Source organism: Anabrus simplex, chromosome 2 (assembly GCF_040414725.1).
Source record: "Anabrus simplex isolate iqAnaSimp1 chromosome 2, ASM4041472v1, whole genome shotgun sequence".
In the NCBI taxonomy this organism is placed as follows: domain Eukaryota; kingdom Metazoa; phylum Arthropoda; class Insecta; order Orthoptera; family Tettigoniidae; genus Anabrus; species Anabrus simplex.
Genome location: NC_090266.1, coordinates 474,472,683 through 474,616,861, shown reverse-complemented (window position 1 = coordinate 474,616,861; position 144,179 = coordinate 474,472,683). Strand labels below are relative to the sequence as shown.

The 144,179-nt window shown below is 40.2% G+C and overlaps 1 protein-coding gene across 1 annotated transcript; it reads right to left on the bottom strand.

The window, feature by feature from the left end:
* Nucleotides 1–31,262: 31,262 nt before the first annotated feature.
* On the bottom strand, nucleotides 31,263–119,998 carry LOC137498465 (uncharacterized). Its single transcript, XM_068226001.1, has 4 exons — nucleotides 119,977–119,998; nucleotides 118,285–119,891; nucleotides 92,428–92,516; nucleotides 31,263–31,500 (listed from the first exon to the last, which is right to left on the bottom strand). The coding sequence occupies exons 1-4, from the start codon at nucleotides 119,984–119,986 to the stop codon at nucleotides 31,263–31,265; spliced, it is 1,944 nt and encodes a 647-aa protein (XP_068082102.1). The 5' UTR covers nucleotides 119,987–119,998.
* Nucleotides 119,999–144,179: the final 24,181 nt, after the last annotated feature.

Here is a 144,179-nt window from a genome sequence, read left to right as displayed (position 1 = left end):
ACAACATCCCTACAATACTGTATGGTAAGGTCCATTTTCCTTTACACGTTTGCACAGGAAAATGAACACTACGAAAAAGGTTGTGATGGATTGCATATAATATGTGGCTGGGAGGCGTGACCAGTGTTAAGGAATATAATGGGTAGGAAGAACATTGTGCCATATGAGTTTTTAGAGGTAAGCCGACGATATGCTGTTGAATGCTCTGTTCTCACTCACTCACCACTGTGAGACAAGAGGATCTCCTGAAAGAGAGGAAATTCCTAAGTAAGTGCCGCGGCCCATGTCAACACTCTGAATGGGAGGATTGCCTGAGGTCAATGTTATCTAAATTTGGAAAGCTCTTACTTCTTATGATGAAGCACCGTCTTATATTTTACGGCCAACAGTTCCGAATGCCTAACATCACAATACTACGAAGGATTATTGATTTTCTTATGGCTTGGAAATGTACCACTCCATGGGTAACCGCAGTGAAGGAGGATCAGATTGGTAACTCAGAGAAACTGGTTCAAGAAAGAATTGAGTTCAGGTCCTGGGTACGCGAGTTAAAGGACTTTCCGGAAAGAGTGAGAAGATGACCTAGAGCAAAGTGGTCCGAAGAGTGAAGAACTGCATTCTCCGTCAAGATAAAGGAGTACGGGTGGAAATCCAGAAAGTCTGTCGATTGTTAAATGTGATCCTTAGAGGCCGAAAGGATATGCCACACTAACTATGTTTACGTTTTTCGGGGAAGCCGAAGTTCCACAATTTTAATCCGTGAAGCTCCCTTGCGTTCTTCTCAGTCTGCCGATATAAGGTTAGCGTAATCGAACACCTTCAAATGGGCCTATAATCGGACTGAGCCGGGATTGAACCAGCCACCTTGAACTCAAAATGCCAGCGTTCTACCGTCGGAGCTACTCGACCCGTCCGATGAATAATAACGGAGGTAATGCTTTTTCACAGGATTTCAAATATTTCCTGAAAGATTAGTTATACCCAAGAAGTTTGCGTTACAAACACGATAGAATATTGAATTTTCAATCTTTTATGTCTGTTGTAGTTTTATCGGTCGGGGAACAAGGCGAGGCACGCGAGGGTCGGAATCTTTCAGGCATGCCACGTGTCGGTAAACGAGAGTGCAGTCGCCGTCACACCATTCCCGTATGCCCGTAGAAAACCCACCAACGTCAGTGAAAGGCTAATCAGACTGAAAAAGAAAACAGTAAAACTTACCCCATTAAAGGACGTGTTGAAATTATTCTCCCTCCGCCTATAAACAAGCGTTGCTGCGTGTGATGATATTCCGATTCACTCTCTGCAATTCACCCTCATAATCTTCACATTTTCGGTGCGAGTTACATTTAAGAATCTTCAGCATAGGAAAATACGTTCTAGAACTTTTACTTTAAAAGCCATGAAAAGCACTAAACCGATCTGTTACAGGTGTATCAGAGTAATCACGGTAATCGCTGTACGGAAGTTTATCGCAGACTAGCTGAATCCATGACATCACTGCGCGTCCTATATGGGTCAGGCGTCTATTGCATCATCTACTTGCCCAGATAAGGTACAGGGCATAACCGGTGACTCATCCTAACACTGCACTGTGTAATAATGGGGATATTACAAAAGCAAAGTCATCTGCGTACAGACCATGAAGGCCCTTGGAGAGCGGGGGGAGGTAAAGGCTTCCACTATCCGTAACCTCGGCACTTGATGGGGTAGAGTAGTTAGCTCTACGCCCGGCCGTCTTTGCCCCCAGGAATTAACCTGACACTAATTTTTGGTGTAGGCTGAGTGAACCTCGGGGCCATGTGCACCTCCGGAAGGGGAAATTTCGTTTCTTGAATTTTAGGACTCCCTGACGGGGATTCGAACCCACGACCTTCCGGGAGAATCAAGTACGCCTTTACCGCCTAAGCCAGGCGGCCCCTAATGGAGATATTACGAATTTAATTTCTTATCTTCAAGTCCATCAACGGGGAGCATCGCTGATGTGGAAATATTGGTCAGTCGTCATGGTGACGAGCTATTTGGTGATAGTGGTGGTGGAGGGTGTTGTCGTGATTACTTTTATAAGCCACAGAAATACGACGTCATAAAAGTCCTCAAATAGTTGTTGTTTGGGAAGCATAGGCCTCGAATGCCGTACAATTTTTTCGCCGAGTCTGAAGAAAACAAAATGAGATGGCGATCTGCGCCCTTAGCCCCTAAAACTTATAAACTGTAACATTACACCGACAACCTGCCGATTTTACTTCACATGTACTATGTTTCTTCTGCTGCCCCTCATCTCTGTTCGATGTCAGCACATAAGCAATTTTAGAAACTAGCCAAGTAACGACGACTGCTACCAATCATAGTGTTAATGTGCTTGAAACAGCTACAGTGTAGTATAAATATAAGAAATTGCTTTGAAATTCACGTGAAATTTACAGGGGATAACTTAAAATATTCCGTACAAATACGGTAGAGCAAACAAAGTTAAAACACAGTCACCCAGTAATTCACTCAAAATTCTCAAAATATAAATGCATATTTCATTGCAATTAGAATATAACAATGATAATAATAGTAATAACAATATAACATTGGAATTGACAGATAATTGAAATAATTATGTCATGATTTACAGGAGACTGAGCTAGTATTTCTAGCTTAGCGTTTTATTCACCACACCTTCCCACAGAAAATTTTGCTTGGCAGCGTAGAATACATTTACTAATCACTTCATGAAACCAAGGGCATCATATATACTTGATCTTTACTCACACTTGAGATATATTCTGGAGTCCTAACGTAGGACATCAGGTATCTATGAAATATTCGAGAGGTTCGATTGGCTTTCGTACACGGGTGATTTTCCGCATTCCAGGTATTGCTGATCGGTCTTCCTCAAGGCATTTCACTGCGTATGCCACTGCTCGGGATGACCGCAGTCATATTGGGCCGAGTAGGGTTGGTATCGTACACCATGCAATTTATTATCATATGAGAGCCCTTTTCAAGGAAATTCAGTGGAAGTTTCCTTTTGAAGTGCTATTTAGCTAAACTGCCACGATGTGTATCTCAAGTTGTGTGGAAATGCTCTAAACTACTTTAACCGTAATATTTCCATGTGAATGCCAAATGTTATTTAAGAAATTTTAGTCTTAGGGACATTAATCCAAGAATACCAGGATCCTTCAAATTAACAGAGTACTCGATAAAATCTAATTGTTATTCATAGTAACACTAACATTGTGCAAATCTTTGAATAATACCGATGTTCATATTAACATTTTAAATTGTGAATTCTCCATTTTAATTTACCATTATCCTGTACAATATATATGGGTCTACAAGTAATATCGAACCAAGAACACTACCTTCGCCACAATAGAAGCGTTATCTATAAACAAATACACCACCGATAAATCAATTATTAGTCAATCTGAGCACGCTAACTGATGAGTGAGCCGGTCGTTAACCAATAAATGATACGTGGTCGAATCATTAGACCTGTGCTTTGTACTGGGAGTGAGTGTGAATTTACATCCCGTGTTGACATTAATTATTTTGAGAAATGAAATGAAATTAGTTCTAGACTATTATTTCAGCCTGATGAGTAGTATAATTTTTTAATGTTTATCAGATTCTAAATATTGTATTTCTGATATATTGGAGAGAACAGTCATTTTTATGGCGTTCAAGGCCCATACATTTAGTATATCTGAGGCTAGGTTCGCCGTTAAAATACAATTACCAGTTAAAAGTAATTCCTCGTTTATGTACTGTTGATTTACTGTTGTTGCTTCAGTTACACGATCAGGAGCAGTCCATCTTCCTTAATGCCTGCGACCTGCCTTATAAACTGTATTATTGTGTTTACCGTACAGGTGTGATTATTTATAACAATCAGAGAGGCACGGGAGAACGAGTCGTGGTCCGTATGCTAGGTATGTTCTTGGTATTCGTTAGTACTACATGAGGAAACCTCGAAAAATCATAGCCAATGAAGCTGAGCAGAATGTATGCCCAATTCTTTCTCAATTAATCCTCTTGTAACTGCCTTTGGAAAATTAAAATTCTCACAAGTGTCAATGATAGGTACGAGATATTAATAAGTAAGTATGGAGAATAGAGAAATTAATATGAATATATACTTCATGCCAGAAAGTGAATTAACATGTTGCTGAAGAACCTATACATTAGAAAGAAAAAGTATTCAATTAAAGGTCAAAATAGTTAAGCATTTTCCTCTTAGGTAACAGAGAACGTGATCTGCTCACTCAGCCTGAACAGTAGTGGTAGTAACCTGTCTACTGAGATCTTCCGTGGAAATGACTGAAATTCCTGTAAACAAGCTCTACAAATGTTACAGTTGATAGATCATTACGAAAATGATCACATTTGACAGGGAAGCTTCAAATGTTGATCAAAGGAGTACACATTGAGAAACACGTATCTTACGTTTAAGCCACTGAAGTTGTATAAATATCTAAATAAACAGGATGAATTTTGTGATGATTTACTCAGTGTACCTAAAAATTAGAAATCATCGTAAGTAAATTGAAACATGGAATATTGTCCTATATTATATGAATGTTTGAAATAGTGTTTCCTGGAATTGGAAGGGAGGAAATGTAGATTTTTACCAACTTTTTGACCTTTCTAACAAAGCAGGCCTCGTGAGATCTACATAGGTATGCAAGATTGGAAGTTGTCAGCGCTTGAATGGGTAGATCATAAATGCTTGATGGCTAAAGAAGCAGAGGAAATAATGAAACCACCCTGCCGCAATAAACGTTGGCTGAAACTGTCAGATTAGTGGTACTCTGATCACCAACACCCAGTCAACGATATTAGGCATTGTGTTTTATTTTAATGACAAGTAATTATACAAAACTAAATTCGACAGCAAAAATACCATACATTTTGGCGTCTACCTTATAGGATGTTTGAACATAAACATATAAATACTTCTGCGTAACATGTTCTTATGTCGGTTTCAGCGTTTGAATTCAAAATGATCGCCCTCATCCGAAGGAATTACCTCGTTAGGTCCCAGTGGGTAGAGTTAAAGCTCAGTAAAGGATTAAACCGATTTCCAAGTTCACTGACGCTAACGATGCGGGCATAAGAATTAAGATCTAAGGAGATACACTCATCATTACTTAGCCTGTTACATATCAAAGCCTAATATACATTATATTTCCGACTGAATATTTTAAATCATTGTGCAGTTTTTTCTCCTGCAAATACAGCAAATCACTTTCAGAATATAACATCACCCTACCATCGGGCATTTCGTTATTCTCGAGGAAATTAGTTAGATGAAATCTTCATGATTGACTTTGTTACCAGCGTTCTATTCTCTACTTCGCTGTAGAGTAGGCTATTAAACGTCACGTCCAGCATTACGCTTGAATGGTCTTATGCTAAACTAAATCAAGTGACATTTAAATAGAAAGTTTATGACGCCGAAGGAAAGTTTAAATCACGGTCGTCATTATCCCAGTGAGAACGATGCGTTTACTCCAGCAGAAGGAAGTGAATTACAGATGGAATATGACACGAATGGTGAACCAATGACATGCATAAAAACAGGAGTTTTTTGCAAGTTGCTTTACGTCGCACCGACACAGATAGGTCTTGTGGCGACGATGGGACAGAAAAGGCCTAGGAATGGGAAGGAAGCGGCTGTAGCCTTAACGAAGGTACAGCCCCAGCATTTGCTTGGTGTGAAAATGGGAAACCACGGAAAACCATCTTCAGGGCTGCCTACAGTGGGATTCGAACCCACTATCTCCCGGATGCGAGCTCACAGCTGCACCCGGTTTACTACGTGTTGAAAACATTTAAAATCGTTAGAGTGTTACGTGGCCTGCCAACAAACTCGTGCTGAGCGAGTTTGCCGTGCGGTTAGGAGCGCGCAGCTGTGAGCTCACATCCGGGAGATAGTGGGTTCGAATCCCACTGTTCTTCAGCCCTGAAGATGGTTTTCCGTGGTATCCCATTTTCACACCTGGCAAATGCCGGGGCTGTACCTTAATTAAGGCCACGGCCGTTTCCTTCCAATTCCTAGGCCTTTCCCGTCCCATCGTCGCCATAAGACCTATCTGTGTCGGAGAGACGTAAAGCAAAATAATAATTAAAAATCATGTAGTAAATAGATCATCAATCGAATCTAACATACATAGAACGGCGCTACAAAAATTCAGCTACGTGTTCCACAATATATCCGGTATTTGTTTTGAAGTCCACTGGAGAACTACGTTTTTAGTATATATTTCGAAATTGAAAATTCAAACAGCGCACTGTACATTTGAAAATAGTAAACCACGCTTTAATTGACACATAGCTCGGGAGAGTTTTGCAATTCCAGCAATATGATAAGCACGCTAATCTAGATTAATCTCAGCTTCAGTGACGGAAGAAAACGTAGAGTTGCCAGTAATATAAAAATGCATAATTTAGTATTGATAAGAATTATTTCATTTTTATTTTCTTGATCAGTAATCGTTTTTATTAATTATTGCACCGAAAGAAGTACATTATCATTTGGTACAGTAATAGTTACAATAACGATTGATGTGGACGTTTTAATTGATATTATCAGCTCAGAAAGGTAGCACATTTCATGATACGTTAGTGCATACGAAGTTATGAGAGTAAAATACTGAAATTTAATATCAATAATATGTTAATCATGAAATAATCAAAATCAAACATACTTTGGTAGGCCCGTATTACTCGTTCTGTTATACGTAAAAGGTAAGTAAATCTTTCTACAAGAACTACTGCCATACTGTAATTAAATTGTAGTAATGTGTCGAAATTTGCTCAGATTTCTCGAAATCATGTTAATGTCAGCGTGTTCCCTTCATTATAAAACTGTCCAATTTGAAACACATTCTGCTCTTAAGATACAAGATCATCTTTCGTCCTGCATCACTAAAATAACTGTAGATTTAGAGATAACTACTCGTTCAGCTCCAAAATCACCTTTACTTACTGATTCAATGTAGATGGAGATAATCAATTTCTCAAGAATGTATTATTTCAATCAAACTAACTCAGTTTTACTATTTTAAACTTATTTTTACTGTTTGCTTTAAGTCGCACCCACATAGACAGGTGGGAATAGGGCAGGCCTAGGAGTGGGAAGGAAGTGTCCGTGGCCTTACGTAAGGCCAGAAGATGGTTTTCCGTGGTTTTCCATTTTCTCACAAGGCAAATGCTGGGGCTGTACCTTAACTAAGGCCACGGCCGCTTCCTTCAGACTCCTAGCCCTTTTCTATCTCATCGTCCCCATAGGACGGTATCGGTGCGACGCAAATCCAATTGTAAAAACAAAAATTGAATTAAAATGTTGGTAAAGAAATAAAACGTGTCCGAATTTATTCACCCCATTGATAACATCAAGTTTAATAAATTAGACATTTGCATAAGAGGGCACATGTTAATAATACGTCCAGTATAGTCCTAATTATATCAGTGAACGATATGAAAATAGTTTCCTCATAATTATGTGTAAGGAAACAGACATCCACTTTTATATGGAAGATTTTCTACAACTTAAGCGAAACAAAGTTCGTAGTGCCAGGACAGTTGGCCGTGCGTTTAGGGGGGCGCAGCTGTGAGCTTGCATCCGAGAGATAGTGGGTTCGAGCCCCACTGTCGGCAGTCCTGAAGATGGTTTTCCGTGGTTTCCCATATTCATACCAGGCTGTAACTTAATTAAGGCCACGGCCGATTCCTTCCCACTCCTAGGCATTTCCTATCCCATCGTCGCCGTAAGACCTATCTGTGTCGGTGCGACGTAAAGCAAGTTGTAAAGAAAAACTTCGAAGTAGTGAAGCAAAATTATTTAGTCATGTTAAGGTCTTTAGAACCGACAGCTTTAACGAGTTATTAGTTCCAGATATCTGGATGTTGCCGTTATTTAACAGCTTAATGGTGAGAAAAAAGTGAAACTACGGATATTAGTTTCACGAAAAAGCATTTATCAAAACAACGTCAACATTTTGTAATGACTTTCTCAATTTCAGTTTTAAACAAAGGGAATAAAATGTTACATCGGATCAGTCTTACGCTTCAAGAGTACTTCTGCGAAGCTTCTGGAAGCCTCGAACTGCGGATGCAATTTAAAATGCTAACAATTTGAAGGGTGGCTCGTCTGATGAATGATGAAGTACTCAAAAGGGGAAGTGAAATTCGGGAACTAATACCAACAACGAGAGTCCACAAGATATCGTACCTAGTTTATATTCTGAGGAATTTCTATGCAAGACTTTGCATTGGATTTTACAATGCAAGATGCAGGGACAAAGAGATTTCTGCGAGGATGATTATAACGGTTGCCAAGTGGACTGGAATGGAATTCCCGAAGCTGGACAGCTGTTCTGTTGAGTTTGTAACATATTTGAAATTAAATGTAATATGATGGGGTTGGCAGTAGAGAGAGATGTCTGGGTTAGAGAGTGTGTGTGGGTGTTGAAAAAAAATGTGAATGGCGGAGATAGAGAAGTGCTTGTTTTATCTTCTGAATAAAAAGTAAAAATATATGACTTCAGCGGGGTGTTTTCTGATTTTTAATTGGTGAACCTAACATTTATTGGCGACCGTGACAGGACATCATTAATAAAGGAAGACCCCCGTGAAAATAAAAAAGATGGAAAACCTCACGAAAGCAAGGACCGTAAAGCGGCGGTTATTTACACGAGTATACAACGAGGTTATGTCATCGTTACAAGACGGTGAACCAGACACAGAAGAAATTCAGGTACAACTAGAAATCCTTCAAGAAAGGTATGATACTATCGCTAATTTAGATGGATTGGTATTTCAACAGATGATAGATGATAATTGTGAGGTTGATCAAATAGCAGATGAGGAAGAATCAGCTGATGAATATAGACGTAAATTCTTGAGCTGTAGGGCTAAAGCAACAAGATTTTTGAATACCACTGTGCCCGCTTCCTCTACCCAAAGTGTAGTAAATGAAAATATAGCTGAAAGAAAGAAATACAGACTTCCAAAAATAGAATTGAAGAAGTTTTCTGGGGAAATAATTGACTGGTTATATTTTTGGAGTCAGTTCCGTAAAATACACGAAGATGAGGACATGGGGGAGGAAGATAAATTCCAGTATCTCATGCAAGCTATGATAGAAGGTTCTAGAGCGTACGAGTTAGTCACAAGTTTCCCTCCGACTGCCGACAATTATCATAAAGCGATAGACAGTCTTCAAGCTCGATTTGGTTGGGAGGACTTACAGGTAGAAGTTTACGTTCGTGAACTACTGAAGCTAGTTTTAAACAATGCAGTAAATTCTACAGAAAAACCAACACTTAGTAGTTTATATGATAAATTAGAATCACATCTCAGGTCTCTGGAAAGTTTAGGAGTTACTACAGAAAAGTGCACTGCAATGCTATACCCCTTAATTGAATCATCCTTGCCAGAAGACTTACTAAGGGCCTGGCAAAGGAATACTTCTTTCAGATGTGATTCTGTCTCCAAAGATCGTTTGAAACAGCTCATGGCTTTTCTCCAAAGTGAAGTTGTTAGTGAGGAAAGAATTTCATTAGCAATGAAAGGGTTCAACATTAATACATCCCAAGGGCTCAAGATTAAGGGAGGCAAAAAACCAAGGGAAGCCGCTGAACCAAATATCCCCACTGCTTCTGCCTTGTTATCTACTGATATTTCTAAAAGACAGGAGTGTGTATTTTGTCTTAAACTTCATTTAAGTTCAGAATGCATTAAAGCTCAACAAATGACTGTGGAGGAAAGAAGGAAAATCTTGAGTAACAAGCACTGTTGTTTTAATTGTTTAAAGAGAGGTCATCAAAGTAAAGCTTGTAAATCCATTATTAGATGTATTGTTTGTGGTGGGAAGCATGTGGTACTAATGTGTTATAAACTTGGTAACAAAGACAAAGAAAGTGTTTCAAAAAATAATTTTGAGGGAGAAAGAAAGTCGATTAGTGAGGATGCCACTCATGTAGATAAGTCTATGGCTAACGTCTCTTGTTCTCCTGAGGTATATTTACAAACTCTGGCGGTTGTTGTTATGGGTAAGAGTAAACAAAAAACAGTGCGAGCGATCATTCATACCGGGTCTACTAAATCTTACATTGTGCGTGGCTTAGCTGAACAAATGGGGTACCAGTCAGTCGGAAAGGAAACTCTAATACACTCTTTGTTTGGGGGAGTACGTTCCCAAGAGGTAAAGCATGATTGTTAAAACATAAGTTTAAGAAGATTAGAGGGAAACTATTCCAAGGAACTGCAAGTTTTGAGCCAAGAAATAATTTGTGAAGATGTCCCATATGTTAGAAATGGTGCTTGGAGTAATGAGATAAAGGATCTGAAGATTTGTTTAACAGACGTACAAGACCGAGGACCCATACAGATTCTACTGGGGGCAGATGTCGCAGGTGAATTGCTTACTGGAAAGACACATCAACTAAAGTGTGGTCTAGTTCTAGTAGAGACTGTTCTAGGGTGGACACTAATGGGAAAAATTATAAGTAATAAACCTAGAAGGGATGCAGCGTCACTGTTGGTGACATCATTGTTTTCAAAACAAACAAAAATTTGTGATCTCTGGGACTTAGAAATTTTTGGAATTACTGATCCTGCAGAAAAGGAATCTACCGTCGAGAAGAATGAACGAGTTAGGAAGAATTTCCTTGAGACTGTGAGGCTGAATGAAGACAACAGATATGAAGTGTGTCTACCTTGGAGCGAGCAACATCCACCTCTTCCGGACAATAGCGAAATAGCTCAGCGCAGATTGGAGACAGTCACAATGAAACTACAAACTGAGCAACATTATGGAGGATACGATGGTGTCTTACGAGATTGGATGGGGCAAGGAATTATTGCAATGGTATCCGAAGAAGAGCTGGCGAATGGCGGACACTATTTACCACATCGACCTGTCTTGAAAGAGAACAGCACCACCAAGATAAGACCTGTATTTGACGCCTCTGAGAAACAGAGGAACGCTCCTTCTCTAACTGATTGTATTGAAAAAGGACCTAACCTTATAGAGTTGATTCCTAGTTCATTACTCAAGTTCAGAGGAAATGATATTGGAGTCATCGCAGACATAGAAAAGGCATTTCTCCAAATAAGCGTCCATCCTAGAGACCGTGACTTTCTAAGATTTTTTTGGTGGGATAAGGAAAGCACAGAAAAGATGAAAGTGTTTCGTCATAATAGAGTTGTTTTCGGTCTTGCATGTTCTCCTTTCTTGCTGTCGGCAACAATAGAATTCCATTTGAACGAGATGAAGAGAGAAGCAGTTGATAACAATCCCTACTTGGTTCCGACAATAGAAAGACTGAGAGAATGTTTCTATGTAGATAATTGTACTATAAGTGTTAACAATGAAGCTGAGCTCAATTCATTCATGAAAGAGGCAAAAATAATTATGAAAAAAAAAAAAAAAAAATAATTATGGAGAAGGCATCTTTCAACCTGCGAGGGTGGGAGTATTCTCACGACAAAACAACTGAAAACCTATCACAAGTGTTGGGACTCGTTTGGAATAAAGAAAACGATACTATGGAGTTGAATCTGGCACATGTCATTGATATCATACCTGATGTAATAACAAAGAGGACAATACTAAGAGCTGCTCATAGATTATTTGATCCTATTGGTTTTTCATGTCCTGTATCTCTCTGCCCTAAATTAATTCTGCAGGAACTTTGGGCTTCTGAGCTGGACTGGGACACTGAGGTATATGAATCGACAAAGAAAAGGTTTCTGAAATGGTTGGCAGAACTACCTCTCCTGGCTGAGATTAAGATTCACAGATGTCTGATTGGAAGGCTGCAATCGGTTGAAGATATTCTATACATATATTCTGCGATGCTAGTCAAACCGCTTATGCAGCAGTTATATTCTTGCGAGTACAGAGGATTGATAACGTGGATCTACGGCTTGTACAAGCAAAGGCACGAGTGGCACCCAAGAAGAAGATCACCATACCATGTCTGGAATTATTAGCAGCTACCATAGGTGTTAGACTTGCCACATCAGTGTTACCATCATTAAGGTCAAAGGAAATTATTGTTCATTATTGGAGTGACTCATCGACAGTGTTATCCTGGATAAAATTAGACGAACCTTGGGGAACATTCGTATGGAATAGAGTTCAAGAAATCCGAAGATTATCCAGAACTGAACAGTGGCGACATGTTCCTGGAACCATGAATCCAGCTGACCTGGCATCAAGAGGATGTGATCCAAAGCATTTACTGGAACAGAGATGGTGGGAGGGTCCGAAATGGCTGAAACAATCCCCTACTCAATGGCCCTGCTTCGAAGTTACAAGAAACGATGAAGAAGTGTTCGAAGAAAAAAAGAAGAAAAGTCAACACTATGACCGCAATAGAAAATAAGTCAAATACGCAAGAGTGGCACCTCGACTATTTCTCGAGTTTTCGGAAAACAGTTCGCATGATGGGGTGGATCTTGAGATTTCTGCACAATTGTCGACAACAAAAATTAACTAGGATATACGCATGACTATCAGTTGAGGAGACGACCAGAGCGGAGAGAATTGTGATGAAGTTCATACAAAAAGAGTGTTTTGTAGATGTAAAGGACGAGAGATTTAGCACGCTCTGTGTTTTCACTGATGACGAGGGAGTGATGAGACTGAAAACAAAGATAATAGCACGTCGGGATAATTACGCTTTCCGCTGTCCTATTATCCTTCCTGCAAAACATGCTTTAGTTCGTGCTCTCATTAGGGAAAAACACAAAGAGTTATGTCATGCTGGTACACAGATTCTGCTCAGTGGGCTCCGACAGAAATACTGGATCCTCGGTGGAAGAAGAACTGTGAAGAGTGCAATTGCATCATGTGTTGTCTGCCGAAGATACCATGGAAAACATCTTGAAGCGGAACAGGCTCATCTACCCGTTGACAGAGTGAGAGAGGCTTTGGTTTTTGAGATATCAGGGGTAGACTTTGCAGGACCTTTGATTTTGAGAGGAGAGAAAGCCTGGGTCTGTTTGTTCACGTGTGCTGTTTTTCGTGCGGTCCATCTGGAGCTTGTGACATCTTTGGCTACCTCAACATTCCTAGAAGCCTTTCGACGCTTTGTATCCAGACGTGGAAGGCCAGCGATAGTCTACAGTGATAATGGGACGAATTTTCATGGCATCTGTAATGCCTTGGAGACGATTCAGTGGGATAAAATTATTGAATATAGTTCTGCAAATGAAACTGAATGGAAATTTAGTCCTCCCGCTGCACCATGGTGGGGAGGTTGGTGGGAGAGATTGATTGGTGTTCTGAAACAAATGCTCAGGAAAGTTCTGGGAAATTCGTGCTTGTCGTACCAAGAAATGATGACAGTCTTGTGTGACATTGAAGCTGTGATGAATTCTCGGCCGCTTACCTACTTGTCCAATGATGGAAGTGACCTGATGGCAATAACCCCTGCAATGTTTCTGCAAGAGGTCAAGGAGGTTGGAATGCCCGATATCGACATGATAGAAAATGTAAGATTCGACAAAAGATACAGATATAGACAGAAAATAAAAGAAACTTTAAGGTTGAGGTTTAGGAATGAGTATCTTGGACAACTAATTCAGAAGAACCATCATACAAGAAGTCAGTACAAACCCTTCGTGGATGAAGTAGTACTAGTAGACAATGACAACCCCAAGAGACTGAATTGGCCGTTGGCAAGAGTGATGGAAGTTATCCCTGGCAAAGGTGGTGTTGTGAGACTTGTTCGTCTGAAGACTGAAAGAGGGGTACTCGTGAGACCGGTGCAGAAGGTATACCCACTCGAAGTGACATCTGCAGAAGACCATGTTTTCAGACAATTTAAGCTGTGTGAAAAGAAAGAAAGTGACCGAAGGACAATTAAATCATCGACCGATAGCTCCAAACTGAAAACTAGTAGTGGTAGACTGGTGATTAAACCCAAAAGATTTGAGGATTGAGTGATATTTTTTCACAAGTGTTCATTTATTCTATGTGATATTTATCTCAAGTGTTTTTATTTATTTTGAGTTCCAAAAGAGACAAGAAAAGGGGAGAGGTGATCTTGCTGTTTTGTATTGTGTATAGTAAATTCAGTTTTGTATTGTCATGTGGATAAATGATGTGTTGAGTTGTTCCCACAACTCAAGGTGGGAGGATGTTGAGTTTGTAACATATTTGAAATTAAATGTAATATGATGGGGTTGGCAGTAGAGAGAGATGTCTGGGTTAGAGAGTGTGTGTGGGTGTTGAAAAAAAATGTGAATGGCGGAGATAGAGAAGTGCTTGTTTTTTCTTCTCAATAAAAAGTAAAAGTATATGACTTCAGCGGGGTGTTTTCTGATTTTTAATTGGTGAACCTAACATGTTCGATATTGTTACATCGGGGCAACAAGATTTGGTACCGACAAGAATGAACAAATAATGATTACGTTATATTCATTGTTGCCCTGCTGTCATTTGTCCTGTTTGTTCACATAAACTCACATTGTAACAATGAACATTTTGATTGATAAGCATTCCCTAGAGGAGATGAACCATTCCGATATTTCGCTACTGTATTACTTGATTATGCAGTTCGAAATTACTAATTAACATGTATTTCGCACACACATACCTATTCTTATAATATATTTGCATAATTGTTTCCTCTTTTAATAATTTTGATTTCTACACCAGGCAAGTGCCGGGGTTATACTTAATTAAGGCAGTGGTCCCTTACTTCCCTCCCCTAGCCCTTTCCAATCCCATCGTCGCCATAAGACCTACCTGTGTCGGCGCGATGTATATTTCATTGTAAAACAATCACGTAGTAATGTTAACGCAATCTTCGATATATAATTCTGCATCGTATATTCCCCTGGGAATATCCTTAAGATTATATTCTGACTCTGAGTCAGAGAGCAGTTCAATAGGTCGATTAGAATGCAGATTATGTAAATATTTTTGTTACAGGAAAAATGACCAAACCAAACCCCATGGCACATCAGCCACGAAGAGCCACGTCTTATGAGGCGAAAGCTGCTCAGCCCGAAGGCTTGCAGATTACGAGGTGTGGTGTGGTCCACACGACGAATCGTCTCGGCTGCCATTTTTGGCCCCTATCTCATCGTCAGACAGCTCCTCAATTGTAATAACGTACGCTGAGTGGACCTCTAACGAGCCCCAAGACCCAGGTAAAAAATCCTCGACCTCGTCGGGAATCCAATCTGGGGTCTCCGGATAAGAAACAGGCACCTACACCGAGGGTCCGGCCTGCACGAAAAAATGTGGTTATTAGTAAGTAATTTTGACACACTAACAGACTATTTCAAATTCTAATGGCTCTAACAAGACGCCTGGTTAAGTCTACGCCTAAACAATACCGTTCCAACCAGCAGTACCTAAACAAATGTAACAAATGTATTGACAGTTACGAACCGCTTCGTAAACCGAATTCCGAAGGTTATTTTTGAATTGTAACACAGTGGATTTTCCAAAAACATAAACATACGTGTTTTTTATATTTTTTAATGCGATTCGAAATACCAGTTTTCACTCCTGTAAAATTTTCATTATTTTACATATAGGTATAAAAATAATTCAACTCCTTCTTCACAGCATTTCACCTCACACCCCTTAAGTAGATTTTCCGAAAACAAAAGAGTTCGTGTTTCTTTATTTTTAAAGAAGATTCCAAATACCAATGTTCACGTCTGCAACATCTTCAGGTTTTGAATATGTATGTTCATAAAAAGATTTCGACTCCTTTTTCGCTACTTTCCACCTCCCTTACGTGCATATTCAAAAAACAAAACAAAAATATACGGGTTTCTTTATTTTTAAAGGAGATTCCAAACACAAATTATCACGTCTGTAACACCCGTTTTTGAGATTTAAATATCCCCATCAAAAGAATTCAACCAAGTTTTCAGTCCGTTTATGCCCCCTTCTTAAGTGGATTTTCAGAAAATAAATTATCCGTATTCCTTTACTTTTACGAGTGATTCCAAATCCAATTTGCACGTCTGGAAAATGTTAAGTTTTGAGATATACTCATTTCAAATATTCAAAAAGTTTTATTTTAAAGGGAGATTCCAAATAGCAATTTTGATGCCTGCAATGTCTTCCGCTTTGGAGATATAAGTATCCTCATAAATGGCATCCAACCAATTTTTCACATTTCTTCACCCCCCTTAAGGAGATTTTCCGAAAAGAAGAAAATACATATTTCATTACTTTTAAAGGAGATTCCAAATACCAATGTTCACGTCTGTAACATCTTTTGAGATATAAAAATCCCCAATCAAAGAATTCAACTAATGTTTTATTTGTTTCATCCCCCGTAAATGGAATTTCCGAAAACAAAAGAATACTTATTTCTCTATTTTAAAAGAAGATTCCACATACCCATATTCACAGCTGTTATATATTTAATTTTTAAGATATAAGTATCCTCATACAAAGAATTCAACTAATTTTTCTATTTTTTTCACCCCCTTAAGCGGATTTGCCGAAAACAAAAGAATACGTGTTTCTTTACTTTTAATGAAAATTCAAAATTCAAATTTTATGCCTGTAACATCTTCGGCTTTTGAGATATAAATATCCTTGTAAAGAATTCAACCCCTTCTTCAGTCGTTTTTACAACCGGCTTTAAAGGATTTTAGGAAAACAAGTAATACATGTTTCTTTATTTTCAAAGGAGAGTAAAAATACCATTTTCAGGTCTGTAACATGTTCATTTTGTGAAATATACTCATTTTAAAAATTCACCCAATTTGTCACCCCTGTTCGCCCCCTCTTATGTGGATTTACCAAAAAAATAATGCATGTTTCTTTGTTTGTAAAGTAGATTCCAAATACCAATTTTCATGTCTGTAACGTCTTCAGTTTTAGAGAAAATCCTCATAAAATTATCCAACCCATTTTAAAACTTTTTCACCACCCTTAAGGGGATTTTCCGGAAACAAAATAAATACGCGTTTCTTTACTTTTAATGGAGATTTCAAATGCCAATATTTTCGCCTGTAAACTGTTAAGTTTTTGATATATTGGTATACTCATTTAAAATATTCTCCACCCTTCAGCCCCTTAAGGACGAAATATCCAAAACTCCTCCTTTACTGAGCACTTACAGTACACTCTAATATAAACGTATCCCCAATATATTATTGCTTTCTGTCCGGTAGTTTTGGCTCGGCGATGTTGAATCAGTCAGTCAGTCAGTCAGTCAGTCAGTCAGGACATGTTGTTTTATAATAAATCACCTAGTTCAAAGGAAGAAGATGTAGGTGGTTTTAATGAAAAAATGCTTCGAGGCAACGACAGGCAGACTGAACCTCGAGAAGATAACTTATGCTCGGTATATAGGATATGTACTTCATATACATACTGTAATTATTCATGAAAATTAATTAAGTATTACCTCAACAAATAGCATTAAGGTACGTCAAATATACGAGCAAAGGCGTGTGGCTTCTAGTCATGCTCCTGTAATCACTCCCCAGTAATGTTCCATTAAGAGGAATGTGAGGAAGATTTAACACAAGTTACAAAGTAATAAATGTCACCCAGGAAACGTATGAGAGTGAAAACTCCCCTTTCTGTCACCTCAGTCTCATTTCCATCCCAAGTCGTCTTCTAGTCTTTATCACATCCGTTTTCGTGACCTGTTTCAAGTAAGATTTCATGTGATCCGTCTGCTCCTTGTACAGTAATGATATACTGGAACTACTTTGCTCAAACTAGTCACGAATATTCCCTCGTACTACGCATAAATATACGGTACACTCAAAATTAGAAATGCTTGCTACGCACTAAGGTATCATAATATACAGCAATACTGGATGAAATAGGTTCGGTGATATCTCTCTTACACCAGACATGTTGATATGGGCAGGTCAAACATTTGGAAGAAAACCTGTGCAGTCGTAAAGAACTCCCAAAATTATATCTTCTGCGTGCAGTTGAAGTTTCCTCCACGTGCCTTTGTTATTTATTATATGCGATACATTTCACCGAGAAAAATGTTGTTAAAGGAATTCCGGTATATGGTTTACTTTACGAATAGTTCGATTCACCCACTGTTTTTATCATTTAGAAGAACGCAAAATGTCTTGAAAGTGTTATATATTCATAAAGAATTGAAGCATAGACATTGGAAATAAATTCTTTGTCCGCAGTATATCTCGACTTCTATGCAGGTAATCATTAGTTGGCAAAAAAACCACCGAACTATCCTGACAGAGGAAAATGTTTCAGTACAAACTGTTAGAATCATAATGATGGTATAAACGTAGATTAATATTTATGTGAATGTAATTTACGATGTTCTAGCATTGCTTGCTTTTGCAAGAATAAACCAGAATCTCATAAATTACAATGCGTACGATAAAGCGAAAGCTTGAATTCGATTAGGCACTCCGAAAATTCCTTAGAAATTAGTTGTGTTAACAACTTGAGGTCGAAGAATGCTTCAAGTGTGAATTGTAAGAGTATTGCTTTGGAAGGGTAATATTGCAAGTGACTGGACACGTAAGGCCACAATAAAATTCCAGAACTCTGAGCGATGTATATGATGGCTTCTGAAACCTCGTATATCCCAATGCTTTTCCTATCCATTATATTCCTTAAAACTGCCTACGCCTCGCAGCCTCGTATTTATATGTAATGCATGGGAATAATTTTCCTTGTGTTCATTTTTCTGTGCTGGTGTGTAATGGAAAATAGACTTTACCGTACCGTATTGTACGGATATTGCGTGAAAGCGAAATTACTCACTCCTACAGTATAATGTATTTAAGGTTCATTTTCCTTTACACACACCCCATAGGAAAATGAACCCATCGAAAATTGTTCTGATGGGCTGCATATTCATATGTGGGAGGGCTTGCGTGTCCCAATGAAGCAGACAGCGGCACTGTAGAGGCAACCATATCGGATGGATATCTGTCCAGAGACCAGACTAACGAATGGTCCATCGAAATGGGAGTAGCAGCTTTTTGGAAGTTGCAAGAGCGACAGTGAGGATGATTGACTGATAGGGTCTTGTAATAATATTTAACATGGCTTAGCTGTGTTGATACTTAACACGGGTAAAAGCAACGTGAAACTACAGACGTAAATAACTTCTGAGGGCAAGCAGCTCTCTCTGTACGAATGAATGATATACTGATGATGGCTTCCTCCCGGATAAAATATTCTGGAGTAATATAGTCTGCCATACGGATCTCCGGGTGGGGAATACATCGAAGGGGGCAATCGTCAGGAAGATGAATACTGCCATTCTGCTACTCGGAGCAAGAAATGATAGAATTTTTAATCGTTGTGGTTGATTAGAGAATCTGGAAAGGGAAATGGGAAGACTAAAGTAAATTATAGTTTGGATAACTGAAGTACGTTGCCAGGAAGGACGAGATTTTTTGTCAGGCGACTACAGAATTATCAACACAATAAATAAGAAAAAATGGCAACGGGTAAGCTTCTACGACCATCATAATGAACGAATTATTTTTGTAAAGATAGACACCAAGCCAATGCCCAACACAATAGTATAGGTCTATATACCTACTAGTTCAGCATATGGGGATGAATACGAAAGAATATATGAAGAGATAGAAGATTATTACAATAGTAAAAGGAGACGAAAATTTCATTGTGATGATAGAATGGAATGCAGTGGTAGGCCAAAGAAGAGAATGGAATGCCGTAGGAGAATTCGAACTGGGACAAAGGAATGAACGAGGAAATAGGCTTGTTGACTTCCGCCCTGTTTGTAATGTAGTCCTTGCTAATACTTGGTTCAACCTCTACAAACGACGGCTGTATACGTGGACGAAACCTAGAGACGTAGGAACGTATGAAACAGACGTCATTATAAGTAGGGAGAGATTCAGAAACAAGGTGGATTGCAAGACCTTCCCAGGGCATATCAGTCCTGATTGATGAACGGCGAAGATGCAAGAATGCAAGAAATAACGAGGGTAGAAAAAATACAGGCGATTACAGAATGAGGTAGGTAGGAAGTGCAGGACAGCTAAGGAAGAATGGCTGAAAGATAAGTGCAAGAATATTGAAGGTCGTATGGCTGTTGGAAACGTAGATACTGGATACATGTAAGTCAAGGAGAACTTTGGAGAAAGGAGAACTGGGTATATGAATAATTGAATATTAAGATGTCATATGGAAAACCACTACTAGGGAAAGAGGGCAAGGCAGAAATATGGCAAGGAAAGAAGTAGATTGTAAGTTTCCGATACAAGAAAAGACTCTTGATCTGATGAAATGGAAACCCAATTTTGAAGTCAGAATTCAGTAGAGCTTTCGGAGATCTAAATAGGAACAAGGCACATGGAAATTATCACATGCCCTCAGGATTACTGACTACCTTAGGAGAAGCCAGCATGGCAATGTTATTCCATTTAGTGGGTATGATACTGTATATGAAACAGAAGAAATTCCATACGGTGTAAGACAGAGTGTTTTTAAGCATTTTCGCAAGAAAGTAGATGCTGACAACTGTAAATCTACCGCTGCATTACTTTAGTATCTCACACTTGCAAAATTTTAACTCGTATTATTTACAGGAGATTTAAAGACAAGTTGAAGCTGAAATGGGTGAACATCGGTTTGGCTTCATAAGACAAGTAGGAATACGTAATGTAATCCTGACTTTAAGTCTGATCTTAGAGGATAGACAATAGGTAATATTTTTAAAAACTAGGTCTAAGAGTAACCTTTAGAACGAACAACACACTGTAAATGCACATCAGCAAATGCAACCTAAATAAAAAGGAGACTTTTCTCCAAGCCAGGAGTTCATGAACTCAAGTGTCAAGAACCTAACTGCATTATTATATATATAGACTAACGAATACGTAATATCCACATAATATACTGAACCCATGACCTTTGTGCACCAAAAAGGGTCAAAATACAAAGTACACAAGCATGGGGTTAGATACAATCTGCATTCAGCCTTCGTGGAGCACATATATAAGAGTTCACACCATTTCACAGACATCAACACAGATCTAAAAATTTTGCCCAATGCAAATAAAAGCAATTATTCAAAAATTAAAGAAAAATCGAAGTTTACATCATTAAAATGCTAACAAAACCAACATGAAGGATCGTACGCATTTAAAAATATCCCCGTCTTCACCCTAGATACTTAACGTCTGAACAACATTTTGCAATATTTTGCATCAGCGCTCAATGACACCTAAGGAAGGCAACTCTGATTTAAATATCTGGAACGTGGTTTACGATATTCCTATCTGTAGTAAATTCTCTGAAATTAAGCAGCATCTTTCGCCAATCAGGACGGTTTTTTGGTTATTATGTATCGATAAAATTAATGTCTTATAAGATACTCTATATTTCTGTTCCATACTTTTATTTCATCAAAATCATTAACCTGCATTTACTCCCTGTTACACAAAAATAAATTATAACACGAAGAAGCAATATTGTCCTAACATCTCCAATGAACGGAATCATAGCGTACAACGCTCCCCTCACTACGCTACATCTCCCTCACCTCTCCATGCAACTGAGTCCATTGCCCACCAGTATTTTCCCCTCAACCCTCTGCCTAGAGTCCAACACTGGGCAAGGCCACGACTGCAGTCTGGATGCAGTTGATGAAGTTGACGGACGTTTGATTAGCAGCTTGCATGAGTACAGTAAGATTTCTATAAGTTAATAAGGTGAGAGTTGAAGACTACTGCAATCATTAGTTGTTATTACTTATTAGACTACTTGCTCATAAAATCACCAACTCTCAATCACTGACAACATTATGCAGCGTAAACAATATTGTGCATATATACGCACGTTTTAAAGCGATTTTATAGACTCTGAGAATGTTCTTACAGAACGAAACATGTCATCCTTTGTTTAATATTGTGCATTGTTTATATGCATGTCAAAGTGGTGTATGTGTCATTATTAGTGTTCTCGACAGACTGAACAAATTATTTTATGGTATTTGATACCATTTCAGTACTTTCAGGTTTGCTACATTCATCTTATATATAAGATGTCCCAATCCTGCCAAAATGTCTCTCTCGTATAGCAAAATCGGCGGAGAATGATCACCGGTTAGGTTACTCTAGCACTTTAGTTCATTCTTAGAGCTTACATTCATTGCGAATGGGAATAGGCGAAGGCAAAGGTAGGATGGAACTCGGTGGATGACACTGAAAGGCTTATGTCCGATAAACGTAGGAGGATAGGTACAGTTAAATGCAGTTTAAAAAAATTCATGGTAAGAGGTAGCCTGTACAGCTAGACAAGACAACAGTGTTTTAGCAAATAGGAAATTGTTAAGGTGAAATGGAACTCACAAGTCAGTACGTTAAATCGCTACATACTGACAATTCAGTTATTACATTATTTTTATAGTCTTGAAGTGAACATCTTATGTAAATGGATAGCCACTAAGAAATTGTGTGTATTCGATTAATATACACTCTTTTGTCACATGTGATATCCACCACAAATGCACCTCCTTTGTCTGAAAAATGCTATCGAATGTAGGGCATGCTTCAGCCTCAATCGCTTATTGTGTTGTTTGAGCCGGTTTGTACGAACAGTCTGTCAAAGGAGCTTGTGGTATCACTGTGGTGTTGAGTTTCGTGCAGATAACTTTCAGCTTAGTGTATTCGAAGCCCTAATCCACTACCAGTACTCTGAAGTTGGTTTAGCTACTAAATTGTTGGTTCATTTCCACCCAGGCATCTGTCAGTTCTACTCCACTGTAAAAAACATTGGGATTCTTGGCTATCGTCTCTCTCAATGAACTGGGTGTACATCTCCCAAATATATTCACTTCCAGCACAGCTTTATTCAAGTTTTATTAAGATCAGATTATCGTGAAAGTTTATTAGTTGTCTGTTGCACGCCGTTTGGAACGAAGTTTCGTATCGGATGATTTGCATTATAAAGAGCGGCCTGTCTGGCAATTTAGCCTTTAAATGTGCCTGTTTGAAATACATATAAAACATGAATTAATCATCCAGTTGTGATTTCAAGGCTTCTCCACCTCCTTCCTATTCGTCATCATGTTCCTGTTATCTTTATAGACCATTTTATTCCTCTTCTTAATTTCCCTTTTCTTCACCTTTGCACTAAGGGAATACTTTTCTTCTTATGTGTCATAAATTAGGTCAGTTATCCCCAATAGATGGGCTCGGTAGATTAACAAGGAAGGCATGGATAACTTGCTTTGAAGAAAAGGAGACATGTGACCTGAGTAATAGCAAAATTAATATACCGTACAGAGGTCCAAACAATATTTTCCCAGTGGGCACATGTAGCAGGGTTTGTCTCGGTATGTTCCTTCTGCTCATAATATCAGCATGTCTCTTCCAGTGACTCTGTACTAAAGCATAGGTTAAAATTTTAAAGGTAAATTGTTGTTTTGTAAAATACATTCATGAATTTTAGCGTCAATTGACATAATAAATTTAGAAACATACTTATTTAAACTTATATTCAAGCAAATTCTTTTTATTTTAAGCAGCAGTACGATTCTGACATTTTGTGGACATACAGTATGATCATTGTGAAATCTTTCCAATTTACATCTTCTTTCGTTATCACAGTCTAGCTTTTTGAAACTGATTACCATTATTTTGCGAAATTCGCAATCCTTTAATTTATTCAAAATGTTTCCAAAATATACGTAAATATATACGGGAGATTTTCAGAGCTTACAAAAGAAGGCGCCAGCTTGGAGAGTTTGGGGACCCTGTCTTTGATTAAGTTATTTTACCTTTCTGACTACGTGTATAATGACTAATTGAATATCCATTATGTTATAAATGACATGATTCTATTGTGATATCACTTGGTTGAATAATTTCATTAATATCACTACATTATTGTGCGTTTATTATATTTCTCCTGAAAATAATTATTTAAATCGTACTGCCAGCGTGCCAATTCCTGGGCAGCGGAAAATAACCTTACACCCTACGGGAGCCAACGGAATGCTTTGGGTTAGCTTGCTAAGGAGGGTGAAAGCCTTTAGTGGAAGAAATACCACTAACATTCATCAAAGAAGGAGATGGGTTACCAACGATTCCCGAAGAAGATACCGGGTTGAAAAACATACGTCAAAGGTGGATTAACGTGTGTGTGTGTGTGTGTGTGTGTGTGTGTGTGTGTGTGTGTGTGTGTGTGTGTGTGTGTGTGTGTGTGTGTGTGTGTGTGTGTGTGTGTGTGTGTGTGTGTGTGTGTGTGTGTGTGTGTGTGTGTGTGTGTGTGTGTGTGCGAACAATGTACCTCATAGAGCCTGTGTGACTACGTCACGCCCGCATGACCTGTGGACTGAGTGACCACTAATTTCTTCAGTGAATTTATTCGTGAATAGTCCTAGGGTCCGATTGGCAGTTATAAGAGTGTGTGTAGTGTAACTGTTTTAGCTTATAGGAGTCAGAGTGAAATACTACTGTGACTGAACTGCGAGAATACACACACGCACACACACACACACAGAGAGAGAGAGAGAGAGAGAGAGAGAGAAAGCTAATTAGAGTGATTTTATGACTGTAATTTGATAGCAATTGGTGATAGTTAATGTATCTTAGAGTAGACGCTACCACTCGTGTATTTATTAATCTACCACACCGCCATCACGTTACAATATATCGTCCGCTAACTTCTAAAACCTCGTATGTTACAATGTTCTTCCTAACCATTACATTCCTTAACACTGGTCATGCCTCCCAGCCACTTCTTTATACGTAATCCATCAGAAACATTTTCTTAGTGTTCATTTTTCTATGCAGTCCTGTAAAGGAAAATGGACCTTACCATACAGTATTGTAGGGATGTTCTTTTTACGGTGAATTTAAGAACTCCTACAGTTTAACGTATTTAAGGTTCATTTTCCTTTACTCATTACCATAGGAAAATGAACACAACGAAAATTGTTCTGATGGACTGAACACCCAGGTTTTAGATGTAAGCCATCGATATGTTCCAATGTCATATCAAATTATATGACAAGGCCTGCGCCGTCAGTGTCCCTCCTATCGGCAGTAACACATTGATCTACTGTATGTTTAGTAGCTCCGAAAGGAAGGTAATGACTTGCGGTATTGTATGTTCGTCGCTTTGAATATTTAGTCAGGATATTCATTTTGAAAATATAATTCACCTTCCATGTAGACACAAATCCTTTGGATACCCACTGAGCGAGCTGGCTACGCGTTTCAAGTGAATTAGCTATGAGCTTGCATTCCGTAATAGTGGATTCGAATCCTACTATCGGCAGCCATGAAGATGGTTTCCCGTTGTTTGCCATTTTTACATCAGGTACATTCTTGGGCTATCTTAATAATGGCCACGGTCGCCCCCCTTCCTTCCGTTGTCCTGTCCTCTCCCATTGTCTCCATAATACTTGTCTTATCGGTGCGAAGTAAAACAAATAGAAATAATTGCGATACAAAAAACAAACACTAGGCTATACCTATACTGTAGATTCAATTTTTCTCAGAAAAGTGTACTTGCCAGGAACATGTACAACACCATGTGCTCACTTTTTGAGTGACTGTGCATTCCATTGCACTATCGAGCCATGTGAAGCTCCTTTCACTTCCGTTAGCTCCCTCACGTGAACGGTGTTACGTTGAACCGTAGAACTCAATATCAGTGAACTGAGATAACCAATTATCGTAATGAAAACGTCAGGAAATCAATCCAGACACCGTCTGAAAACCAGATACTTGTTCTAACAAATTTCACTTTAATAGATTACATATTATTAGGTTAAAATACATGGACTTGCTTTGAATTTGGAGCTCAATTTCAATATTAATGCACTTCACTGACCACGAAATATAAATAATTTCTATTTCGTGACCTGAACTTGCGTCAAGGAAGACTCATAAGTTGATCATATACTCGTAAGGAGCGTCCTTTTACAAACTAACGTGCCTTCAAACGTGTGAAAGTTGGGCGTTAGTTAACTTTTACCTTCAATTATACACAAAAATGTGACATTTGTTCATCTATATTTGATGATTTTATTTTCAAATAGTTACACATGTGACGAAAACTGAGAATAAGAAGTGAAGGTTGAAAAATTATTTCCTCACACTACGTAACTCGGTCGTATAATCAAGCGAATACATCTCTTGGTGTGGGGAAGGCAAATGAAGCATTAATATTTGAGTAAAGTAGGCAAACTGTGCGGAGCGTAACAAACTTGAGAGTCCTAAAGAAGCACTTATCTGGATAATCTAGGTGACACTTAATCCATTGGAGCTCCGTCACCGCCATTAAGTGCCTGGAAACTTAATGAAAACAAAGCTTAACAATTGCGCTAACGTAAATTACATTCAACCACATGTGTGCCTTCCCCTCTCTCTACCTCTCCATTCATATAATTTCATTACATTAATGCTGTGAACCTCAGGTTTGCCAATACATGTCTTCCCGTGATGAACAGCATGTTGTTGAATTTATCCAGTGACATTTCTAAATGTCCACAGTTCAGGCAGAAAAGAGAAGTCGAGGCGTTTTACCTTTAGAACGAAATCATCTTCTACCAGCCCAATAATACGTTATTCATTACTCTAGAAGGTAGACAAGAATTAGTACTAAACGGCCAAACATGGTTGTTCTCCAGTTGAGTGGCCTACTTTTTCCAATCCTTGTCCTTTCACAGAGAAATTTGAGGTAACATCCCAGGAAACATTTCCCATTTAAAAATTAGTTATATATTTATGAACAATGAAAACCATAAACAGTTTCTCTGCTACGGTTAACAATACCTTTTAGGAAGAGAATAAGTTCATCGACTTTTTTTTTTGGTAAGTCGCCTGAATTACAGTGTGGCTCCAGCCGCAGTGAGAGGAGAATCGTTGGAGTTTATTATTGTGAAACTGTTTGTAGCCAGTGATAGCCAGTGTTAAATGACTTACACATAGTTCATGTTTCCACTAGTAATCGATATTTAGGATAAATTATTATATGATAATTGAAAGCGTTAGACGATACTGATCAACTTCGTTGACCACGACATTCCGAGACCACCATATGAGATTCATGACTGGATCTATGATACACTAAAACTTAAGAAATGTGACTTCAAAATGATGCAGTAAACTGAATATGAAATCAAGTAAAGAATCAGGAAACATTGGATAAACACTTTCAGAATTTTAAGGTGAGCAAGTTTTTTTCTGCCGCAGTGGTTATCGTAGTAAGATAAACAACAGACTAGGAAATTATTACATGTTTATGATGAATCTTGGAGCTCTAATTTTCAGTACAAAGTGAGTAAGATGGGGCACTGTTAAAATGATGTTGAAGACACATATCCACTCTAAATTAGATACCAGTATCATAGAAAAAGAAGACATTGTAGCAAATCGTCGGCTTACTTTTAAAACCTCGTATGTTACAATGTTCTTCCTACTCATTATATTATATTCCTTAACACTGGTCACGCCTCCCAGCCACATGCAATCCATCGGAACCTTTTTTGTAGTGTTCATTTTCCTGTGCAGACGTGTAAAGGAAAATGGACCTTACCATACAGTATAGTAGGGATGTTGTTTTCATGGCGAATTTAAGCACTCCTACAGTTGAAGATATTTAGGGTTCATTATCCTTTACACTTCACCATAGGAAAATCAACACAACTAAAATTGTTCTGATATACTGCACATCCATATGTAGCTGGGAGGCGTGACCAGTCTTAAGGAAGAAAATGGATAGGAAGTGCACAGGGAGATACGAGGTTTCAGAAGTAAGCCATCGAAATATAGTATGGCAGAGTTCAAAACAAAAAATAGCAATGCTTATAAAGGAAATAAAAGTAGCGTATAAAGAATACATTCAACGTACAGAAAGTTGTATAGCTATTAATATCAAAAATTGTAGGCACCAATATTCAAGATTGTCACAAATATGTACTGAATGATATCACCTTAACTTCTAAGACAAATAACCGATGAATATGCCTCTTACTTCAAGGATACATACAGTGAAAGTAACACCGTAAACAATGAGCAGTATATTCTAGAGGAATTTCAATATAAGGTACTAGACATGTTAAGCATTTCAGAGGTATCTGTTGATGATATTAAATGTGCCATAAAATGATTGGAGTCTAAAAGGAGTACTGGTCCAGATAATATACCCCTATATGTAGTGAATGGATTCGGAGACGTTCTTGCATCTCCACTTTGTATAAATATTAACAAATCTCTGCAACAAAAAATATTTCCTGATTTGTGGAGTATATCAAGCGTATGTTCAATTCACAAAGACAGTAATATTGAAAACATACACAATTATAGAGCTGTATCAACAAAACCAGTCTTATGCAATGTGTTTGAGGATATAATTTACTGTAATATCTATCGACAATATGAGAAAATCGTCATAGAGCAATAATATGGCTTTAGGCAAGGGAGATCAACTAGTTCAAATTTAGTAAACTTGACAAATTATGTGTCATCTATTTTAGATCAAGGAGGACAAGTGGATGTCATATACACGGTAATGACAAAAGCATTCGATAGGATTGATCATCATAAACTGCTATAAAAACTTCACAGTTTTGGCTTTAGCCCTGGGCTGGTCGTATTCTTTAACTCCTACTTCAGGAATAGATTTCAATTTATTAGTTTCAAAGGGGTAGCTTCATCCATGTACAGGGTAACTTCAGGCATAAACCAAGGTTTAAAATTAGGTCCACTGTTGTTCATTCTGTTTGTTAATGATACTGGTTCTGTTTTGAAGAATTGTACATTTCAGTTATATGCCGATGACATGAAAATTTACGGGCAAAATTCTTCAAACCAGAATAACGAAAAATTACAGTATGATCTCACATCACTGGTTGACTTGGGAAAGCACAATTCCTTTCAATTCAAATTTAAGAAATGTGAATCAATGACATTTACTAGAAGCAGACAACCAAAATTCCATTCTTATGAAATGAACAGTATCAGCCAAAAAAGAGTTGAAGAAAAGAAGGATTTAGGAGTAATATTTGAGGGTAAACTTCATTTAAATATACATATAAATAACGCCGTATATAAGGCCTATATTAACCTAGGATTTCTAATGAGAAACACAAACAAATTCAAAAATATCAAAGCTATTATACAGGTATAAAATTCACTAGATAGAAGAGTAGTAGAATATGTACCTATAGTCTGGAATCTAGCATGTAATAAACGTATAAAAGGAATAGAAAATGTTCAAGCTAAATTTCTAATATATCTGTATTCCTGTATCTCTAAAACTAGTGCAAAATATGTGGCATGTAGTGACTTAATAACAAATTTTGTGATAGACTGGTTGCGTACTAGGAAAACATTAACGACAGTAAAAACCTACATATTTCTCAAAGGTAAAGCAGATACCCTAGAGTTACTCCATCAAATAAACCTGTATGCACCGTATGGAACTAATATAAATAATTTAACTTTATTAAAAGATCACCACCATAAATGAATTCACCATTAAGCAGAATATTTCACTCAATTAATAAAATGCCAAACGTGGACATATTTCACGCGGAGAGTGTCTTCTTAAGGTCAGTCAGAGGGGAACTCACACAGAGAGAAGACATAAATTAAGTAAAGTAGCATACTTGCGTACCATCTCATTGTAAAAGGTGTCGCTTATGAACCTACTAAAGTTCTCCTAGAACTCCTCTTTTCTCCGATACCTGACAAGAATATAATTTCATCAGATGATATTAAGGATTATAGTTTGATTCCTTTACTACTAGGTCTACTCGAAGTTATTACAAGAGGGCAGAGGCTGTAAATCCAAACAGGAGTTGCAAGTATGGAGATTTTAATTCTAAGCTGTTTCCTTCATATCATCTGTCTGCACGGGGTGTCAATGTTATCTACTAGCCTCTGTAATCTATTGTAGACGTAGGATACCGCACTCGAATGATCCTAATCTACTCGTAGAACGTTCGTAACCGCTAGGAATCTCTCTAGATACCGGTCACACCGGTCGTGAATCAGATATTCTAGAAATAGAGAAGAAATTAATTCATGCAGCAAAATGCAAGATCTCACCTTTAAAGATAAGCATCGCACTTGAGTTACATAAACCAGGCCGTCGTACCTACTGTCTCAGACATGTCATCTCATGTGGAAAGGATGAGGTATGACAAGCTGACTTAGTGGAAATGAATCCTTATGCCTCCAGCAATAAGGGGTACAAGTATTAACTTACTGTCACTGATGCGTACTCTAAGTTTGCATTTGCACAACTCGTACATTCTTGACACAGCAGCGCATGTCCAAGATGCTTTCAAACATATTGTTCAAAAATCAAAATTCTGCCGACGTCTTCTTCGAAGGGACCAAGGTAAATATTTTCACAACAACGTTTTTCTCCTTATCTCAAGTTACTCGGCATTCATCACTATTCTACGTGCATCAATCTCAAGTCAAGTGTTGTGGAACGATTTAATTGCACGCCCTAAACTATGATGTGGCCAGAATTTACAGCTTAAGGTTCTTATGGCTGGGTTTATCTGTTGCCTAGGCTTGTGTCCACCTACAGCGGTACGCTTCATCGCACCATCAGCACAAAGCCAAGTCTTGTTATCAAGAATACAACACGCTTAGTTTCTATTCGTCTTGTAATCAAAACTGCTGATCCACGTCACCATCGCTTTCAAAAAGGTGATTTTGTTCGTATCAGCAAACACAAGTCCGTCTTCACAAAAGGATACCACTCTAAATAGAGGACAGAAATTTTTCAACTCACCAGTGTTAAAATTACTAAGTTACCTATTTACTTCACCATCGTTCAGGACAGTCTACCGAAGAGCTACATCGAAGAGCTACATAAAACAAAATATCCTGATCACTATTTAATCCACCTGTTATTGGTCGTCGTGATAATAAACTGTATGTGAAATGGCTTGGCTTTAATAACAACTTCAATTAATTCATGGATTAATAAAGAGGATGCACTTTAAAACTTTTGATGCATTTTGTTCTAGAAACACTTCCCTTCATCTCTAGTGTTGCTTAAGACAAGATTTAATTTGTTAGTCAACATTGTTGCTATAAGTTACGCTAGGACATGGGGAAAGTAGTATTAATGTAACAACTCAAATAAAATCACGCAGCAACTACATTATGTTTCACAAAACGTATTTAATTAGGAGTGTACAATTTTTAATAAAGCAAATCTACTTAGAAATTTCTTACATAGACTATATCTGCCGTCTTCGCCTCCTAATGCCTCATTCTAGCAACAGTTCCCCTTTCATTGCACAAGCAGCATTTCACTTCTCAGCAACTACAGTTTTAGGTAACGTCACACGCTGCATACCTTTGCGAAGCAGATTTTCCTCAGCTACACGTCTCAATTCAGGTTCATTTTTACGTTTATTGGCACGGTAAGCAAGATTATACACTTTGCAAGCAGCATCTAACATGTTAATTCCAGAATCAACATGCACCAAGCGAACATACAGTTGAGGGCCAGGAGTGTCCACAGAATTGGTAGCCAGGAATATGATGCTCAAAGGGAAGAAGACCAATTACTTTACTGATGAGTTCATGGCCAGCATGCTTTGTCACCTTTCTCACAGCACGACTCTTCATCATTAGCTGCGTCTGCTTGTCGCGTCACTTCGCGGCCATGATAATTTTTATATGCGAAATCAATTCGTTAGTTTCAGATTCGTGATACCGTTTAATAAGCTGACATGTACGACATTGTCTTATTGAAAGTCTCTTAGATAAACTTACTTGTTGAAGATGTAGATTACACGTTTATAGCACCTACTAAAACACTAAACAAGATTTTGCGTCCACTCCAGAGGCACTTTCTCTCAAATATTCTCTACAGCATTCGCAGCTACATTCACCGGAAGTATCTGAGATAATACATTAAACAGTAAAAGTTTAGTCTCTTATTGAAAGCATAACACTTTACGATCGCATCTTCAACAGCGTTACACTTGATGTATTCACTCTACATAAATTCCTTTCCCGCAATTTACATGTTTCTCACCTCCCTATATGCAAGGCGACTCAACAAGTCGATGAACATATACATATCGTGTGAAGATTTTTCTCGTTTCCTCATTATGCTCCTTGAGAAAAAATTGTAATGATGGGCATCTTAATACATGCCGATCGATAACTTCACATGTTGATAGTAGATAATCGTGAAACTAGTCCTTCTTTTCAAAACCATTCATAGGCACTACATGTGCTCCTGGAAAAAATTAGCGTCCTTGACCATAGCTACCAAGTGATAAGGAATACATTTTTCTTCTCTCTATAGTCCTAAATTCTTTATATTCCATTGCGTCTGTCTTTTATTTTCATCTGTTAGCAAACAGTAAGGGAAAGGAGGTCTAAATACTAAAGTAACGACTTTTGCTGCTCACAACGTACTGCAATCCAATACAACCACCTCTTTAAGAAAAAATTTGTTCCCACTCACTTGAAAGCCTTGAAAATCAACTATCAATGTTCTTTTCGTGATGAAATGAAGAACATGTAACTCTCTAGCACAGTATCTTATCGATTAAGTAAATATTCCTACTCATATAATATTGTAAAACATGAGTTTGAGAGAGAGCGAGCTAGATAGGGAACAAGTTTAAAAATGCATTTACCTAGATGACAAAGTAATATAGCTACCAGAACAACCAAAAATCATTTTACCATTTTCCTCACTCTAATGCACTTTAACAAACTAATTTATTACTACGGTTAATACAGCAGCAGAGGTTGTCAAACCATTTCTACTAACGTACAAAAACACGAGACTGATGACCTCGATTTTACAACACCCTTAAAATCCAACAACAACTTTAAAGAATTGTTTGTTAATAAGAGAAACAGAAAACATGTTTAGTTGCTACGACACACACAGACTGTGAGAAACAATAATAATATTAATTATAGAGGAACGTCTTATCAAAAATATTTGCTACCCTATAAGGTTAAACTTGGAGGTCGAATCCAAGCTTTTTAGGATAATCCTGCACTCTTCTGAGCAACCATACGCACTGACTAGACTCTAATAATAATAATAATAATAATAATAATAATAATAATAATAATAATAAAATTACTATTATTCCATTATTATTATTATTATTATTATTATTATTATTATTATTATTATTATTATTATTATTATTATTATTATTATTATTATTATTATTATTATTGAGCAAGGCATCCTAAGACAGACTAATCCTTGTTGTTATAAAGCTCCTAATGAATCAACAACTTAAAAACTCTTCGTTAAGAACAGAGCATGAAATATATACTTAAAGTAAAATGCGTCTAGTAACCGTATACCTAGTAGTAAAATCCAAGCGTGAAAGAAATCATAAGTGTCTGGTCAGTAAGGTTAGCAGCTCTGTGTTGTTAAATCTGGAGTCGAATCCGAGTCTGTTAGGTTACCCTTACATTCTTCTCGGCATCGAACTTGGGTCTGTGAAGTTAGAAGCCTGTACACGTAGACAACCACGCCCTACTTTTCACATCGCCCGCGAGGTTGCATCACCCTCCACGCTGCGCCACACCTACCTCGCACTACCACTCTTTCAAATATGCCACCCCATGTGACGTCACAGTCACCTACTAAGGCACATAACACGAGGGCGACCTTGCACTCCTATAACGTGATATTAAATGATCTTATAACGCGCCAGCTGACAACGTCTACGATCATTGTTGCAGTTAAGAAAGAATTAATATCTATTCACGAAAAAATTCTTCAGGGCTCCATTATCCGCTCACCATCCCTGTCTTTGACGAGGATGGTGACAAGATGATATAAAACAAGAGACTGCTCTTTAGAGGCAGAATCGTATTTCACAAAGAGATTGGGTAATCAACATAATTCTATTTCTAACCAATGAACTCTCCTGCCAACCATCGTACACAGTCTATTCCAAGCCATCCCAAGCAGGAACGGAAGTAACATAAATGCGAAATCACCTAGAATGGCTATATGATGTTCCTCAATGAGGAAGTGATAGATCTTCACCCGGCTTTGATGGAATCATATGTACTATCGACAAAAATTTACTGGAAAATTTTCAAGTCAACGCTGCTCGAACTGAATAATATATACTGGAAATACTTCGTGGCTGAACTGGTCCCAGTAAATGTATCAATATTCTAACACCCAAACATACATCACCAAGAACCATGTGAGTCTTCCGACCAATAACACTACTAAATACGGACTATACAATATTTGTGAGAATCATAGGCAATAAGATGCGACACTGATGTATACAAAACAAGGTCAGACATATATCACCCAAAGTCGAAAGATCACAGACAACCTTCAAGCAGTAATAAATGCAATTCTAGTAATCAAAACGAAAGAATTTAAGCAGGTAGAAATAGTCAATATGGACTCTGAAAAGGCATTTGATAAAGAGAACTACTCGTATGGCGAGGATGCTTATTCAGAACATCAAGGCAGCAAATGTGGAAACCACAAGAACAAGGAGGACTAGGTCCATCAGCAGTGTCCTAGCTCTAGACCTCATCTTATCAAGTCATTAATGTTGGCACAGGAAGGAATAAGTGATGATCAAGACACATTACTCTGGAATAATCTTCACTATAGAAGAGGTTATCTCATCATTCGACATGCCGCTAAGCAAATAAAATGCTCTACAATATCTTTACAACTCTATCCACTCGGTATTATGATTAATGGATGGCACTCAACGTCAGACCTAGACCGAAGTTCTGTTCGCCAAGGTTGTCCGCTGTCAATAATCCTTTCCCCCTAGGTGTAGCATCTGTAATCCTTGGCGCTCATGCACTGCTGAGCAACATTCCAAATCAGCATAAACTCTTCACTACTCGTGCCTATGCTGAAAACATCAAATTATTTCTACAAAGTTACAAAGCAGATAACGGTTTAGTTACACAAATACAGACTTATGGAATGGCTTCTAGTGCAAAAAATCAAATCATGTAGCATTGGGAATCTGGCCCAAATCAATTTCTGATATTTTGGTGCAAGAGACAATTTCAGTACACAGCCTGAAATTTTTGCAAAGAGTACTCAACAAATGACTGAAACAAACTGGAACATGACAGTCAACAAACCAATATCAATTTTTCGTCTAATTTAACAAAGAATTTAAAACTTTTTCAGAAGGTCTGGCACACTAATCTGTTTTGCTCTTCCAAAACTGTGGTATAGGCACATATATTACCGCAACCCAAGAAATTTGCCGAAAGAATTGAGCTTCGCATCTGTCCTTATCTATGGCGAGGATGCTTATCCAGAACAGCAATGCAGCAACTTTGGAAACCACAAGAACACGGAGGACTAGGTCTAACAGCAGTGTTCGAAATGTGTAAAGCCCTAAACTCCTTCTTGACAAGTCATTAATGTTGGCAAAGGAAGGAATAGGTGATGATCAAGACACATAATTCTGGAATAATCGTCACTACAGAAGAGGTTTTCTCATCATTCGACTAGGCCTTACACAAATATTAGTTTCAGAAGTCACACAGATTCGGATTTCAGACACAAAGTCTCGCCCAAATACCAAAACTATCTATAGGAGACTAACGGAAAACATTCCAAACATACCGATTACCAAATAGAAGCTGTAATAACACTGGGAAGCAATTGAAGACATCATACATAGTCACGAAATGGAAAGACAGTGCATATAAGAAAATTAACGAAATAATTGCGATAGAAAAAATTAAACATATCAAGACATTGTACAATCGTCCCTTCACAGAACATGTGGAAGAGTGAATACAGCGCACCAGATATATACCATCTGCACGAAAATATGGGAAATCTGGACATGGATATGCAGCACTCTCCAGCGAGTACTTACTTACCTACTTCCTCTTCATGGATTATGCTAATAGCCTGTTCCGACCTCAGATTTCATTTCATCTCTTCACAGAACGACCAATATCTCCTCTTAACGTAGGACGGTAAGTTTTGGGATTCTTTTGTTGTCCATCCTCAGAACGTGTTTTTTTCAATTTATCCTGGTTTGGAATATTCTTTCATTCACTTAGAGTTTATTTAATGTTGCCTTATCTCTTCATATCGTATTTTATATTTCACGAAGTATCCTTTCACTGATCTTAGGAATCTCATTTCAGATTATTGTATTTTGTCCTATAACTCGTTTTATACACCCATGTCTCATTCCATATAACAAAGTTTGTACAGCCATAGTCTTACTTAAATTAAGCTGAGTATCTTTTCTTACTTTTCCTTTCAGTCTTCGGCGAAATGCCCCACACATACTGTATATTGAAGTCGATGAAGCTACTTATTCACCTCGTCATCATCATTAAGAGATATTTCACAACCAATGCATTTAAAATTTGTGCCTTGTTCTACTGGTTGATTATCAATTATTATCTCCGCTCTGATAGGATACCTCCCTTGCCATGATATAACTTTCATTTTCGTTCTGGATAGGCGAAGATTATAACTGTTTCAAGCGGGGCTTATCTGATATATTGATTTCTGGAGTTTATCTTCATCATCGTGCAGACTAAATTGATCATCTGCAAAGAGCAGTATATCTCTGTATTCAATTTTATTCCAGAGTACACATTTCATTTACAGGTTATGATTATTTCATATGTATATAAATTTATTGAAACCTTTTAGGTATTTCATAGGACACCTATCTTCCTTACCTATCACCAAGTCTGCATGAGATCTTTCTTTCTCGTGGGTCGTCTATAAGTTCTTCGTCACTTGCCTAGGTAAGAGGCGGGCTTCAGTAATTTAAACTATTATCTACAATGAGACCAGTTAAAAGAAATGGGTATTTGATTTATCATTGGCCATGAAGTCGAAGAAACCTGTGACAATTTATCACCTCTGAGCAACGAACTCAGTCTTGTCAGTTAACAAATAACAATAATGACGATAATGAGAGGCGCTGGGTTTGGAGACCTTAATTTAACTGCCTGAGGGACATCCTTAATAGAAACCACTGTCTTAATTTAAGAATGAAATAAAGAAAGTCTGGATATCCCTAAGACCGGTTTCCAAGTGAGACTGCATGTACCACCATAATGATTCGTGAAGATCCAGCCGCCGTAAGACGAGCTCTGGACTCTTAGTATAATTAAGGCAGGCCAATCGGCATGTGCCACAGAGTGGTTGTACGGCATGGGCCCTTAATTGAATCGATGCAAACTGCTACTCTGTCATGGACCGACATCTAACTTTATGACCTACGTTAAAGTCATTGTGGGTGATGACCGCGAGAAAAATGATGCTATAATGGCAGACAACCCTAATCTAAGTCACTCAGGTTGATGACCACATGACCATCCAAATTTCTAAGGTGAAATCTGAACAAAATTAAGTTTTAATAGTTGATGACCAAGGTTTCCACAGTAATAAATCCCCAGCACATCTGATCCTCAACAAATCAAAATAACAACAACAACAAACGCTCACAACACTTGTGGCAGTAAAGTACCTTGCCATCGGACATGTCCCCTTAATCTTTACGTTAATAAGTTGAACTTTCCCAGAAAATAAAACTAAGATTTCCAGAATACATTTTCAAGTTAGTCACTTTGTTTTAAGGTCATTCCCAGAATAGGATTCCACTGAATTTAATAAATTAATAAATTATGTAACCTCATAATCCTAATTAACAACAAATTTTGTCTATCCCGGACGAATGGATTCTATAAACTCCCTAACTGTTTAGTTACCCCCTTTGTTACTGCTTGCGCTCTACCAGAAACATTTCTTTGACGAAAGTATTGATCTGCTATTGTTTAATGATCATACTTTTCTTCACCGCAGCAGAAAAGCGGAATACATTATCATAACAACCAGTACCATTTATTTATTTCATGACGTCACTCAACACGTTTATATTATAACACTAATAATTATTAAGAAACTAGCTTGGATAATCCTAATCTTACAAACCTACAATCTGCATACATTTACACACAACGCAAAATAAATCAACCCCAGTCGAATCGCTTATAACGCCAATGATTATCCGTCGGTCTAATTCCGGCACCTCCTTCGATATGACTTCAGGCCAATGAGATTCGAGTGCCGTAATGCAGCTCACCCAACTCTAGGGCGGATGGACTACTGCTTCCCATGTGCTCCACACGCATGACCTCATATCACATGAACCAACATTTGTGCCTTGGAAACCAAAAATAACACAACACAATCATCCATCACGAACTCTATGGATTTGCAGCTATCGTGACATTCAAATAATCCCAAAACGTTGTACAATGCTCAACAACACTAAACAACATCACTAGGGATTCTCAAATTTTGACATCCCTGAAAATGGTTATTTCCAACATAACGCATCATCGTATCATTTCCGTCTCTTCGATAATGAATTCAAGTCTCTACTCTAACGATTCTCTTCTAAAATAATGAAATCCACATCCAAACATTTACTACAAATCCAAATCTCAGTTACAGTTTCTTTCTAACAAAAAGCTGGTTCCACCGTCCAACACCTGGCTTGATAACGGGACACGACCCCTTTTCCCTATCACTGATAGAAAACACACACGTTATTTTAACCTGTATCAAATTAAAACCCCGCCTCGCTGGCAATTCGCATGAAATGCAATTTTTGACCCACATAAATTATGCAAAGCGATTTAGTTTAAAACGTCACTTGAAATATTCTTATCCATCACGGTCCTACGGTTTCATGTAGAATCCTAACTATGTATTGACCCGATTCCCACATAATTTAATTACACGAAATAAATCCTCGGGTTCCCTACAATGAAAATCCCGGCATGAAGTCTCTTCAACATTACAGGATTTCAACAACCTGATCCACATTCCTTCCAATCTTCGCAAAACTGATACCACTTGCTATCGCAAATTCTCTACACAACAATAATATGCAATATCTGTAATGGGTGACCCACTAAGTTGTTACATAAAACACTCTGTGGCAAACTATCTCTCCTCATAAATCTGAGATTTAGAACACAATACTTCCAAACCGAAACTGACAACTTGACTCACAAAAAGCGTTACCATTTTTTTCCTCTCATCAATTGTACACAGATTTGAACAGACGTTTCGAATAGCACTCCCCTTTAACAAATAACACAGGTCTCACCTCGTTAATTCCCTTGACAAATTTTACAGCGCCGAACACACGACGTTGTGCATTCCGCAACAGCTGACACTCCACCATTATCGCACACTCACTCTAAATGACAAACCACGGATTACACGTATAGGAATTTCTTCTTTACACTGAACAGAATATTATGATAAATTAATGCCTTAACTCTGGAAAACCGCAAATATGGGAAATAAACGCTCGGAAATGATACTTTGCTCTAGACATTATATTCGTATCACAGCCATCAAATGTACTACATACAACATTTCACGCGATATTTTCGCGAACTTCCCAAGTATCCAAAAAGAAAAAAAATGGCCTTTCCTCGTATTCCTCTGACATTTTACGAAATAAAAGGGTGACCAAAATGCGGCATAAATACAAAAATAAAATGGTTACATCATGAAATAAATAAATGCATTTTTTAGCAAAGGCAATTTACATACCTGGAAGTCGTACGTTGTCTCCTATCTTCACAGTCCCACCAGCCTCTCTCAGTCTTTTCATAGCCGTCTCTACAAATAGGGGCTTTACAAATATATTCTTCCTTTCGTTTATTATTTAACACCATTCACCTGAAAAAAAATGACATAAACAAAAAATGCCCTTCTGATGTTCTCTTTCTCGCGAACCGAACACATTCGTCAAATCACCGATCCGCACACGATATAAAGTTCAATAAATGATATTCGCTAATTTAACCGCAGAACTTCGGCTTTACAATGACCGTCTGTTGCCTGGACGCGAATTTACATGACGGTCCCACATGGGAATACCGTTAATTTCATTGACAATCTGCCTCCACTTGGAGATGACGCTAGATAGTCACTTCTTGCCAAACTGCCTTCCCTTCTGACGACTTAGTCTACACAACCGATTTTAATGCCAGTCTGCGTGACGTGCGCTCGCTTCAAATCACTGAAAACAATGCGGGATTGCAAAATGGCGCATCTTTCTTTTATAATATTTACTCCCACTCCCATGCCATCTACATTTACAGACACTTTTCCCATCCCATGGAAATAACACGACATAACACGCAGTTGCTTAGTTTAGTAGCGGTGATGATGATAAGCATTTAAGGGTTTCCCTTAACCAACTGATTTGTTAAATTACCTCATAAGCTACACACTATATTTTGGTCGATGTAACAGATTTTAAATGAACAGGCGCGTCTTTGGACAATTTTCCTTCTGGAGCTATTTAGCGGTCTAAAGTCTTTACCACTGACAGCCAAATTGTTTCACTTGCGATTTCAATCAATCAATCAATCAATCAATCAATCAATCAATCAATCAATCAATCAATCAATCAATCAATCAATCAATCAATCAATCAATCAATCAATCAATCAATCAATCAATCAATCAATATATCAATCAATCAATCAAGCAATCAATCAATCAAACAATCAATCATTCAATCAATCAATCAATTAGGGCAGTCGCCCAGGTGGCAGATTCCCTATCTGTTGTTTTCTTAGCCCTTCCTTGAATGATTTCAATGTCATTGGAAATTTATTGAACATCTCCCTTAGTGAGTTATTCCAATCCCTAACTCCCCTTCCTATGAATGAATATTTGTCCCAATTTGTCCTCTTGAATTCCAACTTTACGTTCATATTGTGATCATTCCTACTTTTAAAGACGCCACTCAAACTTATTCGTCTACTAATGTCATTCCACGCCATTTCTCCGCTGACAGCTTGGAATATACCACTTAGCCAAGCAGCTCGTCTTCTTTCTCCCAGTTCTTCCCAGCCCAAACTTTGCAACATTTTTGTAACGCTACTCTTTTGTCGGAAATCACCCAGAACAAATCGACCAGCTTTTCTTTGGATTATTTCCAGGTCTTGAATGAAGTAATCTTGATGAGGGTCCCATACACTGGAACCATACTCTAGTTGGGGCCTTACTAGAGACTTATATGCCCTCTCATTTACATCCTTACTACAACCCCTAAACACCCTCATAAACATGTGGAGAGGTCTGTATCCTATGTTTACAATCCCATTTATGTGAATACCCCAATGAACGTCATTCCAGATACTTACAATGATCCCCAAAAGGAACTTCAACCCCATCAATGCAGTAATTAAAACTGAGAGGACTCTTCCTATTTGTGAAACTCACAACCTGAATTTTAACCCCATTTATCATCATACCATTGCCTACTGTCCATCTCGCACAACATTATCGAGGTCATTTTGCAGTTGCTCACAATCTCGTAACTTATATGCTACTCTATACATAATAACATCATCCGCAAATAGGCTTTACCTCTGATTCCAATCCCTTACTCATATCATTTATATATATAAAGAAATATATAGATCCAATAATACTGTATTGATAAATTTCCCTCTTAATTAATACAGGGTCAGATAAAGCTTCGTCTACTCTAATTCTCTGAGCTTTATTTTCTAGAAATATAACTACCCATTCAGTCAAGTTTGCTACGGCAGTTTCGTCGCCAATTCTTCTCAAAAGCTCTTTTATTAGAAAAATATTTCCTCCTAAATTCTCCGTATCCCTGCATATTCTACACGTGTGGGTGACGTAATTTCTGTAGCGTGAGAATTAGAATCACCACCTGTTCTCCACGTGCCGTCTCTGGTCAGAGATAAAAAAATGCAGCTACAGCTCATGACTTGTAATTTATATGGGAACTCATTTAATGAATTTAGGACTCTGGCTCCTTATCACTCAAAGGTCATGGGTTCAATATATATATTGACTAGTGTTGGAGAGAGGCTTATTCCCGACGCGCACCTTGGTTAATTAATATTTCTTACGTTAGTTTGTATCCTAGATCTAACACAATTCTCGTCCTTCTGTACAGACTTCGGATAACTTGAATAAGCTGTTAAGGGTATCCATTTTTTACCATTACATTCCATAACTGTAGTCTACCTACCCTTCTGGAATCCTTTTCATATTCGACAAAAGCGACATAAATATTCAAGTTAAATTCTCTTTTCTTCTCTTCTCTTCTCTTCTCTTCTCTTCTCTTCTCTTCTCTTCTCCTCTCTTCTCTTCTCTTCTCTTCTCTTCCCTTCTCCAGTATCTGTTTGAGGCTAAATATATAATCTGTACAGGATCTGCCTTTTTTAAATCCACATTGTTCTTCCAGTAAGGGATTGTGTGCTATAATCTTAAGTCTATCGTTTATCAATTTAGGATATATTTGATTGATAACATTTAATAAACTTATTTCTCGATAGTTACTGCAAAACTTCTACTTCCTTTCTTGGAAAGTGATCTTATTTTAGATTTTCTCCATTATTCGTGTATATTTCTTCTTTTACAACAAAGATTATTTAAATGTAACAATCTAAATTTAAGAATCATCCCACCATATTTGAACAACTCCATATTTATGTTGTCTAACCCTGGTGATTTTCTATTTTTGAAGGATTTCAGGACAGTATTTTATTCTATTGCTATTAGACCAATTCCTTCAACGTCGTCATCTGTACCTTGATCTTCGTGACCCTCTCCATACTCTCCATTATGTCACAATTCGTTGTAGTGTTGTATCCGTGATTCTTCTTCGATTACATTCATATTGGCAGTTTCTCTTTCATCACTATTGAGGTGCTTCATTAACATATACGCCATCTCTTGCCTACCATGGATATCATCTTCTATTGAGATCTATCCCATGATTATTGCTTGAATTTTCTAGTTAGTAACTTGACCTTGTTCCTGCTGTTTTTATATTCTTTCTCATTTTGTGGGATGCGATGCTGTATCTTTTTCATGTATAATATTTGTTTTTGCTTTACAGCTTCTGAATTTTTTTATTCCAAAATTTAATCCAGTTTTTCTCATAAATTTCTTCTTCCTTCCAATGTTTTCATCTGCTTCCCTCTGAATTGCTGACGTTATGATTTCCCATTCTTTGCTAATATCAGCACTTGTCGGAATCTGAACTAAGTACTGTTGCAGCCGATTTAGATGTAAGTATTTGATTCCATCATCTTGTAGTAATTATATCTTATAGATGTCTAGGTTTGCCTGTATATTCTATTAAGCCTTTTCACCATTCAGTAAGAAATCGGTTTTTTGCAATGACCAGATAACGATCTTTCTATAAATCGCTGCCTTTATGTACTCTGACATCTGTTACCTCTGGGCCTAACTATATATTGACTATTAAACAGTCAATAATTGATCGCGGTCCTCTTGCATTCCATGTAAATCTATGCATTTCTTCTGAAAGAAAGTGTTATTAATTTTTAATTACTTACAGGATGCAAATTCTATCAATAATTTACTTTTTTCACTAAGGCTAGTTCACCTTAATTTCCCAGTATTCCTGCAATCGGTTTCGTTCCCTACTCGAACATTAAGATCACCAGCCAGAATAACAAAGTCACTTTTACATGCGTTATCTACAACTAATTGAAGAACTTCATATAATTGCTCACATTCTTTCTTTTTGTTTTCTTCAAGAGCATTCCCGGCTACCAGGGTTAATTTCCCTCTCTCTACCTTAACTTCAGCACTAAAATCCCTTAATTTGTAATAGTGTAGCTTTCTATTTGGATTTGTCACTTCCTGTCTACTAATATTTCGAACCCTGCGGAAGCTCTTTCATCCTGTGTAACTCCGCTATAAATCGTAGTGTATTTATCAATTTCATTTGTCCCTTGTTATTTATATTTTGTCCCAGTAATTACAGTAACATTGATTTATTTCCTATGCTGCTCTCTATCCAGTTCTTCTTCTTTGCCTTTTATGTCTCTCGCGTTCCAACTTCCCAACTTTAATGTATCTCTAATTACAAATCGTTTCACCTTTGATCTTGCCTTTTTCATCATCATAGAATCCGTCCGGTTATTCATCTGTGATTTAAGTGTAAGTTTTTAAGTGGAAGGGTTACCAGCCCTTCACACAACCCCCAACCTGCAGGACGAGGGACTCTTCTGTTGGGGTTACAATACCTTAGCATAGGAACCCAGTTTTAAGGTGCCATTTACTCGCCCTCATCTATCCCCGTGAGGTTCAGGATTTGATGGTTACATTAACTGATGGTTTGTCAACTAAAGCATTTCTTGTGTTTTATTGGCAGCACCTACTCGACATCAGTGCAACCCCCAAGTTTCAACAACCAGCCATCGATCTTCCTCCTTTACTCGGGCTTGGGTACGGCACTAGGAAATCCGAATCATTCTCAGTCAGCGTGTAAACTGCTACAACCACTCCAATTACATTGACAGATGCATACTCTCTCTGGACATAAATAACAAGCAAAAGTGTTTTGTACAGACATGGCTGTCAATCGGCTTACTCCACTACATGCAGATGGAAGAGAAACACTCTTTAGTGAGTTTTCTAAAAAACATGGGATGATGAAGAAGCTATCTGTAAACCTTTTGTTCTCCACAAGCTCTGCTGTGTTTGAAACAAGTGAAGTTCATCCTATCGTAGAGGGAAGCAATATAACTTTCATGAACATAGACATCCCAATTGCTCATGTCTATTTACTTTTGGCAGCATAGTTATACAAATATAAACTACTTACATGGTTTTCTCTGTTAATATATGAACAATTATTTTAATACTGCTGAAGGTGATTACTGTTAAGTCAAGTCAAGGGGGAAACAAATACAAAAACATTCCATCTAACGCTTAATTTGGAGCGGCGCGAATGTCGAAGTGGGGAAAAGAGATTAAGATAGATTTTCGATGACGACGGAAGGGGAAAGGATTAGAGCTTCGAAGGAAGTGGCCGTGGCCTTTAATAATATATACTGACTGACAGAGCAAATGTAACAACAAGAAGGAGTAGTCAGAACTTTATGCCAATTGCAGGGTAGACTGACGTCACTGAGGTATGCTCATGATGTGAAATGCGCCGCTGTGCTGCGCACGTAGCGAACGATAAATGGGACATGGCGTTGGCGAATGGCCCACTTCGTACCGTGATTTCTCAGCCGACAGTCATTGTAGAACGTGTTGTCGTGTGCCACAGGACACGTGTATAGCTAAGAATGCCAGGCCGCCGTCAACGAAGGCATTTCCAGCAGACAGACGACTTTACGAGGGGTATGGTGATCGGGCTGAGAAGGGCAGGTTGGTCGCTTCGTCAAATCGCAGCCGATACCCATAGGGATGTGTCCACGGTGCAGCGCCTGTGGCGAAGATGGTTGGCGCAGGGACATGTGGCACGTGCGAGGGGTCCAGGCGCAGCCCGAGTGACGTCAGCACGCGAGGATCGGCGCATCCGCCGCCAAGCGGTGGCAGCCCCGCACGCCACGTCAACCGCCATTCTTCAGCATGTGCAAGACATCCTGGCTGTTCCAATATCGACCAGAACAATTTCCCGTCGATTGGTTGAAGGAGGCCTGCACTCCCGGCGTCCGCTCAGAAGACTACCATTGACTCCACAGCATAGACGTGCACGCCTGGCATGGTGCCGGGCTAGAGCGACTTGGATGAGGGAATGGCGGAACGTCGTGTTCTCCGATGAGTCACGCTTCTGTTCTGTCAGTGATAGTCACCGCAGACGAGTGTGGCGTCGGCGTGGAGAAAGGTCAAATCCGGCAGTAACTGTGGAGCGCCCTACCGCTAGACAACGCGGCATCATGGTTTGGGGCGCTATTGCGTATGATTCCACGTCACCTCTAGTGCGTATTCAAGGCACGTTAAATGCCCACCGCTACGTGCAGCATGTGCTGCGGCCGGTGGCACTCCCGTACCTTCAGGGGCTGCCCAATGCTCTGTTTCAGCAGGATAATGCCCGCCCACACACTGCTCGCATCTCCCAACAGGCTCTACGAGGTGTACAGATGCTTCCGTGGCCAGCGTACTCTCCGGATCTCTCAACAATCGAACACGTGTGGGATCTCATTGGACGCCGTTTGCAAACTCTGCCCCAGCCTCGTACGGACGACCAACTGTGGCAAATGGTTGACAGAGAATGGAGAACCATCCCTCAGGACACCATCCGCACTCTTATTGACTCTGTACCTCGACGTGTTTCTGCGTGCATCGCCGCTCGCGGTGGTCCTACATCCTACTGAGTCGATGCCGTGCGCATTGTGTAACCTGCATATCGGTTTGAAATAAACATCAATTATTCGTCCGTGCCGTCTCTGTTTTTTCCCCAACTTTCATCCCTTTCGAACCACTCCTTCTTGGTGTTGCATTTGCTCTGTCAGTCAGTGTACATCCCCAGCATTTCAGTGATGTAAGAAAGCAAAACAATGGAAAACCTTCTTCGGAGGAGCCGATGTTGGATTTCGAACCCGTAATTTCCGAAAAGTAAGCTTACATCTACACGGCGATTTGCAGGCAGCCAATTCGCTCTTGGAATTTTCAGATAAATGAATCTTTCCAACGCCTTATTTTCAGGTCTACTTTACGAGACAAGTTGAAAGACGAGTAGATTTTGGTGAACTCGTGCATTAGGCAGTGATAGCAGAAATGAAAGTAGAGAAAATTATTACTGGAACAGACAGGTATGAACAAAGTCAGGAAGGTGTTCGTAAAGAAAATAAGGGGAACACATGCGCTGAATAACTTGTGTGTATGAAATAATGCAATTGGTTCTTAAATGCGGGATGTAGTATTGGCAGACATGAGAATCAATTTAGGCCACATTCAGTCTCATGGGGTTCTTGGTCGCCCAATATTACTGCTGTCTATTCTGAAAGTGGAGGAGACTTTACCTATTGGAAGTATTTACGTAGGCACAATGTTGATACCTTCAACCTGATTTAACTTTACGAATAGGTTATTTACTTATATGAATACAACACACACATATATCTGATAACTTCAGTCCCTGAAAAGAGCATTGCGAAGGAGCAAGCGGTAACATGTGTTTTCTGAATTTATAAATTTATTTTATACTTCAACGTATTATGTTTTCTTAAACCATTTCGTAAATTAAACTTGTAGCTTCACCATAATTGCTCACAGCTGCCTTGATGAGGAACGACTAATGCATCTGACGTAGTCTTAACATTGGGATGGCTAAGCTCAGTTGATGAAGTGTTGGACGAGCAAGTTTCCATTTCCAGGCCGTGAGCACCTGGCGCTTGTGAAATGCCGGAACCGTGTCCACTTACCTCTAACCCCATCATAGTGACCCTCCTCGTAAACGTCACTGCCATTATACGTAATACAACATGAATCCTTTTGGGAACCTGCAAGAATTAGTAGGCGCTCCCAGCACAAGTACATGCCCGTATCTGTCATTCCACTCGGCAACGAGCTTTCATTAGCACCCCTCCAATCAACACTTCGTATTTTTTCCAAATAATTAAGTTTAGAACTCCAGAAATTCATTGTTGAAAATATTTACTTAAAAATAACTCATTGCTGTATGTAATGCTACAAGCACACATTGCCTTATTTTCTACAAATATGACGGTAAAGTAGAAGTCAACAATTATATTTTAAGTCACGTTAGCCACGGACTTACAATGTAACACATAATCGGCTGCGTAGAGCATTTTCTCCTATTCTCAAGATTGTGGGCTGAAGTTAATGAAAAATATTTTTGTGAGTATATTTACCAACGTGTTGGAAACTCCTATTCACGGCAATATTACCCCACTTTTATGGTTTTGAGCACCTGCTGTAGATGAAAGTATATTTCGAGCACTTTGTATGAAACTAACTTAACTACAAATCTTAAAATATAAGCAGCCCCTGTGCTGGCCCCGAGATGGAGAAATTAACCAGGCGTGGAGATATTCCTGACCCGGACGGGAATCGAAACCGGGACCCAATGAACCGAAGGCAATTATACCAACACGTGGGACACAATACCACCTCTGTGGTGTAGTGGTTAGTGTGTTTAGCTACCACCCCCGGAGGCCCGGGTTCGATTCCCGGCTCTGCCACGAAATTTGAAAAGTGGTACGAGGGCTGGAGTGGGGTCCACTCAGCCTCGAGAGGTCAACTGAGTAGAGGTGGGTTCGATTCCTACCTCAGCCATCCTGGAAGTAGTTTTCCGTGTATTCCCACTTCTCCTCCAGGCAAATGCTAGGATGGTACCTAACTGAAGGCCACGGCCGCTTCGTTCCCTCTCCCTTGTCTATCCCTTCCAATCTTCCCATCCACCACTAAGGCCCCTGTTCAGCATAGCAGGTGAGGCCACCTGGGCGAGATACTGGTCATTCTCCCCAGTTGTATCCCCAGACCCAATGTCTCACGCTCCGGGACACTACCCGTGAGGCGGTAGAGATGGGATCCCTCGCTTAGTCTGAGGGAAAAACCAAACCTGGAGGGTAAGCAGATTAAAAAGAAGAAGAAGAAGGGACACAATAACGTTCTTAAATAGAAAATTGTTTACATATTCAATATGAATGAAAGCAAATTTTTATTTACTAAATAACGAAAACATTACATGCAAAGGAAATTTAACATTTTAGAAAATATGTTCGATGAATTCTTTACACATCGGCAAGTCTTTAATTATGTTTTCCTTAATGATGTTTTTTCGTGGCGTCGAACTCTGCAGATCTTTAGCCACTACTTTCAGCATATGAGGGGAACCTGCGTGTAAGTGTAATTGCGGAAGTGTAAAAGTATTGAATGTGAGGAAAGGAACGTTAAGGACGACACAAACATCCGGTCCTCAGGCAAGGGATATGAATCATTGACAGTTAAAAACCTCTTTCCCGGCCGGGAATCGAACCCGGGGCCGCTGGGTGACAGACGGACGTGTTGCTCATACACAGTGGGGCCGTACTTTAATTATGTTATTAGTTAGGTAAGTCATCAGACAAGGTGAAGAATAAATATGAATTTACATTAAGATTTGTTTGTGTCTGGCTTCATGTCTGAAGGGTCAGTTCGGTTCAGAGGGCGACAGGTTCAATTCCCAAACGGGTCAGGGATTTTCCCGCGTCTGGTTAATTTCTCTATCTCGGGGCTATCGCAGGAGCTCGTCTTAACACACGTCTTCATTTATATACATCACATCACACAACAAACACACACGGAAACACGCAGTAGTGATTACATCCTCATGGGCTAGCTGACAGGAAAGGCCAGGAAAAACAGGAAGAATAAAAATATAGTATATCGTTGTTGCACCTGCAAAAACGGCTATGTGAAACATTTCAGCTGAAAAATTTGGCTGTTGCGGATCTGTCCTTTAAGGTTCAATATTGTGCGATGAAATTCAAAGAATTCTCGTTCTTAAAGTGATTTGTGCTGCGGGTCAGTAGTTCTCCAAGAACATCATCATATAGCGATTTTGCGGGGGCAATGACGATGTACTTATTACAGAAATATTATAAACAAACTAGCTATTAATAATAATATTTTCATTTCTTTAAATATTTTACTATAAAAACTAATAACAGTCTTGGTTTGTTATTTATTAAAACATGCATACATACATACAATACACATACATACATACATTATCATTAAATACTGTTATGCCTTTCAGCGTTCAGTCTGCAAGCCACTGTGAATTTACTAAACGTCGCCACAATCCTCTATTTGCAACTAGTGCTGTGGCCTCGTTCAGTTTATACCCCTTATCTTTAAATCGTTAGAAACTGAGTCTAACCATCGCCGTCCTGGCCTCCCTCTACTTCTCTTACCGTCCATAACAGAGTCCATTATTCTCCTAGGTAACCTATCCTCCTCCATTCGTCTCACATGACCCCACAACCGAAGCCGGTTTATGCGTACAGCTTCATCCATCGAGTTCATTCCTAAATTAGCCTTTATCTCTTCATTCCGTGTACCCTCCTGCTATTGTTCCCACCTGTATGTACCAGCAATCATTCTCCCTACTTTCATGTTTGTTACTTCTAACTTATGAATAAGATATCCTGAGTCCACCCAGCTTTCACTCCCGTAAACCTAAGTTGGTCTGAAAACAGACCGATGTAAAGATAGTTTCGTCTGGGAGCTGACTTCCTCCTACAGAATACTGTTGATCGCAACTGCGAGCTCACTGCATTAGCTTCACTACACCTTGATTCAATCTTACTTACTGTATTAGCATTCTCGGAGAACACACAACTTAAATACTTGAAATTATCGACCTTTTCTAGCTTTGTATCACCAATCTGACATTCAATTCTGTTGAATTTCTTACCTACTGATATCAATTTAGTCTTTGAAGGGCTAATTTTCATACCATACTCATTGCACATATTTTCAAGTTCCAAGATACTAGACTGCAGGCTTTCAGCACAATCTCCCATTAAGACCAAGTCGTCAGCATAGGCCAGACTGCTTACAACATTTCCACCTAACTGAATCCCTCCCTGCCACTTTATACCTTTCAGCAGATGATCCATGTAAACTATGAACAGCAAAGGTGAAAGATTACAGTCTTGTCTAACCCCTGTACGTACCCTGAACCAAGAACTCATTCTACCATCAATCCTCACTGAAGCCCAATTGTCAACATAAATGCCTTTGATTGACGTTAATAATCTACATTTAATTTCATAGTCCCCCGGTATGGCGAAAATCTTTTCCGTCGGTACCCTGTCATATGCTTTCTCTAGATCTACGAAACATACACACAAATGCCTATTCCTCTAGTAGCATTTTTCAATTACCTGGCGCATACTGAAAATCTGATCCTGACATCCCCTCTGTGGCCTGAAACCTCACTGGTTTTCATCCAACTTCCTCTCAAATACTCATCGCACCCTCCTTTCGAAGATGCCATTGATTACTTTGCCTGGTATACTAATCAATGAGATACCTCGATAGTAGTCAGGTTTATCTTTTATGCTAACCTAGTTCATTTTGATTTCTCAATTACTGCGGTGATTATTTGTACCTTAGTTAGGCATATTTGTTACCATACATCCAGATATATGAAAAAGCCAAGGTGTGTAATTATGTGTTTGCGTACGAAAGATCAAGATAAAGAATAATAATACTAATAATAATAATAATAATAATAATAATGCTTTGTGAGTTTGCAAGTTAAAGTATGATAGTAATAATAATGCTTTGTAAGTTCGCTAGTTAAAGTGTAATCAATGTGGAGATAATATGTGGCGTAAATTCCGGCAGTAAATTTGATTTAAACATAGACATTTGAATCCACGTTTTTGCACACTGTAATAATCATAAATATTTGTTTAAGAGAGATAGAGCCACGTATATATGATGGTCACGATATTTTAAAAGTCCAGAGTGGCTTGAGCCCATTTTTGATGATGGAATACGTGCGGGACAAAAATCCGGCATGAGGTGAAGATTGAGCCGTATTGATGTTGATGAAGAAATAGATTAATTTCGAGGCCTAAGGCGATATAATATGCTGACTCCGGTGTTATGAGTGGTAGAAATGTCCACACACCGGGGAGTAATTAGTGAATTAAATGTCTGAAGAGTTCCAGTGGAATAAATGAACTTCAAATGAAAAGGAAGTAATAATTTAGCAATCGCAGGTATTGGGTGTATTTTTCCCAGATGCGAGTTTCCATGGGATTTGAGATTTGTCTTGGAAGGACATGATGCTCCCATAAAATTAACGGCAGTACGAAAATGTAGGTTGCGGTTCCGAATACCGTGGTGTCCCGACCGATGTAAATCGGATCTTGGTGGTTCATAATGGGATTTAACATATGGAAATAAATTCTAAAGAGTGGAAATTAAAATATAAAACATTCATAATAATAATAATAATAATAATAATAATAATAATAATAATAATAATAATAATAATAATAATAATAATAATAATAATAATCCCAGTAAATCTTGTCTTAATCGATTGCTTAGTGTCAAACTAGACCGAAATTGTAAAAGCTTATGCATTAAACATAAATATAGTTAACGGCAGTATGACATGTGAAATTAAGTTTTCATAATAATAATAATTTGAAGAGGAGTAATAGCCAGAATGTATTAGATCATTTCTGAGAATAATAATGGTGAAATAAAAATTAAAATATTAAATCAATGATCAGTAAGTGATACGATATTGGTAATTTCCACTGATGAAAATAATAATAATAATAATAATAATAATAATAATAATAATAATAGTAATAATAATAATAATAATAATAATGATAATAATAATAATAATAATATTTTTTAAAATTGGTGATTAATTTGTATTGATTAATTACGAGGAAAAACGACCCTTCATTCGAAACGCGGGCAAAGGTTAGCTTATAATCATCCCGGATGATAAATGATAATAATTAAATATGCGCGAGTATAATAAGGAACCTTTCCGTACGTCGTTGTCGTATTGACAAATGTAAATACTGAGATAAGCTTTGAGTTGACGAGTTACCTCTGGCATGTTTGTAAATCTGGTAATATAGGCTAGAGTTTGTCCGCACAATTAGTTCCCGTTTTAGATACGATAACATTTCCACAGTGGGAATCCGGCCTACTAGAATGTAAATACCCGGTAGTGACTCATATCCAACGGAACGTAAAGATGACGGTAAATAGTTTACTCTCATGCCCAGGTCTCCAAAAGGAGATTTCCAGCGGTGAAATGTCTACTCATACGGACTTGGATTCGATCCCCAGTAACCAATGGAGCGATTTCACCAAATATGATTCACACTACCAGAGAAGTGAGGTGTATCCAAATGTATGTATTCCTTTTCAGGATGGAAATTTCTAAGGGTAAAAATTGTCATCACTAGCAGTTGGCGAATTAAGTAAATAAATTGCTCCTCATTGCAAATTCAATAGGAAAACAGTTTCCATATCTTTTTATTGTATTTAGTCCAGTATGCCCATGGAATTTAAGTTGTCACTTCCCAGTCATATTGTGGAGTCCTATAATTAGTATCTATGAATGAGCCGTCCTCATACCTTAATTTGCATACCCCATTCATCCCTGTGATTATTTGTGCGCCTGCCTTTTTTTTATTGATTAAATTCTTGACATCTATTACGAACTGATCACCCCTGACATTATGGCTAGTCTGGGACTCAGAAGGTGAGCGGGTGCAATAGATAGGTGCAATTACTGCTTTTGTCCAATCTGAAGGTAACTTACCAACTTTCCATGCTAATCTTACTACTCTATGAAGCCATTTCATCCCTGCCTTCCCACTATACTTCACCATTTGAGGTCTAATTTCATCTATTCCTGCTGCTTTATGACAGTGGAGTTTATTTACCATCCTTTCCACTTCCTCAAGCGTAATTTCACCAACATCATTTTCCTCCTCCCCATGAGCCTGGCTGTTTGCAACACCACCAGGAAGATGTTCACAATATTCCCTCCACCTCTCCAGTGATTCCCTGGGATATATTATGAGTTCACCTGAATTACTCAAACATTGTTCATTTCCTTTTTCCCTCACTTCCTAACATTCTTTATTACTGTCCAGAAAGGTTTCCCTGCTGCTTGTCCTAGCCTTTCCAGGTTATTACAAAAGTCTTCCCAAGACTTCTTTTCAGATTCAACAACTATTTGTTTCGCTCTCTTCCGTTCATCTACGTACAAATCCCTGTCTGCCTCGGCCCTTGTTTGGAGCCATTTCTGATAAGCCTTCTTTTTACATTTACAGGCTGCTCTCACTTCATCATTCCACCAATATGTTCGCCTTTTTCTATCTTTACACACAGTTGTTCCTAGGCATTCCCTTGCTGTTTCTACTACAGCATCCCTGTATGCCACCCATTCACTTAATATATCCTGAACCTGCTTACGGTCTACCGTTCGAAATTTCTCACTAATCATATCCATGTACTTTCTACCCTTAATCGTTTGCAGACAGGTTTCACTTTCTCCAGCCTAGGCCTAGATATACTTAGTTCACTACAGATCAGATAGTGGTCTATATCATCGAACAATCCCCGGAAGACTCGTACATTCCTAACAGATTCCCTGAATTCGAAGTCGGTTAAGATATAGTCTATTATGGATCTGGTACCCCTAGCCTCCCATGTGTAGCGGTGAATAGCCTTATGCTTGCAGAATGTATTTTTTTTGCTCGTTGCTTTACGTCGCACCGACAGAGATATGTCTTATGGCGACGATGGGACAGGAAAGGGCTAGGAGTGGGAAGAAAGCGGCCGTGGCCTTCATTAAGGTACAGCCCCAGCATTCGCCTGGTGTTAAAATGGAAAACCACGGAAAAACGTCTCCAGGGCTGCCGATAGTGGGGTTCGAACCTACTATCTCCCGTATACTGGATACTTGCCGCACTTAAGCGACTGCAGCTATCGATATCGGTGCAGAATGTATTCGTAACAGCTAAACCCGTACTAGCACAGAAGTCCAGCAAACGCTTCCCATTCCCATTAGCTTCCATATCTTCCCCACATATACCAATCACCCTTTCGTATCCTTCAGTTGTATTTCCAACTCTCGCATTGAAATCGCCCATTAGCACTATCCTATCCTTGCTGTTGACCCTGACCACGACATCACTCAATGCTTCATAAAACTTGTAAACTTCGTCCTCATCTGCACATCCACATGGTGAATACACTGAGACAATTCTCGTCCTAATTCCTCCAACTGACAAATCTACCCACATCATTCGCTCATTTCCGTGCCTAATATAAACTATGTTGCGTGCAATGGTATTCCTGATAAAGAGCCCTACCCCAGACTCTGCCCTTCCCTTTCTAACACCCGTCAAGTACACTTTATAATCTCCTGTCTCTTCCTCGTTATCTCTCCTTACCCGAATATCATTCCTAGCACATACAGATGCATCCTCTTTGCTGATTCAGCCAGTTCAACTTTATTTCTTCCACAAGCCCCATTAATATTGATAGCTCCCCATAGAATTCCATTTCGTTCGCCAAGTCGTTCGCCAAGTTTGAACGAGTTTTCTACATTGAAATAATATTTCAGAGGTCAGTATCGTTTCTTCTCAAATCAGGAGACAGATTGTGTTCACAGCACTTTGTGAGTCTTCCACCAATTGTGTGGAAGTGAATTTATTTGTTCTGTTTTGTGAACTAGTGCCTAAACTTATGGAAATGTACACGAACTGAAATCTCTGGACATTTCAGTTGAATGGGCGTTGCATTGCTACCCGCTTGTTGAGTAGCTACGTGATTCTTATGGGTGCACAAACTCTACAGTAATTATTTATCCATTTTTATAGGATATCATTCACGGTCCATAACTCTGACAAATGTCAAACTTAAGAGCACTGGCGTTTTCAGCTCGTTCCCATTGGAGAATACAATTATAATTAACATAATAATTATTTCAACGATAATATTTTAAACAACGTGAATGACTTAAAGGTCATTATAAAGCCTACATTATGCGCGTGAAACATAGTCTCATTCAATTTTCTCTCTCTGAGGATAACTGAAATACAAGAGCAGGTACGTTAGTCATGAAATCAAAAATAATGATATAAGACGTGCCATTTAACGATCATTTCTGTAAGCTCTATTACAGTTAGTATTCAGATCCCTCAACTGAATTAAGAAACACTTATCAGGCATACTTAGTCACAGATTACTTGCATTAATGTGGCTAATTCATTCCCAGTCCTCTTGCAGTCCTTAGCAATATATCAGAGCATTTTCCGCTTTCAGTGATGCTAACTCCGGAGATATCTTCGAGATCCCAGTTTCATCATTCCTAGAGAACTGGCCTCTCTTTTATTTTATTTTCAATTACAGAATTCTTCACCCTTCCTTCTAATCTAAATATTCAAAATAATTTTTTGGCTACTGTGGAATGAGACGGAATTGAAATCATGATATCGACATTTTTAGACTCTTCAATTATTTCCCATGAAACCTTAAGTTGTTTTCATATTGGTCAATGCATCCATTTCCAGACTTTGCTACCAATCCTTAACCTAGCTATGTCTGTAATTTTACTTCCAGTCAGGGAGGTAACCTTCAATACCTGACCGTGGAACAACAACTAGGGAATTCATTCGATTGGTACATTTATTGACGAGTGCATATGAAGTCTATCAGTTGATAATTTTATCCCATTTCTGACAGTAATCCTAGTCACAGTCTCAGCCATATTTTTTGTGAAAATATGCTATGAATAAGTAATGAAAAGGAATCACTCCAAAGCCATTATGTATAACATTGAACTTTTATTCCTAAAGCATAACAGTATATTTATCACCAACTACGTGAAAGAATTAAGGCCGTACACAGTCTACAGTGATCTTCTACAGTGTAATCTGTAGTTATCAGTGTCAAATACATACAACATTACACGATGTAACACTGAGAAAAATGACACAAGGTCCACCAATTTTGACATATTTCTTCTTCCACTTTGCCCACATCTAAGGGGCGTAGGTGCGAATTGTGTCGCAAGTATGGATTAGACGCGGTTTTATGGCCAGATGCCCTTCGTGACGCCAACCCTGCGTGGAGGTATGTAATCACTACTGCGTGTGTATGTGGTGGTTGGTAGTGTGGTGTGTTGTCTGAATATGAAGAGCAGAGTGTTGGGACAAACACCAACACCCAGTGCCTGAGCCAGATGAATGAATCACTCGCGATTAATATCCACGACACGGACGGGAATTGAACCCGGGGTGCTCTGAACCGAAGGCCTCGACGCTGTCCATTCAGCCAAGGAGCCGGACAATTTTGACAGATTTCTCTTCTAAAATTCATATAGTTGTTGGTTCTTTGTGACTTAGATTTGCAATATTCTTTTGATATGTGGAATGAAAATCAGGATATTCTAACAAACTAACGCGTAGCAATTTTAATGGCCACTGTTATCAATCAATCAATACTGATCTGCATTTAGGGCAGTCGCCCAGGTGGCAGATTCCCTATCTGTTGTTTTCCTGGCCTTTCCTTAAATGATCGCAAAGAAATTGGAAAATTATTGAATATTTCCCTTGCTAAGTTATTCCAATCCTTAACTCCCCTTCCTATAAACGAATATTTGCCCAAATTTGTCCTCTTGAATTCAAAATTTATCTTCATATTGTGATCTTTCCTACTTTTAAAGACACCACTCAAACATATTCGTCTACTGATGTCCTCCCACGCCATCACACCACTGACAGCTCGGAACATACCACTTAATCGAGCAGCTCGTCTCTATTCTCCCAAGTCTTCCCAGCCCAAACTTTGCAACATTTTTGTAACGCTACTCTTTTGTCTGAAATTACCCAGAACAAATCGAGCTGCTTTTCTTTGGGCTTTTCCAGTTCTTGAATCAAGCAATCCTGGTGAGGGTCCCATACACTGGAACTATGCTCCAGTTGGAGTCTTACCAGAAACCTATATGCCCCCTCCTTTACATACTTACTACAACCCCTAAATACCCTCATAACCACGTGCAGAGGTACCCTTTATTAACAATCATATTTATATGATTACCTCAATGAGCGTCTTTTATTATATGAACACCTAGGTACTTACAATGTTCCCTAAAAGGAACATGCACCCCATCAACACAGTAATTAAAACTGAGAGGACTTTTCCTATTTGTGAAACTCACAACCTGACTTTTAACCCCGTTTATCATCATACCATTGCTCACCGTCAATCTCACAACACTATAGAGGTCACTCTCACAATCTTGTAACTTATTTATTACTCCCGTACAAAATAACATCATCTGCAAACAGCCTTATCTCTGATTCCACTTCTTTATACATATCATTGATATATATAAGAAAACATAACGGTCTAATAATACTGCCTTGAAGAATTCCCCTCTTAATTATTACAGGGTCAGATAAAGCTTCGCCTACTTTAATTCCCTGAGTTCTATTTTCTAGAAATATAGCCACCCATTCAAACACTCCTATTTCTAGTCCAATAGCACACATTTTTGCCAGTAGTCTTCCATGATCTACCATATCTAATGCCATAAATAGGTCAATAGCAATATAGCCTATTTGGCCTCCTGAATCCAGAATATCTGCTATATCTTGCTTAAATCCTACAAACTGAGCTTCAGTGGAATTACCTTTCCTAAACCCAAACTGCCTTCTGTCAAACCAGTTATTAATTTCGCAAACATGTCTGATATAATCAGAAAGAATGCTTTCCCAAAGCTTGCATGCAATGCATTTCAAACTGACTGGCCTGTAATTTTCAGCTTTATGTCTATCACCCTTTCCTTTATACACAGGGGCTACTGTAGCAACTCTCCATTCATTTGGTATAGCTCCTTCAACCAAAGAATAATCAAATAAGTATTTCAGATATGGTACTATATCCCAACTCATTGCCTTTAGTACATCCCCAGAACTCTTATCAATTCCAGTTGCTTTTCTAGTTTTCAACTTTTGTATCATACTGTAAATGTCATTTTTATCATAGGTAAATTTTAATACTTCTTTAGTATTACTCACACCCCTATCTGGACATTATCCTTGTAACCATCAATCTTTAAATTCTGCTGTCTGAATACTTCTGCCTTTTGATGATCCTCGCATACACACTCACCTTGTTCATTAATGATTCCTGGAATGTCCTTCTTTGAACCTGTTTCTGCCTTGTAATAATAATAATGTTATTTGTTTTACGTCCCACTTACTACTCTTTTACGGTTTTCGGAGACGCCGAGGTTCCGGAATTTAGTTCCGCAGGAGTTCTTTTACGTGCCAGTAAATCTACCGACACGAGGCTGACGTATTTGAGCACCTTCAAATACCACCGGACTGAGCCAGGATCGAACCTGCCAAGTTGGGGCCAGAAGGGCAGCGCCTTAACCGTCTGAGGCACTCAGCCCGGCGTTTCTGCCTTGAAGAACCTATACATGCCCTTCCATTTTTCACTAAAATTTGTATGACCACCAATTATGCTTGCCATCATGTTATCCTTAGCTGACTTCTTTGCTAGATTCAATTTCCTAGTAAGTTCCTTCAATTTCTCCTTACTTCCATAACCATTTCTAACTCTATTTCGTTCCAACCTGCACCTCCTTCTTAGTCTCTTTACTTCTCTGTTATAATATAGTGGATCTTTACCATTCCTTACCACCTTTAAAGGTACAAACCTATTTTCACATTTCTCAACAATTGCTATAAACCCATCGTAGAGTCTGTTTACATTTTATTTACCATTTTCCAGCGATCATAGTTACTTTCTAAAAACTCCCTCATGCCTGTTTTATCACCCATATGGTTCTGCCTAATAGTCCTAATTTTAATACCTTCCTTTCTTTCACATTTATTTAAACTACGACAAAAACAGCTTCGTGGTCACTTGTACCATCTATTACTTCGGTTTCTCTATAGAGCTCATCTGGTTTTATCAGCACCACACCCAAAATATTCTTCCCTCTAGTTGGTTCCATCACTTTTTTAATCAGCTGCCTTTCCCATATTAACTTATTTGCCATTTGCTGTTCATGCTTCCTGTCGTTCGCATTACCCGCTACAATCACGTTCCTTTCCTTTTCGTTTCCCACATAGCTGGTTATCTTATCAAATAATTCTGAATCTGCGTCAGCGCTACACTTTCCTGGTCTGTACACTCCAAAGCCATCAAGTCGCCTATTATCTTTAGAGATGAACCTTACACCCAGAATTTCATGTTTTTCTTCATTAACTTATTCGTAGCTTACAAATTCTTTTTTCACCAGAATGAATACTCCCCCTCCTACCATTCCTATCCTATCTCTACGATACACACTCCAGTTCCGTGAGAATATTTCTGCATCCATTATATCTTTTTTCAGCCATGATTCAACTCCTATTAAATTACTTAATTCGATTCCTTTGTTTAAAATTTTTCTACAATTGAGCACTAATATTTTTATGTCATCCCTACTTGATTTCCAGTTCACTGTTCGCTTAACACCGCCCCCTAGGCCACCCCGTTTTCCTGAATGTACCTGCCTATAACTCATCTAAAGAAGTTTCCTAACTTATATGTACCACTGCGGTTTAAGTGAAGGCCATCTGAGCGCAGATCGCTGTCTCCTAGCCACTCATTAGGATCTAGAAATCTCACTCCCAGTTTCCTACATACCAAGTCCATAGTCTCATTTAAATCCCAATCACCTTCCAGTCAGTGTCCCTCCTACACAGTATTCCACTGATAACAATCTCCGCTTCCTTAAACTTTAGCCGCGCTGAATTTACCAGATCCCACACATCCCCAACTATGTTGTTGTTCCTTATACCTGCTTGCCTTACGTTGTTAGTAGCAACGTGAAACACTACCACCTTCTCCTTTCCCTCTACCTTCTCTTCTACTTTCCTCAACATCTGCCTCAACCTGATTCCTGGATAACACTCTACCCTGGTTCCCTTTCCTCCACACACTTTCTCCACATGTTTAACGATGGTATCCCCCATGACCAGACCCTCAACCCTACCCACCTCATTTGAACCCCTCCCCTCCTGGTCAGCCCTATCTTCTCTCACTGCTGCAGAAGCTACTTCCTCGTCTCTTTTCTCCCTCCCATGACCTTGTTCCACCTGTCTTTTTCTTTCCACTACACTACATTTCCCTTTCCTACCTTTTCCCTTCCTCCTACTTCCACACATATTAGCAACAGTTCCCTGTTCCTCATCTTCCCTCGGTTGTTCTACCTGCAGTAACTCGTACCGATTTCTCACAGACACCTGTCAGCCCTTAGCCTGCAATCTCCTGCCCCTTAAAACATTAGAGCACCTGTCTTCTACAATTCCCCCATTTCCTTCCCATCCCACCTTTACACCTACTGTATCCTGTACATTATTTGAGGGAGGCCTACTTTCCTTCCTGTCTTCTGAGAGAATCCTAATTATCTTCCTCAAATTATCCAACTCCTCCCTCATACTCCTTTAATGCCTGGCGACACCCACAGTTCCTACACTTGCACTGCGTAGCCATTATTTACGGAATAATGGGAAGAAAAGGAAAAAATAAAATAACTTATTCTGTGCAAATAAAAAAGAAAGGAAAGAAAGATTTCCTACAAAAATGAAAGGAAATAAATATTGTCTAGGATAGTTCACAAAGATCACACAACAACAAGAAAATTAATATAAGCTACTACTACACTACAATACTACTTAGTTGTAAGAATTTTTTTCTAAAACACCCTAACAGAATATAAATTGCTGTTAATTACTGAAAACCGAAAGTAATACACAAGAATTAGGTCTACACAATTGTAATCTGCAGTTAAGTCTACCCTAATTACTGCAACAGAATTCTAGTAAGAGAGTTAGTACAGATGCAACAGATACTATAGATACTACAGATACTATACTGAACAAATATTTCACAGTAATAGAATAAACACACTAATCTATATATAAAAAATAACTTGTCCTGACTGACTGACTGACTGACTGACTGACTGACTGACTGACTGACTGACTGACTGACTGACTGACTGACTGACTGACTGACTGACTGACTGACTGACTGACTGATTCATCATCGCCGAGCCAAAACTACTGGACATAATGAAATGAAATTTTGGGGATACATTCATATTAAGATATAGGTGCTCGCTAAAAGAGGGTTTTTGGATATTCCATCGCTAAGGGGGTGAAAAGGGGGGTGAAATTTTAAAATAATTGTATCTATATCTCAAAACTTTAATAGTTTACAGATGTAGAAATTTGCATTTTGAATCGTCTTTAAAAATAAGGAAACACGTATTTTTTTGTTTTCAGAAAATCCCAATAGAAGGGGTGAAAAAGGGTGATAAAAGGGTTGAATGCCTTTAATCAGGATACCGGTACTTATATCTCTGAAACTGAACATATTACAGACCTGAAAATTAATACTTTTGATCTATTTTAAAAATAAAGAAACACGAATTTTTTAAATTTGGAAAATCCAATTAATGGGAGGGTGAAAAGCGGGGAGAATTTTTAAAATGAGTGTGTCTATATCTCAAAACTTTGAATGTTTACAGATGTAAAAATTGGTATTTACAATCTTCATTAAAAATAAAGAAATACGTATTTGTTGTTTTCGGAAAATCCCATTAGGAGGGGTGAAAACGGGGGAAAAACGGGTTGGATGCCTTTCAAGAGGATACTTATATCTCAGAAACTTAAGATATTACAGACCTGAAAATTGGTGTTTGGGATCTCCTTTAAAAACAAACACGTATTTTTTTGTTTTTGGAAAATCCAATAAATGGATGCGAAATGAGGGTGAATTTTTAAAATGAGTGTATATATATCTCAAAACTTTTAAAGATTATAGATGTAAAAATTAGTATTTAGAATCTCCCTCAGAAATAAAGATACATGTACTTCTTTGTTTTCGGAAAATCCTTATACTGTAATAAGGGTGGAAAAGGGTGAAAAATGTATTGAATGCCTTTAATGAGGCTACTTTTATTTCAGAACCTGAAGATATTACAGACCTGAAAATTGGTATTTGGGATCTATTTTAAAAATAAAGAAACAGGTATTTTTTCGTTTTTGGAAAATCCAAATATGGGCGGTGAAAAGGGGGGTGAATGTTTAAAATGAGTGTATCTACATCCTAAAACTTGGAACGTTTACAGATGTAAAAATTGGTATTTAAAACCTCCTTTAAAAATAAAGAAACACTTTTTTTTGTATTCGGAAAATCCCAATAGGAGGGGTGTAAAAGGGTGAATAATGGGTTGAATGCCATTAATGAAGACACAGATATTTCAGAAACTGAAGATATTACATAACTGAACATTTGTACATGGTATCTCCTTTAAAAATAAAGTGACATGTATTTTTTTTGTTTTTGGAAAATTCAATTACTGGCGGTTAAACAGGAGTGACAAATTGGGGTGAAATTTTTGAAAGACTATATCTACAGAATACCCGAGAAATGTAAAATGTTACAGAAGTAGAAAATGGTATTTGGAATCTCCTGAAAATGTAAAGAAACATAGGTGATTTGTTTTTGGAAACTCATTTTAAGGGGAAATAAAAACTGGGTGAAATTTTAAAATGAGAATTTCTACAGTATATCTCAAAAACTTAACATGTTACAGAAGTGAAAAATGGTACTTTTTATCTCTATTAAAAGTCAAGAAACGTGTATTTGTAGTTTTCCGAAATACCTCTTGGCTGGATGGGGGGGGGGGGGGAAGTGACTGAAAATGGTGTTGAATTATTTTAATTAAGCTACTGATATCTCAAAAATGAAGATGTTACAGACGTGAAATTTGATATTTGGGTCTCCTTTAGAAACAAAGAAAAACGTGTTGTTTTCGGGGTGGGGCATCATCTTGAGGGGCGGGATTGAAAACTAGTTGAATTCCTTTCATGAAGGCACACAAATCAAAAAGTGAGGAAGTTAGAGTAGTGATAATTGGTATTTAGAAGATCCTTTACTATGAACGAAACAAGGTTTTGCCGGAAAATTCTATTGGGGGGGGGGGGGAGGGAGGAGTGCGATAGGAAGTGAGAAAGTGAATTATTTTTATGGGGATAATTATATCTCAAAAGTGAAGGTAATAGACGTGAACATTGGTGTTTGGTATCTCCTTTATAAATAAAGAAACATGCCTTTCTCTTTTTTTTTTTGTGGATTGGGGGGGGGGGGGGGTAAATAAACTTAACGGCGGAGGGGTGTAAAAGGAGGTGAGAAGAGTTGATTTTACTGTTCATAATGTACTTACAAGGATCCTCCGTTGCTCAGGTGGCAGTGCGCCTGCCTCTCACAGCTGGGTTATGTGGTTCAAATCCCGGTCACACCATGAGACATTCGTGCTGGACAAAACGGAGGCGGGACAGGGTTTTCTCCGGATACTCCGGTTTTCTCTGTCATCATACATTCCAGCAACACTGTCCAATATCATTTCATTTCATTTGCCATTCATTATCCATTGCCCCAGAGGAGTGCTGGAGGCTTCGGCAGCCGGCACAATTCCTATTGCCGCCGCCGGATGGGGGCTTTATTAATTCCATTCCTGACCCTGTCGAATGACAGGAAACAGGCTGTAGATTTCCGATGTACTTATTCTGATCATAAACCGAACATTTTTTATCTTTCCTGGGTTCGTTTTCAAGAGCTATCTTTTTCTTCGGAGAACGTTCTTAGATTAGAGTACAAATTCCTGGCATATAAATAAAAATTTAAACACCTATGAAATAAACGATAGGAATGAGATTGACCGTCCAATTGTTCACCTCTATAATAAGGTCAACAATGCACGGAATATGTCATTCGTATCACCAGAAATCCCGCCCACTTGGCTACACGCGACAATGGTGCTGGCCACATTGTTAACAATGACAATGGCAGCAGGTGTATTTTACCGCCAAGTAGCGGTCTTGCATCTTCTATGGGGTCCAGAACATCTATAATAATAATAATAATAATAATAATAATAATAATAATAATAATAATAATAATAATAATAATAATAATAATAATAATAATTATAATTATAATTATAATAATAATAATAATAATAATAATAATAATAATCATAATAATAATAATAATGTTCTGGAGCGTCGTCAAATGTGCAGACCGCGCTGGAAACGGGTCCTGGACGGGTAATAACTGAGAATGCAGTCCAGCCGCGGGTTCAGTACCGCCGAGGCACCCAAGAGGACACCACGCCGTATCTCCTGAAGGATTTGATCCATATTAAAAATTCTTATAGGAAAAGATGGCAAAGATTTAGGGACCCAACTGACCGGGTTTAACACCTGGACCTAGCCCGGGAAGTACGAAATCGATTGCTGGAAAGAAAGATTGAAAAATGGGAGGAAACTTGCCGTAATCTATTAGAAAACGAGTCAGATCGCGAATTTTGGCGGATTCTCTCAGATAACCAGTGAGATCGCGAATTTCGGCGGATTATATATAAAACAATAAGCGTTCAGTTATAAATTTCAGTATAATACCGTAGCGAAGCACGGGTATCTTGCTAGTTTATAATAAGATACCTACTATAATACACTACAATGATTTTAAACTATGTTCACACCTATCCTAACTTATCCTGTTGAAAAGTAATAGTACAAAATTATATTTCTTTCAGGTAGTGAGGTCCGATACCATATTATATTTTGGTCTCAGTAAATTCAAATAACTTAATTAATTTCAACAATATTTGACAAATATTAAATTGAAATTAAGAAGTGGATGGTCATAAAAGACTGAAGACAACTGTTTATGTCGGTATCTTTAAACATAAGTCGTTAAAATAAAATAGCAGAATTAGAAACATCTGAATGTAAGTTTCTGAAATCTAACGTGGTGATATGTTGAGGATTCCTTAACGGAATGGACTACAAGAGATCTATCCCATTGATAAATGCGAAATTTATATAGGCCTACTGTTGAAATGTATTAGCAACTCCCCTTCTAGGACAGCGTATTTGGTTCCTTATTATCATTATTCATAAATAACTTTTCATTTTTGCTCAGACAGGACAATATGTCATTCATTGTAATACAAAGTGTACTTGGCATAGCTGTACGATTTAAACGACATGTTTACAAAAATGTGAAGCAACCAGCGACCGCTTCCATTTGCCTTTTAGTCTGGTTTGAGTGTGCACACAGAAATACAACAAATAACAATCTGATTGATGTAGATGAAAAATGCAACTATCAGATTAAACCGATCCACTCATACACACAACTTTTAGTAACCTGAAATCGAGAAGAACGTTATCATAGGTACTATTTCAAAGCTGGAATAATAGTAAGAAATTATAATAGTGATGTCAAATAGGAGAGGTAGAATGGATAAACCTACCGAGTCGAATTTAATGTAGTTATAGGAAGAATTATCCGAGCACTCAGAACACTTGCAGTGGCAATAATAGTAGTGGTTCATGTAAAATTCTGTGTCGACTTTTAGGGCTGCAAGATAATGGTGGCGTGGTATAACTGTTACATACTCCGGCTTGCTTCTTAGCTGTTTTAGTAATCATCTTGGGAGTATGCGTGATTGAGTGTTACTCTGCGTACACTCTGATTGACCAGTCGTTAAATAACCCTGTGAAATTCGGTAAACTTTTAGATCCAAGTATTTTACGCGCTGAACCCGAATACAAGATTGAGGCCTTTATGTTATATTAACATTCAGAAATACAGTGGAAAATTGTCAAAAATGCCCGTAAGTAGAGGGGTTGGATAGGAATGCTGATGTACAAGCCAATGGAAAACCGTTACCTGAAGTTAATAATTTCATCAGTCGGTCTACTGACATTTCATCCCAAGAACACAGGAGAATTTTAAATCAATGTGACTACAAACCATGATCACCAAAATGAAATGCCCACTGTTATAAAGTGTATTAGGTCCAATGGCCTAGATGTTCGGACACTTAGGACGACAATGAACATCATATAATGAGTATTGATGATATCGTACAGGATTATTTTTTTGAATAATACATTGGATGCATTAATTCTTTCACCATCCTTTTAGATTATACGTGTATCGGGAGCAAAACCAAATGAAAACTGTAATTTTTTAGTTCATATCTTTTAAATACCATTCACACTTGTTGTAAATAGGCCTATTCACTTTGAAGCAATCTCTACAATGGGATGTGGATGTGGAGGACGACAACGTAAAGTCTTTAATGCTAAGGAAAAAACGACCAAAATTCAGCCATAACTAATGCAATACTGGTCCAGATACATGGATCTCGACAATAGTAGAAGCTGCTGTCCAACCGGATTCAACGCATGCTTACCGCAAGGGAAATATCATGAATATATTATCTTTATTACAACTTAAAATCTTGCAATCTTAAATCATAGGGCAATGAATCCGAAAGGCTGTTTCCAATATCTCATATATTCTGCTAGAAATTAAATTTGCGGCCACCTTGGTGGAAAGATATTGATGATATCACTGAGTTTTGATTACTGTAATCCGAAGAAGAGTAGTACGGATGACATTAGAATATTCGAAACGTATTTATGTACCGTTATCATCCTCCGGATAACTACCAGGAGACACTGGAAATCCCACCCTCATGTTACAACCAATCTTGGAACTGTGAATCTCCCGAACGCAGACTGAATTTGAGCGCCCTCCTGAAACGTCTGTAGGCGGAATAGCGCCATCCTCTTACGGTAAAACGTCGTGTTCCTACCAAATACGACGGCGTTAATGTCTATGGTCGTATTCACCCTTTTGCATATTCATTCTAATCGAGCATGTATATAAATTAGTATAGCGCGTTGTGCTAATTGCTTTGTAAAGTTGTCTAGTTGGAATAACAGCTTTATGTACCCGTCGAGTTTTGTTCATGCAAGTCTTCCCTATGGTTAATACTCTTCTTCTAGACTTAAATAACTCTGAGAAGATCTAAATTGAGACACTTTGCTCGGCAGTACATACACAAGTGGAAAATGGTCGTAGAAAAATGTGATAATACTAAAATATTAATTACAGCTGCTTTTGTTGCTTTTGTTGTCATTACAAAGTTGATATTGGGTATTTTATTGTTATAACATGTTAGATATATTTCAGATGGTTAAGCTTTGTGAAATCCAAACAATGAATTTGATATAGTCGACATGCGAGTATATTTAAAAGGTGAAAATGTACGCAGGTACTGGTGTAACTTGGAATAGAGTAAAAGGCAAATTATTCATATACACATTATATTCCTTTAACATTAAATTAATGATAGGTGTTAAACTTGTTTCTAATTGCTAAATTTCTTCCTAACATTTCCGTCAAGATACTCATAGAGCTAGCTGTTCAGCAACTCGACCTCATAACTTTAAGGACATGAATCGATCTAACTACGTTGAAATTACACAAACTAAATTGTGATGAAGCTCCTATAACGATTACATATAACTTAAAAGCTTTCCAGTCTGTCCATACACAAGTTAAGTATAAATATTAGACTGAAAAATACCTGTAAAAACACTACTAAACAAAGAATAAAAAATACGCCCTGTTAAACATCAGTAAATACACATGATCATTAAGAACCCTTGCATGGTTTTTAAAAATAATTATAATACCAGAAATAATAATAATAGCAAACATATCTACAACGATAATACTAAGGTAATACTAGGGGTAAAGCACCTGAAGGAGAAGTGCAGCGTGCCATTGACCTGACCAGGGTGGGGGCGTGACGTAATGGACAGTCAGCGGACTGGCAGCCGTTTGGATTTGAGCCCATGAAAGAGCAATGGCTTTCCAAACTCCTCGCATTGTATGCAGGACTTCAAGCAGTTCCAGTTTTCAAATTTCAAGCCGTTATCACAGAAATAACATAAACATTTCCAAATATTGTGTTTGACTTGATATAATGTGATGATGTTCCTTTAAGAACGAAACATGTCATTCTATGTTTAATAGTGTGTGTTTTTTACAGGTACGTTATAGTGTAATATTTACACTGAACTTGTGTATTCGACAGACTGAAAAGGTTTCAAGTTGCAGTTAACTGAGTGGAAACTGGACCGTATGGCCTTCCTTCTTAACAAAATGTAACGGTTACTGGAACATTAGATTTAGATATTGATGCTAACAGTAAACATAATGTTGCATCATGAAATGGGAGATAAAACTGCAGGTAGTAACTTACCTGTCCAACAGCAAATACAGGTGGACATTCCTCGAAAGATCTAAAGAGTCACTTGGAGCAATATTAAAATTTACAGTCCTAGCGTAAATTGTTGTCAAAAGTAAAATACAGTTTTTACTCTCATCGACGTGCTAAATGATAAAGTTCATTTTAATTACTACGTTATATCAACTTCTATAACGTACATGTAAACAATGTTTAAGGCTCTAGATTTCGGCCACGAACATCGACGACTTTACGCCATGACAAAAATAGAACTAGATGCTTTGTACAAAAGCAAAGCTCATTGAGGGTGTGTGTGGTGACAGTAACGAACAAATTAAACTATCTGTTTTTTCCTCACATAATATCAATTTAAAAAAGAGAACACACAATGTGTATCCTGGAATGCTATTGAATATAAAGCTGAATAAATTAATAGTGCCCAATTATTTTTCAACGGCAATAATGACGTAATAAATGAAAAACCGTGCAATGCCAAATTATCAGTCTCGATTTCAACACGAAGTGAGATTATTCAGATAAAAACGTCATTCAGTTCATGGCAAGATAAAACTCATTGAGCATCTACGGACACGTTTGTTTCCTCCATATGTTTTCTAGAACCTTATACTATCCCTTAGTAAAATAAGATTTAGAACTACAAGTAACTCCGATAATATTATTCATGCCAGTGGATCGAGCAAATTCGTTCACGATCAGTTCAGTGCGTGGCTGAAAAAGAGACAAATCGAACATTTTTCGGTAGAAAAGGTACACGTACTTTAAGATATTTTCTGGAATGAAAGTTCTTAATAATTAGTCCAGATGTTAGAAAAACAAATTCAGCCACCTAAAAACAGGATTTTTTAAAATATTTGTGCGCTTTTTCACTCAACTTAGAATCATACAGGTTTATTTAGCTACGATGTTCACCTCAAATAAATCATGAACTATTAAGGTAAGGGTGTATTCTGCCCGAAGGCAGGTCCGAACCTCTGCAGAGGTGTGCCTGAGCCGGAGTTTACGTACGGTAGGGTGGCCAGTTCCTTTCCGCTCCTCCATTCCCTTACCCCTCACCAACAGCGCGTGGCAACCCATCCAAATCTTCACCACGCCCTATGTTGCTTAACTTCGGAGATCTCACGGGATCCGGTGTTTCAACACGGCTACGGCCGTTGGCTCATGAACTATTAAACGTATCAAAAATCACTAATCAGGCGGCCAACACAAGCGCTACGTATGAATCCTGAGCTTCTTGACATACAGAGTTCCTTCATTCTCTTCTGACATCTATACATCTAATGTCCACATAAAGATACTATGATAACATCGTATGGTTTAAAAGGTAACATTTAACCAATGTCACAGGAAGTTTGAGATTAAACCAAATTTGTATTAATTCGGTATTAACATAATGGACAAAAATAGCTAGATAAGAGGGAGAAGTATCAATATTGCTTGCAAGGATAATAATGTTGTTCCTTAGAATGAAAACATAAGGACACTATGATAACATCGTATTATTTAGAAGGTAACATGAAAGTGTGAAATTAAAGCACATTTGTATTATTTCAGTATTAACCAAATAAAACCCCGTGGCGCAACAGCTCCGAAGGTCCATGGCCTACCAAGCGACCGCTGCTCAGCTTGAAGGCCTGCAGGTTACGAGGTGGAGTGTAATCAGCATGACGAATCTTCCCGACAGGTATTCACGGATTTCTACACCAGGCCCGCAATCTCATCGTTAAATAGCTCCTCAATTGTAATCACGTAGGCTGAGTGAGTATCAAACCAGCACTCAGATACAGTTAAAAATCCCTTATCGAACTCGGGTCCTCCGTGAAAGAGTCTGACGTGCTACCCTGACCCCACGGGGCAATTACGTATAAACATCAAATAAATAGACAAAAAGGGCTAAAGGTACACGGTAAAAGGGAGCATTATCAATATTTCTTGTTAGACTAACAATGTTGTTCCTTAGAAGTCGTCGCATATCCGCGATCCTGTTACCTGTTATCTCCGGCAATATTCAATGTCTTGAATCGAATATTGTCATCATATTGTATTTACGTGCACGTTACAGCGAACACCTAGTTTTCAAATGAAAGTGAAGGGTCTTTGTATGTCAATAGTGGAGGCTTAGGATTCATACGTAGTGCGTGTCTTCACCATATGATTAATGATTCATTTCCATAGGGCAGTCCACGGCCGACGAATGAAGCATGTCCGAATGAATTCCATTCTCCCGAAAGCTACTTTATGGATTTTTGAAATAATCACCCCTACCACCTAAATTTATAGCGTTTAAGGCTATATTACTAGATATAGGAAACAGTATAGCTCCATTTAAGGAAAACAACGTTACGATGGTTATCTCGTCAGATATTGACACTCTAGAATAGCACTGTAAGTTAGGTTACTTTACGATGATGTTTATTGTTATTATCATTATTATTATTAAATATATTTCAATTGTGAGATATACTGATGGCAATTCTTACTTACGGTAGTATAATAACGAAGGAACATTCAAACATAAATTACACAACAACGAAAACACAACAAAGAAAAACAGGAAGACCTAATATTATAAGAAATTATATCAAAATATGAAATTTCGCGATAACAAAAGAAGAATTAAAAATAAGTGCACTTAAACATGAAACGAATATCTCACAATTAAAATGGCACGCGTAATGTAAGGCAATTATTTATTAAAAGCAATCACATACAGAGTACGAAATTTGGGGAAAATACTTTAAAATATTCACATACATGTAAGTAAAATAACTACAACGCAGACACTTTAAAATTTCGCAAAAATATTTACAAAAAATCCCGTTATAAGTAGCCACCATAATAAAAGATATAAATCCACAGACAATTTAATCATATTGCCAATGCTTTAACATACAATGATTTACAGTAGATTGAGCGGTACAATGACTTATTCTTAACCCAGCGCTGTAAATATAGCATCATTACATACGAATTCATCCTCAGCTTAAATATTCCCAATGTTATAACACAACGATTTACGGTCTCCTGAGTACAAATTCACACACAGACACTACGTGTTTACAGCAGTTTCAGCGTCAGGACATACAGAACATTAAATACATCACGCACTACGGGTGCGTAAATATGCCATGCAAACAAACATTCCTGCAGTACGATAACGTCAATTTTCCTTTACATACACGCGTAGGAAAATGAACACAAAGAATATTGTTCTGATTGGCTGTATATCCATACGTAGCTGAGAGGCATGACCAGTATTAAGGTAGTAATGGATAGAACGGCATTGTCTGATGCACGTTATTGCTTCCTCAAGGGCGTCATATTTTTCAGAAATGGCTCTTAGACTGCTGCAGGTAATGCATTCCACTTTATAATTCCCCAGTTTACAAAGGAATATTTATCATAGCTTTCTGAGGTTTACGTTTTACCTTACGCGAATTATCGCTCCTGCTTACTGCACCCGCCCCTCCTAAATTTGCACCGGCATGGAATCTACAGGGTCGCGCACGGGTCGAGAAGTATGAAATAAATAGGCGCTGAACAAAAGTAAACTTAAAGGCGTACAAGGGGGGAAAAGAAGCGGGGCATACATAACTAAAATGAGAACACATTCGAATTAAAATATTTAACTCACAAACCGGTTTATTGAACCTTAATGATGATGGGAAATGACGCACTAAATAACACTAATGAATTACATGAAAATTTACAAATGCTTGTTGTAGTTTGTTTTGTGGACCTCTGTCCGTTATACGTGATAGATACGAGTACGTTATCGCGAAGCGATGTATCGTGACATATAGCGAATGGTAATTTTATCATAACACTGAGGCTATATTATCGCTAACACATAAAACTAACATGCGTCCGACAACACGCCTGAGCAATCCCTATTCTAATAAATACCTAGATTTCCCAGTGAAATGGCGACAAAAATGAAAATACACACATATGATACAACACCTGGGATCGAACCGTTCCTCGCTATTCTAGACATCGTCAAGCTGATGGACAGAACCACCGCTGACCTTATGTACAACCACACATGACATAAAAACACATACATGGTACATGATATGCAAGAAAAATACGTAAAAGGCACTTGATCTTCCTTCTGACACTGTAGGCCTCCAATGCCTTCGTTGAGCATCGAACTTACAGCCTCATGCGATGAAAGCATGGTCCTGTAATCCCTATCTAATTATACTCGCACAATTAACAACGATTCATTGGCAAACATTACCATCATCGGCCGGGTCGCTTGTTTATTATTACACAGCTCTGCCGTGTTAGGTAAATCACATTATTTCGCCGTTCAAAGAAACCAACTTCCCTTTAACAACCACGTCCCTCCTTCCTCCGCTTACGGGACATTCAAACAAAAAAAGAAACACACTGAGCCAAGGCCAGACGGTGGTTCACCCTCCTAGGGTCGCCATCCACATGCAGGCGTAACATTTCCTTTCAAAAGGAAACAGTAACATTCCACTCGGCAGTACCTCTACAATAACTGCGGTCTTAAAATGACTCGCGCAAATCACCTTGAATCCAACATATTTACCCAACAGTCTCACATCATCTCACATCGCGACTTCCGTATTATAATGGTAATCTTTGCCCGATCGTTATTATTATTATTATTATTATTATTATTATTATTATTATTATTATTATTATTATTATTATTATTATTATTATTATTATTATTATTATTATTCCTGCCGTCCTACATAGCTTACCCGCTACATTCCATATACATGGTCATCGTGCGGAATCTATTCAGCAATTACAACACACTTAAGCACTCGCGCAGCAATTAACATCTGATTACCGACCGCTGATTAATCGATGGTCGGCACATGGCTACTTTATTGTCACACGGCAATACATTCATTAATTAATTAATAACCACGCGAATGGATGTTTGACACACGCTTTAGGATCATTTCCTGGTAAATTTTATCACATAATCAATTTATCTTATCACTCCCTATCTAAGTATTTCAAAGGGTGGAATTTTTGAGGCTATCCATTCGTCCGCTGAGTCTCGTAGTGACGTGCCTTGCATACAGTAGTACTTACCGTTTTACATACCATACACTTATCAAATTAATGAATACTCTAATAACTACTCTCACTGCACTCCCATAAACTAATTATTACTGGTCTTCTGACGCAAATAAACAAACAGAATCTCCCAAGAAAGAAATAATTGAATGAATCTCTATCCCATGCAAAGCTAAAGTATTATATTCCCTTAATTATTTACACTCGATTACTCAGACCTGTAGTCGGTTTCCTAAGCTAAGACTTAATTACTACGCGCCCATTCCGGCGCTCTATTTCAACAGGACTACATCTTTAATCTCTTATAGCGTCAGTTTACAATAAATATTCCCATCCCTTCTATGCATGCCAGATATTAGAACTTTGTACTCATCTCTATCACATGATGATGCCTTCGTCAACTCGGGATGTCCATCCTGAGTTTACTCCTCCTCCATGGGCACCACGGTGATGACTTCCATTACCATTCCATCTTGAAGTTGATGAGCCATTGTTTGATGGTGGTGGAGCCGCTAGCACTTAATCCTGTACAGACACAACGTCACTGTTTAATTCACACTCCGGTTAACGGCGTTCAATGTGAACGTCCGGTCACGATCTCATATGCGATTACGTAAGATTATTATATTATAGTAATCATAATAATATGACTTTTCACGTCACGGTTTTCCAAAAAGTTAACACTGGTGTCACAGAGATCAAAACTAAACACTGTTTATGCAAATTGTATTATTTCCCTTAAAATAGGAATTAATTTCACTTGAACAAAGACCTAACGAGGGCTTAACCAAGCATAGATTCGCCGTCGATAAGTCGCGAACGCCGACTGACGCTTGTCCCTTCCTGCAGTAGTTTTACTAGGGAGCGATACCCCTGCCACTAATTTGCGTAGCGCCTATTCCCGGCGTTTTCGAGGTATAATGGTACGGGTGGTCGGTGACCAGTATCTAGTTGGTGCGATTGAGGCATAACCACTCAATTATCCTTCGGTGAATCTCTTTAAATTAATTAAAATCTGTTCTGCTTCCCCCACCATGCGTGGTGAACTCCCGTTCTCGAGGAGGTGTCGTGAGAATAACCATATGGCCCAGTACTTTTCCACGCAGAAACCACACAGTATTCTTTCTTCTTCTGAAAGTTATCACGGAAGAGGACATTAAACACTCTAAATAAATGTCCCAATGACATTTATCCCTTTTAAATCGGGAGACAACCCCCTAATTTGAGTTTTATTAATTTTCTAGATCGTAGGTAATTAAGTTGGCCAGTCCGATTCCAAGATGGCTCCTATATTTCGTTTCGAAAAAGTCTTCGTTCTGCTTGGGCCTTCAAATGTTTTGCTGTTTCCTGTATGCATAGTTCAACCGATAGTTTAGGATCCTGCGGACATTTTAAGAACTCGTGCCATGGTCTCTTCGGAAAACTGTCGAAATGAATCACTGACGGAATTTGGCCGGTGGATTCGTGGATAGTGCCGTTGATACTTTCTGTGATAACAGGAATCACATCCACCCAACGCCAATGTTGTCTAGGACAGTAAATACGGCAAAACGTTGCGATTTCTCGCATTATCCGTTCTGCGGGATTCGACTCCGGATGCCTAATTGAACTTAGATGATGTTTGATATTTAAGTTGTCGATGTCTCGTTTGAAGTTTCCCGATGTGAACTGCGACCCATGATCAGTGAGGACACATTCGGGCTTGCCCATACGTGGTATGATTTTAGTCTTCAACTGATTCATGACGGCTCTAGTGTTTGCCTTCTGGATTGGACAGAGAGTGACGAATTTTGAAAACACATCCACGCATACCAAAATGTATTGAAGCCCTCTCTTTCCCTTGGGAAGTGGTCCGTAAAAGTCTAAAGCGAACAGTTCCCGAGGTTTACTTGGCAAAAACGGCTTCGGTTTTTGCTTAAGTAGGTATGGATTGGGTTTTACCCGTTGGCAAATGTCGCAAGTAAGGAGTACCTGCTGAACAGTTTTCCTCAAATTTTTCCAGATAAAAGTTTCCCGAAGTGTAGCAATCACTTTATCTCTCCCTGCGTGACCTGTAACGTGATGAGCGAGCGAAACTAAATCAACCTGCAACGTCGCTGGAACCACGATCCTGAATTGCGTGTGGTCCTCGTCCACGAATTTATGCAGCATGCTATTAAAAAAATTGGTACTTCTCGGACCTTTTCTGAAGTTCACGGTATCCATCCGTCCCTGGCTGTATTCTCCGTTGGAGGAAATCGATAACTTCTTCATTTCCGGACATTTCTGCTGTTCTTCACCAATAGTCCGCAGCCTTTCTATGATTTCGCGGTCCCCTTGTTCTATCAACTGTATTTGGTTAACCACGATAGGTTCCGGATCTGGATTTCTACTGAGGGCGTCTGCAATTACATTTGCCTTTCCGTCGCAGTGCTCAACTGTAATGTCGAATTGCTGCACAAACAAGCACCACCGGCTGACTCTCTCGCTTGTTAATGCAGATTTCATCATGAACGTCAGAGCTTTGTGATCCGTTCTCAACACAATTGGGTACCCATAAATGTATTTCTTCCAATGTTTAAGAGCGGTCACGATCGCGAGCATCTCTAGTTCGGTCACGGTGTATTTCAACTCATGCGACCTTAATTTGCTACTCATGAAAGCCAAATAGGTGATCCTCTGTTCGGGTTCTGGCGTCTCTTGATATAGTACTGCCCCGACTCCTATAATCGACGCATCAGTTTGCACAATAAACCTTTGCGTATAGTCCGGATATCCTAATTTTACACTATGGGCTAACAGATCCTTTGCTTTAGCAAATGCTTCGTCGCATGCGAGGTCCCATTTCCACCTATTGTTTTTCTTGAGGAGATCTTGTAATGGTGCAACTATACTGGTGTAGTTCGGACAATGATCCGCGAAAAAGTTGCAGATTCCTAGAAATTGCCTGACATGTTTCACCTTCGTCGGCTTTGGAAAATTTTGAATTGCCTTTAATTTAACAGGATTGGGCATAATTCCTTCTGAGTCGATCACATGACCTAGGAATAGGATACTCCTTTGGCAGAAATTAGACTTGGGTAGGTTCACCTTGAAGTTCTTCCTTTCTAAATCAGCTAATAGTTTATTAAGTTTCTCCAGTTGCTCTGGCAAAGTTTCTGATGCAATAAGCATGTCATCCACGTACCTCACCGTAAACTGTTTAACTTCGTCACTGAGGTTACGATCTAGTGCCCTAATGAGCGCTGACCCTGCTGTTTTCAATCCGACAGGTAACCGGTTAAAAACGTAGGTTTGCCCATCAAACAGAAACCCGGTCAAAATTTTGGTGGCTGGGTCAAGTTCAACGTGATGAAATGATGATGTCAGATCAACTCCACTAAACAGTTTCATGCCCCGGAACTTCTTAAGGACCTCTTTTATACACGGGGCTTGGTCATACTCTGGGATTAATCGCTGGTTTATTGCTCGCGCGTCGAGGCAAACCCGCAACGAACCGTTGCCCTTCTCCACCACGACCAACGGATTCAAAAATGGTGTGGGTGATTTTGATATAATTCCGTTATCTTCCATCTCCTGTATAATTTTCTTCACTCCAGCGTGAAACTTTTCAGGTATCGGATATGGTCGTTGCCGGAATGGTTCCCAATTGTTGACGACTAAGGAATATTTGAAATTTGGAATTTTTCCTGGACGTGAACCAAATACATTTTCGTGTCTCTCTATGACTTTCTGTAATGTGCCTTTGTCTTCTTCCCCTATCTCTGCTTCGTCGATCTTTTCTTGGACTACCTCCGCCAATGATGGTCCTTCATTCTCCGCTTCTAACTTGAAAATCATCCCTTCAAACTCCGTGATCATCTCGTCCCGATAGGCATCCCAGTTTGGGAAGCAATCTCCTCCTTCATGTTTCAATTGTTCTATCTCCATAGTCCAAATTTTCTCCTCCCCGTGTTGTCCCTCGAAGTCGTTCAACCTTACATCTCCCTGAATTGAATCGTTCCTGAATCTAATTTCATTCTTGTCCATGTCAATGACCGCTTTGAATTCCCGAAGAAAATCAGCTCCAATGATGATATTATATTCCATTCTAGTCAGAATTATAAATGGATGTGATATGAGGTTGTTCCCAATTTCCAAATCTAGATAGGCCTGGCTATTGCATGTAGTTGTGCGGTCCGGAATTATTCCTCGAACCTTAATATTCGAAATCGGAATGATTGGAATACGTTGCTTCGATTCCAGTTCTTTAACTAATACCTTAGATACCACGCTGACGCTCGCGCCTGTGTCTACAAGGCAACGAACCAGCAACTGGTTGACACGGACATAGATAACGGGTAACGCTCTAATTGGTTTTGGACATGCCTGAACGGGATCTTCAACGAGATCATCGGGCTGGACTATCCAAGACGCGATGGTCACGGATGTCCACGGTTCCCCCTTTGCGTCGGTAGTCCTCGAAAATCCGACTATCTCCTCACTAGGTTTTCCTAATTTTTTTTAGCTGACCTCCGCCTCCACTTGGAAATGGTGGTGCGCGGGGATCAAGATTACTGGCACGGTTCGCGGCATTATGTGCCTGTAGTTCGAGGCTCTCTGCCCCTCGACATTCATCCGACTTAGCAAACTGCTGCATCGAATCTTTCCACCTATCGTTTCCGGCCTGGGTATCTCGCAGATCTCTGACGTAACGGCGTGACTCATTTCTTCTGTCGTTTAGGTCACCCCGATAATATTCTCGCGGCCTGTTGTTCTGTCGACCACGGTTATCCCAGTATGAATTGGGTGTTCTCTCGTAAGGTCGTCGCCCTCGTGCGCCGGTTTGTCCGTGGTTGTATCTCCCTGACTGATACCATTGACTCCTACCCTGTTCATTTCGATACTTCCACTGGTGGTTTTCCCACTTCGGAGATCGCCAATCCCTATTATTTCTGTTCTGGTTGCCTATCTGAGCGTCAGTCTGAGTACTTGTCACCTGAGTACTCCGGTTTACCGACTGATCTCCCTCTCGAACATTTAACGTGTTGATGGCTTCTACGTTTCTAGCTCGACCGTGCCCGACGTGAGATGTCTGATCCAACTGTCTTAACACATGCTCGGCTTCCACTGCCGAACGAATATTTGCCGCAATCAACATGCGCTGGACGTCAGCTGGGAATTGCCTCGTAATGGCGGTTATTAACTCATTTTCTGTCGGCGGGCTGTCCAGTTCGCGCATCTTCACCAGCTGAGACGTGAAATAGTCACAGAACCTCGTGGGTCCTCCCGAAGCGTACCTCCTCGTGTAAAGCTCTAACCTCAGCCCTTGCTGCGTGTCCAAACCCCAGTATTTTTCCAAAAATAGCTTCTTAAAGCCTTCATAGCTATCAAAACAGTAGCGGAAAGCTTTAAACCATTCAAGGGCCTGGTCTTCCAAGAATTTTTCCACTACTCGTAATTTCCTATCCGCTGGTACCCGATGATCCGGCATATAATCATCTACCTCGCGGAGGAAACTTTTTGGTGTGGTCCTAGTGCCTGGTTTGAACTTCTTCGGCTTATCATCCGCCGAACGTAAAAGGCTATACACAGGTAACGAATTTTGGCCAAGCAAGGTCGACGTTCTCTCGTCCATCGCCGGTAATTTATATTCTGCGTTGCCAGGTAGTTGTTCTTTGAACAGACTGTAGCCTAACTGGTGTGATCCGCTACCTAATTCCATTTTCTTTATTCCAGCTGTTTCCATTTTGAAATGTGGTTCGTCCCGAATGTCTAATTTCTTCATTCCCTCTATTTCTTCACGAAGTGCATTAATTTGTTCTTCGTGGATCTCCAATTTCACCATCATTTTCGAGCCTTTCTCTTCGCTCCATTCATGGATCTGTTTAGCAGTCTCTCCTACTATTTGTCCTGACACTTCCTTCCGTATCCTGGCAAAAGCTAGTTTCGTATCGGACTGCGCTGCTTGCGATACCGACGTAATTTTTTCGTCCAGGGCCTCGATTACCGCCAATGTTTTCTTCGTCCTTTCTTCAACGATCCTGATATTTGTCTGATTGTCCTCAACCTGCTCCCTTATCTCTTCGATCTTCGTGTCGCGGTCATTCGCTTTGGACCTGACCCGTTCCATTTCACCATTCAGCTGATCGATTTTCCCTTTGACATCCACGATTTCGCCATTCACGCGAGTTATGTCTCTCTCGATACTGGTCTCAACCTGATCAAGCCGCTCAACTATTCCCTCGACCTTTATTTCAACAACGGCATTGAGCTCAGAAACCGCGTCTATTTTATCGCTTAGTTCCTTAGCCCACTTTTCGCATTGTTGTTGAACCTCCTGAATTTTGTTCATTAAACTACTGCATTTCTCCTCGATCATCTTACTGGTCTCTGTTCGATTTTCTTCCAATTTAACTTCAAAATGCGTTAATTTGCCGTCAAAGTTCTCTAATTGATCTCTGACCTCTGCACGCCCCTGTTTGCATTCAATTTCAAGCGTCTTAATATCGTCCTTCACGCTGTCCCTGATCTGCGCACTATTCTCCTCCATCTTACTTTCAAGCGCACTCCTGCTCTCTTCCATTCTATTTTCAAGTGTCTTAATATCGTCCTTCATTTCCTGCCGATTTGCCTTTAAATCGTCCTTCACGCTACTCTTCATCTCCCTAATCTCCTCCATCAAAGCCCGCACGGCTTCACTATCCATGTCGCTATCCTTTGAGATGACAGGACCCCCCCCCCTCGCTAACGTCGGCGTCAACAATCCACAACTAAATATAGTTATTATTTATTTTAAAAGAAAAGATTCCTCTATCCAAACTTTACGTTCTTCCAGCTTCAAAAAGAAAATTTTACTTTAATCATCATTGCAAATTAAGCCTCAAAAACGGCTATCATTGAAGCTGCCTAACTGCCTAACATCATTAAGGTTCCTGAAATTTATATGAAAAGCAACGGGAAATTTCCGAAAAATGATTATAATAGTAGCCCTCAAATTCAGTTAATAAAGTTAACGGTTGACCTGATTCTAAAATTGGGCTCGATTTTAAATACCAACACATGTGGTATTGTGCCAGTCAATCAACCCATGCCCTCAACATTGAGGTCCTTCAAACACACAAAGTCATCAGAATCTCAAACTGAACCCATGAAATCAACCGACTGCCACTCGAAAGAGGGAATGTAGGCGTGAGGTTACCTCTTCTCATCCACGGTTATACTAACATAAAATATTTTTCCTAATAGCAGGTTGTTTGGGGACGAAACACGCACCACTGGCTAATATCCGTGAATAGATATGCACTAAGAAAGAGCCACTATTCACTTCAAACCTCAGTTATGGGAAATTCATTTCACTGTTTCCCGGGATTCGAACTAATCCCCTTGAATTTTGGATACGCCCCTGCTTGCGGGAATGTCATGGCTCAGCCCACATCATTGGACCATGACTGTGTTCTCATTCATAAAACGATTTTAGATTGACATCAAGGTGACACATATTCACCTATAAAAACTGGGATTCACGTGGAAAAGTCAGAAGCCGACACGGGTTACCAAAATAATCGTGCCCACTCCTGGAAGCCGCACAAGTATGCCTTGCCTATTAACCACCACAACACGCCCCTATCTTCGCATTAATAGTATGCGATAGGTGGGATAATTATGCGCCTATTAAGCATTAAATTACGTCCATTAAACCGTAAAACACGTCCCACCTGGAGCGTCACTTTATATAGCGGGTAAAGTAGATATGCGCGCCTATTTAACAGTATAACACGTTAGATACGCCATTTTATATGGCGCTATGGTACCCCTTTACGGAATTTCGGGCCACACGTTGGAAATGCCATTTTATATGGTGCACAACGTGTACAATTATCCTCCTCGCTATCGTAATTTAGGCCCCACTGTTGAGTGACTCGAGCCACACGTTGCTCGGCCACCATGTTTACTATGGCGCTAAATTTCCTAAATCTGGGTAGCCCTTATTTACGGACATATCGAGCCCCACAGTTGACTTGCGCCCTTTTATCTAGCACCACGTTGGACGCGCCATTTTTACATATGCACCCGCCCCTCCAAAATTTGCACCGGCATGGAATCTACAGGGTCGCGCACGGGTCGAGAAGTATGAAATAAATAGGCGCTGAACAAAAGTAAACTTAAAGGCGTACAAGGGGGGAAAAGAAGCGGGGCATACATAACTAAAATGAGAACACATTCGAATTAAAATATTTAACTCACAAACCGGTTTATTGAACCTTAATGATGATGGGAAATGACGCACTAAATAACACTAATGAATTACATGAAAATTTACAAATGCTTGTTGTAGTTTGTTTTGTGGACCTCTGTCCGTTATACGTGACAGAAACGAGTACGTTATCGCGAAGCGATGTATCGTGACATATAGCGAATGGTAATTTTATCATAACACTGAGGCTATATTATCGCTAACACATAAAACTAACATGCGTCCGACAACACGCCTGAGCAATCCCTATTCTAATAAATACCTAGATTTCCCAATGAAATGACGACAAAAATGAAAATACACACATATGATACAACACCTGGGATCGAACCGACCCTCGCTATTCTAGACATCGTCAAGCTGATGGACAGAACCACCACTGACCTTATGTACAACCACACATGACATAAAACACATACATGGTACATGATATGCAAGAAAAATACGTAAAAGGCACTTGATCTTCCTTCTGACACTGTAGGCCTCCAATGCCTACGTTGAGCATCGAACTGACAGCCTCTTGCGATGATAGCAGGGTCCTGTAATCCCTATCTAATTATACTCGCACAATTAACAACGATTCATTGGCAAACATTACCATCATCGGCCGGGTCGCTTGTTTATTATTACACAGCTCTGCCGTGTTAGGTAAATCACATTATTTCGCCGTTCAAAGAAACCAACTTCCCTTTAACAACCACGTCCCTCCTTACTCCGCTTACGGGACATTCAAACAAAAAAAGAAACACCCTGGGCCAAGGCCAGACGGTGGTTCACCCTCCCCTAAGGGTCGACACCCACATTAACAGGCGTAACATTCCCTTTCAAAAGGAAACTGTAACACATCACTCGGACGTACTTCCACAATAAACTGCGGTCTTAAAATGACTCGCGCAAATCACCTTGAATTCAACACCTTTACCCAACAGTATCATATCATCTCGCATCGCGACTCCCGTATTATAATGGTAATCTTTGCCCGATCGTTATTATTATTATTATTATTATTGTTATTATTATTATTATTATTATTATTATTATTATTATTCCTGCCGTCCTACATAGCTTACCCGCTACATTCCATATACATGGTCATCGTGCGGAATCTATTCAGCAATTACAACACACTTAAGCACTCGCGCAGCAATTAACATCTGATTACCGACCGCTAATTAATCGATGGTCGGCACATGGCTACTTTATTGTCACACGGCAATACATTCATTAATTAATTAATATCCACGCGAATGAATGTTTGACACACGCTTTAGGATCATTTCCTGGTAAATTTTATCACATAATCAATTTATCTTATCACTCCCTATCTAAGTATTTCAAAGGGTGGAATATTTGAGGCTATCCATTCGTCCGCTGAGTATCGTAGTGACGTGCCTTGCATACAGTAGTACTTACCGTTTTACATACCATACACTTATCAAATTAATGAATACTCTAATAACTACTCTCACTGCACTCCCATAAACTAATTATTACTGGTCTTCTGACGCAAATAAACAAACAGAATCTCCCAAGAAAGAAATAATTGAATGAATCTCTATCCCATGCAAAGCTAAAGTATTATATTCCCTTAATTATTTATACTCGATTACTCAGACCTGTAGTCGGTTTCCTAAGCTAAGACTTAATTACTACGCGCCCATTCCGGCGCTCTATTTCAACAGGACTACATCTTTAATCTCTTATAGCGTCAGTTTACAATAAATATTCCCATCCCTTCTATGCATGCCAGATATTAGAACTTTGTACTCATCTCTATCACATGATGATGCCTTCGTCAACTCGGGATGTCCATCCTGAGTTTACTCCTCCTCCATGGGCACCACGGTGATGACTTCCATTACCATTCCATCTTGAAGTTGATGAGCCATTGTTTGATGGTGGTGGAGCCGCTAGCACTTAATCCTGTACAGACACAACGTCACTGTTTAATTCACACTCCGGTTAACGGCGTTCAATGTGAACGTCCGGTCACGATCTCATATGCGATTACGTAAGATTATTATATTATAGTAATCATAATAATATGACTTTTCACGTCACGGTTTTCCAAAAACTTAACACTGGCGTCACAGAGATCAAAACTAAACACTGTTTATGCAAATTGTATTATTTCCCTTAAAATAGGAATTAATTTCACTTGAACAAAGACCTAACGAGGGCTTAACCGAGCATAGATTCGCCGTCGATAAGTCGCGAACGCCGACTGACGCTTGTCCCTTCCTGCAGTAGTTTTTACTAGGGAGCGATACCCCTTCCACTAATTTGCGTAGCGCCTATTCCCGGCGTATTCGAGGTATAATGGTACGGTTGGTCGGTGACCAGTATCCAGTTGGTGCGATTGAGGCATAACCACTCAATTATCCTTCGGTGAATCTCTTTAAATTAATTAAAATCTGTTCTGCTTCCCCCACCATGCGTGGTGAACTCCCGTTCTCGAGGAGGTGTCGTGAGAATAACCATATGGCCCAGTACTTTTCCACGCAGAAACCACACAGTATTCTTTCTTCTTCTGAAAGTTATCACGGAAGAGGACATTAAACACTCTAAATAAATGTCCCAATGACATTTATCCCTTTTAAATCGGGAGACAACCCCCTAATTTGAGTTTTATTAATTTTCTAGATCGTAGGTAATTAAGTTGGCCAGTCCGATTCCAAGATGGCTCCTATATTTCGTTTCGAAAAAGTTAGTTTCCCCTCATTCTGTGAGTCTTGAGGAGGGATGTCTTCTCTCGAGTGATGTCACAGGGAATCCCCATTCATAACCCCTCCCGGGTCTAAGTTGGCTTGGCTTCATCTGCGGGGCCCCCGCTACACAAAGGATAATACTGCGCAATAAGTCGCAGACAAAGAAATCTCGTAGAATAATTCTAAAATACACAATTTATCTATCTCAATGGTATGAATATTTATTAGTTTCGGTATGACCTCTATTAATGATCTGAATATTAATCATTTTCAGCGTTCTTTCCCTTTAATAGCATTGCGTGCGTAATTACGGAGATCGATATCAACCAAAGGTCCTTGGATCATGCTTATCTAGTCGACTGTTCAACTCTTCACAAGCTGGCTTACTCGTATACACATTACGAATGTCACATAAACGTGCTCTTTTCCATTTAGCCCCCAGAGTCTCTCTCTCGAATTTTTCTATCATACTTTACACACTTCTGCTCGGATTGAAATCTTTAAGCACGAATCTTGTAGCTTTTCGCTGTACCATCCCTAGTTCCTTGATGAGCCCTGCTTAGTACGGGTCCCATACGTTTCTCCATATATCAGGCATGGTCTCACGAGCGAAAAATAGCCCGATTCCAACAGCTGGGATCTTTTGCCCTTTAGCACCCTCATCGCGAAATGTAAGAATTTATACGCTTTAGTAATGACACTTTCTACTTGAGTGTCCCATATTAGATATCTTTTAAGTGGATTCCTAAATATTTGGATGAGTTGCTCTCCACAAGAACGCCTGGTCTAAGACAGTATTGAAATCGTATTGCCTATGTTTCTTCCCTATTCTTACGAGACTACATTGTCTTGAACTTATTTTATTTTCAGAGTGTCCGCTAGTGCAGTACGTTTAGATCGGTAAGTAGTAACCTATTATCGACAGAGTTTCGTATCTTTCATCATCATCATCATCATCATCTGTTTACCCTCCAGGTTCGGCTTTTCCCTCGGACTCAGCGAGGGATCCCACCTCTACCGCCTCAAGGGCAGTGTCCTGGAGCTTCAAACTCTTGGTCGGGGGATACAACTGGGGAGTATGATCAGTACCTCGCCCAGGCGGCCTCACCTGCTATGGTGAACAGGGGCCTTGTAGGGGGATGGGAAGATTGGAAGGGATAGGCAAGGATGAGGGAAGGAAGCGGCCGTGGCCTTAAGTTAGGTACCATCCCGGCATTCGCCTGGAGGTGAAGTGGGAAACCACGGAAAACCACTTCGAGGATGGCTGAGGTGGGAATCGAACCCACCTCTACTCAGTTGACCTCCCGAGGCTGAGTGGACCCCGTTCCAGCCCTCGTATCACTTTTCAAATTTCGTGGCAGAGCCAGGAATCGAACCCGGACCTCCGGGGGTGGCAGCTAATCACGCTAACCACTACACCACAGAGGCGGCTTCGTATCTTTTCTGTATATTATACAATCGTCCGGTAATAATCTGAAGTCACTTCGAATTTGATTCGTTGATAAACGCTATAAATGAAAGTACTCAGTATTACTCCGGCTTTATAGAAACTTAGTCGTAGTTATTACCTCCCACTTCTTTACCTGCGGTCTGTTATAAATTTCTGGATTAGTGTTTGTTACAACCAATATTCGTACCAGATACTGCATCGAATGCTTTTGCACTTTGAACTATAATAACGTCAACGTTTACGTACTATACGCGCACTTTTTCTTGAGCCCGATTTATACGGGGTACGGAGCAAGGAGGGAGTGCTGCCAGTTCCGGTTATACTGCCAACTGGATGGAAATGAAATCTGAATTGAATCGTTAATATGATCGATCGATATGAATTTTCTAAACATTTATTATCTTACGTCAACAATTGTGTCACACATACATTATTTAACATTATATAACATTTCTCAATGCGAATCTTGTTACTAGCATGAATTATATAGTTTGGCTTTGCTGTGTAAACAACAACAGTACTAGTTTGCAAAGTGTACGCCAGATGTCGCACAGCGCTGAATAAGCGATTCATAGTTTGTGTTTCAAAGGTTGCCAATATGGATGTCGAAGATAACCGAGGTCTACCGATTCAGCACTAGGGAGCTCAGGGCTCGAGAAAAAGTGCGCGTATAGTACACTGAACAGCACGAAAAACGCCACACTTCAATTTATTTCAAAAATGAAATTTATTCTAAATCTTATGATATGATATTATGGTACGGTCCAATGTAAGTGTCTGACAATGAAAATAAAAGATGATTATAAACAAATTGAACAAATTAAGCCAGAGATGCATATTTCAAGGAAATATTGAGTAAGCTCATAAAAGTAATGCACTTCTGTTTTGGTCTTATAGACTTCACACTTTCATTTCACAGACCTCGCAGACGATCTCGGGGACCTCCATTTGCATCTTCAAAAGCGTGTATTGCTACCCCTTGCTAAGTGCTACAAGAGCGGGAAAACTTGAATGACTCACATCCAGCAATGTACATTACTGGCTCACATCCAGCAATGTACATAACTGACTCACATCCAGCGATGTGTTTTCAGGGTTGCCCGGGAGAAACCAATTGAGGCTAGTGCAATAAATAATCAACACTTCATTGTTTGCTCGTATTTGCCTAGTGACACGCTAATATCCTGAAAGAGGTCCAAAATCAAGTTCTCGCATAAGAATCCTTTCCTTTAACCATATTGTCTATGATTAATCCGGGAAATTTCTTTCACTGCTTCTATATACAGTGCGAAACTAAATTCGCGCACTCGGGCATCGCAGCGCGACTCCTCACACGCCATCAATAAAAAAAATGTCTCTCACAAAACTTCGTCCTGCGAGTATATCTGACAGAAAAAGGACGTTGAAGAGTGGCAGCCTGGCAACACTGTAACCACATGTAGGGTAACTACCTCTGTCAGCACATAACCTGTCTTGTTGTACAGTTGGTGCAGTGGATAGAGCTGTGGGTTAGCATGCAGGAGATCGAAGGGTCGGTACTGGGTTGAGGCGTATGTTTTTTATTTCGTAAATGTAGTTCAGATGGTATGGTACGTCGTTTTCATTGGTCAGCTTTGAAAGACGTCCGCCTCTGTGGTGTAGTGGTTAGCGTGATTAGCTGCCACTCTCGGAGGTCCGGGTTCGATTCCAGGCTCTGCCACGAAATTTGAGAAGTGGTATGAGGACTGGAACGGGGTCCACTCAGCCTCGGGAGGTCAACTGAGTAGAGGTGTTTTCGATTCCCACCTCAGCCATCCTGAAAGTGGTTTTCCGTGGTTTCCCACTTCTCCTCCAGGCAAATGCCGGGATGGTATGAAATGCTAAAGGCTACGGCCGCTTCATTCCCTCTTCCTTGCCTGTCCCATCCAATCTTCCTATCCCTCCACAAGGCCCCTGTTCAGCATAGCAGGTGAGGCCGCCTGGGCGAGGTTCTGGCCATTCTCCCCAGTTCTATCCCCCGACCCAAAGTCTGAAGCTCCAGGACACTGCCCTTGAGGCGGTAGAGTTGGGATCCCTCGCTGAGTCCGAGAGAAAAACCGACCCTGAAGGGTAAACAGAGTTAGAAGAAGAAGAAGAAGCTTTGAAAGACGCCCTTTCCAAGTCGTAGGCGTGAATTTATTCGCTGTTGACGTTTAAGATGCCAGATACCATACCACCTGGACTACATTTACGAATTAAAAAATATACGCTTCGACCCCTCGACCTCCTGCATGATAACCCAAAACTCTATCCACTGCACCAACTGCACAGCACGAACAATGTGTGCTGACAGAGGTAGTTACCCTACATGTGGTTACAGTGTTGCCAGATTCCACTCTCCACTAATATTAATACATTAATAATTGTTTTACGCCAAGCTAACTATATTTTCACGGATTTTAGAGATGCCGAGGTGCCGTAATTTTGTCCCGTAGAAGTAATTTTAAGTGCCAGTAAATCTACCAACACGAGGCTGACGTGTTTGATCACCTTCAAATACCACCGAACTGAGCCAGGATCGAACCTGCCAAATTGGGGTCAGAAGGCCAGCGCCTCAAACGTCTGAAACACTCTGCCCGGCGGGATCGAGAGGTGCTAGCCCGCACCACCACCACAGTCATCGGCAGTTACATCACTGAAGACCGTTCCCAGAGAGATCCAGGGGCTTCAAATTTCGCGAAGCATATGTAAGGGCGGTTTCTCTATTTAAGACAGGCCAGACGAGTTTGTGAGGTTTCATTTTGAGCTCAGTTCTTGTAGTGATTCAGTCTGCGAGACAGTGATGTGTACTGGTGTGGAATACTGGATCAGCGTCCTACAGTGTCGATGGAGCACTTTTTGTGAGCTAATGGTGAAGGAGGAACAGTGCAGCTCAGTGACGTGGGGCAGTGGGTAAAGACTACGGTGGGTGTCCGAACCTTGTACCACGTACAGACTTGTGGGACTGGTTGCGTGTGCATAAACTGTGACGTTGCGGTCGCGAACATTGTATAGTGTGCCATGTTTTGAACATCATAGCATGCATATAAAATTATCAAACTGTACTGTACAATTAATCTGTAAGATGTTTTCATTTAATTTGTGCTATGTCATTTAAAATTATTATGCGCATATTATCATCTCATTTCTTGTATCACGGCAATAACAAAAACTGAGCGAGCTGAGTCTTGAGTAAAGTATTGCACATGACTCTTGCAGTAATTTCCAGTAGTCCTAGGTCAGTCGACTAGACACGCCATGCTAATTTTAGCCCTTTACCACGAAAATGATGTCACCGATATTACAGTTTTACCATGTCCCCATCAATTTCGAGCGAGGCAATTAGGATTTGTCAACTCCCACTTTTTGAAACTTGTTACCGCCAGCAAACGTTCAACCTATTTGGATGATCGTTACGAAACACGATGATGGATATACAGTGACGGAACGAATAAGGGGTATAACATCAGATCACATTGGCCCATGTCATATGGGAGATGGAGGGAGATTTTGGAGTCTCTATACTTCAACAACAAGAGCTCAGGAGTGTCTTAGCGTCTGTTGAAAGACAAAGAATATCTTTGTCGTCTATCTTTTTATATGAGAGAAAACATGGGAGATAACAAGAGGATGTTCTTCGTTTAGTTTACAAATTCACTTCACATCTGATTAGAGCACCACACAAAGACACTCTCATTGAATACTGGTTATCTCAATGACGAAAGATAAAGTTAGTGAGAGCACGGATTTGACTTGTCCCGAACAGTAATCATTTTTGTTATATGTTTAGGTACGCAACATTTCTGTAATACGGAAGAATACAAGTTTATTCTCTCCATGAACGCAACCCAAGTTGGTTTTGATATTGGAAATCAGGGCTCGTTACCACATTATGTAATGAGTGTTATAGGAAGTATTAAGGTCAGGAAATTCGTTGTGCAATTACTGGGCAATGCATGAAACGGAAATAGGACCGGTACTTAATACGAAAAATGACACTGACAGTACGAGAGAACCAGGAAACAACAGCTCCCACGTCGAACGTGTCCAGATACCAGAATCTACAAATGGCGAGCCAATGGTAGAAATTACTGCAAGTCTACGCGTAGCAGTTCATTTTATTAAATTCCATTTCATTCAATTTTTATTTTGTTTCCCTAAGTTCAGTTTTCGTAAATACGCCGTCACATTTACCATCCTAATAAATCGTAAATTCAATTGGTACTTTCATAAATTCTAATTAATGATCCTTAGTTTCCTAGTTGGTCTGTACTTAATGGTCAGTGTCCCGTCCACGCCAAACCTGGGAGCATCTAAAGTCTATCTATTATTATTATTATTATTATTATTATTATTATTATTATTATTATTATTAGTATTATTATTATTATTGTTGTTGTTGTTGTTGTCTTTTACCCATTTTCTTGAAGGGTGGTGCCAAATATATGTTGTTTATGGAGAGTGAATTAAGCGAATAATTATTAATGTTCAATTTAGGTGACCCGCCACGTCACGAGTGTACAGTGAGCTAGTACTGAACTGCTCTTTGACCCGAGTGACAGTTATAGGAGTGTATGTAGTTTGATTATTTTAGCTCGTAAGTGTCAAACTGAATAAGTAAGGTGACTGAACAGCGAGAACAGAGAGAGAGAGAGAAAGAGAGAGAGTGAGCGAACTGGTGGATTGTGTGCCTATGTGATTGTATATCAATTTGTGTTAGTTAATACGTCTTAGGGTAAACGCTACCAGCCGTGCATGTATTAACCTGTTACCGGCCTCCACGTTAAAAATCTATCCCCAAGCTCTTCTGCTTCTATAAGGTTCCATAAAATTATTTAATTCTTTAACTGTAACTAGATTGTCAGTAGTTACTCACGAGTCAGCCTTTTCTGGACATTACCACTGACACACATAATAGCTGGTAGCTTTCCTTCTTCACCGAGCTCGATAGCTGCAGTCGCCTAAGTGCAGCTAGTATCCAGTATTCGGGAGAGAGTAGGTTCGAACCCCACTGTCGGCAGCCCTGAAAATGGTTTTCCGTGGTTTCTCATTTTCACACCAGGCAAATGCTGGGTCTGTACCTTAATTAAGGCCACGGCTGCTTCCTTCCCACTCCTAGCCCTTTCCTGTCCCATCGTCTCCGTAAGAACTATCTGTGTCGGTGCGACGTAAAACAACTAAAAAAAACTTTCCTTCTTCCGACAAGATTTAGAGATATTTCTACCCCCTTTTCCCTGGACGAATGTATACCTTTAATGGCTTTATCACGAGCAGCTTTCTTTTCAGAAGCGAGTTCTTAGACTGTTTGTGAAATCTATTCATATGCTCAGATTTTAAGTGTCCTTTCTTAAACGCTTTCCCTCCTTTCCCTTTAAGAAGTCAAATTTCCCTGTTGTAGTGTTCCGGATCTGAGATCTGTTTTCGATATTTATAGGGCACAATCTGTTCAATAACCCTATTCATATGACTAACGAAACTATTTCATACGGCATTTATGTGCCCGACTGGGAAATATTTGCTTTGGATTGTATGCTGGTAAAAATTAATTTTCCTTATTATTTAGTTAAGGGCTTAATGGATAATTGACATAAGATTTAATTGTGCAGTAGATAGGTCGCTAATTCCAGGTAGTGCTATACACCTAATGCAAAGGTCGTTGGGACTCACAAGACACCAAATTGCTGTTTGCCCTGGTAAGAAAGACCACTCTTTTGGTAAATTCACCGTCCTCAATTTGCATGTTTACTGCAAGCTGTACCCTCCCCGTGAGCTCCCAAAACGCTTCCGTCACCTGGAATTATGAAACATTTCTGGATATTGCTGCCTGTACACGTGATTTCATACAGCCCATCGAGTACCGACAATTTGTTTTTAGGCTTATATCCCTATCCCTATTGATATTCTCTTTATCCATGATTTTAAAACAGAGCAATTCACGATCCTGATCAAAACCGTTTAATCAACTACTTATGCTCTTAAGTTCACGGATGAACAGCCCAAATCCGCCATTTCTCCCTGTCTCGTCTGTATGTAATTTTAATTTCGTGTGGCTATTTCTAGCCGAGTGCAGCCCTTGTAAGGCAGACCCTCCGATGAGGGTGGGCAGCACCTGCTATGTGTAGGGAACTGCGTGTTATTGTGGTGGAGGATAGTGTTATGTGTGGTATGTGAGTTGCAGGGATGTTCGGGACAGCACAAACCACCCAGCCCCCGGGCCATTGGAATTAACCAATGTAGGTTAAATTCCCCGACCTGGCCGGGAATCGAACCCGTTTCCCTCTGAACCGAAGACCAGTACGCTGACCATTCAGCCAACGAGTCGGACGTCTGTATGTAAAGAAATGAACATGAATTACCTCGCTAATATTTACATTGTCACTCAGCCATGATCCCATACGAATTAAAATGTCCACTGAATATGCTTCAATAATTTTCAAAATTTAATCACTTAATTTTACACGCCTTAATAGTTTACCGTCAGCAGTCTTAGGGTCTTACCTCCGTAGTCCATTATCCGTGACTGCTCGTTGCTCCTCGTCAATTCCAATTGGCAGCTCACCTCCGGCTCCTGTTTTCCTCATCTTTGCCTGAAGAATTCCATGACCTTCTTGTGTAAATTTTCTAACATGTAAGAGCCTATCATGTTCAGATAGGAAAGTCCTGTGCGAAAACCATAACCCCCATCCGGCAATCTATCTCCATATACACTAAATCAGTTTGCCATCCACTTCATTGTGATGGTGAATGATCTTCGAGTACTACGTTCCCATCTCAAATGAATTAAGACAGTGCCTTCACTAAAATCAGTTAAAATCATATCATAAACTGCATTAAAGTCAATGAAATCTGCTTCCTAAGAATTCGATATTCCATTCAGATTTTCCTGATTGCTCACTTTAAAATCCGTATTACACTACGTGGGAAAGTCAACACTCTCCAGTTACATCATCCTAGTTGATGTCGATACAGACGCAGATCACAGGAATTTTCAAAACATGCACAGATGTTGTACGAAGTGATTGGGCGGTACCGTCCAATTAGTTGAAAAAATCCCTGTTATAACAATGTGCTCTAAAAACTTAAGTATTTCTCTGATATTAATGTTTTCGTGCTTAAATGGTTCTACTACTGCTGTTAGATGTTGAGGTGTCGTGGTGAACACTTTGGATGGCTTCATTTAACATCTTCGGGGTACACTCTATCAATTTACATTCCCGGCACTTGATTAGTAGGGACATATTAATTTCTTCTCTTCTTGTACAAAATTAATGGCTGAGAATTCTTAGTCAGTAGATGTTCTAAATTCTTCGCAACCGGCAGTTGATGATGGTCGAGAGGTTGCAGTGCTCACTGTTGTTTGAACCGCGGTCGATAGAACAGGGAGTTAATATGCTAAGTCCTAGACCTGACAATGAACTGCTTAGAACTTTTTGCAGCGAAGTCTGAGAGTGTTAACGTACCTGCGAATGAATGTTTAATATCAGTAGTTAGGGTTAATTAAGATGTGGTAGCTTATTCCAGTAAAGCAATTGAGAGACGCAGCGCAACAGTTGTCGAGCTCTTCCTTGATTTCGGTTCCACCTGTTGCCGTTACGAGCCAAATAATGTGCCTCAAGGACTAATCTGTAATTACAGCAATTCTATTAATGTGTTTTTTGAACTGATTATCATGATTAAACACCTACCAGGTCATCAATTTTCTGCCACGTAAATGCGAATTTTAGGATATTTCATGTGGTTGAATGCGAACAACGCCTTTATTATAGGGCATCATATTTCTATATAAAAGAGCATGTCCTGACTGACTGACTGACTGACTGACCGACTGATTCAACATCGCCGAGCCAAAACTACTGGATATAAAGAAATTAAATTTTGAGGATACTTTTATATTACAATGTAGGTGCTCGCTAAGGGAGGAGTTTTGTATATTCCGTCGCTAAGGGGTCGAAAAGGAGGGGTGAAGTTTTAAAATGAGTGTATCTATATCTCAAAACTCTAAAAGTATACAGATATAAAAATTGGTATTTAGAATATCCTTTAAAAATAAGAAACGCGTATTTTTTGTTTTCGGAAAATCCCAATAGGAGAAGTGAAAAGGAGGGAAAAAGTGGTTGAATGCCTTTAATGACGATACTTATATCTCAGAAACTAAGGATATTATAGACGTGAAAATTGGTAGTTAAGATCTCCTTTAAAAATAAAGAAAAGGTAATTTTTTTGAAAAATCCAAATAGTGAGGGGAAAGGGGGTTACTTTTTAAAATGAGTGTATCTATATCGCAAAACTTTAAAATGTACAGATGCAACAGTGGATATTTAGAATCTTCTCTAACAATAAAGAAGCACTTATTTTTTGTTTTCTAAAAATTCAAATAGGAGGGGTGAAAAAGGGTGAAAAATGTGTTTGATGCCTTTAATGAGGATACTTATATCTCAGAAACTGAGGATATTACAGACCTGAAAATTGGTATACGGGATCTCCTTTAAAAATATAGAAACACATATTTTTGTTTTTGTTAATGGTGTTTAACGAGAGGGATAAATAGGGGTGAATTTTTAGAAAGACTCTATCTACAGTATATCTCAGAACCGTAAAATATTACAGACGTAAAAATTGGTATTTGGAATCTCCTGTAAATATGGAGAAACATAGGTGATTTGTTTCTGGAATATCCACTTAAATGGAAACTAACAAGGGGGTGAAATTTTAAAATGAGATTTTCTACAGTATATCTCAAAAACTCAACATGTTACAGAAGTGAAAAATGGTATTTTTTTTATCTCTATTAAAATAAAGACACCTCTATTTTTTGTTTTCGGTAAAACCAATTGTGTTGGTGGGGGTGGGGGGTAAAAGTTACTGAAAATGGGGTTCAATTCTTTTAATTAGGATACTGATATCTCAAAAACTGAGGATGTTACAGACGTGAAATTTGGTATTTGGAATCTGCTTTAAAAGTAAAGAAACACGTATTCTAGGTAAATCCGATGAATGGGGAGAGGGGTGAAATAATTTGAAATTTAATTGAATTAATTGTATGTGGATACTTACATCTAATAAAATCTAAAGTTGCTACATACGTGAAAATTGGAATTTGGATTCCTTTAAAAAGAAAGAAAAACGCGTTAGCGGGTGGGGGTGAACACCTCGGGGGCGGGAGTGAAAAAGGAGCTGAATTCTTTTTATGAGGACACATATATCAAAAACTGAAACTGCTAGAGTAGTGATAATTGGTATTTAGAAAATCCTTTACTATTAAAGAAACAAGTACTTTTTTGCCGGAACATTCACTTAGGGGGTAGGGGAAATTGTGAAAAGAAGTGAAAAAAGTGAAGTTTTTGGGGGGTTACTTACGTCTCTAAACTGAAGGTAACAGACGTTAACATTGGTATTTGGAATCTCCTTTGAACATAAAGAAACACGCCTTATTTTTTTGGGATGGGGGGAAGGGGGTAAATCGACTTAACTGCGGTGGGGTGAAAAAAGGATTTTAGACCAATTGATTTTTCTGTTCATAATGCACTTATTAGGAGCCTCCGTGGCTCAGGTGGCAGCGCGCCGGTCTCTTACCGCTGGGTTCCGTGGTTCAAATCCCTGTCTTTCCATGTGAGGTTTGTGCTGAACAAAGCGGAGGTGGGACAATTTTTCTCCTGACACTCCGGTTTTCCCTGTCATCATTCATTCCAGCAACACTCTCCAATATCATTTCATTTCATTTGTTATTAATTAATCATTGCCCCAGAGGAGTGCGATAGGCTTTGGCAGCCGGAATAATTCCCATCCTCGCCACTAGATGGAGACTAAATTCATTCCATTGATGACCAGGTCGAATGACTGGAAACAGGCTGTGGATTTACAATGTACTTGTTCTGATCATAAACCGATCATTTTTAATCTTTCCTGGGTTCGTTTTCAAGAGCCATCTTTTCCTTTGGAGAACGTTCTTAGATTAGCCTACAGTACATTCTCCTGGCATATAAATAAACATTTAAACACATTTGAAATAAACGATAGGAATGACATTGACGGTGCAATTGTTCACCTCTATAATAAGGTCAATAATGCACGGAGGTATATCATTCGTATCGCCAGAAATCCCGCGCACTTGCCTACGTGCGACGATGGTGCTAGTCACATAGTCAGCAATGACAATGGCAGCAGATGTAATTTACCGCCAAGTAGCGGTCTTGCATCTTGCTGTGGGATCCTGTACATCAATAATAATAATAATAATAATAATAATAATAATAATAATAATAATAATAATAATGTTCTGGACCGTCGTCAAAATGTGTGGACAGCGCTGGAAACGGGTCCTGGTCGGGTAATGACTAAGAATGCAGTCCGGCCGCGAGTTCAGTATCGCCAAGGCACCCAAGACGACACCACGCCGAATCTCCTCAAGGATTTGATCCATATCAAAAATGCTTATAGGATGAGATGGCAAAGATTTAGGGACCCAACTGACCGGGCGGAATACCTGGACCTAGCTCGGGAAGTACGAAATCGATTGCTGGAAAGAAAGATAGAAAATGGGAGGAATATTGTCGTAATCTCTCAGAATACAAGTCAGATCGCGAATTTTGGCGGATTCTCTCAGAAAACGAGTCAGATCGCGAATTTCGGCGAATTATGTATGAAACGTTGAGCATTCAATTATAACTTTCAGTATAATACCGTAGCGAATCACGGGTATCTTGCTAGTAAGATAATAAACTAGTACACGTTTTTAATCCTGAACTATACCATGGTGCCCTACAGTAAAGTGTATGTTAACTATTCTAGGGAATAGTTTGAACACCAATTCTCAAGAGCTATTCTACTTTGTTAAGTTCACTTGAACAATATGTAACTACGATATTTCCCAGCAATCCAAACGAGGCACTTGTGTAAATAGGTATATTAAATTAGATTATTCGGAAGAGATTCATTTAAAGCACACAACTGTAAAAACCCGTATTTTTACAACCTTTCAAGTGAACAGGACCATTCAGCTGAAAGCTGCTATTCTTAGAAGTCTGTTAGGTGTCGTAGGGTTAACGATATGAATACATTTAGAAGAAGCTGCATTGGTTTCTTGTACAGATTTATTATCGGATGTACAGTCCGGCTCCATGGCTGAATGAATAGTGTGCTGGCTTTGGTCACACGGGTCATGGGTTCAATTGCCGGCAGGGTTGGGAATTTTAACCATAATTTGTTAAATTTCGCTGGCACGTGGGCTGGTTGTATGTGTCGTCTTCATCATCACTTCATCTTCATCACGACGCGCAGGTCGCCTAAGGGAGTCAAATCAAAAACCTGCACCTGGCGAGCCGAATTTGTCCTCGGACATTCCCGGCACTAGAAGCCATACGTCATTTCATTTTTTCACCGGATGTACATCCTCTTATGAGGATTCGAATGGGGTGAAAGCAGTCTGGTATCGGTTACAAAATGAAGTGATTGTATATGCCACTCACTCTATTCCTACACCTGATTGCAGTGGCTTCCTGCTACGACTCCGTAATAATTGATGGCCTCCTGAGAGGCCTGGCGGAGGTCTTCCGATTTGATGTCCCATTGGTGACCTGCGAGTCTGTGAGAATGGCGCTCTACCTTTTACATATTCTATTGTTGAATACGGCACACACACCCAGGCCCCGAAGAATCGGAATGAACCAATTTAAGTTAAAATCACCGATCCAGTCGGGAATCGAACAAGCGACTCCTTGGACCAATGGCCAGCACGCTAACAATTTATCTATGGAGCCGGGCTACAACGGCATCAGAATACACAGCTGCATTGGTTTCATGTAGAGAGTTATTCGCGGATTTACATCCTTTTATGAGGATTCGAATGGTGGTGCATGTAGCGTCGTATCGAACACAAAATTCAGAAGTATTTAAAATTGGCTTTTAGGTACAAGTTTACCTTAGAATTGCACTTTTCCAATTCAACATCCTTTCACAAAATGTACTGACAATTACGTCATATGTATGTGCGTGACTTATATTCAGATTTCGAACAGTGTGCAACAAACGCAGATTCCCAATCGTAGCCCCAGTTAAACACACAAAACTAGTCCGGATTGTGCATGTCAACAGGAAATAAGTGCACAGAAAAATTACTCGTTACTGTTACATACAATATTCGAAATAAAATAAGATGAAAGAGAGAGTAACAACATCAAGGAGAGAAAACAAACAGAATATAGAGGTAAGTACAATAATGACTAGGAAAACGTGAATAATATTCGATATCTTGAAGCATTTATATCTGTATACACGTACAAACGTGAACACACACATATCATCCCCTAATAAACAATACCGCGTATCGTCATCCTATCCATTAATTTCCTTGGGGCCGTGCGCGTAGAGGCGTGCGGCTGTGAGCTTGCATCCGGGAGATAGTAGGTTCGAATCCCACTATCGGCAGCCCTGAAATTGGTTTTCCGTGGTTTCCCATTTTCACACCAGGCAAATGCTGGGGCTGTACCTTAATTAAGGCCACAGCCGCTTCCTTCCAACTCCTAGGCCTTTCCTATCCCATCGTCGCCATAAGACCTATCTGTGTCGGTGCGACGTAAAGCCCCTAGCAAAAACTTTCCTTGGGAGTGGTCATGTCTCCCTGCCACATATGGATGTGCAGATTATCAGAACTAGAGTATTTTCGTTGTGTTCATTTTCCTTTGGTCTCTAAATATCTTATTATATACTACAAATAGGCGTACGTCATGCAAACTTTGCTACAGTATGGTATGGTAAGGTTAATTTTTCTGTTCAGATATGCATAGGAAAATGAACACAGTGAAACTTGACCAAAATATGGCTTCCGATTGAGATAGCTAAAAATAAAATTCAGGAAACTCAATCATCAAAAATAACGAGCTTGGAGAGAGGGGTAATGGCTATAAAGATAGAAGGGACGCCAAGTTGAAACCCCGGCATTTTGTATCGTGAGGCTGAAGACAGAGGGTTGCACTGTTCTCTAAATCGACTAGTAGACTAAGTCCAACCAACAGATTTTAGCCGATGTGGCTGGGGTCTTGACTCCATGTGGAGAAAGTTTCCTTTGAGCACAAGTAATTGTATAAAAAGGACGGTCAAGATACCGAAGAAATATTTATAAAATTGTTGTGTGGTAACGAAAGTAATTCGTGTGTGGAAAATAAATACTAACAGTCGAGTGCGATCAACAAAATCAACCAGTGAAGGGTCTTTATTTTTTTACGCTTTATTTCCAGGAAACAGGAAGAAAAATACAATGTACAGCCAAAAATGTAATAATGGCTAAATAAATGGAAAGGGGTCGCCGGTGAGCCCAATGATGAACGCTGACGTGACTTAAGGTAGGTGACATGCCATCTTAACGCATACTATATCTTGTTTCATGATGTCAAAGTTATATGTATTTGAAATGGTTATTTATGACCCAAGTTGGTCACCCACATGTTGTTTTTTTGAATGTCAGAAATATGACAAAAAAAGGGTCATCTATTTTATTTTCTGCTTGGATAAAATTTTAAAGTATTGCGAGTGCCGTGTAATGTTGTAAAAGTTACTAATGAGGGTTTCGAAGTGATATCACGTCCAAAGTAGATCGTCATTTTCCGTGTATTTATTGCTTATATTTTGTGTTGTTAAATTAAGATGTTTATTCGACGTAAAATTTTCAGTTGGAATTTTGATGGAATTGGTGCAAAAGCGATCCGTGGTTACCCATTTTCAATCGGATGGAAGCGCTGTGCGTAGTGTTGTGTAATGCAGATCGGTGAAATTTGTCACGAAGTGTAACATATTCTATGTCCGTTTAAACCGTGTCTGAGTGAAATAATAACAGTAAATTTGTCAGTAAATTTCGTGGAAATAAAGTTTTAAAATACGAGATCATTTTATGCGAAGTTGTTCATCATTAAAGCATTGTGCGTTATTAGGCGTCGGGGATTCTAGTAAGGATTTTTATTCCAGTTTTTTGTTAGTGAGAGTCGTCGAGTTTGAGAAACAGAGATTAGATTTGTCGTCTGAGTTGAAATAGGATTTGTGAATCAGGTGATTTGAAGCCTGTAGATGAAGCCGGGACTTTGTGGGAGCCCGAGGAAGATTTTATAATGTTTGGGAATGGAAAGTAGAGTACGGGAATCCGCTCCGGTATTAATTGGCGACGTGTACAATTATTGTGGGACATTTAAAAATAAATCTATGTGCATATTGGTTTGGTCAGAATATCGTATTTTGTTCTATTTTGCTAAGTCAAAGGGATTCATTCTTTGAAGCCAGTCATGTATGACGATGACATGTGTTTCACGTTGAAACTGACAGACAGAGGAGGGTTTTCGGTTTCGATACCGCCAGCTGATCGATAGGGGACAGTTTTTGTACAACGAAAGATGTGTAGAGAGTTACGTATTGATATGAAATCGCATTCTTGGCAACGGAGATAAATAACTACGGGATCTAGTTGAAATTTTCATCCGGGAATAACGTGTAGGTTATTAGATACTGTGAATTTGTTTAATTGAGATTTTAATGTATATTTGAAACCCTAGTTAGAATATACACTGACTGACAGAGCAAAACCAACACCAAGAAGGAGTGGTTCGAAAGGGATGAAAGTTGGGGAAAAAACAGAGACGGCACGGACGAATAATTGATGTTTATTTCAAACCGATATGCAGGTTACACAATGCGCACGGCATCGACTCAGTAGGATGTAGGACCACCGCGAGCGGCGATGCACGCAGAAACACGTCGAGGTACAGAGTCAATAAGAGTGCGGATGGTGTCCTGAGGGATGGTTCTCCATTCTCTGTCAACCATTTGCCACAGTTGGTCGTCCGTACGAGGCTGGGGCAGAGTTTGCAAACGGCGTCCAATGAGATCCCACACGTGTTCGATTGGTGAGAGATCCGGAGAGTACGCTGGCATCTGTACAATTCGTAGAGCCTGTTGGGAGATGCGAGCAGTGTGTGGGCGGGCATTATCCTGCTGAAACAGAGCATTGGGCAGCCCCTGAAGGTACGGGAGTGCCACCGGCCGCAGCACATGCTGCACGTAGCGGTGGGCATTTAACGTGCGTTGAATACGCACTAGAGGTGACGTGGAATCATACGCAATAGCGCCCCAAACCATGATGCCGCGTTGTCTAGCGGTAGGGCGCTCCACAGTTACTGCCGGATTTGACCTTTCTCCACGCCGACGCCATACTCGTCTGCGGTGACTATCACTGACAGAACAGAAGCGTGACTCATCGGAGAACACGACGTTCCGCCATTCCCTCATCCAAGTCGCTCTAGCCCGGCACAATGCCAGGCGTGCACGTCTATGTTGTGGAGCCAATGGTAGTCTTCTGAGCGGGCGCCTGGAGTGCAGGCCTCCTTCAACCAATCGACGGGAAATTGTTCTGGTCGATATTGGAACAGCCAGGGTGTCTTGCACATGCTGAAGAATGGCTGTTGACGCGGCGTGCGGGGCTGCCACGGCTTGGCGGCGGATGCGCCGATCCTCGCGTGCTGACGTCACTCGGGCTGCGCCTGGACCCCTCGCACGTGCCACATGTCCCTGCGCCAACCATCTTCGCCACAGGCGCTGCACCGTGGACACATCCCTATGGGTATCGGCTGCGATTTGACGAAGCGACCAACCTGCCCTTCTCAGCCCGATCACCATACCCCTCGTAAAGTCGTTTGTCTGCTGGAAATGCCTCCGTTGACTGCGGCCTGGCAATGTTAGCTATACACGTGTCCTGTGGCACACGACAACACGTTCTACAATGACTGTCGGCTGAGAAATCACGGTACGAAGTGGGCCATTCGCCAACGCCGTGTCCCATTTATCGTTCGCTACGTGCGCAGCACAGCGGCGCATTTCACATCATGAGCATACCTCAGTGACGTCAGTCTACCCTGCAATTGGCATAAAGTTCTGACCACTCCTTCTTGGTGTTGCATTTGCTGTGTCAGTCAGTGTAATAAGCGATGTTAGCCAATTTCAGGGTTGTCCAAAACATAGAGTGGTGGTAGTGATAATTGTTTTGTTTGTGAGGGTGCACAAACTTTATGATATGTTATGACAAGATATGACATCGTTAATTGGCTTACATTATACGGCGAGTTACTTTTGGTTTGTACTAGATTATTAGGGTTATCCAGGTACTAATAATGGCTAGGGTTAGGTTAGATTTAATGTGTGATGTCATGAAACAAGATAAATACTGGAAATAATACCCGATGATAAACATTAAACATGAATTGATTATAACTGCGTCAAAACGTGAGTAGGGACTTGTGAAAGAAACCATTCGTCCGTGGAGATAGAATTTGTTGTTCATTAAGATTTCATTAAATTATTTCTTATTTATTTAATTATTAAATTCAGTAGAACGGTATTTGTGAAATAACTTTAAAGCAAGCGAATAACTTGGAGATGCATTCTGGAAATCTTAGTTAATTTTTCTGGGAATATTTAAATGTTAACGTAACGATTAAGGGGACATATCCAAAGGTAATGGAATTTTGCTGCCACAAAGTATTGTGAGCGTTGTTGTTGTTGCATTATTTGACTTTGATTGATTTGGCAGGAAATGTGCTGGGGTTAGTAAAGTGGAAACTTTCGTCATCAACCGGTCTAACTTAATTGTGTTCAGCCTTCAGCTTAGAAACTTGGATGGTCATGGGGTCATCAACCTCAGGGACGTAGATTAGGGCCATATGCCACTGTAGCATCATTTTCCTTTCGGTCATCATCCACAATGACATTATAGTAACTTAGAAGTTTAGATGTCGGTCCATGACATAGTCGCAGGTCACATCGATTCAATTAAGGGTCCATGCCGTATAATCACTGTGTGGCACACGCCGATTGGACTGCCTTAATTATACCCAGAGTCCAGAGTTCGTGTTACGAGGGTTCGACCATCAAGAATCATTATGATGGTACATGTAGTGAGGCGCGCGGCTGTGAGCTTGCATCCGGGAGATAGTAGGTTCGAATCCCACTATCGGCAGCCCTGAAGATGGTTTTCCGTGGTTTCCCATTTTCACACCAGGCAAATGCTGGGGCTGTACCTTAATTAAGGCCACGGCCGCTTCCTTCCAACTCCTAGGCCTTTCCTATCCCATCGTCGCCATAAGACCTATCTGTGTCGGTGCGACGTAAAGCCCCTAGCAAAAAAAAAAAAGGTACATGTAGTCTCACATGGAAGCCGAATTTAAGGATTTCCAGACTTTCCTTTCTTTATTTATTAATTGAGACAATGGTCTCTAGTAAGTATTCCCATCCGGCGGTTAAGTCAACGGCTCAAACCAGCGTTCGGCCCCTAAGTGTATAATGATTTGGTAGAGTGGACAAAAGGGAGTCCGAATTATACATGTATTTCAAATTATTAGTTTCTTCAGTAAATTTTTCCTAATTAAAAATACAGCTATTTTATGAATAAGACCGTTCATTTGAGTAGATAGATTAGGATTACTGAACCCTACCTTTACCTCAGCAAGTAACGAAGAACCCGATACGACCCAAGAGACAGGTCTCATGCGATTTTGCTGATAGGTAAGGAAGGTAGGTATCCTTCAGAGTGGACCAAAGGGTTCAATACATAATCTGTGCTTTTCGTCGTCCACATGGACAACGATGGTAACAGATGAAATGAAAAGGCAGATGAAAATAAAAAATCTCTTTCTTAATCCGTTTACTCAACAAGACGGGTTTTTCGCTCAAACTCAGCGATGGATCCCACCTCTACCGCCTGAAGGGCAGTGTCCTGGAGCGTGAGAATTTGGGCCGGGGAATTCAACTGAGAAGGTGGACCAGTACATTTCCCAGGCGGCTTCACCTGCCATGTTGAACAGGAGGCATGTGGGTGGATGGTAAGATCGGAAGGGGTAGGCAACTCACGAGGCTAAGTGAACCCCGTCCCAACACTCGTATCACATTTCAATATTCATGGCAGGGCCGGGAATCAAATCGGGTGCTCCGGCGGTGGCAGCTAATCACACTAACCACTACACCACACAGGCGGACAAAATAAAAATTAACAGTAAAATTGAAGCTCTGACGCACCCGATACTCCCACGTACAAGCCAGCGATATCTGCCTCTGATCATTCTCCCCAGTTTTATCCGCGACCTAAAGTCTCACGCTCCAGGACACTGCCTCTGATGCGTTGGAGGTGGGATCTCTCGCCGAGTTCGAGGGAAAGACCAACCCTGGACGGTAAACGGATCAACAAAGAAAGAAGGAAGGAAAGAAAGAAAGAAATAAGCGACAATGGTCACTGAATTTGTAGTGCTACATATAACTTCACGATAATTACCAGCGGAAGTGCTGGCTGTTAAATTCAGATAAGCAACGCTACACCATCGTCCATATTCCGCTCCGTTAATTGACACAGAGGGCGCAGGTCATTTAATTGCGTGATTGTGTTTTGCTTGTAGTGGTTAGACGGTGCGTTTCCAGACATGGGTTCCCAGTTTGAATTTTATCTACTTGGTCGACCATACAAGCTCTCAAAATATTTAATGGGCATTTAGAAACGCCCTGTACCGCTACACTTAAGAATTATATCGTACTGCAGGACAATAATTGAAAATGAAATAATTGTTGTCTTGCTGTGTCCACTGGACTTTAGATTTGGCCTTGATATAGTCCGACACTGAGTGGCCAAAAGTCACGAGAAGGGGTGTCCCATTAAATGTGCTGTGTCTGAACCCTGAGTGTTACGGCTAGATGCGGCGTAGTTGAGCAGTTTTCCACGAACACCAGTGTCGTGAAGATCGCAACCCGTCACGAGTTAACCGACTTTGAACATGGGATGATCATCGGTGCACGGCGCATTGGTCATAGCATTGCCGAGATTACACGCGAATTCGGGTTTTCGAGGTCAACAGTGTCTTTTTTTACTAGTTGCTTTACGCGCAACGACACAGATAGATCTTATGGCGACGATGGGACAGGTAAAGGCTAGGAGTGGGAAGGAAGCGGCCGTGGCTTTAATTAAGGTACAGCCCCAGCATTTGCCTGGTGTGAAAATGGGAAACCACCGAAAACCATTTTCAGGGCTGCCGACAGTGGGGTTCGAACCTACTATCTCCCGAATACCGGATACTGGCCGCACTTAAGCGACTGCAGCTATCGAGCTCGGTGTCAACAGTGTCGAGGGTGATCTTCAATATCGCAGAGAAAATGCTACCACGCACGTAAACTGCCGCACGGGAAGACCACAGGTGTTTATCGAACGGACATCACGTCAAGTCCGCAGAACCATACTGGACGCTCGACGAGGTACTGTGAGTCAGACAACCGCCCAGTTGAATTTTGAGAGTCAGAAACCCATTTCTACCCGGACTATAAGGGAGCAATTGCACCTCATAGGCTTCACCAGCCGACGACCAACTCGTGTCTCTTTACTGACCCCTCGACACAGAGCTCAACGACGTGCATGGACCCGCGAACATCGGCAACGGTACATGGAAAAGTGGCGGCGTGTGGTATGGTATGGTCCGATGAATCCCGGTTCCAGTTATATCGTGCTGATGTGAGCGTGAGAGCGTGGCGTGTGGCCCATGAAGCTATTAAATCCTGCGTGTCAACAAGGTTGTGTCTAGGATGGAGGTGGCTCAATTCTGGACTGGGCGGTGTTCTTATGGTAGCATTCAGGCCCCATTTTCCGGCTGCAGAGAGCGCTGGAGGTGCACGTTTTGAAGGCATTCTTTCAGACCATCTGCATTCTATTCTGGTCCTAGAGTACCCTAATGCAGATGCCATGATTCAACATGTCAATGCGCCATCTCACCGCTCTCTGGTGGCAATCAGGTGGTAGGTGGAGCTCTCCAGTGAAGTTATGGCCGTTGATTGGCCCTCTGGATCCCCCGATCTTAATCCAATCGAGCAAATGTAGGATGCTGTCGATAATGGTGTAAGCTCCATGAACTCCGCACCAACTACACAAGACCAATTGTGGGTAGCAGTGCAAGATGCGTGGATCCAGATCCTTCCAGAAGGATTCCAACACCTTGTGGAGTGGATGAACGCCGTATTTATGCCGTTTTGAAGGCTCTCCGTGGTGCAATATGTTATTAACCTAACATTCAGTGTCTTTCCATGACCTTCGGCCACTCAGTGTATTTTGCGTCAAAAGCATAGGTTAACAGTTGACTGTTCAAATTGGACTGTTCAAATTTGTTTCATTAATCATTTTAATGATATACTGAAGATTAGGCATAGAGCAAAGGCTTTCACGTTTAGTGAGCAAAGATTACATTCGTATATCAAGAAGCAGATGATGACGTGGGCCTACTCTCACGCTCAGAAGTTTCCCATTTGTTCCAACTTCTCTTCTCTCTCTCTCTCTCTCTCTGTCTCATTCTTAGTCCCTGAGGTCATCGATACTGCTCCCAGAAGAACAATAGTTCCACTTCTTAAAAACAATTTTTTGCAAACACTGCTCCCAGTTCTGATGAATGTCTAGTACGGTAGCAGTTTGGGTGTTCTGGATATGTCAGTACAAGTTTCTTTCATCAAGGCGTACGTGTTTACTTCAATTTACATTCGTAGAAACACTTTTCATTTTTCCACCTTAATGTGTCTATACATAATTTCCAGTTTGTACTTGCGCTCAAACATGGAGAAATCAACGTAAAAGCACAAGATGACTCAGATGATGCAGCCGTTGTTGATGATGTAAATGAGAATCGAAAAGATTGTAACCTATTGTGATGGTAATTCTCATGCAAATAATTAATTGATTTGAATCATAAAATAAATAGATATTTAAGTACGATATACCAGGCGAGTTGATAGCGTGGTCCGAAGCGTGGAGCTATGAGCTTGCTTTCGGAAGATAGTGGGTTCGAGTCCCACCAACGGAAGCCCTGAAGTTCTTTTCCGTGGTTTCCCATCTTCACTCAACGCAAAACTGGGTTTGGGCTCTAGTTAATGTCACGACCATCACCTCCTCAGTCATTGTGTTCAGGGAAAATTTTGATGCCCTGCGATGTCCTTCTTGGTGTTCGAAATCTCTGAATTGCGCGAGAGTTGGTAGGAAATTTCCAGTATAGACACTGGAAACAGCTGTAGAGTTATTTTCCGTGCACAATTGCACATTCAATCAAATGGGTAACTTCAAGAAGCCGCGGTGAATAACAGTACGCTAATGACGTTTGTTTGCAACGTTGAAGACGGTATATACAGAGATGTGGCTTACGCTATATGTGCTCACTGCTGCGCTGCATTGTGCGTCGAACACATCTCGCTCGTATGAACCCTAGAGTGTACACTACTTAAGTAATCACCTTTTATGTATTACATTTTTATTAGTAATACAATTCTTTCCCCGTCATTTTCAAAGTTGCGAGCAAACGTCATAGCCTAATGTTACCAGCAACAACTACCTGAAGTTACTCGTTTCATCAAATAAATAATTTTACAAGGAAAAGTACCCTACAACCTACTTTAGTCACCGTATTTGAGCTTTCATAGCATTGTTTATAAAATTTTGAGTGTTCGAACACAAAATACTGCACTCGTTAGTGCAATTATAAATTAGTAGCCCCCAGAAATAGCTAAACAAGGTATTCTGGGGACGGGCGTGATAGTTGAGCGGCTTCGTTGTTTTAATCTACATTCTCTCAAGAAGACGTGGTTTGAATCCCCATCGATGCAAGTGAGATTATTCGACATGAGGTAGGTCTATATCATCCCAGTTGTTCGCAATGAACATAGAGCAGGCTGTTCTGCTGCTACCACTTAAGTTAGTATATTAACCTAAATCACCAAATTATTTGTTTCCTTGTGGTTTAATAATAATGATGTTATTGGTTTTACGTCCCACTAACTATATTTGACGGTTCTTGGAGACGCCGAGTTGCCATAAATTAGTCCCGACGGATTTTCTTTACGAGCCAGTAAATCTACCGAAAAGAGGCGGGCATTCTGTCTAGTTCAAGATGGTTTTGGTCCAAATGGTCCCCCTGTTCAATGGTGATTCAACGTAGATCTCGCAGAGTGGTTGGTGGGTCCTGAGGTTGATAAACAGCCTTCTTTAATTTATCCCAGACACATGCTATAGGGTTCATATCCGCACGATATCGTGATCACGAAGGAAGTCATTAACAAAAACTTTACGATGGATGAGCGCATTATCGTCCATTAAGGTCATTTCTCCTACAAAATGCTGGCGATACGGTGTTTCTATTTGTTGGAAGGTGTCGTGCCTGTAACGTACAACTGTGACATAGACCTGCATGACTAGGATTTCGTATGGTGGCTCCAGTTAATGCCACCCCAAACATCAGGGAACCCTCAATTTGCTGCACGTGCTGGACAGAGTGTCTAGATGTGAAGCTTTACTAGATTGCCACCAAACACTTCGCAGATGGTCGTCAGGAACAATGCTGGTGCGGCACTCATCGGTGAATTCTGAAGAGACCATTCAGAATAATGCTGGGCCCATCTGTACCTCACCGTATCGTATGTAGGTTTTAAATCTGGTTCTCGACATAGGCGTCCAAAGTTAAAACAGTTGAGTGGAAAATGTGCTTGTGAGATTAAGCCACAACGGTGTCACAGACAATTTCGTTCAGTTCTGATGACCGGATAATTAGTACAGGTGTATGGCCCCATCGATCATCCGGCCTAACTTACTGTGTTTATTATCTTTGGGGAATCTTAAATGGCAAAATTTACCTAAGTAATCACCGTACTCTACCCGAATTGAAGATCGAAATAAAACGTGCAATAGAGTCTATTCACGTAACAGAATTACAGAAAGTGTCAAATACATTTTATAAACATTGCGATTTGTAATATTTGAAGCCATTTCTCTTCATAGCAATGTATCAATCAAGATCAGGTTTAGATTTTCGGTTAGACCTAATTCAGACATTTTACGGTTGATAGACCACCAACGTCTACTGAAGATGCGACCCACCAGACATACAAACTACGCTCCTGTTAAACTTTTTCGCTGATGATGATGATGATGCTTGGTGCTTAAAGGGGCCTAACATCGAAGGTCATCGGCCAAAACTTTTTCGTCTTAGAATCATTTACTTAGTATGTTCTACGGACTGAGAGTAAATTTTAAATGGTACACTAATGAGCAATTCATTTAGAGATGCCTGGTCAGCAGCGCTTAATGCCCGTCTCGCCATGATGATGGTAGTGACGTGGTGTGAAATGGACTCCACAAGGTATAGAAGGTTTTAGGTAGCCATACTGATCCATGATCGCCGCACAATCTCTCAAAATGCACGGAGATTGTTCGGAGCAAGGTCCAGGTTGAGCAAATCTGTCTCGATGACATCTCAGATGCGCTCAAGTGGATTGAGGTCGAATGACCTACGGGACTAAACAGGCATCCTTATGTCTGCAATGTGTCCATTGAACCAATCGGCCAAAATTCGGGAGTGATGGACTGTGGCGTTGTCTAGCTACAGGAAAGAGTTTCCTGCAGGTTGCTGGAGGCGAGCAAATGGGTTTAAATGATTAGATAGCAGGTGCATGTAACTTTCGCCGGTGAGAGTGTTGATAGATAGAGATGGGTATCCATTTCCTCCTACGTGAAAAGTCCTCATACGAGATTACCGCCACAACCGTATGAGCTGTAACGTACTGGCGGGAGAGACACATTGTCTCATGTACTGTGCGACGCACTCGTAGCCTGTCATTGTCGGGTATCAACTGGCACCTCGATTCATCTGACCAGGCGAGCGTTTCTCATCACTCGAAAGCCTAAAGGTGGTGTTTCTGTGTCAACGTGCGTTGATCACGTGTGTGATGGTGACTCCTGTACCCTGGTTCTGGATGGCATAGCTGATCGCATTTCGTTATTGTCCAGCATTGAATTCGTTAGTGATATTCTGCTTTCTAGGGCTGTCCATCACCTCCTACCGTCCGAGCTAGCGGACGGTGTCCTTTGTTATCTACGCGTTGTACTCCAAGGCAGTTGGCCCTGGTGATGGTGGTATTCCCCGAATCCGCGTACTCATGAAACACTGTTGACGCGGTATCTCGTGTAAAGCCCAGTGCCTGCACGACTCCGGAGATGGAAAGACTCATACGCTAGGGACTGATAATCCGACCGCAATTAAATACTCAGAGATATCTTGTCTTGTCTATTCTGGGCCAACTCTTACTCACGCGGCCAGTATACTGTTACATAGCTGCCTCTGTGGATCAGCGGTAGAGTGTCGGCCTCCGGATCCCAAGATAGCGGGTTCAAACACGGCAGAGGTAGTCGGATTTTTGAAGGGCGGGAAAAAGTCCATTCGACACTCCATGTCGTACGATGTCGGCATGTTAAAGATCTCTGGTGACACATTTGGTGTTTACCCGACAAAATTCATTAAATCTCAGCCATAGACGCCCAAGAGAGTTTCGGTTTACTCGGTCTGCCATCTAGTGGGGGCCTAGAGTAAAACGGAACGTCGAAATTGACGAGCAGACAGCCAGATGGCGTCAAATTGAAATGTCTGCACACGGTAGCTGAGGCCATACGATTATTATTATTATTATTACTGTTACATACTATTACATATGCCGGCCGTGTGAGCAACGGTTGTACCACGTAGGGAAGACAGGAGATCTCTGGATATTTAATTGCGGTCAGATTATCGGTCCCAGGCGTACGAGTCATTCCATCTTGGGAGTCCTGTAGGCAGCGGGCTTTCCACATTTGCCAAAAAGGCAGCTACTCGCATCTCTAATTCAATTGCCCACCAATATAAATATTTTCGTTGTATTTGTATTCGTCAGTTTTATGTATATAGGAGGATATGAGTTAATGGAGTGGGCGCCGGAAAAGATATTGGAATTCACTGACATAGTCCAAGGCGAACTTAATTGAATAGTGAAATTGCTGAGCACAAACCGTTAGCACTGATCGTTACCCTCACTGTTACCTAATATAAATAGAATATCACAGAAACTGTGCAGTCCATCTTCAATAATTTTCAATCCCCTGCCTAATTGTATGTGTACTGTCATTGTTGCCAACGTAAAATGTCTGAAATCAGATACAATCTGGGGGCGTCATAGCCAAGTGGCAAATTCATTAGCTTCCCACGAAGGTGGCGATTGGAATCCCGTAAACCGTGCTAAGTAACTCGGACGATACAATCTTTTTTACTCAAGTTGGCGGGTTCGATCCCGACTCAGTCCAGTGGTCAGCCTCGTGACGGTAGGTTTACCGTCACATAAAAGAACTCGTATGGGGCAAACTTTTGGCTCCTCGGCGTCTAGGAAAATCGTAAAGGCAGTAAGTATAGCGTAAAAAAGCATTATTATTATTATTATTATTATTATTATTATTATTATTATTATTATTATTATTATTATTTATCATATTTTTTGCCATTTGCTTTACGTCGCACCGAGACAGATAGGTCTTATGGGGACGACGGGACAGGAACGGCCTACGAATGAGGAGGAAGCGGCCGTGGACATAATTAAGGTACAGCCCAGCAGTTGCCTAGTATGAAAATGGGAAACCACGGAAAACCATCTTCAGGGCTGCCGACAGTGGGATTCGAACCTACTATCTTCCGGATGCGAGCTCACAGCTGCGCGCCCCTAACCGCACGGCAAACTGGCCCGGTTTATCATATTTTATTATTATTGTTATTATTAATGTTATTATTATTATTATTATTGTTATGTCTTTCTCCGTTATGGTCTTCTGGGTACAACGAGAAAATTACAATGCCTCATCCTTTGTTGTTCCTTCTGCCTCCAACACTCCTTCATCTGCTCACTATGCCTCCTAAATAAATAAATAAATAAATAAATAAATAAATACATAAATAAGTAAATGAATAAATAAACATTAATGTTAAATCTAGGTTATACAATAAGCGTTGTTGTGAGATCTGTGGAAAAATTTACACATATTTGGAACTACGATTAGGGGAGGTGCTTTGAAATTGAGAAGTTTGAGATTCAGTTTATGGCTCTCAAACGTCATTAATAATGCGATCTGTAGGCTCTGTATTTACATCGTTGACGGTGGACATTTATTACAGTTTCCATTTCTGTTACTATCACACTAAAGAAGTAGACTACACTATTTAGTTTATACCTGCTTTTAAACTTATCTATTCACAGGCATATTCATGAAATGGGTATGGAAAATCCGGAGGAAAGAACCGACACTCACAACATACACTGACTGACAGAGCAAATGCAACACCAAGAAGGAGTGGTTAGATAGGGATGAAAGTTGGGGAAAAAACAGAGACGGCACGGACGAATAATTGATGTTTATTTCAAACCGATATGCAGGTTACACAATGCGCACGGCATCGACTCAGTAGGATGTAGGACCACCGCGAGCGGCGATGCACGCAGAAACACGTCGAGGTACAGAGTCAATAAGAGTGCGGATGGTGTCCTGAGGGATGGTTCTCCATTCTCTGTCAACCATTTGCCACAGTTGGTCGTCCGTACGAGGCTGGGGCAGAGTTTGCAAACGGCGTCCAATGAGATCCCACACGTGTTCGATTGGTGAGAGATCCGGAGAGTACGCTGGCCACGGAAGCATCTGTACACCTCGTAGAGCCTGTTGGGAGATGCGAGCAGTGTGTGGGCGGGCATTATCCTGCTGAAACAGAGCATTGGGCAGCCCCTGAAGGTACGGGAGTGCCACCGGCCACAGCACATGCTGCACGTAGCGGTGGGCACTTAACGTGCGTTGAATACGCACTAGAGGTGACGTGGAATCATACGCAATAGCGCCCCAAACCATGATGCCGCGTTGTCTAGCGGTAGGGCGCTCCACAGTTACCGCCGGATTTGACCTTTCTCCACGCCGACGCCACACTCGTCTGCGGTGACTATCACTGGCAGAACAGAAGCGTGACTCATCGGAGAACACGACCTTCCGCCATTCCCTCATCCAAGTCGCTCTAGCCCGGTACCATGCCAGGCGTGCACGTCTATGCTGTGGAGTCAATGGTAGTCTTCTGAGCGGGCGCCGGGAGTGCAGGCCTCCTTCAACCAATCGACGGGAACTTGTTCTGGTCGATATTGGAACAGCCAGGGTGTCTTGCACATGCTGAAGAATGGCGGTTGACGTGGCGTGCGGGGCTGCCACCGCTTGGCGGCGGATGCGCCGATCCTCGCGTGCTGACGTCACTCGGGCTGCGCCTGGACCCCTCGCACGTGGCACATGTCCCTGCGCCAACCATCTTCGCCACAGGCGCTGCACCGTGGACACATCCCTATGGGTATCGGCTGCGATTTGACGAAGCGACCAACCTGCCCTTCTCAGCCCGATCACCATACCCCTCGTAAAGTCGTCTGTCTGCTGGAAATGCCTCCGTTGACGGCGGCCTGGCATTCTTAGCTATACACGTGTCCTGTGGCACACGACAACACGTTCTACAATGACTGTCGGCTGAGAAATCACGGTACGAAGTGGGCCATTCGCCAACGCCTTGTCCCATTTATCGTTCGCTGCGTGCGCAGCACAGCGGCGCATTTCACATCGTGAGCATACCTCAGTGACGTCAGTCTACCCTGCAATCGGCATAAAGTTCTGACCACTCCTTCTTGGTGTTGCATTTGCTCTGTCAGTCAGTGTATATGAATGTGCGAGGCTTAGAGTCTTCGATTTCCGAACGGTGCTCCTTCCTGGTCTTATTGTTGACTTCCATTTATATAATACTAGCAAGATACCCGTGCTTCGCTACGGTATTATACTGAAATTTAGAATTGAATGCTTATTGTTTTATATATAATCGGCCGAAATTCGCAATCTGATTCGTTTTCTGAGAGAATCCGCCAAAATTCGTGATCTGACTCGTTTTCTAATACATTATGGCAAGTTTCCTCCCATTTCTCAATCTTTCTTTCCAGCAATCGATTTCGTACTTCCCGTGCTAAGTCCAGGTATTCACCCGGTCAGTTGGGTCCCCAAATCTTTGCTATCTTTTCCTATAAGCATTTTTAATATGGGTCAAATCCTTCAGGAGATCCAACGTGGTGTCGTCTTGGGTGCCTTGGCGATACTGAACCCGCGGTCGGACTGCATTCTTAGTCATTACCCGTCCAGGAACCGTTTTCAGCACGGTCCGCACATTTAACGACTTTCCAGAACATTATTATTATTATTATTATTATTATTATTATTATTATTATTATTATTATTATTATTATTATTATTATTTTTATTATTATTATTATTATTATTATTATTATTATTATTATTATTATTATTATTATAGATGTTCTGGACCCCACAGCAAGATGCAAGACCGCTACTTGGCGGTAAATTACATCTGCTGCCATTGTCATTGTTGAAAATGTGACCAACACCATTGTCGCGCGTAGGCAAGTGTGCTGGATTTCTGGCCATACGGATGACATACTTCCGTGCATTATTGACCTTATTATGGAGTTGAAAAATTGGACGATCAATCTCATTCCTATTGTTTATTTCAAATGTGTTTAAATTTTTATTTATATGCCAGGAGAATCCACTCTAATCTAAGAACGTTTTCCGAAGGAAAAGTTGGCTCTTGAAAACAAACCCAGGAAAGATTAAAACTGATCGGTTTATGATCAGAATAAGTACGTCGAAGATCTACAGCCTGTTTCCAGTCATTCGACAGGGTCAAGAATTCAATGAATAAAGCCCCCATATAGCGGCGAAAATAGGAATTGTGCCGGCAGCCGAAACCTGTCGCACTCCTCTGGGGCAATGATTAATGGATGACAAATGAAATGAAATTATATTGGACAGTGTTGTTGGAGTGAATGATGACAGGGAAAACCGGAGTATCCGGAGAAAAACCTGTCTCGCCATTGTTTTGTCCAGCACGAATGTCACATGGAGAGACCGGGATTCAAACCACGGATCCCAGCATTGAGAGGCCGGCGCGCTGCCGCCTGAACAACGGAGGCTCCTTATAAATACATTATGAACAGTAAAATCAATTGGTCTCACCTCCTTTTACACCTCACCGCCGTTAAGTTTATTTAGCCAACCCCCCCCCCCCCAAAAAAAATACCTAAAAGATGGCGTGTTTCTTTATGCTAAAGGAGATTCCAAACACTAATGTTCACGTCTATTACCTTCAGTTTTGAGATTTAAATAATTCACTTTTTTCACTTTCACACTACACCCCCCCCCCCCTAAGTAAATTTCCGGCAAAATGTACTTGTTTCTTTAATAGTAAAGGATCTTCTAAATACCAGTTATCACGACTGTAACTCTGTAACTTCTTCAGTTTTTGATTTATGTGTCCTCATGAAAGGAATTCGTCTCCTTTTCACTCCCGCCCCCAGGATGATTTACCCCCACAACGCGTTTTTCTTTGTTCTTAAACGAGATCCAAATACCAATTTTCACGTCTAGCAACTTTAGTTTTTAATAGATGTAAGTATTCTCATACAATTAAGTCAATTAATTTTTCAAATCTTTCACCTCCCCCTCTTCATTGGATTTTCCGAAAATACGTGTTTCTTTACTTTTAAAGTAGATTCCAAATATCAAATTTCACGTCTGTAACATCTTCATTTTTGAGATAACAGTAGCCTAATTAAAAGAATTCAACACCCTTTTCAGTCGCTTTATCCCCCACCCCTCCACCCAAGGGGTTTTTCTGAAAACCAAAAATACACGTTCCTTAATTTTTAATAGAGATAAAAAATACCATTTTTCACTTCTGTAACATGTTCTGTTTTTTTTTGTTGAGATATACTGTATAAATTCTCATTTTAAAATTACACCCCCTTTTTAGTTCCCCTTAAGAGGAGTTTCCAAAAACAAATCACCTATGTTTCCTTACATTTATAGGAGATTCCAAATACCACTTTTTACGTCTGTATCATTCTATGTTTCTCAGATATTCTGTAGATATAGTCTTTCAAAAAATTCACCCCAATATGTCACTCCTGTTTAACCGCCATTAATTGGAATTTCAAAAAAAAAAACGTGTTTCTTTATTTTCAAAGGAGATCCCATATACAAATTTTCAGTTCTGTAATATTTTCAGATTCTGAGATATATGTATCCTCCTTGAAGGCATTCAACCAATTATTCACCCTTTTACACCCCTCCAATTCTGATTTACAGAAAACAAAAAATACCTGTTCCTTTATTTGTAAAGGAGATTCTAAATATCGATTTTTACATGTGAAAACTTTTAAAGTTTTGAAATATAGATACACTCATTTCAAAAATTCACCCCCCTTTTCCCCCTCCCATTAATTAGATTTTCCAAAAAAATTACGTGTTTCTTTATTTTTAAAAGATATCAAAAGTACCAATTTTCAGGTCTGTAATATCTACAGTTTCTGAGATATACAGTAAGTACCGGTATCGTGATTAAAGGCATTCAACCCCTTTTTCACCCTTTTAAACCCGTCCTATTGGGATTTTCTGAAAACAAAAAATGCGTGTTTGTTTATTCTTAATGAAGATTCTAAATACCAATTTTTACATCTGTAAACTTTCAAAGTTTTGAGATATAGAAACACACATTTTAAAAATTCCCCCCCTTTTACCCCTCCTATTAATTGGATTTTCCAAAAACAAAAAAATACGTGTTTCTTTATTTTTAAAAGAGATCAAAAGTACCAATTTTCAGGTCTGTAATATCTACAGTTTCTTAGATATAAGTACCGGTATCCTGATTAAAGGCATTCAACCCCTTTTTCACCCTTTTTCACCCGTCCTATTGGGATTTTCTGAAAACCAAAAAATACGTGTTTCCTTATTTTTAAAGAAGACTCTAAATACGAATTTTTACATTTGTAAACTTTTAAAGTTTTGAGATATAGATACACTCATTTTAAAATTTCACCCCACTTCTCACCCCCGTAGCAACGGTATATCCAAATATCCTCTCCTAGCGAGCACCTACATCTTAATATGAATGTGCCCCCAAAATTTCATTTCATTATGTCCAATTGTTTTGGCTCGGCGATGATGAATCAGTCAGTCAGTTAGTCAGGACAAGCTATTTTATATATCGATGGCTTTCTTTTAAAACCTCGTATGTCCAAATGTTCTTCCTACCTATTATATCCCTTAAGACTGGCCACGCCTCCCGGTCATATATTTGAATGCAGTCCATCAGAATAATTTTCGCTGTGTTCATTTTCCTTTGCTAATGTCTAAAGGAAAATGGACCTTAACGTACCGTATTGTAGGGATGTTGATTGCATGGCGAATTTACATACTCCTACAGTATAATGTATTTAAGGTTCATTTTCCTTTACAAATAGGCAGAGGAAAATGACCATAACGAAAATTATTTTTTTGGACTGCATATAAACATGGGCCTGGGAGGCGTGACCAGTCTTAAGGAATATAATGGATAGGAAGTGTATTCGGACTTACGAGGTTTTTAAAGAAAGCCATCGATATATAGATAACATGCTACAGAGGTGTGAAAGTAAGTCTGAAGGGATAGTTATAGAGCTTCGAAGAAATTTCAAGCTACACTATCTACAAACTTCAGTTTACGTGGAGCTGAGGGATAATCCATTCTATATGCCGTGTTAAAATATTGCATCAACTGTAGTAATTTGAGCCAAGCATGGGTTCAGGTGTCCCTCGAATTCAAACCAGTGCTCAGATTTCCGTCATCTATATATTGGCCTACTTCAATCTCACTTGCTTCTCACCCCCGTATGGAAATGAACAAATTGGGCCAAATGATTCGTTTTTAGAATTATCTCCAAACAGAAGCGATTCTTGTGTAGTTAAAAAGCTTGGTTTTAAAATAATAAGGAAAGAATGTCGAGGTAGTTAAGGGGAGTTATGACTGAATTTGAAAACTTCTACAATTTACATGCTATTGGAACCAAATTTTATGTACACATGTATTGTAATACAGTTAGACCCTGTACTAAATTTTAGCTGTGTATGTACCTTGGTTCTGAAGTTATTATTTTTTTTGTCATTTAAAATGCACTCATGCGGAAAAGTCCCTTGCGATGAAGTTTTTGTCTGATGAAGCTAAAAATTTGCTGAAATGTAGCTCTTGCATACAGAAACAAAAGTTATAAACGGTTTTGTTATCAGAGTTATAGTTTTCCTTCCAGAAATTCTGAAATCTTCATTAAATTTTTTATTTAAAAATTCACAGCATGACCCAAATTCTACATCAGGAAATCAATAGAAAAAACCAGTCCATGTCAAAACCTATGATAACTTCCCATCCTAGCACATATAAGAGTAGACTCACCAAGTTTCATTCATTTCAGGTCACAATTGTGTCGCAAGGAGCATTTTTAAGACACAAATACATGAGAAAAAACAAATGTGAGAAAAATGCATAAGAAAATCAACTCACTTTAGAACTGTCCTGCAGCATACGTTGCACCTTCAGACCTCCTAAATCTTTCTTCTGTTGATATTTTTACCAGTTTGTGATGTTTTCTCTCCTTTTTGTGTTGTTCACTGGTCCTCTTCCTGCTCCGAGCTACACGACGGTTGTCTTGTGATTTACACAATGACTGAGTGGTTGAAGAAAGAAGTGAATTCCTGATGGCATGAAGTGTCTCAGCTGTCTTGTAGTGTCCCATGTTGAACTCTGAGACTGCCCTGAGTATACCTAGTTCAAGTTTTGACTTGGAAATAAATACTTCCTTCGGACACTTAGACCAAACCATGCTGTGAAGTGACTCGTTGGCATTCTGGGTCTTACCAGCACAACAACGTCGCAACATTTCATCTGAAGCCAGTCGCTGATATACTGGTGCAATCTTGGTCACAACAGATGGCCTAAGCTTGCAAGTCATTCGACTATGACTGTCAACTGGTTTCCCCTCTGCCTGCTGTCTATTAAAGAAGCACCAAGAATCGACACCTTTGGGGCAAGTTATATGCTGAGGGTTGAGATCTGTTGACATGCAATGTCTAAGGGTAGAATAAATTGCCCTCTTCATTTTAGCCACATCTGGGATGTTGTTGACTATGGCATGTCTGAAATAATGCCCAAGCTTGGTCATGGTGGTTTCCGTCAAGCTGCCCTCTTTCCGCCCACCTAGTGTTTCACCCTTTGCCTTCCAATCTCTAACAGTATTGCGAAGAGCAGTGCCAAGGCGTTTTGATACATGATTAATGCACTCTTCCTTTACTATGGTGATACCTGGTCCATATACTTGAATCTGATTTAAATGAACATGAGTCTTAGCATCCCCATCTGACAACATGGTAGTGTAGCGGAACCCCTTGCCAAGTGACCTCCTCCACAGAATCTCTCCAATATCTTTTTCCATAGCATTGGAGGACCCACAATAATTCTTTTCACACTCACTAGAATTGTTATGACCTTCATACCATATATCAAATTCTGAACTATGTTTTCCCAAGTCCCTTTCAGCTACCACACACTTCTGACAGTACTTTGACAGCACATGGTAATCTAGCACAATACCAGTCTGAATGTCAATAGCAAACCCTACTCCATAGTTGGATGTGTGACCACGTTTATGCCAGCTCGCATCATATGATACACAAATATCTAATATTTCATTGTCATTAGCTCCATGAGAACTGCGTACAACTTGTGCAGCCATATCTAGTACTTCTTTCCTCATTAATTTTCCCTCATCAATTAAAAGTTTCAGGTGGGCTGAAAAAGGCCTAGGTCCTAAAGTGTTCATGCCCATACCAACTGAGAACTTTTCCAACCCTCGTTGACCCTTACCTAGAGTGCTAAATGTCTCAACCATAGCATTGTTGACATGGAAAGCAGGCCTCTGTGAATTATTATTTTTCACTCTTGGAGAACTATATACATTTGCAGAAACATAATCACAATTTCTGCATTTAACAATAATTTTAGAGGAAAAACCATGGCTTTCTCTAAATTGAATGAAAATTGACTTGGTTCGACACTCACCACATAGTAGTTCTTTCACAAGTTCACTCCACACATCACTATGTACTAAGGTGTAATTTACAGGCGCAACATTAGAACATTTAGAGGTAGGGTAAGAATCAGAAAATGAGTCGATTTTTCTTTCTGAAACAGTAATAACTGGAGGTGGTAAGGTACTAGAAACAGGAACCTCCTCACTAGGCCGAAATGGAGCTGTACATGGCTTTACCTCCTGACATTTCCTTGCTGAATATCTCAATTTTGCAGCCAGACTTCTCCTAGAAGGGCGTTTCTTTTCTGACCTATAAGAAGTTCTGGGCCCTTTATCCATCATAACACAGGATGTTTGCCTAACCTAACAAAGTATATAACTACCAATACACTCGAAACAAAGCACTATCTCGTTATATACACTGAATTTAAAATATTAACACTATATATACACAGTAAAATGAACTTAGGTACTGCTTTTCACTGGATAAATAATTTTATCACTCAGGAATAAGATTTCTCGAGCAAAATGTATACAAATTAAAACAAGAACATGCGTCCACAACGCGATGTAAATAAATACTAACTGAAAAATGTAAACAAAGATAGAAGAGAAAATATGCAACCTTGAAAATACACTTGTGTGGCTCAAATAAATCTACTCTTGTTTTGCAACACATTTTTAGTTCCCTTTGCTGGACTAGTAAATTATTTCTCTTATTTTAGTATTTATTTTGACTACGTAGTAAACAAATGAAAGGAGACTGCGTAGCTGAGTGTCTGTCGTCCTCAGAGGGAAATGTTTCGCGCAATATTCAAAATTCCGAACAAACAACTCAACAACAACGAAGACTGTGGCGTCTCAGTAGAAAGAGGGCGTGGACCGGACATTAAATCCCACGCGCTCTCCCTTTAAATAGCCGCTGGGAGGTTTAAAAATGGCGCTGGAAGGATATTTATAACATTTTCTGATAGAGAAAACATGGAGCTAATTTTTAAGCACAAAACTCAAAAAGTGATTTTTCGACATAAATTCCACAAATTTCAGTCATAACCCCCCTTAACAGCGGCTACGCCTTCTCAGATTTATTTTTCGAAGGGTGCAGTAGCTCTTGACATGCTGTGGAGCCCTAAGCAAAGTTTGCCCTCGTTAATGATATACGGTAGCAGGCGGAGCCCACAATTCCAGGGCCCTAAAATAATGTTTTGATATGCGACATCTGAGGTTTGGTCTTCCGGGATTTAACCTACCTGACCCACACGGCGCGAGCACGCATGCCACAGCATAATGAGTGCCGCAGTGGAGCCACGCTTACCTACCTACCTACCTGTCTGACCGCTGCCGCATGCCATCCAACTTCCCAGACGCCATTTGGCGCTCTTCCTTCACTAAGTTAGAGAAACTAACTTGCCATACTTTGTGATACACGGTCCATATAACTTAATGTCGGACTTCACATTCCAGTGTAATAAGAATAAGAATACCATCTCCACTCAGTCTGATGGTATTTCAAGGTTCTTATTAGGCTAGCCCCGTGCGGTAGATTAACCAGCACGTAAAGAAACTCCAGCGGATTGCACTCCGGCACCTCGATGTTTCTGAACACCGTAAAAGTACTTAGTGGGACGTAAAAACTTATATAACGACTACTTTTTTACAAGTTATTTTACGTCGCACCGACACAGATAGGTCTTGTGGCGACGATGGGATAGGAAAGGGCTAGGAGTGGAAACGAAGGTGCCGTAGCCTTAAATAAAGTACAGCCTCAGTATTTGCCTGATGTGAAAATGGGAAACCATGGAATACCATATTCAGCGCTGCCGACAGTCGGGTTCGAACCCACTATCTTCCAATTACTGGATACTGGACGCACTTCCGCGACTGCTGCTATCGAGATCGATTATTATATCACCGTGTCTAAACGTGGAAAGTGAACTGTCATGAATACAAGAAGATTATGATAGTGGGTGCTTATCGGACCACGACATTCTCTTGAACAACTCTCCCAGCAGAAATACCATTTCTTTTTAAATTCTGGATATTCCTTTACATAAATCAGACATGAAGGCTATGAACTGAATGGTGATTTGTTTACATCCTGGCTCTGTTTATAATAATTACCATGGCCTCTTACGACTTTTTTACAATAATACTGAGTTTATTGTGAATTCACAGTGGCATTTTCATGTCTTTGTAAGAATGATCTTCTGCCCGTTACTTTTTTAGTTACTATGGTGGTTTTAATGTTAGGGCTTATTTTTTACATCGTTGAAAGTCGTAAAATTACATACTTTTAAAAATTAGTAGGTTCTCTTTACTTTCTCCTTATTGGTTTTATTTTTTTGGACTGCTTCGTCGGGGTTTACATTCCGAATCTTTTTTGAAAGTTTGCAGTTTTATAGACTCTGTTGAATTTTGAATGCTATCTAATGTATGCGCACTTTTTAGTGATAGATGGACACCCTAGTGCTGAATCGGTCGACCTCGGTTATCTTTGAGATTCCTATTGGCAACCTTTGAAACACGAACTAAGAATCCCTTATGATCGCCGGTGCGACATCTGGCGTACACTTTACGTTCTCGTACTGTTGCTGTTTACATAGCAAAGCCAAACTATAGAATTCATGCTGGGAACAAGTTTCGCATCGAGAAATGTTATATAATATTATATATATTGTGTGTGACACAGTTGTTGGCGTAGGATAATACAGGATTAGAAAATTCATATCGATCGATCATATTATCGATTCAATTCAGATTTCTTTTCCATTCAGTTGGCAGTATTACCGGAACCGGCTGTGCTCCCTCCTTACTCCTCAACCTAGTACAAAAATCTATCACTAAGATGTGCGCGTACAATACATGAATGTTTGGTACGTATCCTCACACCAAGGATGGCTACAATTGATACTGAGTTGTCACAAACTAATTGCACAAGGCGTAAAAGGAATTTTAAGAATAATACCGGGTTGCGCATACACTTATCAAAGTCCCATCGAGACAAACTAACCTCTGATAATATAGTTTATCATGCTAGCCACACTGATTAATTCCTACCAGCATTGACTGTTGGACCTACCATCAACGTCTTCTTTGGACACAGGAATTAATTCTAACCTAGAGAAATATTAACCCCCTAATTATAGAGATTGTGATTCAGAATCGGATGACAGTTTAAATTCTTCTCGCAATAATCTATTTGAAACTATCAGCAACGGAGAGGAACGCCATGACCGTGAATGGGAGCGGTGTAATCCTGAAGTGAAAGGAACTGATACTTCTCCTTATTGTGGTAATATTTTTCTGCAAGTTGCTTTACGTCGCACCGACACGGATAGGTCTTATAGCGACGATGGGACAGGAAAGGGCTAGGAAAAGGGAAGGAAGTGGCCGTGGCCTCAATTAAAGTACAGCCCCAGCATTTGCCTGGTGTGAAAATGGGAAACCACGGAAAACCATCTTCAGGGCTGCCGACAGTGGGGTTCGAACTCACTATCTTCCCAATACTGGATACTGGCCGCACTTAAGCGACTGCCGCTATCGAGCTCGGTCGTTTTGCGGTAAAATATTTCGTTGTGTCAATATTCACAACTCATAATTCTGACGCGAATCCCGGTGAAGGTAATTTGATGTCTTGGGAGCAACAGTTTTTAGAAATTATAAATGTATTTAAAAGTGAAGAAAGAATTGACAGTCTGATAGAGACGTTCACTGAATTTTTCCGTAGGGTAACATATAAATGCGAAGGTCCTGATCATCCAGAAGTAAAATATTTCAGAGCTTGTAAAGCTAATAAAGTAATCGTTTAAGTTAAAAATATTCTAATTGTAGAAATACTCAGCACCGTTATATACGGTTTAAGGATAAGAAACGATCATCAGCATAAATATGATCACATTCATTATTACAATTTTAGCCGAAAGAAAGTCGTTCAAAATATTATGGCAGATACTAAGGGTACGCAATTACCGCTTCGGAAGTTTATGACTTTTATTCACATTTCATGGTCAGAAAATTTTGTTATTCTAGGTAATTAAACTTATCCTGAAGATAAGGAAAACGAATACGACTGTTCCGTGGGAGACGAGGAAATTCGAGAAGCAATGGAGGGAATAAGGGTTGATACTGCTCCTGGCTCTGATCGAGTTGTAATATACACTAAATTCGATATCTGTTCCCAAGAAACTGAGGCATTTGTTAATATCTCTTTTCAGGAATAATTTCGCTCATGTGGAAATAGACGCGACCACCCGAACTACGGAAATTTAAGTTCATAGGGGAGTAACTCAAGGATCGCCTGTATCACCTCTTCTCTTTTTAACTTGGCAATTGATTTCGTATTAAGGGAATTAAACGACTTATAACATGCTTCTCACTTCGGCCACAATCTTGTGCTAGATCTCGACAAACCGAGCTCGATAGCTGCAGTCGCTTAATTGCGGCCAGTGTCCAGTATTCGGGAGATAGTAGGTTCGAACCCCACTATCGACAGCCCTGAAAATGGTTTTCCGTGGTTTCCCATTTTCACACCAGGCAAATGCTGGGGCTGTACCTTAATTAAGGCCACGGCCGATTCCTTCCCACTCCTAGCCCTATCCTGTCCCATCGTCGCCATAAGACCTATCTGAGTCGGTGCGACGTAAAGCAACTAGCAAAAAAGATCTCGACAACGTGGCAGAGCTACGGTTTGCTGATGAAATTGCGTTAATATCTAAGGATAGAAAATCAGCAGCACTTATGACTGATACAATAAGCCAATGCCTTTCTCAGGTAGAGCTCACATTGTATACTTTTAAATCAAAAGCTATACCGGTAGTTATTGAAAATGGTCAATTGATGTACGTTGTTATCAGGACTGTCAGAAGACTGCAGGTGTCATCGGTAGATAAGCAGGAAAACCTTAAATATTTTGATATTACATAGTAAAACGTCCGGCTCTGTGGTGTAGTGGTTAGTGTGATTAGCTGCCACCCCCGGAGGCCCGGGTTCGATTCGCGTCTCTGCCACGAAATTTCAAAAGTGGTACGAGGGCTGGAACGGGGTCCACTCAGCCTCGGGAGGTCAACTGAGTAGAGGGGGGTTCGATTCCCTCCTCAGCCATCCTGGAAGTGGTTTTACATGGTTTTCCACATCTCCTCCAGGCAAATGCCGGGATGGTACCTACAGGTACCTTAAGGCCACGGCCGCTTCCTTTCCTCTTCCTTGTCAATCCCTTCCAAACTACCCATCCCCTCATAAGGCCCCTGTTCAGCATAGCAGATGAGGCCGCCTGGGCGAGGTACTCGTCATCCTCCCCAGTTGTATCCCCACTCAGAGTCTGAAGCTCCAGGACACTGCCCTTGAGGCGGCAGAGGTGGAATACCTCGGGGAGTCCGAGGGAGAAACCGACCCTGGAGGGTAAACCGATTAAGAAGAAATACGAAAACGAAATAATATTAGACAAAAAGCCACTTGCTTTACGTCGCACCGACACAGATAGGTCTTATGGCGACGATGGGATGGGAAAGGCCTAGGAGTTGGAAGGAAGCGGCCGTGGCCTCAATTTAGGTACAGCCCCAGCATTTGCCTGGTGTGAAAATGGGAAACCACGGAAAACCATTTTCAGGGCTGCCGACAGTGGGGCTCGAACCCACGATCTCCCGGATGCAAGTTCACAGCCGCGCGCCTCTACGCGCACGGCTAGACAAAAAGCAGAGTGTAACTAAACTAAAGGGTAATGAATATTTAATTTTCACGACCACGTTGTAATCGGAACCGACTTTCAACCTATTAGGTCGCGCTAAGTACAGAACAAAAACGGCCAAACGGACAGCAGTTGGATCCGAACACACAACCTCCCGATTTCGCGTCGGTTGCTCTACCAATTGTGCTATGGTGGCCTAGACCATCTTTGTTCTGTTGGAAATTATCTAGGCTACAGGTCTGGCACTACTGCCATCACACTGTAGAGCGGGTTTAAGTCGCCCGTTGAGGGCCAAGTCAATGAATACTGATTTTTCACGACCGCATTGTAATCGAAACAGACTTTCAACCTATTAGGTACTCAACGGACTCTACAGAGTGACGGCAGTAGTGCCTGACCTGTAGCTTAGATCATTTCCAAGAGAACAAAGCTGGCCTAGGCCATAGTAGCTCAATTGGTGGAGCAACCGGCACAAAATCGGGAGGTTGTGGGTTCGGATACCACTGGCGTCCGGTCGGCCATTTTTGTTCTGTATTCAACATCTCTTCAACACATACTAAATATACGTAACACGACCTAATAGGTTGAAAGTCTATTTCGATTACAATGCGGTCGTGAAAATTCAATAGTCATTGACTTGGCCCTCAACGGGCGACTTAAACGCACTCTACAGTGTGATGGCAGTAGTGCCTGGCCTATAGCTTAGATCATTTCCAACAGAACAAAGATGGGCTAGGCCACCATAGCTCAATTGGTAAAGCAACTGACGCGAAATCGGGAGGTTGTGGGTTCGGATCCCACTGGTGTCCGGTTGGCCATTTTTGTTCTGTATTTAACATCTCAGCTCCAGGACACTGCCCTTGAGGCGGTAGAGGTGGGATCCCTCGCTAAGTCCGAGGGAAAAACCGAACCTGGAGGGTAAACAGATGATGATGATGATGATTTAACATCTCTTCAACACGTACTGAATGTACGTAACACGACCTAATAAGTGGAAAGTCTGTTTCGAAAACTAAAGGGTAATTTATAGAGATTTGTGAACCAGATTTTTCTCAAACTGTATCAGGAAGTTAATATCGTTCCCCTTTTGCCAAAAGGGCGAATGTTACAATGCTTTTTCTATTCATTATTTTCCTTAAGCCTGGTCACGCCTTCCAGGCACATATTGATATGCAATCCATCAGAATAATTTTCGTTGAGTTCATTTTCCTATGCGCGTGTGTAAAGGAAATTGAACTTTACAGTACCATACTGAAGGAATATATATGTTTGCATGACATTTACCCACTCCTAGAGTGTGATGTATTTAAGGTTCATTTTCCTTTACACACGCGCATAGGAAAATGAACTCAACGACTATTGTTCTGATGGACTATATATCAATATGTGGCTGGGAGGCGTGACCAGTCTTAGGGGAAATAATGGATCGGAAGAGCATTGTAACATTCGCCGTTTTGGAAGAACAGGGACGATATTATAAATCAATACATATTTCCGAGTTTGATTTATCTTTTACGGTTTGCACCATTACCGAAAATCAGAAGCGGGTTTTTAGATGATGTCGATAAATTAATCGGAAGCACAGTAAACGAAATAACTCGTTTACCAACGGATTGTCCAGGCTGTATGCTCTATAGCACGAAAAATTTTCGTTGCTTGGGCATTATGAGAGCGTTGTGGGAAGCTTCACTTCAACGCATTAACATTTGTAACAGGCTGAACTCCTTTGTTGAGCACTTCTGGTACAAGCAAGAAATTTTCAGCAAGAATAAAGGCTAGTCTGAAAATCTTTGGCTTCGCTCCTGATGAACAACCTAAGGTAGAAGCCCTTCGGAAGAAACTGAGAAACCTGCAGTTTGAAACATGGAAAAATTACCACACCGAGGAAAAGGTGTGTCACATTTTTCAGAATGGATACAATCAAACACCTGGATTACAACGAAGAAAGGACTCACATCTTCCAAATGGAGTAATACCATTAAAATGAACTTTAATGTGGTAGCAGTACGAAGCGTTCCCAGTAGACGCCAAGAAAACGGTTACTGTTACTGCAGCGAGATAGAAACCTCCCTCTTGGTTTCTATCTTAAAAGGGAACTATTGAGAAATAACAGGCACCATAGGGTCAGGAGTAGTATTGTAGAACTTCTCAAAAAATCTAGCAGATTTGAAATCTTTGAAGAAGTGCACTTTATCGATGGATTAAGTAAATGTGGAGACATTGACGCCATTGGCTGTAAGGGAAACATCGGCGAAGCTGACTGTGCAAACAAGAGATACTACGAACCATGTTTTAAATATTTTGAAGAAAAGTATCACATACCCGCCAGTTACTGGGTGGTGATTTGGTTGCTCTTCGGTGTGCGAGGATCTGTCACAAAATTTTACGTTAACTCCTTCCTGTTCGTATTCCTATTTCGTTTTAAAATATATTTATTCATATGTTTACGTAATTTATTTTCAATGAAAAATCACCATTTATGCGGTATATGCAAAGAAAAATATAGTGTTCCTCGTCGGGGATAACTATTGGACAGGGATATTTCAAAATAAGAAAGATATGTAAACTCAATTTTAAAATAAATAGTGTGAAAACTGGAATGGCATTAACTGCATTACTATCAATCTGACGCTATTACCGTACGGTAACCCTCGTTCTGGGGCTGGTATCCCTTGTTGATTTTCTCTATCTATGTTAGTATCATAACACAGTTTCAGTAATTCCGATCATCATGGAAAGGTTTAATTGAACCTAAATCAAAGAGCAGTGATCTCACAGTCACTCTATGTAATATTCGATAGTTCGACTTCTGCTGTAGCTATGAATTGTAATTTTCAGATTTACCTTTTCATTACTAAGCATGTACGGTACCGTATGTTCACCACCTCAAGTGTCATGTGGCCTCTGAACCTACTGGTATGTTTCGGAGATTTTTACGACAGTTATTACGCAAGTACATGTACGTTCCTTTCTTCAATAAATCTGGTTATATCTCTATTTCTTCTTTTGAATTTTATCTTGAGTTAACGATACAAAATGAAAAAGTATGTTTATATTTTTATGGTTGTGTCTGTAACTAATCTCCAGTATAAAAATGGAACAGTGGGGTCTAGTCGTTCGTTGAATGAAGAATAATTATTAACAGTAATTAACCTATCAATGTCGAATCAGATATCGAAGAAAATGATAACAATGTATAAGAGAATGAAAATGAAACCTTGTCAGCAAACAGTAGTGGAATTGCGGAGAGTGGCACTGGAAATCTAATTAGATGTGTTTTCCACAGTACAGATACTATGACCCAATGTACTGCAAGATGTTTATGTATTCGGAAATGAGTTTCACAAAACGTGAAAATATCTGAGGAAAACGACTAATTTGGATAACTGAAAATTAAATTTTAAGGGTTAACTTCCGCTCATCGATTTCTCTTTTCGCTCTCATCTGATAGGTCCGTGATGTGTGTCGATCGCTTTGTTAAAGACACAGTGATTTGTAATAGGAGGTATTTATCCAAAACTGCTTCAGTCTACATCCAACCAAATTTTAGCAACGAATAGCAACAGGTTTACCAAATCATTCTCTCTAGTATGGCACAGTTAAGTATTTTTGAAACACTATCACTAACTGGGAAATATGCATTGGAATTCGCACAAGAATCCGTAAGCTGGGTCAGTCCATTGGTTAAGACATTTCAAAACTCGTTCACCTCATGGCATGTCAGTTAATAGTACCGCTGAGGTAACACCAACGTCGTGGTGTTGAATCGAGGGAATAAACTCCTTTCTCTCGGTTGACTGGACACATTGACTAACGAAAATCAGTATTCCATAAAAAATACCATATTGTTGAGAAGTTGGTGCAATTCTTTTGGTGTACTAAATTCGGCAAAAGAATATTGCAATGATGTTTAGACATGTATTGGCGCAAATAACCACAACTCCGATAATATGGTGTATGATGATGAACCTTATGACTAAAATCTGAAGTCATTACTGATATCTACTATTGTTATGGAAGTTACTACGACCAAAATATCGAAATGCTAATATCATGATTTTCAGTTTTGACGTCATATGGTTATTAGTGTGATAAACTAAGTTCTGTGCAACAGTAATTTCACTAAAGCAAATAGGTATCCAGTGAGAGTTTGTCAGTTCACCTGGAAAACACATGTCCCAGGACTGAAGGAGTTTTTGGATGCTCACCTTCAATCCTTTTAGAGGCTCTATTCCTTAGTACCTTGCAGTGTTAGGAAATTATAAAGAACATAGGCATCTATAACGGCCGCGTCATTCCGCTCTACTCATAAGTTTTCTATACTGAGCTATCCTGCTCAGGTGAAGACTGTACTTGCGATTCAGTTTATTGAGCAGTTGCTGTTCTTTTTCTGTTTAGCCGTACATTCTCTACAGGAATTCTTTCCTCGATGATGTACATGAAATGCCAATGCCTCGAAATGTGTCTAGAAAACCATACGTTCCTTGTTTAACGCTTTAACGCTCCATACCCCTCAAGATGGTAGTTATTAGGGATTTTATTGAGTGAGACGACGCGAAAAGCCGGTGAACATGAAGTGTGGCAAATTTCGTCCTTCACCTGTCCTCCTTAGAATACATTATTGCTCCTTATTTTTGTTCAAATTCTAAGATACCCTTCTTATTTATATGTACACTGACTGACAGAGCAAATGCAACACCAAGAAGGAGTGGTTCGAAAGGGATGAAAGTTGGGGAAAAAACAGAGACGGCACGGACGAATAATTGATGTTTATTTCAAACCGATATGCAGGTTACACAATGCGCACGGCATCGACTCAGTAGTATGTAGGACCACCGCGAGTGGCGATGCACGCAGAAACACGTCGAGGTACAGAGTCAATAAGAGTGCGGATGGTGTCCTGAGGGATGGTTCTCCATTCTCTGTCAAACATTTGCAACAGTTGATCGTCCGTACGAGGCTGGGGCAGAGTTTGCAAACGGCGTCCAATGAGATCCCACACGTGTTCGATTGGTGAGAGATCCGGAGAGTACGCTGGCCACGGAAGCATCTGTACACCTTGTAGAGCCTGTTGGGAGATGCGAGCAGTGTGTGGGCGGGCATTATCCTGCTGAAACAGAGCATTGGGCAGCCCCTGAAGGTACGGGAGTGACACCGGCCTCAGCACATGCTGCACGTAGCGGTGGGCATTTAACGTGCCTTGAATACGCACTAGAGGTGACGTGGAATCATACGCAATAGTGCCCCAAACCATGATGCCGCGTTGTCTAGCGGTAGGGCGCTCCACAGTTACTGCCGGATTTGACCTTTCTCCACGCCGACGCCACACTCGTCTGCGGTGACTATCACTGACAGAACAGAAGCGTGACTCATCGGAGAACACGACGTTCCGCCATTCCCTCATCCAAGTAGCTCTAGCCCGGCACCATGCCAGGCGTGCACGTCTATGCTGTGGAGTCAATGGTAGTCTTCTGAGCGGACGCCGGGAGTGCAGGCCTCCTTCAACCAATCGACGGGAAATTGTTCTGGTCGATATTGGAACAGCCAGGGTGTCTTGCACATGCTGAAGAATGGCGGTTGAAGCGGCGTGCGGGGCTGCCACCGCTTGGTGGCGGATGCGCCGATCCTCGCGTGCTGACGTCACTCGGGCTGCGCCTGGAACCCTCGCACGTGGCACATGTCCCTGCGCCAACCATCTTCGCCACAGGCGCTGCACCGTGGACACATCCCTATGGGTATCGGCTGCGATTTGACGAAGCGACCAACCTGCCCTTCTCAGCCCGATCACCATACCCCTCGTAAAGTCGTCTGTCTGCTGGAAATGCCTCCGTTGACGGCGGCCTGGCATTCTTAGCTATACACGTGTCCTGTGGCACACGACAACACGTTCTACAATGACTGTCGGCTGAGAAATCACGGTACGAAGTGGGCCATTCGCCAACGCCGTGTCCCATTTATCGTTCGCTACGTGCGCAGCACAGCGGCGCATTTCACATCATGAGCATACCTCAGTGACGTCAGTCTACCCTGCAATTGGCATAAAGTTCTGACCACTCCTTCTTGGTGTTGCATTTGCTCAGTCAGTCAGTGTATTTCACCTTCTTCTCACTTGTCTTTCACATTCTCCACTAATCGTCTGCTTTCACTCCCATATACAAGCATTCTCCGAGAAAGAATTTTAAAAACATCTTTAATATTTCATGATTTATGTGCTTGTTTGTCGATTTTTATTTATTTTTATGGCTTTCTCTCCATCAGTATTCCTTTAGGGACTTCTGAAATTGGCATTGGCTCCCAGGCAATAAATTGGTACATTTCTTCGATTTTGTCGGTGCCTATCTTGATGACTGCTATAAGCCTACTTATGTTATTGCTTCTGTCGTCTTCAGAGTGATTGTCTTCGAAGTCAGCGCCCTTAAAATAATGTCAATTATTATTTTTGGTATTTTTTGTTTGTGGTTGTTTGCTTTACGTTGCACCGACACTGACAGAGTTATGGTGACTATAGAATAAAACAGGGCTGGGATTAAGAAGCAAGTGATCGTGGCCTTAATAAATAAACTGCCCCCGCGTTTTCTTGCTGTGATAATGGGAAAGCACGGAAAACTATATTCAGGGCTGCCGGCAATGTGGTTCAATTCCACCATCTTCTGAACGCCAGCTAACAGTTACCTGTCCTAAATCGCGTAGCCAGATCACTCGTCGATTATATTTAAGTAACCTAAGTAAGTTAGGCATTTTTTTCCTTGTTTCTGTCTCTGCCAATAGCAAAGTCGGAACATTTATACAATGTTACTGTTCCCCACTAATTTTGAACCCGGTAGTTTGCTCTTTAATGATATTAATTATTTCCTGTAACCGTGCCTTAAGTAGATAAGGGGAATGAATTCAGTATTATCCACTTTTTTTTTTCATATTTTGATATTCCATCCTGTTCAAATGATCTCAGTTTCGGTGGTCTGATGAATACAATTAAAACTTTCCCAAGTTAGTCGAGGTCATTACCAATCTTCTAACCAAATATAAAGTTCCCTTGCGGAGCCAATATTTGTTTTAAACATATTGGGAAAATCAGTTCTATACATTTTTTTTTTGCTTTACATCGCACCGACACAGATAGGTCTTACTGCACGATAGGATAGGAAAGTCATTGGAGTTGGAAGGAAGTGACCGTGGCTAAGGTACAGCCCCGGAATTTGCCTGGTGTGAAAATCTGAAAGCACGGAAAAACATCTTCAGGGCTACCGACAGTGGGGCTCGAACCCACCATCCCCCGGATGAAAGCTGCACACCCCTAACCGTACGGCCAAGTCGCCAGATGTACACAGACTTAGCAAATGTCAGGGGATAGTCATCCTATTGGGGTGTGAGGCCTCCTCTGGCCCTGCGAACTGCAGTGAGACGCCGTGGAAGTGAGTAAACAAGTCCCTGGTAGTCCTCTGGACGCCGCTGCCACCAAACCGTTTGCAAAGCGGCCGCCAAAGCTAGTCTGTTCATGGGTGCAGGATCCAAAGAAGTTCTGATAGCTCTGAAAAGGCAATTAGATTACAACTTTTTTAAAATTAGTATTACTCCCGTTCTCTTAGAAACAAACATGTCAAATTTCCTAGATGACGACTGTACAGAAAGATGAGAGGGATAATGTGCTCGTCACCCAAAACTATTGAAGAAGCAGTTCGCAGCTGAAACATTGATTCAGAAACTAACAAAAAGTGCGAAAGTTTTATTCATATTGATGACGAAGATAAAGTTGTGTCATTCACATTCGAAAGTAATCTGGTGGCGTTTTCATGTAATAGTTGTGTCATTTGGCTGACGGTAAGTTTTGATTTTATCGGAGGCGTAATTAATAAGACACGGACCAGCCTGCAGGAAACAAAATTGGTCCCTCTCAAATAAATTGTATAAAACATATCAATAACACACTTAAAGTCAACTACTGTAGATTCTTCAATGCAATCCATTTAATATATCAAGGGACGTACTATAACATTACGAGACTAGTTTATTTATTAAGAGATGTTATTTTGAAAGTTTAATGTTTTGTAGGGATTGAAATACAACGTAAATAAATACTTTTCTCTATGTATTGAATTTACAATTTTGAAACTTTACTCTACTCTCATTTGATAGAAACTAGAGCATGCAGCGTACTTTAAGGTGTGCAAATGCATTGAGAATTTTAATGGTATCTACAGATGACACACTCGATTCTGTGGAAGCTGAGTTCACAGAGTGTGTCTTGGGTTATTACAATTTACAGGTAGTTTTTTTATAAGTTTCTTTCGAAAATTATAGTTTTGTTCAAGAAACAGCAACAAAAAAAGATCTAGGTCTAATGTTCGATATTCACTGTTTCTTTAATGATAACTTGGCGCGATCTTGAAACGAGAGAAGGGTCCGCCTGTTGACCGATAATTCTGTCATCGAGCGCCTGTAAGACCTCTGAAAAACTATTGAAATTTAGACTACAGTGAAGCTTAGAACACAACAACTTCTAAACTACCTCTCAATATGGATTTTTTAATCGAGAAGCACACTAGATAATTCAAGCCATCTCACCCTAGATATCGAGGTGACCTTTTATAAACAAGGATTTATTACAGCTTTAATTTTAGACTTATTAGGAGCCTACGATAGCGTTATTATATATCAACTCATGTACGCAGAATTCACATTATGGGTAAATCCTCTATGGAACACGAAATGTAAGAATGTTTTGCCAAAAGGTGGTATTCTAAGTCCGTTGCTATACGCTCTGTATACGTTTGACCTAGATACCATATTCCAACCAAACGTTAAGATCCTCCAGTATGCGGATGATACTGGCCTTTATGCGCATCCGTCGTGCTTCTGAGTTATTCGATTATGGCTGTACGATGCAGCGAGGACTCTCTCCAGTTGCGCATCTGGAAATGAACTCAGTCTATCGGCACCTAAATCTTCAGTGGTAATAGTTATCAGGAAACAACAATTAATTGTATCATCTTTTACTCGACTCGGTCAACATTCATTTCCACTTCAGACAACAGTAAAATTATTGGGACTGTATCTATGCAGGTGTCTTATATGGAGTCGATATGGGAACCAAGTAACAACAAAATTCGGACATGTGCTCAATTTCCTTCGACCTGTTACTAGCATGTGGTGAGGAGCGGACCCATCCACTATGTTAATAACCTACCGGGCGCTTCTTCGACCAGTCCTGCATATGGACGATTTTTTCAATCTTTTAAGTATAATATATTGTGCTTTTGTCCTGTTTTAAGAAGTGCCATTATTTAAATGGACAATTTAAAAAATGAGCAGGAGTTGGAGGCATGATGATTTGCACAATAATTTAAGTACCACTTCCAAGTAACACAAACGGAAAGTTTTCGGAGCGAAGAGAATTCACTGTTCTCTGTGCCGTGATCCCGGGACTTACCACAGGAGCGACCTAGCGAGAACGTTTTAAGCATGTACAATGTATCTTAGCAGGTTGTCCGTGCGGTTATGGGTATGCAGCTGTGAGCTTGCATTCGGGAGGCATTAGGTTCGAACCCGACTGTTAGCAGCCTAGAAGATGGTTTTCCGTGGTGTACCATTTTCAGACCAGTCAAATGCTGGGGCTGTAACTTAATTAAGTTCCACTCCTATCCCTTTCCTATCCCATCGTCGCCATAAAACCTGTGTCGGTGCGAAGCAAAGCAAATTGTAAAAAAAAAAAAAAAAAAAAAAAAAACTCCACACGACGTGAGAAGCTGAAAGCTCATCTCAAGTACAACGCGGTCGTTAAAACAGAAAATATTCTTAACTTATAAATGTTCTGATTTTCAGTCGACCATATAAATAGAAATCTGTTTCATACCTTATCCTTAACAAATGATGGTAATGTATGTACAAATTTATTTTGTTTTAGTTTATTTTCTTTAGTAGCATATTAATCATGTGCCAGTTACCGACACTGAGGCTGGCGTAGTTGAATACTTCCAAATAAAGACGGTCGGTCAGAGCTGGGACCGAATCCGCCAACTTAAATTCGGAAGGCCAGCACTCTTCCACCCGGGCCACTTAGCCCGGATGGATAGTATCATTGCTGTTCACAGCGTTACGTTGTACAATTCATCCATACATTTCAGTTTTCATCTCACACTTTTTTCCGATCGGGGAGACTGGAACTCGCCATCTGCAATTAATTAGGTATACGCTGAATCATCCGCTCAGCTGCCACTCTTACCTCAGAACACTTGTATCGGCGTTTCACAAAGCTGTGTAGCGCCATTAACAGGGTAGAATGCAAAATTTAAGCGTTCAGATGGTGAACAATGCATTAGTGTGGTTATTGATCTCATCTCATCTGAAGTGCAAATACACAGCATTATGCTCGCTATATTGATAAGTTGGTTATCACGCCACCACAGCTGCTATTGTGGTTGGTGAAATTTTAAAACCAAGGTGATTCCTACTGAGGCTCTGCTAATATGCTGACCAATGGAGGGCTCCATTTGTAACTGATTGAACAAAAAAAGGGATTGTATTCTGTACAATAGGTAGAATCCTGGTATTCAGCTGGTATAAAAGAGGATAGCATGAAGAAAGCAATACCGGTGCCAAGGAATACAGTACTAGTGCCCTCCGCTTGTCCGTTCTCCGAATAATCCCTTCATGCCCAAGACTTATCTTGTTTGTGATTACAGTAGAATATTGCTAACTCGACTCCCGATAACTCGACGTTCCTCGGCAACTTGGCAAGCACTGCTTTCTATTTCCTTTAAATCAGTAAATGATCAAGACAGAAAGTGACTTCGGTGTGTCAAACAATGGAAGCATTTTGGAAGCACTGAATAAGAGATACAGACGCATACTTCTTCCTTGTCTTGTCTTAGCCGTGAACGAAAGATGTAACATATTTGGTAAACTAAAGAAAATATACATACATGATGGACGTAGTGGGGTGGATATCTGAATCTTGAAATAAAATCGGGCATACAGGCCTCGTTCGATCGTGGAGAAAATTGCCGAACCATTCAGTAACAGACGTGGGAAAAATGTTCAAAGTCCACCAAGTAAACAATTCCTAACTTGCATACTCACGAGGTAAAATACACTCAAGCTGATAGGGAACTTGTAGAATCTCATATCATGTCATTTCCTACGGAAAAAAGCCAGTATACTCAACACGAATCTTTAAAATATTACCTGAGTCCTGAACATAACATTCACAAAATATATTAGGCGTTCAAATTACTGCATCCTCATAGAGATATTGATCACAGTTTTTACCGGAGAATTTTTAATGGAGAGTTTCCTAAATTTTCATTTCATCGCCCACGTGCTTATACTTGCACGACCTGTAATCTACCAAACATTACAGCAAATTGCTGTTACGCCGGAAACTTTTCTCTGACATAACGAAAATAATAACATTTACATAAAGCTGAAGAGGCTACGAAAGCTCTCAAATATGACAACACTATGACACGTGTGCCCTCATGTACATCAACCACACTGAGTGTAGAAAAGCAACAAGTTATTTTCACTCCATCAGTACCACATTCTAATATGTTTTACTGATGCCAACTTCCTAATTACGGTATAACTTGCGCCTTCACCTTGGGAACACAAGACAAACTTTCATATTCTGTGCGTAAGGGCATTGCTGTGCGTGGTGAGAACGAAGTCACATCCCGTGTGCTTAAACGTTATTTCATCATATGCACTGCGAAAAGAAATTTGGAAATATGGTGCGATATCTGCGCAGGGCAGAATAAGAATAGAATGATGTTATTGGTCATGATTTATGTCATGGCAAGAAACTATTATGATTGTGTGGAATTAAGATTCTTAGTTTCTGGACACTACTACATGCCGTGTGACAGCGAATTTGGCATCACCGAAAAGAGAAAAATACAATGTAAGATTAGGGTTCCAGAAGACGTAGCTGAAGAAATTCTCAGTACTAGCGTTTTGAAGCACAATTATTTAATTAAAATGTAAAACGATGACTTCCTCAACTTTGCTGCTGAAACTGAGGTAGCCTTCTTTTGAGAACGGCTGCTCTTAAAATAAGCACTTTCAGCCGGATTACAATCTCAACAGAAGATTCCCCAGAGATTAAAACGAAGAAGTTATTTCATGAAACTGAAATGTGGAAAGAACAAAATACATTCAAAGCGGCCAGTCATTTAACTACGTCACCAGCCTTCTAAGTTTTCAACCATTTGAAAGAAAAATAGTCACCAATGAGGTAAATATGGAGGAATTATTATTAATGATGGACTTCCCGGATAAACAATATCATGTACTTTGCATGGAAATTTGTGCCTAACAGAAATAGTTTCTTTTAGAAGTATTTATTGTGCTGAATTTTCTATGTATATATCGTACACAAACAAAGTAATTTTTCCACCAAAGTATGCCTAGTTCTTAAAATATAGTTCATAAAATATTAAGTGAGTCGATCTCTTTTATTTGGAAATACACTGACTAAGCAAATGTCGTGGAATAGAGGAGCACTGATGCGAAGGTGTGTTATCTGCGCACCACACGCCCCCTGTGCCAGCGACAGTTGTATAGGAGACCTTGTGAGCAGTGGCTGTGCATGTGACAGGTGTAACATGGAACGTCGTCGTGAGCTGACACCGTTCGAACGGGATATGGTGGTAGGTGCCCGATGGATGGGAAGTGCGATTTCGGAAGTGGTGCGGGAATTCGGCTTCACACGATCAATCGCGTCCAGGGTGTATCGTGAATGGTTGAATGCGGGTGTCACCGTTCACAACAGACGAACGACCGGCCGTCCAGCCACCCTCGCGGCATCTGAGACGGATTGTCAATAGGGACAGACGGGCAACCGTGCGACAAATCACGGATCAATTCAACACAGGCCGTGCTAGACACGTCTCCCAGTGGACAATCCGTAGGAACATGGCTTGTATGGGAGCCGGCGCCGCACACGGGTGCCACTGTTAACGTCATCGTGCCCAACGAAGCGTATTTGTCGCCAGTCACCAGGGATGGACACTGGAACAATGGCGCAACGTGATATGGTTGGACGAATTACGATTTCAACTGCACCATGCCGATGGGAGGCACCGTGTATGGCGCAGACCACATGAAGCGATGGATCCCGCCTGCCTCGAAGGTGTGGTCGAGGGCGCTGGGGTCTCTGTTATGGTCTGGGGTGCATTTTCCCTGTATGGAATGGGTCCCCTAGTTGTCCTGGAAGAGACTTTGAATGGTACGCGGTATGTTGAGTTGCTCGGAGACCATCTCTACACATTTTTGGCCTTCCAGCGCCCAGACGGTTCTGCCGTGTTTCAAGATGATAACGCGCCTCCACATCGCTCCTACGTCGCCCGGGAATGGTTCCAGGAACATGCAGCGGAGGTCCAACGACTGCCATGGCCACCCAGGATCCCCGATATGAACCATATAGAGCATATCTGGGATGTCCTGGAAAGCAGGCTCCGTGCCATGGATCCTGCACCCACGAACAGACCAGCATTGGCGGCCGATCTGCAAAGGATTTGGTGTCAGCTGCGTCCAGAGGACTACCAGGGACTTGTCGACTCACTTCCACGGCGTCTCACTACAGTTCGCAGGGCCAGAGGAGGCTCCACACGCTATTAGGTGACTACCCGATGACATTTGCTAAGTCAGTGTATATTTTGTAATAAAGTGAGTAACAAAGTGATCACAAATCGTGCTTAAGAATTAGACTTTTGGTACTTACTACCATCCCCATTTAAACCCTTCAGATAGGATTATCTTCAACATGATTAAGTCAGGCTAACTGACTCAGATAGCTGAACTCCGGCCTTTTGAGCCCAAGTTGGAGGTTTCTGCCTCGATTCTGTCGGATGGCATTGGACGGTGTTCAAATATATCAGCATCACGTCAGCAGATTTATTAACACTAAAAGAAATCCATCGGCACAAAATTCCGGCACTTCAGCAGCTACCAAAACCTTGAAAGTAGTAACAGGTACTGAAACAAATAACATCCATATTTTTTACGTCATCTTCCCAATTTATTTGGGGTCGGTGAAATAAATCTGTCCGTTTCAGTCTCGGCTCGGGTTTAAAGTCCCATTCCCTTCCCGACACCACTTGCTGATCCTCTTGAAAATACCACCCTAAGCGGATCACTTGGGTATGGATCAAATGTCTAGACTACTAGTGCCTCTGATAATAATAATAATAATAATAATAATAATAATAATAATAATAATAATAATAATAATAATAATAATAACATACATTCATACATTATCTTTATAGACTGTTATGCTCTTCAGCGTTCAGTCTGCAAGCCTCTGAGAATATACTAAACGTCGCCACAATCCTCGATTTGCAACTAGTGTTGTGGCCTCATTTAGGTCTATAGCTCTTATCTTTAAATCGTTAGAAACCGAGTCTAACCATTGTCGTCTTGGTCTCCCTCTACTTCTCTTACCCTCCGTAACAGAGTCCATTATTCTCCTAGGTAACCTATCCTCCTCCATTCGCCTCACATGACCCCACGACCGAAGCCGGTTTATGCGTACAGCTTCATCCATCGAGTTCATTCCTAAATTAGCCTTTATCTCCTCATTCCGAGTACCCTCCTGCCATTGTTCCCACCTGTATGTACAACACTCATTCTTGCCACTTTCATGTCTGTTAATAATAATAATAATAATAATAATAATAATAATAATAATAATAATAATAATAATAATAATAATAATAATCTGTCGGCAAAATTATCGTTTGCTACTCTTCTAATCTAGCCTCCCCCGATATTATGTGTGCCTTACACGTCCCCATGAATTTCCTTATTTGTTATTGGTTGAACGACTGTTGCCATGGCTGCCGAAGAATGTCAGCAGAATCAGCCTTTATTGCTCCTTACCATACTTAACGGACAGATATTTTAGCAGCCTTTACGATCTAAAGATATCAACCAATTACGAAGGAATACGTCTCATAAACAACTCTTATTGCAGACACAGGTTACGTCTGTAATGTCACGGCCAGGTACTGTTTAAAAAGACATTACATTTTGATAATTAGAGATTGCTTACACAGTCTCCTAATCCACTGCTGTTTCATATATCTTCCCTTAAGAAACAATACCGCGTATCTGACAAAACTCTCCCTATCCATTAATTTCCTTAAGACTGGTGATGCCTCCCAGCCACATAGGGTCTATGGGTATGCAGCCCATGAGAACTGTTTTCGTTGTGTTCATTTTCCTTTGCTTGTGTGTAAAGGAAAATATAAGCTGAAAATATAAGCTGTATTGATATGTTTAGTGATATGTGTACGGAGCCTTGGCTTTCCCTGTCTCCTCCCAAAACAGGCCCGTTGTGGATCAGTGGAAGAGTGTCGGCCTCCGGATCCCGCAATCGTGGAAATGATTCTATGTGTAATGTCACATTATACATACTGTATTTTTTTCACATTTTAAGGTAGTTATATCCTTTAGTGTTGTCTCCAAATCTCTGTAAATGAAATATCCACCCACTTAATCCTCAGTCATTGCAGATAGAAGTGTGGTCTACTCTGCTTCTATCAATATTACTTTGATATTATGTAATAACATGTCTTATAATCGCATCCAAATCTTTGTCTCCTTTTCTTGTTCTGTAGTCTCCTGGGTACCGTACCAGTTTCAGTTCACCTCATACGATTGTATTTAAATACAGAGAATGATATTATACAAAATAAAGGAAAATAAAGAAAAATAAAAGAATGCTTACTTTATTTTTCATTGACGAAGTCCCTATATCTATCCATTATTTCGTTGGGAACCTTTCTTCTGGAAATTATATTCACAGTAATGTGTTGTAATCTAATGTCCCTCTGTGTTAGAATTTCCCACCGAATGGACATAAAGTCGTGTAAAGACTAAAATACGGTTTGGAATAAAAATTGTGAGCATTCGTCGCCGACCAATAGTATTTTTGGAGCTATCTCTACAATGAGTGTGAATTTTAGTAGTAATTCTTTCTAAACAAATTAGCCATACATATCGATGTAATGCATGAATTCAAATCTTGGGGACATATCCTGATTCTATTGCTACAGATGCAAATGCGTGTACTATTAAAACTTGTATCAAGCATTTTAACACAACTATCCAGGATTAATTATTACCTACCGATTGAAATGAGAATGCTACTGTGAGGTCTGGGAGGCATAAAGTTGAATTATGTAAGAAATGAAGACGTCCGAAATACTCTTTGCGGCTTACCAGAGGAGAGAGGCGAGACTGCTCTGGTACGGCACACACGAGGTTAGAGCTAATGTGGAATTCATAGTATAATATGCACCCGTGCTCAGTCCCGATGGACGGCGACCCAGAGAAAGACCAATCAATTGGTGGTTGGATTGCCTGGGTAGTGTAGGCGTCTGCCCGCCGATGCCGTAGATCGAATGAAGTTGAGAGCAAGATCTAGAAACCTTGACCCCGCACCTCGATAGAAAACTCTCAGGACAAAATCCATTAAATGAAAGTGAATTTGTGGGACTTACAAGGGAACATCCACAATGGTGAAGTCGCCGATCGCGATGAAACTTAGCAAACACATTGAGGTACATGTGAAAACAATGCCAGCATCAATTTTAGGCGCCAACATTCATTAGCGCGTTAACTAAGGGGCCTAAAAGTTGCGACATTTCAAGTTACGCGCGAACAGCGATGAATTCCTCCTGACCAATGCTTAGCCGGAACACTGCTTTGTGCCACACCTCTGCTCCTCCACCCCTCCGGCCCGCCTGGTTCAGCACCACTCGTTTCCCTCTCCCCGCGCTGCCGTCTGCTTAGCTGTCGAACAGAACCTGTGCTACACTGCGTACGCTATGAGCCTTCCTCATAGCTCTCCCTTGGAATTTCCACATTGTATAGGCAGTTTACATTTTATGAAATATTTATGAAAACGTTTGCGACGAGTCCTTAAGGGCAATGTCACTGAGCGTGTCAAAAATTATTTTTCATCTTCAAGCAAAGCACGGAAGTCGCGGTGAAGAAGGTCCGCTGAACTTTCGGGAGCTGCAGCTTTATGACGCGATTGAGGGTGAGTGTTAAGCAGTCAACTATTGTCAAATAGGTTTTGACGCTCACGGGGAGATGTCACACTGCGGACATAGGCCGTAATAACGTAGATTGAAGCGTGGTCTTTTGCGCTGCATGTGAAATTGTAGGTTTATGATATGTTGATACCGATAGCTCTGTCTGACTCGCTGGCTGAACGGTCAGCGTACTGGCCTTCGGTTCAGAGGGTCCCGGGTTCGATTCCCGGCCGGGTCGGGGATTGTAACCTTAATTGGTTGATTCCTACGGCACGGGGCTGGGTGTATGTGTTGTCTTCATCATCATTTCATCCTCATCACGACGCGCAGGTCGCCTATGGGTGTCAAATAGAAAGACCTGCACTTGGCGAGCCGAACCCGTCCTGGGATATCCCGGCACTAAAAGCCATACGACATTTCATTTCATTACCGATAACACTCTTGTTGTTTTTAAACGAACAGTTGTGTTCTCCGTTGTTCCTGTCATATACACATAACAACATGTATTTTAGTTATTTGTTTTATTTCTCCTCACAAGCGCGAGGAGAAGGGAGGGGAACGTGCCGGGGAGAACCACTTGGAGGGTAAAAGGCGGTGCAGAGGGTGTGTCTCCAGACGGGAAGTGTGTGTGCCGGCTTAGCATTGGCCAGCAGGTATTCATCGCTGATCGCGCGGAACTTGAATTGTCGCAACTTTTAGGCCCCTTAGTTAACGCGCTAATGAATGTTGGCGCCTAAAATTGATGCTGGCATTGTTTTTACATGTACCTCAATGTGTTTGCTAAGTTTCATCGCGATCGGCGACTTCACCATTGTGGATGTTCCCTTGTTAGTACATTCTAATGACTTGAAACGTGGTTGATCACGAGCCTCATGTATTAGTTTCTGTAATAATTTACTGACAACATGTGGTATTGAGATGTATATGAACCAGTAGTCTGAATATTCGTGGCTAGTGTGAGAAAAGTTCCGAAGACTTGAAGTTCACTAGACTGAATATCAAGAGGGAAAGCTTGAGGAGCAACGTTGTTAGGGCTAACTACTGACAGACCGGAGATTTCAGCACCCAATCCGTGAACGATGTTGTAGGTATCGAACTACCATCAAAGAGGGTGTAATCTAAGCACAGCACTTGAATAAAAGATCCATTAGCAGAATTACCCTTGCAAGTAGATGATAATTAAATATCTCTAATCACTACCTTCGTTATAATTACGGTCTATGATCGCCATTTCAACTAGTAATGCGTATAAGTAACGTTGTGCCTTTGTCCTAGAAAGGAATCTTTGAAAGTGATAGTAGACATACCGGTAGGTTTAAATAGCAAGTGAGGCACCAAGATTCAGCTTTCACAATCTCGATCACGTGAAACAAGAGTTTGACCAGCTTCACTGAACAAACATTATTTTCAAGTTACAATGCCATCGTACTCTAAAGAAAGGAGTGTTAGCAGTACCGTAAATTTTGCATTCATTGATGCAAACCTGCCTTGAAATCAACTCGGAGTAACAAAACTGCACGTCTTGTATAGTTAAGAATATATAGATTCCGCACAGGTGTGAACATCGGCATTGCTAACATATCCTTCCCACACCATACCCATCATGCATCTTAACCTAGATGTTGACTAAACATGAACACGAGTTCCAAAACTATTTGCAAAAATATGACAATGTCAACAGCTCAACGAGCTCAACGAATATTACAGACTTGGTGCAA

Coding starts and splice junctions, on each gene's coding strand:
- LOC137498465 (XM_068226001.1), bottom strand. Junction 92,517..118,284: donor AGAGAAAACATCACAAACTG/GTAAAAATATCA, acceptor GGAATTCTTCAG/GCAAAGATGAGGAAAACAGG. Junction 31,501..92,427: donor ACGGATAATGGACTACGGAG/GTAAGACCCTAA, acceptor CTTCCCTTTGAG/CATCATATTCCTGGCTACCA.